At 43.2% G+C, this 139,809-nt stretch overlaps 4 protein-coding genes across 4 annotated transcripts; all 4 read left to right on the forward strand.

Annotated features, from left to right (window-relative positions):
• The first annotated feature begins 3,377 nt into the window (after positions 1-3,377).
• Positions 3,378-4,307, forward strand: LOC117368612 (olfactory receptor 6N2-like). Its single transcript, XM_033962341.1, has one exon. It carries the CDS (start codon positions 3,378-3,380, stop codon positions 4,305-4,307), a length of 930 nt encoding a protein of 309 aa, XP_033818232.1.
• A 16,311-nt stretch (positions 4,308-20,618) lies between these two features.
• LOC117368614 (olfactory receptor 6N2-like) lies at positions 20,619-21,548 on the forward strand. The gene has a single exon (XM_033962342.1). The coding sequence runs from the start codon at positions 20,619-20,621 to the stop codon at positions 21,546-21,548; it is 930 nt and encodes a 309-aa protein (XP_033818233.1).
• Positions 21,549-37,215: 15,667 nt separating this feature from the next.
• On the forward strand, positions 37,216-94,867 carry LOC117368615 (vomeronasal type-2 receptor 26-like). Its single transcript, XM_033962343.1, has 6 exons — positions 37,216-37,263; positions 63,026-63,132; positions 68,245-68,533; positions 81,426-81,653; positions 87,040-87,166; positions 93,972-94,867. The coding sequence occupies exons 1-6, from the start codon at positions 37,216-37,218 to the stop codon at positions 94,865-94,867; spliced, it is 1,695 nt and encodes a 564-aa protein (XP_033818234.1).
• Positions 94,868-98,768: 3,901 nt separating this feature from the next.
• Positions 98,769-134,818, forward strand: LOC117368616 (vomeronasal type-2 receptor 26-like). The gene is made up of 6 exons (XM_033962344.1): positions 98,769-98,983; positions 106,406-106,694; positions 117,594-118,415; positions 119,579-119,806; positions 131,269-131,395; positions 133,923-134,818. The coding sequence occupies exons 1-6, from the start codon at positions 98,769-98,771 to the stop codon at positions 134,816-134,818; spliced, it is 2,577 nt and encodes an 858-aa protein (XP_033818235.1).
• Positions 134,819-139,809: the final 4,991 nt, after the last annotated feature.

Genomic DNA, 139,809 nt, shown 5'->3' on the forward strand with positions numbered 1-139,809 from the left:
AATATTCAACCAGTGGTAGTTACCTAGATAGATAATTGGGCAGAGTTATGACTGTTATTGATGAAGTCCTACTTGCTTGTTAGTTATCCGGACAATAAACTATGCGATCAAATTTGTCCAGGGTTGAGGGAACTTCACTGTTACCCAAAGAAGAGAGAATTCCATTTAAATTTTGACTTTGAAGTTTAAAACTATGAATGGTTTGGATCAAGGAGATTGAGTGCATTGTGTACTGGACTAGCATAAAACCGATTTCTTTTTAGATCTGTAATTCATCAATTTGCTAGGTCTGAAACATGAGTCAATGGCACTTAATAACAACATAAGAGAATATGAACCAGGGAAATGTCTGCGTTCAACAGTAAAGGGTTTGTTGGAGAGGGTAGGAGGTATGAGTTGGTTTTATGCGATAAGTTATCGTGGAAAGTAGAAGAGCTTAGGCTTTTGAAAAAAATTGTATGGCTCGATATTCTTTTGTTCGTAAAACATTCAGCCTCCACAGCCAGACAAATAGGGACCTTATTCCTAGTTGGTCAAACTGGTGAGCAAAGGAGATAGGTCACATAACTGAAATTCCCAGCCCACAAATTTATTTGTAAGATCATTGAAAAATTCAGTGCGAGGCTGTCTCTGAAGTCTGTAGTCTCTCCGACTATCTAGAACAGGCACCACATAGGCATTCTGTTATAGTTACCCCCTGGGTAGGGAAAGCATGTGGAGAATATCTCCTGGAATTATGTCCTTTCCATGTATAGTATGTGTATTCGAATGACTTTTTTTGTGTCTTTGTTTACAGCTTTTGATATGTGTGTGTCTGTATTTTGTTTGTATCTGTGCATGTGTTTTCTTTCTGTCTGTCTGTTACTGGGAAAGTAGACAAGAAGGAAGAAGCAACTGCTTTGCTTCAATCTATCACAGTTTCTATGCTGCTGAAGCAGTGGCATAATAAGGGTGAGCGATGCTTGGGGAGGTGGCACCCCTCCCCCGCACTCTTCCTCTCCCCCCTTGCCGTGTGTGTGTCCCCTTCCCTTTCCCTGTACCTTTTTAACTTCTCCAATTTGAGCAGCATGCCTATGTCAGTGTCGGCTCGCCCTTTGATGTCCTTCGTAGGCGTGGGTCCTGGAAGTGACATCAGAGAGAGCACTGATGCCGATGTGGGCAGCAACCTCGCGCCAGGGAAGTAAAAAAGGTACAGGGAAAGCAAGGGACATATGCATAGCAAGAAGAGGAGCGGGAGAAAAGAAGAGGAGGGGTGCCATGCTCTTAGCAAGATGGAACCCGAGGCGGACCGCTCCCTCACCCCCTCCTTACTATGCCACTGTGCTGAAGCTGGAAGCACTTCTCCCATAGTTGGGCTTTACGTTTCTGAAACCACTGTACTCTATGCTGTAGGAATCCCCCCACTACACTGCTGTCAGTGCGGGGTGCTATTTCAAGTTTGTGCTTTCAGTTGCTAGAGACAGGCAGCTTCCCTGGAGTCCTGCAGAGATTGCCTGTACTTCACTAATGAAAATTGCACAGAGTGGCTAAGAGCTGATATTCAGCAGCTCTTAACTGGACAATGTGGTACTTGCCAGGGTTAGAAGTTAAGTGGTCACTGGTAATGTTCTGTACCAGTACTCATACAGCTAACCAAGCACGTAGGATGTACAAAAAGCATCCTAACTTTGCCCGATATTCAGTGCTGGTGCCCGGATAGGGCCTGGTACTAAATATATAGGTCTAATTTAGCCAGCAATGATGACTGATTATTGACTATAAGTTTTTTGGCTGAAAATTCATCTTAATTTATGAGCTTACAAATTATGGGGTTGATATTTGAATGACAGACTCTGAGGCAAATATTCAGCAGATAACTTCCAGGCCACCGATAGTCCAACTATTTGGCACCAGTAGCCGATGGAGGCCAAAGCTTAAAAAAATGATGAGGGTCATGGGCTACATATTGACCAGTGTGCTTATAAATTTAGTCCTGCCTTTCATTTGCCAAGACCTATGAGCCTAATCTATGGCTCCCATGATGAAAACCAGTGCTATGTTCCTAAGGTTTTTCCCCACCCTAAACACACCCCTGTTCACATCCATTTGTCAAGCTCCTAAATTTAGGAGTTTAGTGAAATTTCGATGATTAAATTTAGGCCCTCAGCGCTAGTAGATTTTCAAAGAGGTCAATTTAGGAACTTAACTCTCTTTAGACACATGTATGAGACAGTATCCCCAGGATTCTAGAAATGGATCCCAAAATCTCTGCTAAGTGCTCCAAGTTGGGATCCATTTCTAGAATGGCATATGGTACCAGGATCCATGTCTAACTTTAGGCATGATAATTTATTGGCTGCCTTTTCAAGAAGATTCACCCAAACTGGTTTATAAGCCATTGAATAGTAATCAAGCACTCTTGGGTAGGGTTACCAGATCAGACCCCCTTAGATCCACCCATCCCTATGCCTAAGTTAAGACACTGTTTATAGAATTTCCCCCCAAATGACTTGCCCAGAGAATTACAAGGAGCAGGCTGGGATTGAACTCACAACTTCAGGGTACTGCGGCAGCAGTTCTAACCACTAGGCCACTCTTCTCTCCACATTTACATTTACTGAAAGCCGGTGTAAATCCTTACAGTGGATCCCCTTAATACCATAATACCGCATGCATCTCTAGAGAACGTTCCTGACCCACCCATGCCCCTTCCATGACCACACCCCCTTTCAGTTGCACACTAAAGGATTTACGAGCGCATCTTCGTAGAATGGTGCTTGGGAAGATGTCCACGTAAGTCCAAATTTTTGACAATTAACACTGATAACTGGTTGTTAAAGGCCAATTATAATGCTAATTATTTCATTAGCCAATGAAATTACCCAAGAAATCGGGCACACACTCAAATTTTTGCATTCAATTAAGGCCACCATATATGGAATCCTGACCTATATGAGAATCATAATAAATTAATAATAAGATTATAAGCAAAAATCCTTTGCATATCGGGCCAAGAGTCGTTTATGCCGATTCTTGAGTAACTGACTGTAGAACTGAACTAAATGCAGAGAATCAAAACCAGCGCCCTCTAGAGATTTTACAGCTCAATTACAGCACCTGCAGATGTGCAAAGTTTAAAGATATAGCCTCATACTTGATACAACCATCCTTAATGCTACTGTAAACTTGCAAAAGTCACAATTAATGTACAATTCAGCTGCTTGTATGTTGTTGCATGCAGCCTACAAAGATTGTAATAGGCTGGCTCTTAAAAAGGTTTTTCCAATACAATTCAACAGCATCCAGCACTAGCTCCCGTGTTGATGTAGGCTGAGTCAAAACTTAAATGTTGTATCAGCCAATTGCTAACTGTTCACCTTTGTCGTTCCAGCAGTAATATGGAAGCCAGCAACCAGAGTACGGTGACAGAATTCATTATTGCAGGATTTCCGGGCATTGAAGGCATCCGGCCCCTGCTTTTTGTGCTTCTACTCATCACGTACCTCCTCATCATTACCGGGAACGTGCTTATCTTTTTGGCTATCTGGCTCCATCAGCGTCTCCACGCCCCTATGTACTTTTTCATCAGCATCCTATCCTGTCTGGAACTCTGTTATACAGCGGTCACCATCCCCAAAATGCTTTCCAATTTACTGGATGCGATGAAAAGTATTTCTTTCAGGAACTGCATCTTGCAAACTTATTGTTTTCATGCCATGGGGATTACCGAAGTCTTCCTGCTTTCATCAATGGCTTACGACCGTTACTTGGCCATCTGCACTCCCTTGTATTATCCAAATGTCATGACATTAAAAGTTGGCGCATTGCTGGTTGCGGGCTCTTGGCTTTGTGGATTTCTCTACCCTTTGCCCGAAATCATTCTGATTTCTCGTTTGCCTTTCTGTGGCTCCAACGTCATTCAACATATTTTCTGTGACTTGCCGCCCCTGCTGAGCTTAGCATGTGGCAATACCTCCTTGAGCATTCTTGTTGATTTTACATTGAACATCTGCGTGCTGTCAGTACCCCTTCTCCTCATCCTTGTCTCGTACATCAAGATCATCCGGGCTGTGTTGAGGATCCAGTCTTCAGAAGGACGGAAAAAGGCCTTCTCCACCTGTGCCACTCACCTCATCGTAGTAGCGATGTTCATTGGCACGCCAGGCTTCATGTACATCCGGCTGACCAAAACATATTCTTTGACCTATGACAGGTTGCTCTCAGTGGTCTATGCAGTTATAACACCCTTGCTAAACCCAATAATATACAGTCTGAGAAACAAGGAGATAAGAGATGCCATGTGGAAAATGGTGACAGGAAGACATTAGCTCTTCTGACAGGGTATGGCCTGTAAACATTGCATCCAGTGGCATAGCAAGGGTGAGAGGTGCTCGGGGCAGTGGCGCCCCTCTTCACCCCCACCCCCATCCGCTCCTTCCCCATCCCCTCCTGTTGTGAACATGTGCACGTTCCCTTCCCCATTTGGGACATGCCAGGCTGTGATTATCAACTAGGCCCAGTTATTATATTTCTAAATCACATATCTACTCATCATTTAATCAGCGTAGGATGTTAGCTAAGGACCATCCTGTTTTTTGTTAACTGTAGAATTACAAACGATCCGGCAACAGCCTTACATAAGAACATAAGAAGTTGCCTCCGCTGAGTCAGACCAGAGGTCCATCCTGCCCAGCGGTCTGCTCTCGCGGCGGACCATCAGGCCTAATTGCCTGAACAGTGTCCCTGACTAATTTTGTAACTGCCTCTAATCCTATCCCTATTACCTACCTCTACTCCTATCTGTACCCCTCAATCCCTTTGTCCTCCAGGTACCTGTCCAGACCCTCTTTGAAGCCCTGTAGCGTGCTCCTGCTTATCACATGCTCCGGTAGCGCGTTCCATGTATCCACCACCCTCTGAGTGAAAAAGAACTTCTTGGCGTTTGTTCTAAACCTTTCCCCTTTCAATTTCTCTGAGTGCCCCCTTGTACTTGTGGTTCCCCATAATTTGAAAAATCTGTCCCTGTCTACTCTTTCTATGCCCTTCATGATCTTGAAGGTTTCTATCATGTCTCCTCTAAGTCTCCGCTTTTCCAGGGAGAAAAGCCCCAGCTTCTCAGTCTGTCAGTATATGAGAGGTCTTCCATACCCTTTATTAGCTTAGTTGCTCTTTTCTGGACTGTCTCAAGTACCGCCATGTCCTTCTTGAGGTACGGCGACCAGTACTGGACACAGTACTCAAGAAGGACATGGCGGTACTTGAGAGAGTCCAGAAAAGAGCAACTAAGCTAATAAAGGGTATAAATTCATTAACTCTGATGACAGTTTTGTGGCACAATTATTCTCCCCTGAAAGCGTTTTTCTCTTCAGATTTCAATACATGCTTGTTTGACCTTTTCTTCTTTTTAATTTATCTCTACATTAAATTTTTTTTTTTTACTCTCCCCTAGGCTTCTTCCCTACAGACTTTGATTTCTATGGTCAGTTTTAATCTTTCTTTGATTCTTTTCTGTTTCTCTTCTATCTCACTCATTCTGTTTGGTCATTCTCTCCAAATGTTCTACTTTCTTTTAATGTTTTCCCCCAATGCAGTGGTTCTCAACCTTCCTAATGCCGCGACCCTTTAATAGAGCTCCTCATGTTGTGGTGATCCCCAACCATAAAATTATTTTCATTGCTACTTCATAACTGTAGTTTTGCTGCTGTTATGAATCGTAATGTTATGCAGGATGTATTTTCATTGTTAGAAATTGAACATAATTAAAGCATAGTGATTAATCACAAAAACAATATGTAATTATATATTGTGAAATATTTATTTCTAATTACAAATAAATGTATGTGGGCATATCTGCATGTGGGCGGACCCGCCTGGAGACGGAGAGAGGAGCGGTGTCTCGGTTCCTATGACCAGTGTACTTCAACCTTTAGACACCTATGGACCAATGGAAATAAAATAATTATTTTGTGGACCGGCCCTGGTTTGCAGGCTGGCAGTTGAAGAACACTGGGCTAAGTCATGCCCATCTCCACCCAATCTCCGCCCCAGACCCCACACCATAATAGTACTAATTGTAACACCATTTTTCATATATACACACAATATAATTGTATTAGCAAAACATAATGGTTAACCACAAAATTAAAATACACAAAGCACACTGTATGCTTTTTAACATTCATTCCTACCAGAAAACAGATAACCCCATGCAAATGCAAGACCAAAAACTAAAAGTACTAATATTTACAAACAAACCCTATGATGCAAGACTCTGCAAGCAATACAACCCCAGAGGAAAAGAAACACATGCATTTCTTTCTGAACAGACATATTAATTACTATATATTTTTAAAAAAGCATCATTTCCCCTACCGTTGTTGTCTCTCTCCCTCCATGTGCCTTGCCTTCTGGCCTGCCCCCCGATGTTATCTTTGGTCCGGTCTACTGTGCGATCATGCAGCGTCTTCGGGCAAGCTCCCTGAGTGCTGCATTGCACAAAGCTGTGGGCAGCTGATGTTGTGACATCAGAGAGAAGGCTTCCAGTTCAGGTGCAGGCCGTGCGTAGGAGCCTTTTCCCACGGCTTTGTGAAATGCAGCACTCAGAGAGCCAGCCCGAAGACGCCGCGTTGATCGCACCGTGGACCAGCGGCTGAAGAATGCTGTCTTGGGCCCGATGGACGTGCTGGTCCTGCGGACCTGCAGAAAATTTCTGCAGGTTGGCACCGGTCCATGGACCGGCAGTTGAAGAACAGTGCCTAAGACCATCAGAAATATGTGTTTTCCGATGGTCTTAGGCGACCACTGTGAAAGGATCGTTCGACCCTCAAAGGGGTTGCGACCCACAGGTTGAGAACCGCTGCCCTAATTTAACTTTTATATTTTCTATGCTTTATCTTATTTAGAATTTAGGAGACACTTGAAAACTTATTTGTTTTCTAGGTTCTTGGGCTACTAATTTTCACCTTCATTCCCTAATTGTTGTATTTTTAGTCTTTTGTAAACCACATAGAACTGTGTCAGAGGAGAAGCTTCCACTCAGCTTGCACAAATTATACTAATGCGCCATGAAGGTAAGGGGGAGGGAGGGAGATAGATGCAGCCGGTAGGTAGGAAGGAGGGAGGGGGCCATGTGCTATCAATGACCACGCATGTTTCCTCCCTTAACTGCGGAGACAAGGCCCTTCACCGCTCCACGGGGCAGTGGATGGCCTTGTCCCTGTACCCACAGTGAGCACTATTTTCCCCCTCACCATTTCGGCGGGTTCCCCGCGGGTAACAGCCACCGTGTCATTCTCTACTCTGGACAACATCTGCACCTATACTTTGGAATGCATTACCTACTCATCTTCATTTCTAAGAAGCATGCAGGCTAAAGGCAATTAACAGGCTGCTATAGTAACAGCAAACAGCTGGTGTTCTCACACGGAGTTCTATGAAAAGTGAGTCAGAGTAACCAACAGGCTGAGATTCCTGCCCAGCATTTGGCTCAATTTAATCTCTGTTTTATACAGTGAAGGATATTGTCCCTTTGCTTAAAGTACAGAGAAAAATGTAGAAAACTTTACAGTCCAAAATTATCCTCTATGGTAGCCTACACAGTCTGCTTACCAGAGGAAAAAACAAAACATCATTCCTAGCATTCTGTTCATCCTTTTCGCTGCCGCTGTGTATTGCATAGATGGCTTCATTGACTTGTCGACCAGTACTCCCAAGTCTCTTTCCTGCGGGGTCTCTCAAAGTACTGCACCGGACATCCTTTATTCATCTATAAGATTTTTGTTACCGACATGCATCACCTTACACTTATCCACATTAAAACTCATTTGCCATGTCGCGGCCCATTTCTCGATCATGTTTATGTCACATTGCAGATCTTCGCAATCCTTCTGCGTCCTCACTAATCTGAATAACTTTGTATCATCTGCAAATTTAATCACCTCGCTTGTCGTACCAATTTTCAGGTCATTTATAAATATGTTGAAGAGCACGGGTCCAAGCACCGAACCCTGTGGCACACCACTCGTGACTCTTTTCCAGTCCAAGTATTGTCCATTTACCCCCACTCTCTGTTTCCTATCTGCCAACCAGGTTTTAATCCACATGAGTATTACACCCTTGATTCCATGGCTCGCAATTTTTCGAAGTAGTTGTTCATGCCTTCTGAAAATCCAGATATACAATGTCGACCAGGCCACCCTTGTCTATCTGCCTGTTTACTCCCTCGAAGAAGTGCAGCAAGTTCATCAAGCAAGATCTTCCTTTGCTGAAGCCGTGCTGGCTGGTCCTCATCAGACTGTGTCCGTCTAGTTGAGAGGAGCAGCTAGGTGAAGGGGAAGGAGAAGGAGGAAGGGAGCTCAAGAAACTAAAGGGAAGGAGGCAGAGAAGAACGGAAAGCTTTGGGCAGCCGTGAGAGTAAGCTCTGCCCACCCCCACCGCATCGGCGAAGGCAGCACCAAACTCCCCATTAAAAGGGGAGAAGCCAATGGCGCTTAGCCGTTTGGCGCACAACGAAGGCGAGCGATAAAGGTGCTCGCCCTAGCGAGCTCGCCTTTGCAAAGAAGCCTTAAGAAGGAGCCAGGAAACTTAGTCGTCCAGCAGAGCGACTTAGAACAAAAGCTACAAGTCCATACCACACACCTAGAGGGGAAACAAGCACTCACAGGTACTAACACAGCAGCACCAGCAGACTCACAACAAACAGGAAGACAGTGAACAGGAAGTCGGAAAACATCCAGTTGACAGAGATAGAAGGTTCCCAACATATCACTCAGACAACTCAGAAGGGAAGCAAGAAATGGAAGCCTCAGGAAGTCAGAAGATGTGCTTTCCAGTCTTCTGTACCAGCTGCAATATGTATGACTACCTCCCTTCGGGGATTCGGGCATACATTTGCAGTCAGTGCATGGAGCTGGATAGCTTGAAATGGCAAGTCCAGCTACTAGAGGAGATAGTGATGGAACTAAAAGATCTCCTCACCTTTGAAGATAGAATCCACGAACAGGAGAATTTTCTAGTGGAGTTCAGTGCAAACGAAGAGGTCAAGGAGCTAGAAAGATTCATCGAGGAAGCTCACCAACAACATGTGGAGATCCCAGGGCTGGAGAACTCTACCCGAGCAACCCAGGTAGATAGCCTGGACGAGAGGAGAGAAGACACCCCTACAAATTCAGAAGAGACTGACACTGAGATAGGGAATGACCGCACACCAGGAGAAAGGGAGAGACTGCATGAGGATGTCCCTCCACACAAAGAGCCGAAAACAACATCAAGCATATCGCAGGAGGAAGATGATTGGCCCTACACCATGGACGTGGATTTATGACCCCTAAGGAACCCCTGAATAAAGAAGATGGGGATCATCGTGAGAGACTCCATTATACATCATGTAGACAGCCACACCGCAGGAGAGAGAGAGGATAGAATCGTCACCTGCCTGCCTGGAGCAAGAGTGAAGGGTGTGACCAACAGGATCTCCAGGATCATAGACAGCGCAGGGGGAGAGGACACTGCTGTGCTTATCCACGTGGGAATGAATGATGTGTGCGGACGGAAGTATGACAGGGAAGAGATGAAGAGCCAGCTCCGCTCACTCGGAAGAAAACTGAAGATCAGGGAGGTGAAGGTGGCTTTCTCCGAGATCCTCCCAGTACCAAGAGCGGATGGAAAGAGACAAGGGGAATTGCAAGCAATTAACGCCTGGATGAGATGATGGTGTGAAGAGGAAGGCTTTGACTTCGTGCGCAACTGGACGGCGTTCTGCGGAAAAAGCAAGTACTACAGAAAGGACGGACTACACCTCAACAAGGAAGGCGCAAGAGTATTGGCAGGCAACATGAAGAGGGCCATCAAGAAGCTTTAAACTAAAAGACAGGGGAAAGCCAACAGTCGACCACCAGTCGATGGCCCAGGCGACAGGATGCCCTGAAGAAGGAACTACAGACAACTACCCAGACACAGGAGGGGACGACCACAAAGCAAATAAGGGAGACAACGCAGGAACAGAAAAGGATACCGTGAAAGAAACAGTAGAGACTGCTAAGCTTAGAAAACCCAAAAAGGTAACACAAAGGGAACTCAAATGTATGTATACGAATGCCAGAAGTCTGAAAAACAAAATGGGATAATTAGAGACAATAGCAAGAAACGATGAACTGGAAATCATTGGCATAACAGAAACATGGTGGAATGATGAAAATGAATGGGACACAGTACTACAGGGATACAAACTATACAGAAGAGATAGAGTAGGGCAGAAAGGTGAAGGTATTGCCCTATATGTTCAGGAAGGAGTAGAATCTGTTAGAGAGGCTATGACGGAAAGGAAAGAGAAGCTGGAGTCCCTCTGGATGAAGATTCCTAGACACAATGGTGCAGACACAAAAATTGGCCTTTACTATCGACCCCAGGACAGATGGAGGAGACAGACTCAGAAATGATAGAGGAAATTAAACAAGAATGTAAGACAGGTAATGTATTAATCATGGGAGACTTCAATTTCCCGGGGTTAGACTAGAACCTGGGAACCTCGAACTGCAGCAAGGAGGCCAAGTTCCTGGAAGCGCTAGGGGACTGCTTCTTGGAACAAATGGTGGGCGAGCCAATGAGAGGAAACGCCACCTTGGACTTGGTCCTAAATGGCATTACGGGACCGACAAAAGAAGTAGAAGTTATGGTCCCGTTGGGGACGAGCGATCACAACATGATCAACTTCAAACTTGACATCGGGACAGGGAAACGTACCAAAACCTTAACCATAACCATAAACTTTAAAAAGGGAAGATACGATAGCATGGTGAAACAATGGCTCAAGAAAAAGATGGACAAAGTTAAAACGGTAGATTAGGCATGGTCCCTACTGAAAAATACTATCACGGAAGCACATTCCGCGGATTTCCAAAGAAAGGAAAACTAAAGGCAAAGGAGAACCGGCATAGCTTACTAGTGAGATGAAGGAAGCCATAAAAGAAAAGAAGGACTCTTTTAAAAAATGGAAACGCACGAAAACAACCGAAGCTTGGAACAAACACAAGGATGATCAGAACAAATGTCACAAGGCGGTGAGAGATGCCAAAAAGGACTATGAGGAGAAAATAGCGCAAGAGGTCAAAAATTTCAAGCCCTTCTTTAGATACGTAAAAGGGAAAAAACCCGCAAAGGAGGCGGTGGGACCGCTAGACGACCAGGGAAGAAAAGGGTACATCAAGGAAGACAAACAAATTGCAGACAGACTAAATTCCTTCTTTGCGTCTGTCTTTACGAAGGAGGACACCGTAACAATACCAGAAACAGTGAAAATGTTCAAAGGAGTAATAGAGGACAGCCTCACCACAGTCGAAGTAGACTTGGACCAGATATACTACCAGATTGACAAACTTAAAAGCAACAAATCCCCTGGACCGGATGGAATTCACCCGAGAGTCTTAAAAGAACTGAAGGTTGAAATTGGAGAACTATTGCAAAAACTTTCCAACCTGAAAATTAGAACTGGACATATACCGGACGACTGGAAGATAGCGAACGTCACGCCGATTTTCAAAAAAGGATCAAGAGGAGAACCGGGCAATTACAGACCTGTGAGTCTTATGTCTGTCCCTGGAAAGATGTTTGAAGCACTGATTAAAGATAGCATAATCCAGCACTTGGATACATTACACACGACCTGATGAAAGCCAATCAACATGGCTTCAGGAAAAGGAAATCATGTTTGACGAATTTACTTCAATTTTTTGAGACAGTGAATAAACAAATTGATAGTGGAGAACCGGTGGATATAATATACCTGGACTTCCAGAAAGCATTCGACAAGGTTCCACATGAAAGACTTCTCAGGAAACTACAAAGCCATGGATTAGAGGGAGATATACTGAGATGGATAGGCAAATGGCTGGAGAACAGAAAGCAGAGAGTGGGCATAAATGGGAAGTTCTCAGACTGGGAGAAAGTGACTAGTGGTGTACCCCAGGGCTCGGTACTTGGGCCCATCTTATTTAATATTTTCATCAATGACCTAGAAGAAGGAACTTCCAGTGAGATCATCAAGTTTGCAGATGACACAAAGCTATGCCGGGCAATCAGATTGCAGAAGGATAGCGAGGAACTCCAGAGTGACTTGTGTCAGTTAGAGAAATGGGCGGAGAAATGGCAGATGACGTTTAATGTGGAAAAGTGCAAAGTAATGCATTTAGGCAGACAGAATAAGGAACACGAGTATAGAATGTCAGGGGTAACTCTGGGTAAGAGCGAACAAGAAAAGGACCTGGGTGTACTGATAGATAGGACCCTGAAACCGTCGGCACAATGCGCGACAGCGGCAAAGAAAGCAAACAGAATGTTAGGCATGATAAAGAAAGGAATCACGAGTAGATCGGAGAAAGTTATAATGACGTTTTATAGGGCAATAGTCAGATCACACTTGGAATACTGTGTCCAACGTTGGTCTCCCAACCTAAAGGATATAAAACTGCTGGAGAGGGTGCAGAGATGAGCAACGAAGCTAATAAAAGATATGAAGAACTTGGAATACAAGGAACGACTTAAGAGACTGGGATTGTTCTCCCTTGAGAAAAGGAGACTGCGAGAGGATATGATTGAGACTTTCAAAATACTGAAAGGAATCGACAAAATAGAGCAGGAAAAAAAATTATTTACAATGCCCAATGTGACACGGACAAGAGGACATGGACTGAAGCTAAGGGGGGACAAGTCCAGGACAAATATCAGGAAGTTCTGCTTCACACAACGAGTGGTGGACACCTGGAATGCTCTCCCAGAGGAGGTTATTGCGGAATCCACAGTCCTAGGATTTAAAAGCAAGTGGTAATGCGCCCATTATATTCTATGGACGCATTTAGCCCAATGGCGATTGGTTGGAAGCTTTTCAAAACTCGAAGTGCTGGGTTTTGAAAAGCCGTCCAGGGAAATCCGGACTTCTGGTAACCCTAATAATGCCACTTTCTTTCACACCTCACAAGACTCTCCCCATCTCATATCTGCAGATGTACTTCTAATAAGTGGGTAAGCTCTTGATGGCAAGTAGGTTTCTCTTGGGGGCAATTTCTCCAAGTTGGGTTAGATTTGCGTGTACCAAATAGCAAAGAGAGAAAAAGTCTTGCCTCAGTGTGGCAGAACAAACAAAAGCAGGCACAAGAGATGTCCTTAAAACCAGACATCATTTTGTTAAAGAATACACCGATACCGTTTGGTTTTAAGGACATCTCTCTTGCCTTTTTTTTTTTGTGAGTTTTGTGCATACCATGACTGGAAAGAACCTCACTCCTAAGCCAGGGTATGTGCAGTATGATCTCAGCCTCTCAAATTTACTCTCCTATGATTTCTGCCAGTGGGATTCTGCATTCCCATAATGATTGCATTGTTTTGCCACACTCATTTTTGTGTAAGTCTTACTTCTCCTTTGCCTCTTCCAGTCTTGTAATAATTTCTCTATATTAAGTGATGTTTACTCAATCCAGGGAATACAAAAGTTAGAGTTATTGAGCCAGACTTTCCAGTTGAGTTTGAATCCCTCTGTGTGTTTCTTGAGGGATTAAAATTTCTCATTGGAGGCAGCCAAAAACTGATATAATTCTCTGACAAATCAATAGCATCCAGACTCGGAGTACAAGGTTCTTGCGACTCACTAATAGATATAAACCAGGACTTAATCACTTCAAAATTTAGAGTAAGTGCAAAGATTTTCTGTTCTAGGGTGTGAGGATGTGTTACATTACCTTATGAGCCAGCCAGTGTAGTTCCAAAATATATTCATTCAGCCACCATCGTATTGCTGAAGTCAAAGTCATCATACTGGTTCTTCCAAGGTTAGAAAGTTAGATTCTATGTCTCACATCTGTCTAAAGTTGTTGGATTACTTTGAGTTAAATCTATGTGTGTTCTTTTCATTTATATATCAGGTGTGATAGGTTCTAAGTCATGCTTTTTTATTTTTTTAGCAGTTTATATCTCTCGTCTTAGCATGAAGATTAAATCATGACATAAGAGTTGCCCTACTGGGTCACATCAAAGGTTCTTGAAACCCAATATCCTGTTTCCAACAGTAGTCAAGTCAGTCACAAGTACTTGGCAAAATCCCAAAGTACAGACATACTTCATGCTTGTGATCTCAGGGATAAGTAGTGGCTTCCTGAGTCTATCTTACTAAAGGTTCATGGACCTTTCCTCCAAGAACTTGTCCAAAGCTTTTTTTTTTTTTTTTTTCAAACTCAGCTACACTGTTTTGCCACATTCTTTGGCAATGAATCGCAGAGCTGTCTTGTGGGTTGAGTGAAAAAATATTTCCTCCAATTTGTTTTAAAATGTGTTACTAAATTTGTGGCGTACCCCTTTGTCACTGTAGTTATCGAAAGAGTAAACAACCGATCTGCAAGTTTTAGTGAACTATCAAAACTTGTTAAATGGTAGTTTGGGTGAACTAAAAAACAGCAAGGACCACAAAATTAAATAATATCCCCTGATATTCAGACCATGGGAGATCGCCGACGATCTCTCGTGGTCCACGGCCAACCCAGGAATTCAGGGCCGGTGTCCAGCGACCGGTATTGAATTTCTGGTCTATCTTTGGCCAGCTGAAACATAGCCAGCTAGGCCAATATTCGGTGGCTAGCTGGCTAAGTCTCAACGGCCAAAGATAGACTACCATTGTAGGCAGATCTATCTGGCTGGCCAGCAACTTAGCCAACGATCTTTGGCTTATCAAGCAGGTAAAGTTCAACTATGGCTCGAAGATCTGATTCAACAATCTGCATCTTATTGCACTTATAGAAAATCGGTTAAGACCTATTTGTTCAAAAAATTTGTCCTTTATTGATGACTATGTTATAATTCCATACTGTACTTTTTCATCATTGAAATATTGTATTGCCTTTCGGATTGTTTTGTATTATCACTGGAATGTCCAGTCCTTCTTACTCTGTGAACCGCCTAGAATATTTTGGGTGTTGGCCGTATAGAAAAATAAAGTTATTATTATCATTATTGGCTGTGACCAGCTATGTCACGTGACATTGCCAGTCACCGGCCAATCTTCTAAGCTGGATATTCAGTGGCTATGTGCTATTTAGTTGACCGGGAGCCATTCCCAGTCAGCTAGTGTTAAAAATCGGTCTCTAAATATTTATTTGCTCAAAACTTCGAGGAGACATCAATGGGTGACTGCAAAATGTTGATAAGCGTCAACTAAGCACTTTACTTATGTTGATGTTTGTTGATTTTTGGGTCCTAGATTTTGGGGGGGAGTTTTTGGAGTTTTAGTGAACCAGCAAAATGAGTTTTGAATTCATTGGGAGAAGTGATTAATGGAAAACAGTATTGCAAATTAGAAGTGCTTAGAATATATTGTTCACATGTATAGGATGAAACTTATCACACTATTGCATCAGAAATCCAATACTACTACCACCAATACTGAGATGCTGTTCACACTAGAATGCATTATATTTTTTTACTTTTTGAAAGATTTTTTACTTTTAAAGTACAAGATTAGATGACTATTTTATGAGTAATTGGGAATTTTTTTGACCAATGATTGAGCAAAGAGGGTCAGGTTGGATGTACCATTAAAAGTAGTGGCTCATTGACCCCGCTGAGATCTTTATCTCCCAATTAAAAATTCAACAGAAAGTTAAAAATCTTTAAAAATCTTTAAAAAACACTACAATATATTACTTTCTAGTGTGAACTCCATTTCACTATTGGTGGTAGTAGTATGGAATATATTCTTGACATGATTAGAAAAGAAGGATTACTCTGATGGAGGATGCACAGCTCTTCAAAGCTAGTCACAAGGTTATTGAGAAAGTGCATTACCAAGATATTACAGTATAATCTCATTATAACGGACTCGCTTATAACGAAATATCATCTATAGCGGACGAGGTCCGCTGGTCCCGGCCATGTGACTTTATGAACATGCAGAAAATCGCCGCATATAGCGAACTCGCATATAACAGACTTTCGCATATAATGGACAAACAATTTGGTCCCCAGAGCCGCTTTTAGCTGTAGTTTTGTTCAACTATAATGGACATGCAGGCTCCGTCTACAAGGCGCATGGCATGCCGGTGATACAGAAATGCAAGTGGTTGAGAGCCACGGACTGATTTCAGCCTGGATTTTCAATACTGGGCCATGTCTGGGCTCTGGCACTTAATAATCAGCTTACTGTTGTCATCCTGAAGTTAACTGGGGGCACTGACCGATTTTCAGACTGGTGCCTCGTTAGCTTGGTGGCTAGTCTTTTTGCCGTCCTAACTTCTCAGTAGTTAATAGACTGAATATTACCACTAACCAGATAATTGCTGCCTCCACCAAAGCTCTGCCTTGGCACCAACGTGGCACTATCTGTGACAGTTAGAGCCGATAGCCAGCAGCATTGCCTGGTTAAATGCCATTGGGTATCAATAACCAGACTGTTTGATGTGATTTAAGTGAGGTGGAAAGTTTAAGGTGGGCTTTCAAAATAAGAACTATTCATTGGGAAAATTAGAGACATGATGGCAGATAAAGGCTAAGTTGCCCATCCAGTCTTCTCCTCTCCATATAGGCTAAGGCTCTTTACACCTTTTTAGTTAGATTGTGAGCCTTCGGGATAGTAAGGGAATATCTAAGTACCTATTTTTCTTATAATTTTAATGTACCCTATTGTCTATTTTTTCTGTAAACCGCTTAGAATCCTAACGGAGTTTAGTGGTATATAAGAAATAAATTACATTACATTACATTGCATTACCTGCATTGTGAGGTCATAGAACTTTATGGTTATAGAAACATGATGGCAGATAAAGGTCAAATGGCCAATCCTGTCTGCCCTTCTGCAGTAACCATTATCTCTTCCTCTCCCTGAGAGATCCCACATGCCTGTCCCATGATTTCTTGAATTCAGACATAGTCTCTGTCTCCACCACCTCTTCCGGGAGACTATTGTACCCATCTAACGCCCTTTCTGTAAAAAAGCATTTCCTTAATATTACTCCGTAGCCTATCACCTCTTAACTTCATCCTATGCTCTCTCATTCCAGAGTTTCCTTTCAAATGAAAAGACTCGACTCACGTGCATTTACTCCACATAGGTATTTAAATGTCTTTATCATATCTCCCTTCTCCCGCCTTTCCTCCAAAGTATACAGATTGAGATCTTTAAGTCTGTCTCCAAACACCTTACTGAATGATGAAGACCAATGACCATTTTAGTAGCCTTCCTCTGGACTGACTCCATCTTGTTTATATCTTTTTGGTCTCCAGAATTGTATACAATATTCTAAATGAGGTCCCACCAGAGTCTTATACAGGGGCATCAATATCTCCTTTTTCCTACTGGCCATACCTCTCCCTTCACACCCTACAGTAGCATCCTTCTAACTTTCAACATGTTTGGTCGCCTTAAGCTCATCACATTCTATCACACCCAAGTCCTGCTCCTTTTTCTTGCACAAAAGTTCTTCAACCCCTAAACGGTACCCAAAAGCATAACCATGCATTTCGTAGCATTAAATCTTAGAGAGAGCAAAATTTTCAAAAATGCTTTTTCCTATCCCCATTTAACCACGGAAAACGTTTTGAAAAGGACCCAACTTGATTCTTTACAATATACCAAAAGGCAGAATTAACAATGAACAAGTGTGTCTACGAATGAGATTTGCCACCTGGTTCCATTTTCTCAGAACAGGCTGACCCGGCTCCAGGTTTTAACCCAGTGCATGCCTGGGCTTATAATTCCAGTTTTCCTAGGATAAGCTCTGGAGTTGGTGTAAGTGTTCATATTTACATATTTATATCCGGCTTTCTAGTGGAGGAATGGAGGTCCTTTATAGAACAGGCACCACATAGGCACTCTGTTATAGAGTTACCCCCTGGGTAGGGAAAGCATATGGAGAATATCTCCTGGAATTATGTCCTTTCCATGTACAGTATGTGTATTTGAATGGCTTTTTTGTGTTTTTGTTTACAGCTTTTGATATGTGTGTGACTGTGTTTTGCTTGTATGTATAGGTCTGTGTTTTCTTCATATATGTGTATGTGTGTGTTTGTGTCTGTATTTTATTTGTATCTGTGCGTGTGTTTTCTTTCGTTCTGTTTGTTACTGGGAAAGTAGACAAGAAGGAAGAAGCAGTTTTAAAATAATAAATAAATGACTCTTTATTGTTCAATGTGCTGCCCATACCACTATTTTTTTTATCATGAAATTTTTTATTAAATTTTTTTTTTTTTTTAATTCTTTATTCATTTTCAGACTTACAATAAGTGTGACAATATGTCCAAACAAATTAACAATAAATATATCACTTAATAATCATCAGTGGTACAAATAATATGCTCTTATCACCCACCCTTCCCACCCTTTCCTATCATATAATCAAATATCTTGTACAATATGTAATAATAAAATTACCCCCTCCCTCCCTCACCATTTAACTTGTAAATTTAAGGGAAACAATGTCATCTAATCAGTACAATACTTTGTAAATGGCTCTCACACATCTTGAAATTTCCTGAAACATCCCCTCAGTATTGCAATAAATCTCTCCATTTTATAAACATGACATAAGGAATTCCACCAGAAATTAAAATTTAATCTACTCGTTTTTCCAATTATACGTAATTTGTTGAATGGCAACACCAGCCATTATGAGTAATAATTTGTTATTATTTGTAGAAATCTGAGCTTTTGCTCTCATTGCCATACCAAACAGCACAGTATCATATGATAATGCCACTGGGTTGTCCAATAAACAATTAATTTGGTCCCAAATTGATTTCCAAAAGGTCATAATAAATGGACAATAGAATAATAAATGATCTAAAGTCCCTGCTTTGAGATGACAGTGCCAACATTTATTAGACTTAGATCTATCCAATTTTTGTAACCGAACAGGGGCCCATAATGCTCTATGTAACAGAAAAAACCAAGTTTGTCTCATAGATGCCGACACTGTACATCTCAACCTCCAAGACCAAATTTGTGGCCATTGAGATGCAGTAATTTGATGCTTAATCTCAATGCTCCAAATGTCTCTCAGACCAGTGTTTGGTTTCTTTTTAATAAATCCAGTCTGCAATTTATACCACTGAGTGGCCTGGTGACCCAAGAAGTCCACCTGAAAGCATAAGAACTCCATACTATATTGATTATTAAGGTTTTTCCAGTCAGGGAACCCCGCCTGAATGGCATGCTTCAGTTGCAACCATCTAAAACTTTCTGATTTATTAAGGCCATATTTATGTTGCAACTGTGAAAATTCAAGCATTTTACCATTAGAGATAACATCTTCTAATAAACGTATTCCTGCTATCATCCAATGCTTCCAGGCGAGCCTTTCTCCGCCAATTTGAATCTTGGAGTTCAGCCATATAGATTGATTTGTAGATTTATGAATTGGAATAGTTGTTAAATTACTTACATAACACAATGTTTTCCATGTATTAGCTAATATTCTGCTATCTTTACTATAACTAGGCATTTTGATATTGAGCACATGGCAAAGGCGTAATGGAGACATGAGTTGCCATTCTAACCACAGCCAATCTGGGAGTTTTTCAATGAGCTCTGGGACGACCCAATACATACCCTGGCGCAAAATATAGGCTTGATGATACCTATAAAAATTAGGAAAATTTACCCCTCCCTCTGAAATAGGCCTTTGTAACGATACCAAAGCCACTCTAGGAGTTTTACCCAGCCAAATAAATTTTATAAGAATACTATTTAATTTTTTATAAAAGGACCCTTGAAAATAAACCGGCAACATACCCATCTGATAACAAACCACAGGCAAAATCATCATCTTTATAGTTTGTACTCTCCCCCATCACGAAAGATGTAAAGGATTCTAACCACTAGGCCACTCTCCCCTCCACATTTATATTCACTGAAAGCTGGTGTAAATCCTTACAGTCGATCCCATGAATTCCATAACACCGCATGCATCTCTAGAGAACGTTCCTGACCCGCCCATGCCCCTTCCATGGCCACACCCCCTTTCAGTTGCACGCTAAAGGATTTACAAGCGCATCTGCGTAGAATGGTGCTTGGGAAGATGCACAAGAAATTCCAAATTTTGCCAATTAACACCAATTATAATGCTAATTGGTTCATTAGCCAATGAAATTGCACATGAAATCGGGCACACACTCAAATTTTTGCATACAATTAAGACCACCATATATGGAATCCTGACCTATAAGAGAATAATAGTAAATTAATAATAAGATTATAAGCAAAAATCCTTTGAATATCGGGCCAAGAGTCGTTTATGCCGATTCTTGTGTAACTGGCTGTAGAACTGAACTAAATGCAGAGAATCAAAACCAGCGCCCTCTAGAGATTTTACAGCTCAATTACAGCACCTGCAGATGTGCAAAGTTTAAAGATATAGCCTCATACTTGATACAACCATCCTTAATGCTACTGTAAACTTGCAAAAGTCACAATTAATGTACAATTCAGCTGTTTGTATGTTGTTGCATGCAGCCTACAAAGATTGCATTAGGCTGGCTCTTAAAAAGGTTTTTCCGATACAATCCAACTGCATCCAGTACTAGCTCCCGTGTTGATGTAGGCTGAGTCAAAACTTTAATGTTGTATCAGCTAATTACTAACTGTTCACCTTTGTCGTTCCAGCAGTAATATGGAAGCCAGCAACCAGAGTACGGTGACGGAATTCATTATTGCAGGATTTCCGGGCATTGAAGGCATCCGGCCCCTGCTTTTTGTGCTTCTACTCATCACGTACCTCCTCATCATTACCGGGAACGTGCTTATCTTCTTGGCTATTCGGCTCCATCAGCATCTCCACGCCCCTATGTACTTTTTCATCAGCATCCTATCCTGTCTGGAACTCTGTTATACAGCGGTCACCATCCCCAAAATGCTTTCCAATTTACTTGATGTGAGGAAAAGTATTTCTTTCAGGAATTGCATCTTGCAAACTTATTGTTTTCATGCCATGGGGATCACCGAAGTCTTCCTGCTTTCATCAATGGCTTACGACCGCTACTTGGCCATCTGCACTCCCTTGTATTATCCAACTGCCATGACGTTAAAAGTTGGCGCATTGCTGGTTGCGGGCTCTTGGCTTTGTGGATTTCTCTACCCTTTGCCCGAAATCATTCTGATTTCTCGTTTGCCTTTCTGTGGCTCCAACGTCATTCAACATATTTTCTGTGACTTGCCGCCCCTGCTGAGCTTAGCATGTGGCAATACCTCCTTGAGCATTCTTGTTGATTTTACGTTGAACATCTGCGTGCTGTCAGTACCCCTTCTCCTCATCCTTGTCTCGTACATCAAGATCATCCGGGCTGTGTTGAGGATCCAGTCTTCAGAAGGACGGAAAAAGGCCTTCTCCACCTGTGCCACTCACCTCATCGTAGTAGCGATGATCATCGGCACGCCAGGCTTCATGTACATCCGGCTGACCAAAACATATTCTTTGACCTATGACAGGTTGCTGTCAGTGATCTATGCTGTTATAACACCCTTGCTAAACCCAATAATATACAGTCTGAGAAACAAGGAGATAAGAGATGCCATGTGGAAAATAGTGACAGGAAGACATTAGTTCTTCTGATAGGGTGTGGCCTGTAAACGTTGCATCCAGTGGCATAGCAAGAGTGAGAGGTGTCCGGGGCAGTGGTGCCCATCTCCACCCTCTTATCTGCCCCCACCCCCACCCGCTCCTTCCCCTTCCCCTCCTGATGTGCACATGTGCCCGCTCCCTTCCCCATACCCCTTGAACAATTGAGGCATGAGCATCAATCCTAACCTGCTGCTTGCACCAGCGTCGGCTCTTCCTCTAAGACTCCGGTTGGCCCAGGCGCCTAAGGCCCTTGCTATGGTAGGGGCCTTAGGCACTTTGGCTAATCAGTGTCTTAGGCCCTTCCCCGGTGCATCCCAAAATGCACCAGGAAGGGGAAGGCCCACCATTCTGAAGAGGCGCATTAAGTTTGCTAAGCTGAAAAAGGTCTGGGTGGGTCCGGGTGGGCTTTGGGTTCATGGGGGTGTTGGGGTGAGGGTGTTGGGGGTTATGTGTTAGAGGTATGCCAACAGTAGGGAGTGCACATCCCTACTGCTGGGGATATTTGGGGGGGGGGGGATGCCGGAAAGAGGGATTGGGCATCCCTCCTAACAGGGATTGTTTAGGTGGTGGTGACAGGAGGGATTGGGCATCCCTTCTCCCAGGGATTGTTTAGGTGGTGGTGACAGGAGGGATTGGGCATCCCTCTTGCTGGGGATGTTCGTGGGGTGGGGTTTCCCTGCCAGAGCCACTTAGCTGATCACAGCAGGGGGATTCCCTTGCTGCAATCATTTCTGTGGCAACGCGATTCTCTAACTCGTGCCTGTGGCTTGGGTGCTAGTTATAGAATCAGGCAGGTTAGGCAGGGTTAGGCGTCTGTCCGTTAGGGCAGACTTATTCTGTATAGGACGCTGGTGTGCGATTCTCAGCCTCTGCTGTTGTCCTATACAGAATCAGCACTTAGACGTTTACTATGAAATTTTCCTTTATTCTCTTTTCCATCTGTAAAATGTTGTTCACATAGAAGATATTTTCAGGCTGCGACATGGGATAAGAGACAGCCCTACCTACTGGAACAATAGACTAACTCAATCCACCTCAACCTGACACAGAAGAACCCACACAATATTCACACACCCACCAACCAAAAATGTCAAACGAAGAAAAATGTATGACAACCTACTGGCCACCAGAGCAGCGAAACTGGACCCACAACTCACCAATCTGTTGACTTCGACCACAGACTACAAAACCTTCAAAAAAGAAACAAAAACCCTACTCTTCAAAAAAACACATAAAAACAATATAACGTAACCAAACATGCTCTGAACTCCTCCTGCAATACCAACTACTCATTAGCAAACCAGAAAATATTCAAACTATTCCCTAAGTACTTCTTAATATCTTTGCAATATGTCCTTCTTAATATCTTAACAATTCTTATGTAATCCGCCTTGAACCGCAAGGTAAAGGCGGAATAGAAATCACTAATGTAAGGTAATAAGAAATTTACCCCTCTTTTACAAAGCTGCATTAGGCTTTTTTAGCGCCAGACCCAGAGGTCATCTATGAGCATTGGAACTTTTACCTCCATGGCTGGAGGTAAAAAAGCCTAACATGGCTTTGTAAGAGGAGGGGGGGAGGGGAAGGGGGTTAGTATTTTGAGAATCAACTATTTCGTACCAACATGTTTGGAAATTGCTTAAGACTTTTCTGTTTAAAAAATTTATGCCAGCTGAAGTTTCTATGTCACTGTGTTTGTACAGGTTCTTTTTTTTATTGTTAACCATACCGAACTGCAAGATTTTGGGGTACATAAATAAACTTTTATGTTATGTTATGTTTTCAAGCACACGAAAGCGGTGATGATTGGCAAGCAACAAGAAGCAGACCAACAAAACGTGGAAATGAACAATTTGTGAAAACAAGCTCCTGCCGTGGCTACAGGTGTAAAGCTATTGGGCCAGATATATCAATTAAGAACATACAAACTAATAATAAACTATATCTAACTTACCCTCACTTTTACAAAATCATAGTGCAGTTTTTAGTGCAGTCTGCAGCAGTAACAGCTACGACGCTCATAGAATTCGTATGAGTTTTGGGGCTGCTACTGCCACGGCTGGCACTAAAAACCGCATTACGGTTTTGTAAAAGGAGGAGTTAATTACAATATCTTCTATGCAAAAAAATTATATCACAAATCTGCACCTCCAGCAGTGGCATAGTAAGGGGTGGGGCAGGGGTTGCGGACTGCCCCAAGCGCCGTCACGATGAGGGCGCTGGCAACTCTCTGCCCTGCCCTGCCACACCATGCTCACGACATCCCTCCCTCTATAGATCTTCGCCAGCACAAGCAACTTCTGCCTGTTGCTCGCGCTGGCCTGGTTTCCCTCTGAATCACTTCCAGGTCCAGGAAGTGACATCAGAGTGAAACCCATCACTGGCGTGAGCGGCTTGCTGGAGAAACCACTTGCACTGGTGAAGATTTACAGAGGTACGTGGGGGGAAGGGAGAGTTCAAGTGGGAAGTGGGAAGGGGCGGTGGGGGGAGAGGAGGGTATGGGAGGGGCGCCACTGCCCCAGGTGCCTCCTATCCTCACTATGCCACAGATCTCCAGTTTAAATCGCTAACCAACATGCCATTGAAACTTAATTGTAACAGAGAACAGCAGGAGGAAAAAGCCTCAGGGGGGAGATTTTTGGGGCAGGAGCATAGCCCTCTCACAGCAGCTCAACCCCACAATGCCCCTGCCCCTTCCACTCTGCCAGGTGTATGTAGCCTCCCCTGGGCCTACTGAGATACCTGATGGTCCAATGGGGGTCTTTGTGGCAGGGGCGTGGCTTTCTCACTCCTGCCTCCTCATAGCTGCCTTCTAAAATGGCTGCTGTGACCTTTCTCGGCTTCTTGTGGCACTTCCTGTAGTACTGCAAGCTGTCTCAAGAGGTCATGGAAGCCATTTTAGAAGGTAGCTGTGAGAAGGCAGGAGCATGAGGGCTGTGCTCCTGCCACAAAGACCTCCATTGGACCACCAGGTATTTTGGTAGATCTGGGTTGACTATCTCTACATGGAAGAAGAGCTGCAGCCACAAGGGAGAAGAACCACATGTGGCTCTCGAGCCGCAGGTTGCCGACCTCAGCCCTAGATATTAGGGCTGCCTATTCTTTGAATGTGTGACTGTTGAGTAATCCTATCTGCACCTGCATGGAAATAGGCATGTCAACAGAAATTTAGAGAGGGTGTGCTGACTTGCTGGCTCCAGGAGATGGCTGGAGACCCAGCTTATATGTTCCAACAGTCTCTAGAAGCCAGATAAATGAGAAGCAAGTTTCAGTGCTTGGATTTCTGCAGGGGGAGGGCTATTTGAAAGTAACCCTACCTCCAGAGGAGATTTAAGGGCTGGGAGAAGGTGCCAAATTTGTCTGTTGGTGATCCCAACCATCTAATCAAATCCATCCAACAAAGAGGATTTTACACCTGAGCTTACAAATTTGGACTGGACAGTTGAAGCCTAAGGGGAAAACTGTTAGAGCTAGGATTTGTTCATGCAATGTTTTGTTCACTATTAAACTAAAGCCAGTACTGGGCAATCCAACATGGTCTGTGTCCCATATATGGTGATTTGGTTTAGGATGAGCTAGTAAGGGCTTTGCTAGATGCTCCAGTGACAGGATGGTTAGGATAGGCTAGAGTGGGCTTCAATGGCAACTCCAGTAGTGGGAACCTAAATACTGCAGAGGTAGACTTGGTCAATTGCCCAGAAATTATTAAAGAAAAGACAGTTTAACTATGAATGTATAATGAGTGTGACTATTGAATAGTAAAGTTGAGTTTGACTTTAAGACTTTGGTGTGGTCTACCTTATTGGACGTGAGAGTGAAGTGACTGGTGCTTGCCTGCTATGGGACTCCAGCTAGTAAGCTGTGTCCCGGCTATGGTCCTAAACAAATATTTTTATGTGTCCCATTTGCCAGCATCCAGAAAGGATTCAATCAACTGCCTAGACCCCGTGGTTACATGGATTAAGACATCCAGGTTTTACTTCCACCATATAGCTCCAGAAAAAGGAGGATGGATGAAACTTCCATATGGTAACTCTAGAAATTCATTACCAGCGCCTAAGTTGGTCAGTAGACGTGATTCTCTAAGTGGTGACTGAACGTGATTAACACATGGCAGAAGCCATTTTTCTAGGCACTTGCTGTTCTGTTTCAGGCACCACTTATAGAATCAGCCATTTAATTGGCTTTAAATTAAAATTGGCTTAATTGGTTTAAATGAAAATGAATTGCTTTCTAGGTGCCTAGCTAGTTTAAATGCTCTTACCACAACCTCTGGCAATGCGTTCCAGAGCTTAACTGTTCTCTGAGTGAAAAAATATTTCCTCCTATTGGTTTTAAATGTATTTCCCTGTAACTTCATCGAGTGTCCCCTAGTCTTTGTAAATCTTGATGCAGTAAAAAATTGATCTACTTGTACCCTCTTTACACCACTCAGGATTTTGTAGACTTCGATCATATCTCCTCTCAGATGTCTCAGGAGTTCCTTTCCCTTTATCATCTTGGTGGCTCTTCTCTGAACCTTTTCCAGTGCCGCTATATCTTTCTTGAGATAACGAGACCAGAACTGAATGCAATACTCAATGTGAGGTCACACCATGCAGTGATACAGAGGCATTATAACATTCTTAGTTTTGTTTACCATCCCTATTTAAATAATTCCTAGCATCTTGTTTGGGTTTTTGGCTGCCACCGCACATTGGGTGGAAGGTTTCAGTGTATTGTCTACAATGACATCCAGATTCTTTTTTTGGGTGCTGACCCCCAAGGTAGACCCTTGAAGCGCAGAGTGGTGGTCATCGGGGATTCGCTGCTGAGGGGCACCGAGGGTCAAACTTGTAGATCAGACCTGCAATCAAGAGAGGTCTGCTGTTTGCCAGGGTACAGGATCCGGGATGTAATCGCTTGCCTGGACAGACTCATCAAGCCCCGTGACCACTTCCCCATGATTCTCATCCATGTCAGAACCAACGACACCGCCAGGAGCACCCCGGAGAGCATACCTGCAGACTTCAGAGCCCTGGGTGAGAAGCTGAGGAGGATGGATGCGCAGGTGGTCTTCTCCTTGATCCTCCCAGTAAGGGGCAAGGGCAGTGCCAGGGAGGATTGCATCCAGAGGGCAAACGACTTGCTGCAGGGATGGTGCAAGGAGATGAACTTTGGGTTCTTGCACCATGGAGAAGCATTGCAAGGATTACAGGGAGCAGACGGGTTACACCTGACCAGAAGAGGGAAGAACATCCTTGAACACCGTCTAGCCCGCCTACTACACAGGGCTTTAAACTAGGTAAGTTGGGGGAGGGTATGGGCACAAACAACCTACTTGGCGAGCTAAGCTGCCAATACTTTTTTGAGACTAAGGTAAGTAAACACCGATCTGGGTCAGGGGAGAGTATACACACTTTCGAGTCTGGGGTTGGCTCACATTATAATTCTGGGTCACATTGTAATTCTGGGTCTAAGGGGAGTACACATTGTAATTCTGGATCTAGGAGGAGTACACATTGTAATTCTAGGCCCAGCGAGAGAACACACATTGCAAATTGTACTAAAGGAGTTCAAGTAGCCCAAGCGGGAATACCCCCACGGGGTACACAAATTTCCGAGTCTGGGATAGAAATACACTGTAGTTCTGGGTCTGGGGAGTCCGGGATAGGTGCATGTTGTAACTCTGGGTCTAGGGAAAGTACAAAACATGCGAATAATGCTAAAGGTATCCAAGTAGCTCAAGCGTGAACATCCTCACTGAGACGTAACAAACATACAACATGGAGGGCTATGTATGTAAACGCCCACAGTCTGGGAAACAAGATCCTGGAATTAGAAACAGAAATGAGGAATGCCGACCTGGATATGGTGGCGATATCTGAGACCTGGCTCACGGACTCCCACGGGTGGGACACGGTCATATCGGGTTACAACTTGCTTCGCCGGGACAGGGAGGGCAAAATGGGAGGAGGTGTAGCATTATATACTAAAGATGACATTAAGGTCACCAGAATCACAGATGTCCACTACACTGGGGAATCCCTTTGGGTAAATTTGGCCAGAGGGAAGGACAAACGCCTGTATCTTGGCGTAATATACAGACCCCCAAGACAACAGGATGACCTGGATATGGAATTAATCAGAGATATAGAGAATATCACCTTGCGTGGGGACATAGTATTGTTAGGTGACTTCAACATGCCTGATGTGGATTGGGACACGCTTTCCTCTGCTTCCGGCAGCAGCAGGAGGCTATTAAACTCTATGAAGGGAGCAAGACTCAGGCAACTGGTGTTGGAACCAACAAGGGATCAGGCAATACTGGTCCTGATACTTACCAATGGAGAAAGTGTCACAGAAGTCTCGGTGGGCGACACATTGGCCTCCAGTGACCACAACATGGTATGGTTCAATCTCAGGAAAGGTTTCACTAAATCTACCACACTGACCAAGGTCCTCAAATTCAAAGACACAAACTTCAAAGAAATGGGAGACTTCGTTCACCAGGCACTATAAAGCCAAGCAGAAACCAATAATGTGGAAGAAATGTGGTCGACTTTGAAAGCCACCATACAAGAAGCAACAAACCGCTATGTTAAATCAGTAAGTAAACGGCGAAGGAACAATAAGCCACAGTGGTTCTCTGCGGAGATTTCGGACCTCATCAAGGAGAAGAAAAAAGCATTCATCTCTTACAAACAATCAGGGAAACAAGACTCTAGGGAAGTCTATCTGGCCAAGTCAAAAGCCGTCAAAACAGCAGTTAGGGAGGCCAAATTCCGCATGGAGGAGTCTCTAGTGAAGAACATCCAGAAAGGAGATAAATCCTTCTTCAGGTATATCAGTGACAGAAATAAGAACTCAGGCAGGATAGTACGTCTTAAGAAACCAGACGGAGACTATGTAGAAGCGGACTCGGAAAAAGCCCAACTGTTAAATGAATACTTCTGCTCAGTCTTCACCCGCGAGGCGCCAGGACTCAGCCCTCAGCTATAGACAAGGGTTGATGCAGATGACCCATTTAGTAATTTTGAGTTTACACCCAGCGGTGTCTACTGCGAGCTGTCAAAGCTTAAGGTTAACAAGGCAATGGGGCCTGACAACCTACACCCCAGGGTGCTCAGGGAGTTGTGTGATGTCTTGGCGGAACCGCTATCCGCACTCTTCAATCTCTCCCTTAGTACGGGTAACGTCATGTTGGACTGGAAGACGGCTAACGTCATTCCACTCCACAATAAAGGCTCCAAGATGGAGACAGCAAACTACAAACTAATGGAAATTCTAATCAAACGCCAATTGGATACGAACCTGAATGAGAAGAATCTACGGGATCCCCGTCAACATGGATTTACTAAGGGGAGATCCTGCCAATCCAACCTGATCAGCTTCTTTAACTGGGTGACGAGGAAGCTGGATGTTGGGGAGTCCCTGGACATCGTATACCTGGACTTCAGTAAAGCATTCGATAGCGTACCACACCGCAGGTTGCTGAGCAAGATGAGTTCTATAGGATTGGGCGACACATTGACGAAATGGGTTGGGAACTGGCTTGGAGGTAGGCTTCAGAGGGTAGTGGTGAATGGCACCACCTCTGAAATGACGGAGGTAATCAGTGGAGTGCTGCAGGGCTCAGTCCTGGGCCCGATCCTATTCAACATCTTTATAAGAGACTTGGCAGAAGGGCTGCGAGGCAAAATAACATTATTCGCCGATGACGTCAAAATAAGCAATGTAGTGGGCAAAAGCACAACAGACATAAATTCAATGTCCGACAACATGATTCATGACCTACTCCTACTGGAGCGCTGGTCTAGGTCCTGGCAACTCAGCTTCAATGCCAAAAAATGCAAAGTCATGCACCTGGGCAGCCAAAATCCATGCAAGACTTACACCCTTAATGGTGAGATCCTAACAAGAACTGAAGCAGAACGAGACTTAGGGGTGATCGTCAGTGAGAACATGAAGACTGCCAATCAAGTGGAGCAAGCTTCATCCAAGGCAAGGCAAATCATAGGTTGCATACGCAGGAGTTTCGTCAGCCGTAAGCCTGAAGTCATTATGCCATTGTATAGATCCATGGTAAGACCACACCTGGAGTACTGTGTGCAATTCTGGAGGCCGCATTACCGTAAGGATGTGCTGAGACTGGAGTCGGTCTAGAGAATGGCCACCCGGATGGTCTCGGGACTCAAGGATCTCCCGTATGAGGAACGGCTGGATAAGTTGCAGCTGTACTCACTCGAGGAACGCAGAGAGAGGGGTGACATGATCGAGACATTCAAGTATCTCACGGGCCGCATCGAGGTGGAAGAAGATATCTTCTTTTTCAAGGGTCCCGCGGCAACAAGGGGGCATCCGTGGAAAATCAGGGGCGGGAAACTGCATGGGGACACCAGGAAATTCTTTTTCACTGAAAGGGTGGTTGATCGCTGGAATAGTCTTCCACTTCAGGTTATTGAGGCCAGCAGCGTGCCTGATTTTAAGGCCAAATGGGATAGACACGTGGGATAGACCAAATGGGATAGACACATTGATCAAATCAACAGACTTTAAAGTATTCCGAAAAGAAATCAAAACTCATCTCTTCAAAAAACACTTCCCATCATCATAACCTCACAATAGCACTAGAAAATATTCTCATGACCACCACCACCACCACCATAGCAATACTTCAGAATCCTGGCTGTATTATTTCTATTCATCACAACAACCTATCACTATCTACTATTTGCTTTCAATTTCTCCTGGAAATGTCCAGACTAACAATTGTAACTTGACACATTCTTGATTCTATGTACTGCAACGCTACTGGAAATGTCCAGTCTTCTAATTTGTAATCCGCTAAGAACCGCAAGGCACAAGCGGAATAGAAATCACTAATGTAATGTAATGTAATCTATTCACAGAGAAAGGTAGGGGAGGGTCATTAGGGTGGGCAGACTAGATGGGCCATGGCCCTTATCTGCCGTCTATTTCTATGTTTCTATGTATTACACAGTCTGAACAACTAGAAACATAGAAACATAGAAATCGACGGCAGAAAAGGGCCGCGGCCCATCAAGTCTGCCCATACCATTGACCCTAGGTCATAACAATTTATGCAATCTTTTATCCCCCCCCCCACCACCACCATTTTACAAAACCGTAGCGTGGTTTTTAGCACTGGCCACAGTGGTAATAGCTCAGATGCTCATAGGAATTCTATGAGAATCAGAGCTGTTACCACCGCGGCTGGCGCTAAAAACAGCGCTACGGTTTTGTGAAGGTTTTGTCATATTTACACTTTGGCCCTCTACATGGAAAAGGTTGGAGACCCCTGATCGTTTTGCAAGTAATGATATTTTAATGGTGTATAGTTTTTGCAAATTGCCTCGATCTAGAGATAGTGAGGGATAAAAGAATTTTCAAATAAATAAATATATACTAGTATTTTATATCCCACGTGTTTATCTGCCATCTAAGTGTAGCTGACTCCTTCATAGAGCTGCCCTGAACACACACAATAAGCAGTGGCAAAATTTCACGTACTTTCTAGATAGAGTGTCTTCTTCTGCCACGTCATTTTGTACAATCACAATTCTATTTTTAGGAAGATCTGCTTTCATTGTAAGAGTACACAGGCACACTTTTGAAAATTACCCTTCCTATCTATGGAATCTATAAGCGTCATTGAATCTTCAGCGTCCGCATATCAATGATAGAGCTCTTGCTTTTTGCTTGCCTAAGGGATGTTCCTTCCAGTTCTAATAAATATGTGTGCTTCTCATTCATCCTATGGGACATGCCAGGCTGTGATTATCAACTAGGCCCCGTTATTATATTCCTAAATCACATATCTACTCATCATTTAATCAGCGTAGGATGTTACCTGAGGACCATCCTGTTTTTTTGTTAACTGTAGAATTACAAACGATCATTAACTCTGATGACAGTTTTGTGGCACAGTTATTCTCCCTTGAAAGCATTTTTCTCTTCAGATTTCAAAACATGCTTGTTTGACCTTTTCTTCTTTTTAATTTATCTCTACATTAAAATTTTTTTTTTACTGTCCCCTAGGCTTCTTTCCTCCAGACTTTGATCTCTATGGTCAGTTTTAATTTTTCTTCGAATCTTTTCTGTTTCTCTTCTATCTCACTCATTCTATTTGGTCATTCTCTCCAAATGTTCTACTTTCTTTTAATGTTTTCCCCCTAATGTAACTTTTATATTTTCTATGATTCATCTTATTTAGAATTTAGGAGACACTTGAAAACTTATTTGTTTTCTAGGTTCTTGGGCTACTTATTTTCACCTTCATTCCCTAATTGTTGTATTTTTAGTCTTTTGTAAACTGCATAGAACTGCAAGGTTATGTTTATCAAACAGGTTATGTGAAGCAGAGTGAGGAAATGAGTCTTTCTGAGTATTTGACTCTGCTTCTCCTCACTCTTCCCCTGGAGAAAGCCTGATCCCCAGGCTGCAAGTTGGAACTCTAAGTGAGCCCCCTAAGATCCTCTGGACTAAAGAATGACACGGGGAAAAAATTTGTCCCCGTCATCGCCCCGTCTCCGCGACCACCATCCCTGTCACTACCCTATCCCCGTGACTACTGTCCCACCCCTTTCCCACAACCACTGTCTCCGCCTCGTCCCCGCGACCTGCAGCATCCATTCAAGCCTCAGTACTGCAATATTTAGCTTATTCCTTCCTTTTAAATCAAAGTTCTGGCTGCTGAACTAGAGAAAGATGTTCAGCTAGCGGCTTTGTTTATAAATTTTTATCAATACAACTACGGTAATATACTACTTTATCCTAAAGCAAAAAAATAAAATAAAATAAATAGAATTTTTTTTTCTACCTTTGTTGTCTGGTTTTGATTTGTCTGCTTTCTTCATCTTCTCATTCAATTTCTTCCATCCACTGTCTGCCTTCCCTCTGCATCTTCCATTTGCTCTGTTACTGTGCCTCTCCCTCCACCCCTCCCCCCCAATTGGTCTTGCACCCATTTTCTGCCCTCCGTTCCCCCAATAGTCTGGCATATCTGTCTTCTTCCCTTCCAGCATCTTCTCCCCACTCTTTGTTCCTCATTTCCCTTCAGTGACTTCTCCCCATTCTCTCTTCCCCATTTCCCTCTAGCATCTTCCCCCACTCTTCCACATTTCCCTTCGGCGTCTGTTCCTCCCCACCCATTTCAGCGTCTTTTCCATTTCTTTCCACCACCACCCTTCCCTCTCTCCACCCCCCTTCAGCATCTGTTCCTTTCCATTGCCATTCAGCATCCTCCCTCCCCCTTACTTTTGTAGCACATTAGTGTAATTTGTGCAAGCCGCCGGAGCCTTCCTGAAGTCGCGTGCATCTACGGGCGGAATCTTCTCCTCTGAAGCAACCGGAAGTTGCGTCAGAGGAGAAGCTTCTGTCCACAGACGCACGCAACCGTCTCTTGCATGTACAATGTACAGCGCTGCGTGCGCCTGGTAGCAAAGAAATAATAAATTGTTGTTCTCTCCCATCACTGGAGGTCATACCGGGTGCCTTCCTTCGCTTCCCCAGGCTCCATCCTCCCTCACTATACCACTGGAAAAACAAGTGAGAAAGCCCCGAAAAAGTGCCATGTAACATTTGACGCCACCGTGCTTTAAAATCCCACATTAAAGCATATTAACTACAAATTAAGAACATAAGAAAATAAGAGATGCCATTGCTGGGTCAGACCAGTGGTCCATCATGCCCAGCAGTCCGCTCACGCGGCGGCCCTTTTGGTCAAAAACCAGCGCTCTAATTTTGACTAGCCCTACCAGTGTACGTCCTTGTTCAGTAGGAACTTGTCTAACTTTGTCTTGAATCCCTGGAGGGTGTTTTCCCCTATGACAGCCTCCGGAAGAGCGTTCCAGTTCTCTACCACTCTCTGAGTGAAGAAGAACTTCCTTACGTACTCTCCGATCTTTAGCTCAAGGATTATTGGCAATTCCTTCTTTAAAAATTGTAGGTACTAGACGTCACGACATGTTTTCAATAGTGGCCCCCCAAACTTGGAATTCCTTACCACAATACATAAGAGATGAAAAAGAACTCAGTCATTTTAAAAATAAACTAAAAACCTTTCTTTTTAAGGATGCCTTTAGCCTCTAAGATAAACATAATTTAGGCAGTGTTGTTAAGTCATCCCTCCTTATGTTTTCTCCCTGAATGTTCTCTCCTCTTTTTTCTAAAACATTAATGATGTAACTTTTCCCTTTATCCCTTCGTATTTCTGTTACATTTGTTTATGAGTCTGTTTTTTACCCTTTTTTTTTAACTTAATATTATTTGTATGTTTTTTAATATGTTTATATAATTCGTTGTAATTCGCTTAGTAAATCATGAATAAGCGATTCATCAAATCAATAAATAAACTTGAAACTTGAAACTTACGTTCGTACGGAATCTATCCCCTTTCAATTTTAGAGAGTGCCCTCTCGTTCTCCCTACCTTGGAGAGGGTGAACAACCTGTCCTTATCTACTAAGTCTATTCCCTTCAGTATCTTGAATGTTTCGATCATGTCCCCTCTCAATCTCCTCTGTTCGAGGGAGAAGAGGCCCATTTTCTCTAATCTGTATCTCCTCCAACCCCTTAACCATCTTAGTCGCTCTTCTCTGGACCCTTTCGAGTAGTAAATTATAGAATACTTTAGTAAGAGGGCCCCTTGGAGTTACTTGCAGATTTTCAAATACAAAGAACTCTAACGGGGTATTAGAGATCTGTAACTATTTGAATCAACAAAGGAAAAGCCCCTATCAACATACATTTTAATAGAAGGACCTCTTTGAATGAATTAAATAATCCTTTTGCTTCCATTCCTCGATATCAGTAATATCAAACAGACCATTAAGAACTTCAATAAACCTCTGCCACTTAATGAAGGCTGCTGGATGCGCTCAAGTGTGTGTGTGTGTGTGTATATCTGTCTATCTGGGGGGGGGGGGGGGGTGTCATTTATGAAGCTAATAACAGTATCCTGTTCTATCCAAGCAAAGATAATAGGTTAAAATTCCTCCTTACAGTCCACCTGGGAATGGAGAAGTGCTCTGGGGGCTCTATTCCCTCAGAGAATGATAATCCAATTTAAGTCCTTGTTTAATGAAAGAGGTTTTAAATGGTTCTCGTTGAACTGTCGAGGTGTGTATCAGTCATGATGAGATAACAAGGTCCAGCTACAATCCTGCATCATGATTAAGAAGGGGATCACGAGTAGATCGGAGGATGTCATAATGCCACTTTATAGAGCAATGGTTAGACCGCATTTAGAATACTGTGTCCAACACTGGTCTCCTTACCTCAAGAAGGACATAACTTTGATGGAGAGGGTGCAGAGGTGAGCCACGAAACTGGTCAAAGGAATGGAAACTTTGAGCTACAAAGAACGCCTCAGGAAACTGGGACTGTTTACACTCGAGAAGAGAAGACCGAGAGGGGATTTGATAGAGACTTTTAAGATATTAAAAGGATTTGATAAAATAGACCGGGAAGCAGCATTACCGACATTTTCAGATGTGACACGGACAAGAGGTCATAGCCTGAAACTGAGCGGCAGCAGGTTCAGGACAAATGTCAGAAAGTTTTATTTCACACAGCGAGTTGTGGGCGCTTGGAATTCTCTGCCGGTGGATGCTGTGGCGGAGACTACGGTTCTGGGTTTCAAGCGCAAGTTGGATGCACACCTTCTTGCAAATCATATTGAGGGATACGGCAATTTCGGGTCTCCATAAAGGAGTACCTAAATGGGCCGCCGCGTGTGCGGATCACCGGAATGGATGGACCTCGGTCTGATCTGGTGAAGGCATTTCTTATGTTTCTTATCATATGTCTGGAGCAAAACGTATCACTGCTAGCAGAAGCTTTGTAAGTTTTGTGCGGTGAGTAGGTGGGTGGAGGGATGGGGATTTATGTTTTTGAACAGAAATTTATTCTCTCATTGTTTTCTTATCTCTCTTTCCTTTACTGCAGAAGAAATAATTTGATCACAGTCTGCAATTTTGACATAAGAACATAAGGATTACCATAATGGGACAGACTGAAGGTCCATCAAGCCCAGCATCCTGTTTCCAACAGTGGCCAATTCAGGTCACAAGTACCTGGCACAAACCCAAAGAGCTGAGATTGTGATGTCATAATGCATCATTCCACCAATGCCTAAGAGTCAACCTCATCAGTGATGTCACAATGGCTCGATTGTCCTAGGCTTGGCTCACATGAGAACATAAGAATTGAAGATCCATCAAGCCCAGTATCCTGTTCCCAACAGTGACCAACCCAGGTCTTGGGAAGGGGCTTGGCAGGGGGGCAGGGCTAGAGATCAGGAGAGGAGCGCCATTGCCTCGAGCACTGCTCACCCTTAATACGCCACTGTCTCCAACATCCCTACTTGTCCTGTTTGTCTAGATTATAAGCTCTACTGAGCAGGGACTTTCTCTTCAACTGCTAACTCCAGACTCCGTCCCTTCTGCCTTGCTGCGCCGTATGCTTGGAAGAAGCAGCCTGAATCCTTATGGCGGGCTCCGTCTCTGAAGTGTTCAAGGCCCAGTTAAAAGTTGAGAGTGCTTTCAACTCCTAACTCCTTTCACCTTGGGTTCTGCATCCCCAACCCTATATGTCATGTCTGTCTGTCCAGGTTAGATTGTAAGCTCTTCCGAGCAGGGATTGCCTATAAATGTCATGGTGTACAGCGCTGTGTACGCCTTTCAGCCCTATGTAAGTGATAAGCAGTAGTAGTAACTCAGCCCACCGGTGTGAGCAGTTTACAAACTACATACTAGAAGGATACTAGGACGCATAGGGAGAGATATGGCCAGTAGAAAAAAGGAGGTATTTAGACTATTGTGTACCATTCTGGAGGCCGCACCTTCAAAAAGATATAAAAAGGATGGAGTCGGTTCAGAGGAAGGCTACTAAAATGGTGTGTGGTCTTTGTGATAAGGCGTATGGGGACAGACAATCTGTATACTTTGGAGGAAAGACGGGAGAGTGGAGATATGATAGAAATGTTTAAATACCTACCTAATATAAATGGGTTCATAGTCAGTGGCGCGCAAGACGCCAGCGCCGACAATTCGGCGCAAGACAGAAGCGCGTGGGGGAAAAAGTAATTTTTTAAGAGCTCCCCCCCACCTTATTGGTTAGTGTTCGCGCTGCTGTTTGGAAGGGGGTTCGGGGGGTTGGAAACCTCCATTATAGAGAAAATGGAACTTTTTCTGATTTTTTTCGGGAAAAGTTCTGTTTTCTCTATAATGTGGGAGGTTTCACCCCCCACCCCACCCGCAACGGCAGCGCGGACACTAACCAATAAAGTGGGAGGGGGGGGGTTACCACCCCAAACCCCCAGTTGGAGCTCTTTTTTTTTAGCTCAAAATATTTTTATTGATTTCATAGGTATAAAATAAACAACAATAGGCTTCCGAGAAAGCCCAACAAGAAAAAGAAGTGACAGCTCCTTTCAAGTACATCACCACAATAAGATAATATATCGGTAACAAACATATAAGCATCAAATAATACAATACAGTCTTCTAGCCACAATAAATAGCAAGACAGAGAAGTTGATAGGGCAATGGATGTGCATAGGAAACCATAATTTAAGCAAATATAGAAAACATATAGCTACAAAAGCTATGTAAAACCAATTATCATAAATGTTGAAGGGGTCACTAATGAGTCCTGAGAATGCAGTAGATAGTAAACACCAATTAGAAATGCAAGTGAGTAAATCAATTAGATGAATGATATTATGCTGGTAAAGGTCTTCAAAAATTATTTTTTTTCCCGCGCGCTTCTGTCTTGCGCTGAATTGTCGGCGCGCTGGCATCTGGTGCGCGATTATCCCGTCACCATATAAATGTACATGAGTCGAGTCTCTTTCATTTGAAAGGAAACTCTGCAATGAGAGGGCCTAGGATGAAGTTAAGAGGTGATAGGTTCCGGAGTAATCTGAGGAAATGTATATTTCCAGAAAGAGTGGTAGATGCGTAGAGCAGTCTTCTGGAAGAGGTGGTGGAGACAGAGAGTGTGTCTGATTTCAAGAAAGCCTGGGATCAATTGTAAAATCTCAAGTAAATTATCTATGTTACAGTATTAATACATTACATTACATTACATTACAGATTTCTATTCCGCTTGTGCCTTGCGGTTCTAAGCGGATTACAAATTAAGAGACTGTATAATTTCTGGAATAATACAGTATATAGAATCAGGAAAGTATCAAGTTACAATTGATTAGTCTGGACGTTTCCAGGAAGCATTTAGAGCATATAGTAGATAAATAGTAGGTTGTTGAAGTGAGTTGTACAATGTTTAGGTATAGTTATGGTGGTGGTGTTCGTGTGTGTATTTTCTGGTGCTATGTAGAGGTTAAGATGAAGGAAAGTATTTTTTGAAGAGATGAGTTTTGATTTCTTTTCGGAATTCCTTTATGTCTATTGAATTGATCAGTAGATTGGAGATGGTTGTGTCAATTTTTGCTGCCTGTGTAGCTAAAAGGCTGTCATATATTTTCTTGCGTCTTATACCTTTGAGAGGAGGGTAAGCGAATAGTTTTTGAGTTCTCCTTATTCTGTGTGAGAGATTACGGTGTAGACTTTTGTTTAGGTAGTTGGGTGCTGTTCCATGTGTTACTTTGTATAGTAGACAGTAGAATTTGAACTGGGATCTTGCTTTTATTGGTAGCCAGTGTGATTCAAGGTAAGCGTTGGTGATGTAAGTTATAAAATGAATAAAGAATTACAAAAAAGAAAAAATCATGGGGTAGGTACGTGGGATCTCTCGGAGAGAGAAAGAGATAATGGTTACCTTGGATGGGCAGGCGGCTAGGTGGGCTGTTTGGCCTTTATCTGCCATCATGTTTCTATGTTTGAATATAACCTCTATTTTGTTGGGCACCTGTACAATCAATGCACATCGATACAGATCTCTAATGAATCCAGAGGTCAAATATAGGCAGGGAGTGTATAGTGTTAAAGCACTACAGAATACGAAGTAGATGGAGAGGCACCGCGGTATCTGACGCAAGTTTTAAGGAAATATCTACCATCTCAATCTCAGTCAGCAATGAGATTATCGCTTGAACATGTACATAAGATACACTATGAGAAAAACACACGGATGGCAGCAATTTCAGTAGCTGGTCCACAGTTATGGAATGCTCTGAATGGTAAGGAGAATGCTCCAAGGTAGGGAGAACGAGATGGCACTCTCTAAAGCCGAAAGGGGATAGATTTCGTACAAACGTAAGGAAATTCTTCTTCACCCAGAGAGTGGTAGAAAACTGGAACGCTCTTCCAGAGGCTGTTATAGGGGAAAACACCCTCCAGGGATTCAAGACAAGGTTGGATAAGTTCCTACTGGAACAGAACATAAAAAGGTACTGAAGAGAGAACGAGAGGGCACTCTCTAAAGTTAAAAGGGGATAGATTCTGTACAAACGTAAGGAAGTTCTTCTTCACCCAGAGAGTGGTAGAAAACTGGAACGCTCTTCCGGAGGCTGTTATAGGGGAAAACACCCTCCAGGGATTCAAGACAAGGTTGGATAAGTTCCTACTGGAACAGAACATAAAAAGGTACTGAAGAGAGAACGAGAGGGCACTCTCTAAAGTTAAAAGGGGATAGATTCTGTACAAACGTAAGGAAGTTCTTCTTCACCCAGAGAGTGGTAGAAAACTGGAACGCTCTTCCGGAGGCTGTTATAGGGGAAAATACCCTCCAGGGATTCAAGACAAGGTTGGATAAGTTCCTACTGGAACAGAACATAAAAAGGTACTGAAGAGAGAACGAGAGGGCACTCTCTAAAGTTAAAAGGGGATAGATTCTGTACAAACGTAAGGAAGTTTTTCTTCACCCAGAGAGTGGTAGAAAACTGGAACGCTCTTCCGGAGGCTGTTATAGGGGAAAACACCCTCCAGGGATTCAAGACAAGGTTGGATAAGTTCCTACTGGAACAGAACATAAAAAGGTACTGAAGAGAGAACGAGAGGGCACTCTCTAAAGTTAAAAGGGGATAGATTCTGTACAAACGTAAGGAAGTTCTTCTTCACCCAGAGAGTGGTAGAAAACTGGAACGCTCTTCCGGAGGCTGTTATAGGGGAAAACACCTTCCAGGGATTCAAGACAAGGTTGGATAAGTTCCTACTGGAACAGAACATAAAAAGGTACTGAAGAGAGAACGAGAGGGCATCTCTAAAGTTAAAAGGGGATAGATTCTGTACAAACGTAAGGAAGTTCTTCTTCACCCAGAGAGTGGTAGAAAACTGGAACGTTCTTCCGGAGGCTGTTACAGGGGAAAACACCCTCCAGGGATTCAAGACAAGGTTGGATAAGTTCCTACTGGAACAGAACATAAAAAGGTACTGAAGAGAGAACGAGAGGGCACTCTCTAAAGCCGAAAGGGGATAGATTTCGTACAAACGTAAGGAAATTCTTCTTCACCCAGAGAGTGGTAGAAAACTGGAATGCTCTTCTGGAGGCTGTTATAGGGGAAAACACCCTCCAGGGATTCAAGACAAGGTTGGATAAGTTCCTACTGGAACAGAACATAAAAAGGTACTGAAGAGAGAACGAGAGGGCACTCTCTAAAGTTAAAAGGGGATAGATTCTGTACAAACGTAAGGAAGTTTTTCTTCACCCAGAGAGTGGTAGAAAACTGGAACGCTCTTCCGGAGGCTGTTATAGGGGAAAACACCCTCCAGGGATTCAAGACAAGGTTGGATAAGTTCCTACTGGAACAGAACATAAAAAGGTACTGAAGAGAGAACGAGAGGGCACTCTCTAAAGTTAAAAGAGGATAGATTCTGTACAAACGTAAGGAAGTTCTTCTTCACCCAAAGAGTGGTAGAAAACTGGAACGCTCTTCCGGAGGCTGTTATAGGGGAAAACACCCTCCAGGGATTCAAGACAAGGTTGGATAAGTTCCTACTGGAACAGAACATAAAAAGGTACTGAAGAGAGAACGAGAGGGCACTCTCTAAAGTTAAAAGGGGATAGATTCTGTACAAACGTAAGGAAGTTCTTCTTCACCCAGAGAGTGGTAGAAAACTGGAACGCTCTTCCGGAGGCTGTTATAGGGGAAAACACCCTCTAGGGATTCAAGACAAGGTTGGATAAGTTCCTACTGGAACAGAACATAAAAAGGTACTGAAGAGAGAACGAGAGGGCACTCTCTAAAGTTAAAAGGGGATAGATTCTGTACAAACGTAAGGAAGTTCTTCTTCACCCAAAGAGTGGTAGAAAACTGGAACGCTCTTCCGGAGGCTGTTATAGGGGAAAACACCCTCTAGGGATTCAAGACAAGGTTGGATAAGTTCCTACTGGAACAGAACATAAAAAGGTACTGAAGAGAGAACGAGAGGGCACTCTCTAAAGTTAAAAGGGGATAGATTCTGTACAAACGTAAGGAAGTTTTTCTTCACCCAGAGAGTGGTAGAAAACTGGAACGCTCTTCCGGAGGCTGTTATAGGGGAAAACACCCTCCAGGGATTCAAGACAAGGTTGGATAAGTTCCTACTGGAACAGAACATAAAAAGGTACTGAAGAGAGAACGAGAGGGCACTCTCTAAAGTTAAAAGAGGATAGATTCTGTACAAACGTAAGGAAGTTCTTCTTCACCCAAAGAGTGGTAGAAAACTGGAACGCTCTTCCGGAGGCTGTTATAGGGGAAAACACCCTCTAGGGATTCAAGACAAGGTTGGATAAGTTCCTACTGGAACAGAACATAAAAAGGTACTGAAGAGAGAACGAGAGGGCACTCTCTAAAGTTAAAAGGGGATAGATTCTGTACAAACGTAAGGAAGTTCTTCTTCACCCAGAGAGTGGTAGAAAACTGGAACGCTCTTCCGGAGGCTGTTATAGGGGAAAACACCCTCTAGGGATTCAAGACAAGGTTGGATAAGTTCCTACTGGAACAGAACATAAAAAGGTACTGAAGAGAGAACGAGAGGGCACTCTCTAAAGTTAAAAGGGGATAGATTCTGTACAAACGTAAGGAAGTTCTTCTTCACCCAGAGAGTGGTAGAAAACTGGAACGCTCTTCCGGAGGCTGTTATAGGGGAAAACACCCTCCAGGGATTCAAGACAAGGTTGGATAAGTTCCTACTGGAACAGAACATAAAAAGGTACTGAAGAGAGAACGAGAGGGCACTCTCTAAAGTTAAAAGGGGATAGATTCTGTACAAACGTAAGGAAGTTCTTCTTCACCCAGAGAGTGGTAGAAAACTGGAACGCTCTTCCGGAGGCTGTTATAGGGGAAAACACCCTCCAGGGATTCAAGACAAGGTTGGATAAGTTCCTACTGGAACAGAACATAAAAAGGTACTGAAGAGAGAACGAGAGGGCACTCTCTAAAGTTAAAAGGGGATAGATTCTGTACAAACGTAAGGAAGTTCTTCTTCACCCAGAGAGTGGTAGAAAACTGGAACGCTCTTCCGGAGGCTGTTATAGGGGAAAACACCCTCCAGGGATTCAAGACAAGGTTGGATAAGTTCCTACTGGAACAGAACATAAAAAGGTACTGAAGAGAGAACGAGAGGGCACTCTCTAAAGTTAAAAGGGGATAGATTCTGTACAAACGTAAGGAAGTTCTTCTTCACCCAGAGAGTGGTAGAAAACTGGAACGCTCTTCCGGAGGCTGTTATAGGGGAAAACACCCTCCAGGGATTCAAGACAAGGTTGGATAAGTTCCTACTGGAACAGAACATAAAAAGGTACTGAAGAGAGAACGAGAGGGCACTCTCTAAAGTTAAAAGGGGATAGATTCTGTACAAACGTAAGGAAGTTCTTCTTCACCCAGAGAGTGGTAGAAAACTGGAACGCTCTTCCGGAGGCTGTTATAGGGGAAAACACCCTCCAGGGATTCAAGACAAGGTTGGATAAGTTCTTACTGGAACAGAACATAAAAAGGTACTGAAGAGAGAACGAGAGGGCACTCTCTAAAGTTAAAAGGGGATAGATTCTGTACAAACGTAAGGAAGTTCTTCTTCACCCAGAGAGTGGTAGAAAACTGGAACGCTCTTCCGGAGGCTGTTATAGGGGAAAACACCCTCCAGGGATTCAAGACAAGGTTGGATAAGTTCCTACTGGAACAGAACATAAAAAGGTACTGAAGAGAGAACGAGAGGGCACTCTCTAAAGTTAAAAGGGGATAGATTCTGTACAAACGTAAGGAAGTTCTTCTTCACCCAGAGAGTGGTAGAAAACTGGAACGCTCTTCCGGAGGCTGTTATAGGGGAAAACACCCTCTAGGGATTCAAGACAAGGTTGGATAAGTTCCTACTGGAACAGAACATAAAAAGGTACTGAAGAGAGAACGAGAGGGCACTCTCTAAAGTTAAAAGGGGATAGATTCTGTACAAACGTAAGGAAGTTCTTCTTCACCCAGAGAGTGGTAGAAAACTGGAACGCTCTTCCGGAGGCTGTTATAGGGGAAAACACCCTCTAGGGATTCAAGACAAGGTTGGATAAGTTCCTACTGGAACAGAACATAAAAAGGTACTGAAGAGAGAACGAGAGGGCACTCTCTAAAGTTAAAAGGGGATAGATTCTGTACAAACGTAAGGAAGTTTTTCTTCACCCAGAGAGTGGTAGAAAACTGGAACGCTCTTCCGGAGGCTGTTATAGGGGAAAACACCCTCCAGGGATTCAAGACAAGGTTGGATAAGTTCCTACTGGAACAGAACATAAAAAGGTACTGAAGAGAGAACGAGAGGGCACTCTCTAAAGTTAAAAGAGGATAGATTCTGTACAAACGTAAGGAAGTTCTTCTTCACCCAAAGAGTGGTAGAAAACTGGAACGCTCTTCCGGAGGCTGTTATAGGGGAAAACACCCTCTAGGGATTCAAGACAAGGTTGGATAAGTTCCTACTGGAACAGAACATAAAAAGGTACTGAAGAGAGAACGAGAGGGCACTCTCTAAAGTTAAAAGGGGATAGATTCTGTACAAACGTAAGGAAGTTCTTCTTCACCCAGAGAGTGGTAGAAAACTGGAACGCTCTTCCGGAGGCTGTTATAGGGGAAAACACCCTCTAGGGATTCAAGACAAGGTTGGATAAGTTCCTACTGGAACAGAACATAAAAAGGTACTGAAGAGAGAACGAGAGGGCACTCTCTAAAGTTAAAAGGGGATAGATTCTGTACAAACGTAAGGAAGTTCTTCTTCACCCAGAGAGTGGTAGAAAACTGGAACGCTCTTCCGGAGGCTGTTATAGGGGAAAACACCCTCCAGGGATTCAAGACAAGGTTGGATAAGTTCCTACTGGAACAGAACATAAAAAGGTACTGAAGAGAGAACGAGAGGGCACTCTCTAAAGTTAAAAGGGGATAGATTCTGTACAAACGTAAGGAAGTTCTTCTTCACCCAGAGAGTGGTAGAAAACTGGAACGCTCTTCCGGAGGCTGTTATAGGGGAAAACACCCTCCAGGGATTCAAGACAAGGTTGGATAAGTTCCTACTGGAACAGAACATAAAAAGGTACTGAAGAGAGAACGAGAGGGCACTCTCTAAAGTTAAAAGGGGATAGATTCTGTACAAACGTAAGGAAGTTCTTCTTCACCCAGAGAGTGGTAGAAAACTGGAACGCTCTTCCGGAGGCTGTTATAGGGGAAAACACCCTCCAGGGATTCAAGACAAGGTTGGATAAGTTCCTACTGGAACAGAACATAAAAAGGTACTGAAGAGAGAACGAGAGGGCACTCTCTAAAGTTAAAAGGGGATAGATTCTGTACAAACGTAAGGAAGTTCTTCTTCACCCAGAGAGTGGTAGAAAACTGGAACGCTCTTCCGGAGGCTGTTATAGGGGAAAACACCCTCCAGGGATTCAAGACAAGGTTGGATAAGTTCCTACTGGAACAGAACATAAAAAGGTACTGAAGAGAGAACGAGAGGGCACTCTCTAAAGTTAAAAGGGGATAGATTCTGTACAAACGTAAGGAAGTTCTTCTTCACCCAGAGAGTGGTAGAAAACTGGAACGCTCTTCCGGAGGCTGTTATAGGGGAAAACACCCTCCAGGGATTCAAGACAAGGTTGGATAAGTTCTTACTGGAACAGAACATAAAAAGGTACTGAAGAGAGAACGAGAGGGCACTCTCTAAAGTTAAAAGGGGATAGATTCTGTACAAACGTAATGAAGTTCTTCTTCACCCAGAGAGTGGTAGAAAACTGGAACGCTCTTCCGGAGGCTGTTATAGGGGAAAACACCCTCCAGGGATTCAAGACAAGGTTGGATAAGTTCCTACTGGAACAGAACATAAAAAGGTACTGAAGAGAGAACGAGAGGGCACTCTCTAAAGTTAAAAGGGGATAGATTCTGTACAAACGTAAGGAAGTTCTTCTTCACCCAGAGAGTGGTAGAAAACTGGAACGCTCTTCCGGAGGCTGTTATAGGGGAAAACACCCTCTAGGGATTCAAGACAAGGTTGGATAAGTTCCTACTGGAACAGAACATAAAAGGTACTGAAGAGAGAACGAGAGGGCACTCTCTAAAGTTAAAAGGGGATAGATTCTGTACAAACGTAAGGAAGTTCTTCTTCACCCAGAGAGTGGTAGAAAACTGGAACGCTCTTCCGGAGGCTGTTATAGGGGAAAACACCCTCTAGGGATTCAAGACAAGGTTGGATAAGTTCCTACTGGAACAGAACATAAAAAGGTACTGAATAGAGAACGAGAGGGCACTCTCTAAAGTTAAAAGGGGATAGATTCTGTACAAACGTAAGGAAGTTCTTCTTCACCCAGAGAGTGGTAGAAAACTGGAACGCTCTTCCGGAGGCTGTTATAGGGGAAAACACCCTCTAGGGATTCAAGACAAGGTTGGATAAGTTCCTACTGGAACAGAACATAAAAAGGTACTGAAGAGAGAACGAGAGGGCACTCTCTAAAGTTAAAAGGGGATAGATTCTGTACAAACGTAAGGAAGTTCTTCTTCACCCAGAGAGTGGTAGAAAACTGGAACGCTCTTCCGGAGGCTGTTATAGGGGAAAACACCCTCCAGGGATTCAAGACAAGGTTGGATAAGTTCCTACTGGAACAGAACATAAAAAGGTACTGAAGAGAGAACGAGAGGGCACTCTCTAAAGTTAAAAGGGGATAGATTCTGTACAAACGTAAGGAAGTTCTTCTTCACCCAGAGAGTGGTAGAAAACTGGAACGCTCTTCCGGAGGCTGTTATAGGGGAAAACACCCTCCAGGGATTCAAGACAAGGTTGGATAAGTTCCTACTGGAACAGAACATAAAAAGGTACTGAAGAGAGAACGAGAGGGCACTCTCTAAAGTTAAAAGGGGATAGATTCTGTACAAACGTAAGGAAGTTCTTCTTCACCCAGAGAGTGGTAGAAAACTGGAACGCTCTTCCGGAGGCTGTTATAGGGGAAAACACCCTCTAGGGATTCAAGACAAGGTTGGATAAGTTCCTACTGGAACAGAACATAAAAAGGTACTGAAGAGAGAACGAGAGGGCACTCTCTAAAGTTAAAAGGGGATAGATTCTGTACAAACGTAAGGAAGTTCTTCTTCACCCAGAGAGTGGTAGAAAACTGGAACGCTCTTCCGGAGGCTGTTATAGGGGAAAACACCCTCTAGGGATTCAAGACAAGGTTGGATAAGTTCCTACTGGAACAGAACATAAAAAGGTACTGAATAGAGAACGAGAGGGCACTCTCTAAAGTTAAAAGGGGATAGATTCTGTACAAACGTAAGGAAGTTCTTCTTCACCCAGAGAGTGGTAGAAAACTGGAACGCTCTTCCGGAGGCTGTTATAGGGGAAAACACCCTCTAGGGATTCAAGACAAGGTTGGATAAGTTCCTACTGGAACAGAACATAAAAAGGTACTGAAGAGAGAACGAGAGGGCACTCTCTAAAGTTAAAAGGGGATAGATTCTGTACAAACGTAAGGAAGTTCTTCTTCACCCAGAGAGTGGTAGAAAACTGGAACGCTCTTCCGGAGGCTGTTATAGGGGAAAACACCCTCCAGGGATTCAAGACAAGGTTGGATAAGTTCCTACTGGAACAGAACATAAAAAGGTACTGAAGAGAGAACGAGAGGGCACTCTCTAAAGTTAAAAGGGGATAGATTCTGTACAAACGTAAGGAAGTTCTTCTTCACCCAGAGAGTGGTAGAAAACTGGAACGCTCTTCCGGAGGCTGTTATAGGGGAAAACACCCTCCAGGGATTCAAGACAAGGTTGGATAAGTTCCTACTGGAACAGAACATAAAAAGGTACTGAAGAGAGAACGAGAGGGCACTCTCTAAAGTTAAAAGGGGATAGATTCTGTACAAACGTAAGGAAGTTCTTCTTCACCCAGAGAGTGGTAGAAAACTGGAACGCTCTTCCGGAGGCTGTTATAGGGGAAAACACCCTCTAGGGATTCAAGACAAGGTTGGATAAGTTCCTACTGGAACAGAACATAAAAAGGTACTGAAGAGAGAACGAGAGGGCACTCTCTAAAGTTAAAAGGGGATAGATTCTGTACAAACGTAAGGAAGTTCTTCTTCACCCAGAGAGTGGTAGAAAACTGGAACGCTCTTCCGGAGGCTGTTATAGGGGAAAACACCCTCTAGGGATTCAAGACAAGGTTGGATAAGTTCCTACTGGAACAGAACATAAAAAGGTACTGAAGAGAGAACGAGAGGGCACTCTCTAAAGTTAAAAGGGGATAGATTCTGTACAAACGTAAGGAAGTTCTTCTTCACCCAGAGAGTGGTAGAAAACTGGAACGCTCTTTCCGGAGGCTGTTATAGGGGAAAACACCCTCCAGGGATTCAAGACAAGGTTGGATAAGTTCCTACTGGAACAGAACATAAAAAGGTACTGAAGAGAGAACGAGAGGGCACTCTCTAAAGTTAAAAGGGGATAGATTCTGTACAAACGTAAGGAAGTTCTTCTTCACCCAGAGAGTGGTAGAAAACTGGAACGCTCTTCCGGAGGCTGTTATAGGGGAAAACACCCTCCAGGGATTCAAGACAAGGTTGGATAAGTTCCTACTGGAACAGAACATAAAAAGGTACTGAAGAGAGAACGAGAGGGCACTCTCTAAAGTTAAAAGGGGATAGATTCTGTACAAACGTAAGGAAGTTCTTCTTCACCCAGAGAGTGGTAGAAAACTGGAACGCTCTTCCGGAGGCTGTTATAAGGGAAAACACCCTCCAGGGATTCAAGGCAAGTTCCTACTGAGCAAGGACGTACGCTGGTAGGGCTAGTCTCAATTAGGGCACTGGTCTTTGACCAAAAGGGCCGCCGCATGAGCGGACCGCTGGGCACGATGGACCACTGGTCTGACCCAGCAGTGGCAATTCTTATGTTCTTATGTAAATATGGTCATGTCACACCCCTTCTGATCCAAGCTCCCAAGAATTGCTGGCCAGCTGAAATTCAACAGACTATTGGTCCCTCACACCACCCATCGTAGTTTACACTCCTCAAATCAAAACTTACTGTTTATCCCATCGCTAAGGGCTCTTTTTACTAAGGTGCGCTAGCGTTTTAGGCGCACGCAGAAAATTACCCCGCGCGGTGCGCTTCTAGAATAACGCCAGCTCAATGCTGGCGTTAAGGTCTAGCGCGCGCTATTCCACCCGTTAAGGCCCTAACGCACCTTAGTAAAAGGAGCCCCAAGATACATTAATACCATGCGTACTAGTATTTTTTTCCTGTTACAGCCCCTACAATCTGGAATTCGTCACTGAATAAACGCCAAAAAGTCCAGCAGGACAGAGAACCCGCGGGTATAAAACAGTACAAAAGGAAGTGGGAACGGACAATGGACACTCCACTGAAGATCACTGATGTAAAACCAACTTGTTTATTTCGTAAAAGGACACAAGCAGAAGCTGTGGACCCGACGCCGCTCTGTGTTTTGGCGTCTGAATCACATACGAGAAAGTACACCCCTCGATAAATTTAAAAGCAGTTTAAAGGCCTTTCTTTTTAAAGATGCGTACGGTGTATGATAGTCCTTTTAAGGACGGTAATGGAAGCATGTTCCCTTTACATTAGCCTTGTATCTAATATAATAAAATGCTAGGCCGCGCATGCGCACTCTAAAGTCGTGTTCCCTGATCCGTCGCGGACATGAGAGTGCGCGTGCGCGCTTAGTACGTCACCACAGCCTCCCTGCTCTCAACCTCGCGCCGCTGCAGTAACGGCCCCACACTCGCGACTCGTTCAGGAGCCGCCAAAGAAGAGCGGCGGCCTTCCTTTCCTGCCTCTCCCACGGTGCGGCTCAGCGCTCGCGCAACCCCGGCTTCCCCACCATCCCGCGAGCCCCGGCCTTGGCACTGAGTGTTCATGCGCGCTAAGGCAAAGGCGGTGCGGAGCGGAGCCATGAAACGATAGCCACCATCGGGGGATCATAACCAGTGGCATAGTAAGGGGGCGGACCGCCCCGGGAACCATGTTAGGAAGGGTCCGCTGCTCCAGTGCAAAAATCAAAACTTTTTTTTACTGCCACATCGTGGCCCTGCCCCGCCCCAGGAGAGGGACCTGTGTCGCTCGCTACGGCATAGGCGAAACCGCCGAGGCTGAGCATTTTTAGTGGACTGGATGGGGGGAGGGAGGGGAGAGAGTGCGCAGCGGCTTTAAACTTTAAAATAAACTTTGGCCGGTAGTGCTGTTTTTCCGTGATTGAGGTCTTCTCGAGTTGTCCCAGAGCCTGGCCCGCACCAAGACGCGCTCCTACGGCACTATGGCTAACAGGCGAAAAGAAAACAAAAGAAAATAAAGAAAACATTGGCCCCCGCCAAAGTAGCGGAAGGTAGAGGAGGGGCATGAGGAGCTGGAGAGATGTATGTAAGTGTGTGTGTGCGTGTGTATAGCCGAGGAGGAAGTGCAGCAGGAGCAAGGAGGTGGGGAGAGTGGATTTCCCCTATTTGGATGTCAGGCATCAAGAGGATTGGAGGGAGAGAGAGAAAGGGGGCTGCTTTATGAAGAGGGATGTGCTAAAAAAAAAAAAAGGCCAAGGAAAGAAAGAAATACGGACACACACATCTATTCTAGCACCCTTTAATGTAACGGGCTTAAATACTAGTTTTCAGATAAATTGCTTGTTTCCCCTTCCATCTGTTTTACCCTCTCCCTATTCTTTCCTATCAAAATATTGTAGTTCTGCCCAGTTACCCCTCGTATCAGCAAGCCATCGTTTGTCAGTGCGTCTGATTGTTGTTGTTTTGAAATCTGTTTTTAATGTATTTTTTTTATAGTTTCTTTTCATACTACGTAACACCGCCTTGCTTTTTGATAAGGCGGTATATCGAATTTTTAATAAGCCTGAAACTGAAACCCGATGCCAAAATTTGAAGTCTTGTATTCCCTTAGATTGGTGGACCTTTCTTTTTCTAGACTTGCAAGACTGATTACCTGTAAAAAGGTTGTAAGTCTGATGTTTTATCAACTGGAAATATGTATGTGAATATTGTAATCTGCTTAGGTAATAAGCGGAGTAGAAATTTTTTAAAAATTAAATAAATAAATAAACAAACGAACAGGATGGAGTCGGTCCAGAGGAAGGCTACTAAAATGGTAGGTGGTCTTCGTCATAAGGTATATGGGGACAGATCTCAATATGCATACTTAGGAGGAAAGACGGGAGAGGAGAGATATGATAGAGACGTTTAAATACCTATGTGGCGTACATGCGCATGAGTTGAGTCTCTTTCAACTGAAAGGAAACTCTGGAGTGAGGGGGCATTGGATGAATGAAAAAGGGGATAGACTCAGAAGTAACCTCAGGAAATACTTTTTCAAGGGAAGAGTGGTTACTCCTCGGAACAGCCTCCAGGTGGAGACAAAGAGTACATCTGAATTCAACAAAGCTTTGGACAAGTACATTGGATCTCTAATTGAGAGGAGGAGATCAGTGGCGTAGGGTTCATAGATGAAAGCGCGCAGGACAATCGCGCGAGGACAAAGCCGCTAAGACAAATGCGCGCAGGACATCAGCACGCCGGATTAAAAGTTAACTTTAAAGCGCTCCAAGGGTGTGTTTGTGGGGGAACCCCCCAATTTTACTTAGAAGTGTTGGCGCTGCCGTTGGGGGGGGCTTTGGGGGAACCCCCTCATTAGAGAGGAAAGTGTAATTTTTCCTAGTGTTTTAGTGAAAAATTACAATTTCCTCTGTGAGTCGGGGGTTCCCCCCATGGCAGCGGCAACACTTCTAAGTAAAGTGGGGGGTTCGCCTCACCCCATTATTGGAGTGCTTTAAAGTGACCTTTTAATCCGGTGCGCTGACGTCCTGTGTGCATTTGTCTTAGCGTCTTTGTCCGTGCGTGACTGTCTGGCACGCTTTAGTCCCATCACTGTGGCATAGTAGTGGTCTTCCTAAGGGCACGGCACCTCTCCTCCTCTCTGCCCCCCGCTCCTCTCCTTGCCTCGCACATGCGCCCCCTTGCCTTCCCCGTACCTCTTTTTACTTCCCCAGTGCGAAGTTGCTGCCCGCGTCGGCATCGGCGCTTTCTCTGATGTCACTTCCAGGACCCGCGCTTAGGAAGTGACGTTATAGGGCGAGCTGACACCGAAGTGGGCATGCTAGTCATGCCGTAGAAGCGAAAAAGGTATGGGGAAAGGGAAGGGTGAGCAAGGTGGTGGTGGGGGAGCGGGGGAGGGGGCTACCACACCGGGATCCGTTCGCCCTTACTATGCCACTGGAGTAGATAGAATCAAACTAATTGCACCTTATTAATAGTGTCTGGAGTAGATAGGCCATATGGTCTTTATCTGCCTTCATTTTTCTGTTTCTTTTAAATTATTTTCTCTTTTTGTTGCAGGCTGATAAAAGAGAACATTTATTTTCCTCAGTGTAGCCAGTAATAACCTGATTACAAGGCTTTATTTCAAAAAGCATTTACACTGTCTCTTCTTCCTGGAATAAAAAAAAGTTTTTAATTAGAGCTTCAAAACTCAGCTACTAATTAAGTGCCAAGTGGCAAAGGCCTGATTACTCAAAATCATCTTAATAAAATCCCGGCAGACCATCTGGTGAGTTGGAAGGAAGCCAAGATGTAAGAAACTTATTCTTATTAAAAAAATAAGTTATAACACTGTCTGGGGCTCAGGTTTAATTAATCCCCCAGGATAAAGCACGGCAGCTCCTTAATCACCTCTGATTCTTAGTTGTAGCTAAAGTTATTACACCCTTCAGCTGCTTCTGTCTATATTTTGAAGCTTTAGCTTAGTTGTATTTTGACGTGGTTCCCGGAAATATTCCATGCTCTAGCTTTCAAGGGTCAATTTCTCAGTTTATGGGTAACCGACTTCCATGAACCAAATCAATTAGCAAGGAGACATTTTGATCCTTCCTGGAGGTTTTTGGGGTTTTTTTTTTTTAAAAACTTTACCTTCCCAGAGCATTATGAAATTTGTAGGCCCCAAACCTTCTTTCTGAAATCAACATTCCAAGTCCCATAATGCAACAGGAGGTGCGGATGCATGAAACCCTTGAATGGCCTAAGGATTCTGCTTGGCAACTTGATGCATATTGAGTAGGGTTACTAGATGTCCGGATTTCCCTGGAGATGTCCTCCTTTTGAGGGCATGTCCGGGGGTCTGGACATCTTTTTAAAACCCAGCACTTTGTCTGGGTTTTGAAAAGCTTCCCGACATAATCTCAAGTGCGGACGCAACGCTGTGACATGATGCGCACCCGTGCGTCACATCATGTCCGTGCATGCGCAGATGCTGTCTGGGGGTGGGGATGGGGGTGGGATAGGCTGGGAAAGAGGCAGAAATGGGCGGTCCTGGGGGGGCAGGACCATGGGCTGGATTTTCCTGAAGGAAAATTTGGTAACCCTATAACGGCAGTATTTATAACATTCATTTACCCCATTGCCAGTACTTCATGCACACTTGACTCTATGTTGACATGAAGTCAACTGGGCAACTTGTAGTACAAAGCCACCAGCATGCATACAACCATAAATACATATAAGCCCGGATTCTCAAAACCATGCTGTAAGTTAGGCGGTGGTAGGTGTCCTACTGCCACCTAACTTAATTTAATTACTTGGTAATAAATGACACGGTAATTGACCATATCATTTAAAATAGGATTGCTAGATTTTCCAATCGGAAAATCTGGACCCCTAGACCCGCCCCCCAGGCCTGCCCAGTTCTACTCATCCCCACCCTGTAACGCTCTAATTCTACCCCTAGTCCCACCCTACCTCTACTCCCTGCTGTCTGCTCTTATCAAGCAGGGAGGAACTTCGCACATGCGCGGAAGCCACGCGATGACATCACTAGATAGACGAGAAAAAAAAAAGAAACACCTCCAAAACCGGTGCCGTTGTCCCATCCATGGAGGGGCGTAATGACACCTAATGCCACAAGTCAGAAGTGGCGTTAAGTGTTGTTATGCGCCTCCTTGGATGCGATTCTCGTCAATGGTAGGCACCGGGAATGTAGGCCTTTAAAACCCTGGCAGACATTTTCAGTGCCTAATTTTGACAAAAGCTGCGATTCAATGGTGCCGTTGTATGACTGATGGTACTGTTTACAGAACGTGGCCCATAGTACCCCCAGATTCAACATAGGCCAAATTTTGGCGTGGATTTGAGATCCACGTGCAGACAAATTAATTATTTATTTTTAGTATTTATAGCCTAAGTGGTTTACATTCAGGTTCTCAAGTATTTTTCCCTCTCTGTCCCGCTGGGTTCACAATCTATCTAATGAACCTGGGGCAATGGGGGGATTAAGTGACTTGCAGCATGGGTCTGAGTCTGAACCCACACCTCAGGGTGCTGAGGCTGTAGCTTTAACCATTGCACCACACTAGAAATCAAAATGTAGTGAAAATGAGCCATGTATAGGACAATCATGCCATTGTGACATCACTGATGATGTTGGCTCTCGGGCATTGGTGGAATGAAGCATTATGATGTCACAATAGCAGGTCTGGTTATCAGGGAGTGAAATGTTTCACACTATTTATTCAATTTGTCTATACTATTCTCCCAGGGGAGCTCAGAAGTTTATATGAATTTATTCATATGCTCAAGTATTTTTCCCGATGTTCACTTACAAAATGGGGGGGATCAGTGCTAGGGGTGAGCGACCTTGAAAGAGACCTGGGAGTGATGGTAGACACAACATTGAAGGCGTTGGCGCAGTGTGCAACAGCCTCAAGGAAAGCAAACAAAATGTTGGGTATCATTAAGAAGGGTATCACGACCAGAAAGAAGAAAGTCATCCTGCCACTGTATCATGCTATGGTGCGCCCGCACTTGGAGTACTGTGTTCAATTCTGGTCGCCGTACCTCAAGAAGGACATGGAGGTACTTGAGAGAGTTCAAAGAAGAGCAACTAAGCTAATAAAGGGTATGGAGGACCTCTCATATACTGACAGACTGAAAAGGCTAGGGCTTTTCTCCCTGGAAAAGCGGAGACTTAGAGGAGACATGATAGAAACCTTCAAGATCATGAAGGGCATAGAAAAAATAGACAGGGACAGATTTTTCAAATTAAGGGGATCAACAAGTACAAGGGGGCACTCAGAGAAATTGAAAGAAGAGAAGTTTAGAACAAACGCTAGGAAGTTCTTTTTCACACAGAGGGTGGTGGATACATGGAACGCGCTACCGGAGGATGTGATAAACAGGAGCACGCTACAGGGGTTCAAAGAAGCTTTGGATAGGTACTTGGAAGACAAAGGGATTGAGGGGTACAGATAAGAGTAGAGGTAGATTATAGGGATGGGATTAGAGGTAAGTTATAAAATTAATCAGGGATCACTGTTCAGGCACTAGGCCTGATGGGCCGCCGCGGGAGCGGACCGCTGAGCAAAATGGACCTCTGGTCTGACTCAGCGGGGACAACTTCTTATGTTCTTATGTCCTGGTGGGCTCATGATATAGCTAATGTACCTGGGGCAATAGGGGGGATTAAGTGACTTGTCCAGGGTCATATGGAGCAGTGTGGGATTTGAATCCACAACCTCAGTGTGCTGAGGCCATAGCTCTAACCACTGGGCCACATACTCCCTTATAACAACAATTATAGAGATAAATTAGCACTAATTTGGAATTATGCATGGCTCTACCAGGAACTGTTCTATAACGCTGTGCACCTGAAGTGTCTTGTACACAAAGCAAAAGGGTGTGTGGCTATGGGAGGGACATGGGTGGAGTAGCGGAAATTCCCAAATTTTAGTGCATTGTTATAGAATACCAGGGTTACACACCAGAATTTACCAGGTTTCTGCAAGCATACATAAGTAACATAACATAACATAAAAATCAACTTCTAGACTGCATAACCTTGAAGATCTATGTGGTTTATCAAAGATTACATCAACTTACAACCGAGCAATCATCACGGAATTTAATTACCCCCAAATCTAGAGAATAAGTAAGTTTCAAACGCCTTCTAAATTCCAGGTACGAGAAAGACATGAGAGATAATTGTTTGAATTCTTTGTCCCAACTGGCAGCCTGATACAAAAGCATGCATTCATGAAATCTTTTGAACTTGTAGCCCTTCACTGATGGATAAACAAACAACCAAAAAAAAGCATGAGCTTTGCGTAAACGTTTTTGAGTAGCAAACGGAAATGAATTAATCAGATAAGGTGGAGCTTGACCCGATAAGACTTTATAATAGACGCAACCCAACTTAAAAAATAATGAGTGCTTCAACTGGCAACCAATGCAATTCACGATAGAAGGGAGTTAAATGGTCATACTTCTTCAAACCAAAGATTAGTCTGACCACAGTATTCTGTATGACTCGCAGCCTAGAGATAGTCTTTTTTTCTTGTACCGGCCAAGTAAACAATGTTACAGTAGTCTAAATGTCCTAACACCAGCGATTGAACTAGTAATTTTGAATGCTGTTATGTCAAAGTAAGCTCTAATAGAACGAAATTCCAAAGGTTGGGTGCTAGAATTTAAGCAACTATGTATTCTATAACGAGCTCTCGGCCCAGAATGCCCTTTCTAGAACAGCATTTAGGGCCTGATCCTAGAAATGGCTCCTTAAGTTAAGTGGCGGTAGGCGCCGTGCCTAACTTGTTTTAATGGTCACGGTAACTGAGCGCGCAGTTAAAAACCGATTAAAAACTCATTCAAAAAGTAGGCGCCGGTAAATGTCTATGAGGGTAGGTGTCATAATCACGTCTAAGGAGGCACATAATGGTGCCTAAAGTCAAAGTAAGCGTGGTTAGGGGCGGAGATGACCTTAGGCGCCATCCGATGTGATTCTCATAAGAACCTAGACATCTGCAATGTATGCCAGTAAAACCCAGAAGTGACGTCAGAGAGAGCCAACACCGACGCAGGGAGGGGGAGGGGGGGCAGAGAGGAGGATGGGTGCCGATGCTCCCACCAAGATTTATTCATTTATTTATTTATTCATTCAATTTTTTAGCCCATCCTCCCAAAGGAGCCCAGAACGGGTTACAAAGTACATCCATAATAATACAGACAGAGATGACATAATTTACATAAATTACAGTATAGACATGATAATAAAATATATGCATTAAGTAGCATCTGGTGAGATTAGATGGCGTAGGTGCGTTGACTGAGTGGCATTTCTGGGTGAATGACTTTAAGGCGCTGGGTTTGTAAAGAGGAAGGTTTTCACGGCCTTCTTGAAGCTCCAAAGTCCATCTAGTGATCGAACAGATGGAGGGATGGTGTGCCATAGCCTGGATATGAAATGTGAGTAGGAGCTTTTGTGGGCTGTTTCATTTTTGAGGGAGCGGCCGGGAGGAATGGTCAGTCGTTTATCTCCTTGGGACCTCAGTGGTCGCTTTGGGAAGTAGATTTGTAGTTTAGTTTTCATGTAGTATGGAATCATTTCATGGAAGGTTTTGAAAGCGAGGACCAGGTCCTTGAAGGCATAGCGTTTTTGAATGGACAGCCAGTGCATGGAAGCTAATGCAGGGGTAACATGGTCGCGGATGCCTAGGTTTTTCAGAAGGTGGATTGCAGAATTTTGCACCCTTTGGAGGCGGGAGAGAGTTTTGGTAGGCAGGCCCACTAGTAGAGTGTTACAATAGTCTACGCGGGATAGTACAAAAGCGTAGAGCAGTTGGGCAAATTCAGGTTCTGAGAAGTATGCACATATGGTTTTTAGCTGGCGGAGGTAGTAGAAGGAGGACGATACTATTTTTGGTACATGATCTGTCATTGATAAGTTAGAGTCAAGAGTTACTCCTAGGCTGCAGACTTTGTCTTTGGGTGTGAGGGTGTTTATGCCCCAGGAAAAGGACGGACAGGGGTATACACATAGATCTTTGTGGATCCAGAGAAGTTCTGTCTTGGATTCATTTAACTGTAACTTGTTCCTGGTCATCCTGGTCGTTATTTCAGTTAAACAAGAATGTAGGTTATAGATTTGTGCGTCTCGGTGACGGCCTAGGGGAAGATAGAGTTGTAGGTCATCAGCGAAAGAGTGGATTCTGATTCACTGTTTTCCTGCTATGGCGCCACCTTACTATGCCACAGAGCATAGCTGCCTTTATGCATCCACAAAATGGTCTCCAAAAACGAGGCCCAAGATTTACACCTGCTCTTAAGTTCGTAGAAATATGGGCCTGTACTAGGGTCACCGGATGTTTGTCAGTAAAATAAAAGGGGATGTGGTCCCACCCAGTTCTTCCTCACTCCGCTCCCAGCACCCTTCCGATCCACCCCCCAGCCCCGCTCCCACACGAACTTCATCTCTTCTCAGAACTCGGAGGCCGTATCTGGAGGGCCTCCGAGCATGCGCAAAGGTGATACGATGATGTCATGTCCCATCCACGCATGCTCGAAGGTCCTCCAGAGGCGGCTCTGAGCACGGAGCCTTCCAGAACCCGGATAAACTGCCGGGTTTTGGAAATTTCCCCAGGCACCTAGATAGTCCTCTATGAAGATGAACTGTCCGGGTTTTCCCGGACGTCTGGTAGCCCTAGCATGCATTCTACCAAGGGAATTCTATATATTGTGCCAGACATTAGGCCATACTTTGATGTGGAATAGCGTTGTAACGAATGCAAGGTACACAAAAAGGGCAGGAACAGCAGATTTGCATGAAAACACACGCACCGATTTACAGAATAATGAGTGTTTCTGCACAGATTTGCAAAGGGGTGTGTGGCCTTGGGAGAAATATGGGCAGGTCAGGGTTGTTCCCTTAAAATGATGCTAGGGTCCACCTTGGGGGTTAGCGCCCAAGAAAGGGATCTGGGTGTCATCATAGACAATATGATGAAACCTTCCGCCCAATGTGTGCGGTGGCGGTGGCAGCCAAAAAAGCAAACAAGATGCTAGGAATTATTAAAAAAGGGATGGTTAACAAGACTTAGAATGTTATAATGCCCCTGTATCGCTCCATGGTGCGACCTCACTTGGAGTATTGCATTCAATTCTGGTCTCCTTATCTCAAGAAAGATATAGTGGCGCTAGAAAAAGTTCAAAGAAGAGCAACCAAGATGATAAAGGGAACTCCTCTCATATGAAGAAAGACTAAAATGGTTAGGGCAGTGGTGTCCATTGTCGGTCCTCGAGGGCCGCAGTCCAGTCGGATTTTCAGGATTTCCCCAATGAATATTGTAGCCCACTGTAGCCCAGGACAGGGCTCAATAGCACTCCCAGTGGTTACCACAAAATAGCACACTGACGTGTGACCCAAAATGGAGTCACCCTGCAGGACTGGACTTTAAACAGGAACAAAAATCAAAGCACCACAATCAAAGTTCATGAAAAAATGATTCAACTTTACTCATTCCTTTCTTGAAAGTAAGTAGTTCATCATTATAACTTGTACACTTGTCGGAATTCTCCCACAGCAGCAAGAAACCAAAATATCAAAAGAAACAAGTGAAAACAGCACAAAATAAAGTTCTGGGCTTGTTCCCAGCCTTAACTCAATCCTCGCTGCAGGTGAGGATTTAGCTCTCCCTAGAGCTAATACTGCCTGTGCCCAAGCAGGCAGTTTCAAAGAAAACACAAACACAGTTCAAGGCATTTGTTCAATAGCTCTAGTGTCCAAAGTTCCATTAAAGCCTCTGGCCAGTTCAGCTCACTGCCAGGATAGGAGAGAGTCAGGTTTTGCAAAAGAAAGGCCTCAATACAGGCTTTCAAAATTCCCGCCCAGGATGATAGCAAAACCTCTCCCAACTGTGTACCCTAAGTACTTAACTTCTTTCTGCCCTAGAAAACATTTCTTTGGATTTATAGTAAATCCTGCCTTTCTGAGTGAATTGAGTACTGCAGAAACATGCTCTAGGTGTTGAGCCCATGAGGAAGAATAGATGACTATATCGTCCAGGTAGGCTTCTATTCTTCCTCATGGGCTCAACACCTAAAGCATGTTTCTGCAGTACTCAATTCACTCAGAAAGGCAGGAATGTTGCTACTATTTAGGGTTCTGGAATCTTGCTATTAAAATTTGCAGATGACACCAAGCTATTTAATGGGGCTAGGACTAAAGAGGACTGCGAATATTTACAAAGGGACCTGAACAAAGTAGGGGAGTAGGCGAAGAGATGGCAGATGAAGTTCAACGTAGAGAAATGTAAAGTCTTACATGTAGGAAACAGAAATCCGAGGTACAGCTACACGATTGGAGGGCTGTTATTGAGAGAGAGTTCCCAAGAAAGGGACTTGGGGGAAATAGTGGACATGACAATGAAGCCGTTGGCACAATGCGCAGCGGCTGCTAAGAAAGCAAATAGAATGCTAGGAATAATCAAGAAAGGTATTACAAGCAGAACGAAAGAAGTTATCCTGCCGTTGTATCGGGCGATGGTGCGCCCGCATCTGGAATACTGCGTCCAATATTGGTCGCCGTACCTAAAGAAGGATATGGCGATACTCGGGAGGGTTCAGAAGAGAGCGACACATTTGATAAAAGGTATAGAAAACCTTTCATACGCTGAAAGATTAAAGAGACTGGGGCTTTTTTCGCTGGAGAAGCGGAGACTTAGAGGGGATATAACAGAGACTTACAAGATCACAAAGGGCATTGAGAAAGTGGAGAGGGACAGATTCTTCAAACTTTTGACAACTACAAGAACGAGAGAGCATTTGGAAAAATTAAAAGGGGACAGATTCAGAACCAATGCTAGGAAGTTCTTCTTCACCCAACGGGTGGTGGACACCTGGAATGCGCTTCCAGAGGGAGTGATAGGACAGGGTACGGTATTGGAGTTCAAGAAGGGATTGGACAATTTTCTGAAGGAAAAGGGGATAGAAGGGTATAGATAGAGGGCTATTGTACAGGTCCAGGAACTGATGGGCCGCCGCGTGAGAGGACTGCTGGGCATGATGGACCTCAGGTCTGATCCAGCAGAGGCACGGCTTATGCTTATGTTCTTATGACTGAATATATTATTCTATATTCAGCGGCTTCAACCCTGTCCTGCAGGTGATTGCATATCTGGCAGACTGTGATTAAAAAACATATGGGATTTTTGTTTACTTTATTTTTTGTTGATTATAAACTATATAATTCCTCTGACTGGTTTGATTACACTCCTCACCAAGCCCTCCTTTCAAATTAACATTTATCTTGCATTTAATGAATGCAAAGCTTCTGTAAAGTCATATTTATAAAAATACATTATATTTAATATTAACTGCATGGAGCAGGGCACTATCCCTTGGGTTTGACCCTTTCAGGAGTAGAGTCCTATAAAGATCACAGGGTGTCCACATAGCTGCTGGATAATCGCTCAGATAAGAGTCCACATCATTATCAGCAGAAGACTTTTGTGGTCATCTGTAATGTGATTTGTGTTCATCAAAGGGTCTTCTTGTGTCCAGACTTGGTGAGCATGTTGCATAGAAGAATGTGAGTCTTTCAAACCCATTATACAAAGATTCAAAAGGGTGGAGGTCAATAAAGACCTTGACAGTAACCAAGGTCATAGAGCAGCTGTTTCTCACCTTGAAAGATGAGATTTCACCCTCTGCTGATTCTATTAATACTTTACGTTGATATCTGGAAGACAATCAAGTGCCGATGTTTACCACAATCTATAGATGTCATAAAAAGTGGCTCCTACTCTAGCCATGGGGACATTATAATTGGGGGATTCATTCAAGAGTTTGCTGCTCAGTTAACTAAATCCCTTAAAAATGTCATCAAAATGAAATTATATGAGTAAGTATCACTGTGGCTTTCCTCTTATATGAGACACACAAGTTTCATTGTGACTGATGTAGCTTGAACCTGTATGAGGAATCTTTTGATGTTCGTACTTTCTTGGGAGGTTGCATTTTCCTGGAATTACATTTCAGGGTTGACTATCCCCACTCAAAGTCTGTGAATATGTATTCCCTTTGTTTGATACCTAAACAGATGAGAAACTGTAGCAGATGAATTATTACCAGCCTCTATATGTTGCTAATGTTTTATCATATTCGGAATTTTTATTTGTAGCTAGGTATTTTTGAAGTTTAGCCATTTTTAAACAAATGAACGTGCCTTGATTGTCCTTCCCCCAGATGTCCTCAAACCAGTTAAAAAGTACTTCTAGTGATAAGGTATCCCCTGGGGTTTGCTTTGACCTGGCAAGAAAAGCAGAGGCTTATGACATTTTCACAAGAATGCAGGGTATTTTCCCATCTCAAACACTCATCCAAATAGGCAGGTGCAATTACAGTACTCCCCGATATTTGCAGGGGTTCTGTTCCAGAAACCCCCGTAAATGTTGAAAAACCACGAATACGGTTTTTAGCAGGGGAGACAGGAGAGGGCAGTCTGAGAGGCAGGAGAGGGCAGCCGGAGCACCGGCGAGTAAAGGAAATCACTCACTGTATGCTCCTTCCTGTACTAAAGTTGGACCTCACCAATCAGAAGCTGCATTACAAATGCATAATTACATCTTAAAAAGCCTTAATTAAATAGATCTTCACAGTACCATTCATCCTAAAACCAGCACAATGACAGTGGATTGGAGAAGTGAGGAGGTGGGTTTAGGATGGAAGATGAGCAGCTGTTTTAGCCATATCCAGTTTTAGATGGCGGTGAGACATCCAAGAGACAATGTCGGACAGGCAGGCTGAGACTAGGGTCTGGGTTTCAGTAGAGATATCTGGTACTGAGAGGTAGATCTGGAAGCCATGGAAAGAAATCAGCACTCCAAGTGAGAAAGTGTAGATTGAGAAAAGGTGTGGTCCTAGGACAGAGCCTTGAGGTACACCAATCGATAGTGGGAAGGCTGTTGAGGAGGAACCACCGTCGAATACACTGAAGGTGCGATTGGAGAGATAGGAAGAAAACCAGGAGAGCGTAACCCTGGAATCCCAGCGAGGACAGCATATCAACAGTGGTGATCAACAGTATCAAAGGTAGCAGACAGATCAAGAAGGATGAGGATAGAGTAGAGGCCTTTGGATTTGGCCAGGAAAAGATAATTGGAAACTCTAGTAAGGGCAGTTTCTGTGGAATGCCTCGGCGAAAGCCTGACTAAAGTGGATCTAGAAGATCTTGGGATGAGAGGAAGTCCAGGCAACTGCAGTGGACAGCACGCTCAAGTATCTTGGATAAGAAGGGGAAGATGGAGATGGGGCGATAGTTGGAGGGGCACATGGGGTCCATTGAGGTATTTTTTTTTAAATTTAGAAATGTCAATTATACATACCAAGTATAGATATACAAGAAAAGAATAACATTGGTGAAATATTTTTCAAGAAATATTACAAACAGAAAGAAACTAATTCTAAAGTCCACTTCAAGGAGAGATTTACGAGGATAAACTAAAAGTTAATAATTCCTGATTGGAAATCCAGTTAGCATCCTAAGTATAAAACATTGAGAACCATTTTCTGTTTTAATTCCCCTTTTTTCATATTCCTATAGAATTTCTCCAAATGGGAATGATCAAAAAATATGAATTCTTTATCCTGATAATGTAAAATACACCTAGGAAAAACACAAGAAAAAAGTTGCTCCAATAGCCAAAACACTGGATTTCAGGGCCAAGAACTGTTTCCTATGTGCCTGGGTGGCTCTCGTTACATTTGGGAAAATATGAATCGGCTACCTGCAAAAAAATACTTGTTTATATTTAAACCAGTGAGGGTTTTTTGAGGAGGGGTGTGACAACGACATGTTTGAAGGCATCACGGACTGTTGCAGTGGAGAGCAATAAGTTGAGGATGTGACAGGAGGGATGACAGTGGGTGAGAAGGTTGTATAGATGAGTGGGAATTGGATCGAAGGAGCAGGTAGTGGGTTTTGACAATGAGAGACAATGTGTGGTTTCCACCTCGGTGATTTCAGAGAAGGAGGAGAGGCTGGAAGGTGTGTGTGTGTGGGGGGGGGTAGTAGAAGGGACAGGTAGAGGGAGGGGAGGGAGAAGTAGCCTGGTTGAGCGTTCAAGATGAATCTTCTGGATCTTATATAGAAGAAATCTGCCATAGTTTGGGGAGAAATTGAAGGGGGGGGGATAGGAGGTGAGGGTGCTTTGAGTAGGAAATTTAGTGTGGTAAAGAGACGGCGAGGGTTGGAGCTAAGAGAGATGATTAAGTGAGTATAGTATTCTTGTATTATGCCAGTATGAATTTGAAGTGTATAAAGTCAGCGTGTGCACGGGATTTAAGCCAGAGACATTCAGTGGAATGGACACAGGAGCACAGATAATGGATGCAGGGAGTCAGCCAGGGTTGGTGTTTGGCACAACTAACAGAGCATGAAATTGAAGGAGCATGGGTATCTAGAGCAGAGGAGAGAATGGTATTGTAGGAGAGGATGGCTTTGTTCACAGTCTTGTGTGATATAGTAGTTGAGGAGAGGGATGAGACAGCAGTGGAGAGGGTTCTAAGATCAATAGCTTGAAAGTTCCTGAACGCACTGGTGTGAACATTAGCAGATGATGGTCAGAGAGGGGAAGAGTGGTATTGCATAGTAATATAGTAACAAAGTAAATGATGGCAGATAAAGACCTGAACGATTCATCCAGTCTGCCCATAAGCCATACCCATTAAAAAAAATATGACTAGATTAACTTGTCTCCTCTTTGATATTTCTGGGCCATAGACTGTAAAATCTGATATTGTTCTAGGTTCCAAATGCTGAAGCTGCTATCCAAGCCCACTCCAGTCCATCCTACCATCCCGTCGACCGCAGGACATCCACCGCAAAGTCTGGCCAGCAACATCCTCATGTTCAGTATCAGTGGAGTTCACGTTGATGCCAACCCCAACCCACCCTACACCAAATCACCATATATGGGACTCAGACTGTGCAGGTCTGTCCAATACCGGCCTTAGTCCTTTAATTTACACCCTTCATTTTCTAATTAGAGATCCTCTATGTTTATCCCACACTTTCTTGAATTCCATCACCACCACTTCCCTCGGAAGGGTATTCCAGCCATCTACTACCCTCTCCGTGAAGAAGAATTTTCTAACATTGCTCCTGAGTCTTCCTCCCTGCAATCTCAAATTAAGCCCTATAGTTTTACCATTTTTTCTTCTCTGGAAAAGACTTGGTTCAAGTATTTAAACGTCTCTATCATATCTCCCCTGTTCCTCCTCTCCTCCAGAGTATACATATTTAGGTCTTCCAGTCTCTTCTCATACTTTTTTTTTGCTTAAACCTCTTACCTGGACCGCTTCAAGTCTTTTTATATCCTTCACTAGATACGGTCTCCAAAACTGAACTGGAGTGGAGGGCAAGCAGTTGAGGGTGAGAGAAGGATACTGCTTTATCCACATCCTTTTTGGAGACCCCCTTCCATACACATATACACTGCCAGATTTATCTGAACCTCAGGTATGAACCAGCTGTGGGGCTGATGCCTTAAGCATGAATTATTTTACAGGAAGGATTTCATGCTGTGGAAGTGAAGAACTTTAGTACCACTGGCTATTCATAGACTGGTCCCAATTTGCAGCTTCAATATACACACTCCAGTCTTATTATCTGAGGTAGAATTGATATATGTACAGAAATTCACAATGATGTTGAAAAGTATTCTTGAAACATGTGCGTGTTGGTAGAGGCGCTCTCAAAAATCAACTATATATTAAGCTAAGTATTTATAAAATTTATAAAATATGAAAAAAAAGTTGTTAAATATATATAAAAAAAAGTATAAAATATTCATCCCATGACGAATAGGTTATTGTGATTTGTTTCACATAAACTAAATGGGTTTTCTAGCCCTCTGAGGATCAGATAAAAAGATAAAAACGTGATAAGAAGACTGGAGTGTGTATATGGAAGGTGGAAGTGAAGAAGACATTTCCAGTGCTAACTTGCTTCTTCATTTCATCCACATTAAACTTTGCATAAGCTCTGCCCCCTTTGCATCTGTTCAAAATGTGAGAAAAAGTGTTTTATTACATTAAGGACAGTTCTATAACTGAGAACCAGTCAGAGTTCAATTGCCACACACACTGAAGGTCCATCAAGTCCATGTACACCACCTCTTCCTTCTCTTCTTCGAGACCTGACACTACCAGACTACATACTCAAACTATCTTTCCCCTCCTTAAAAGGTATGCAGGTAAATTAGGGATATTTCTTTTCTTCAAATTCACTGAGCTTTGGAATAACCTCCCTGCCCCGCTGCGGAACCTAAGCTCATTCCAATTATTCCAAAAGCATCTGAAAACCTGGCTTTACTCCAAAACATGAAGCTATCTATTTAAAATGTAAAGCTATCTATCTTCTTCATAACCTATAATTTTTTATTATGTCATTCCCTCATTTATTGAATTACCTGTAAACCGTGCCGAGCTCTATCTTTATGGAGATGATGCGGTATACAAACTTAAGGTTTAGTTTAGTTTTTCTTCCCCTCTATCCATTTGCATCAGCTCTTTTCTCTCTTCCCTCTTCTTCCACTTCCCTCCATCCATGTGCACCATCTCATTTCTCTTTCCCATTGCCTTACCCTCCCCTCCATCCATCCACTTGCACCATCTCCTTCCCCTCCCCTTCATCTATGTGCCCCCGTTCCTCTCCTCTCTGCCTGCTCCCATTCAACATCTCTTCCTTCTACCTTCCTCTCTCCCCACCATCCCCGGTTCCTCTTCACTCAGTTCAGAAGCCCACAGCCTCCTATGCACGGTTCTTGTACTGCAATCTTCATAAGAGGAAACAGTAAGTTTCTTCAGCAGCTAAACAGTACAGAGGAGAATCACTGCTGGACCAGCACCAAACAAGAGGGCCCCATGGGCTGCCATTGACTTGCGGGCCTTGCAATGAAGAACAGTGACATAAACTATAGAAGTCCTCCAGGAACTGTCCTTAGTTTCCAGCTATTGAAGTTTCCATCGAAGCTCACTCCAGCCTATCCAAACCATCTTGTCATTTATGAAATACAGACCATAAAAGTCTGCCTAGCACTATTCTCACTTTCCAATTACTGGAGTTTCGTCAAAGCCTTCTTCAGCCCATCTTAAACTGAATTGCCATATACGGGGACACAGGCTGTGAAAGTCTGCCCTGTACCAGCCTTAGTTCTTCACAGTCAGAGACACAACCTAAAGCATCACTTGACACATCAAACACCCATGCAACCATTTAAGTTTTGTTGTTATACCATTAATATTTCTACTCTATTACATCACTAGTTATTAGGAAGAGTGTTGGATCTGGTCTCATAATTTCCTGCACGTTCCAGAAAGTAGGAATGTCCCCCGAGACTTTAGGGTAGGGCTGTATTACACTTGCAGGTATATGGATACAGTACCCACTCACATCTATGTCATCTTTGAAACAAGTGAATGATTTTGGCAGATTTTAGGTGCTTTTAGGCTAGTTCTGAAAGGCTATTTTATATACCGCATTTTTCGCTCTATAAGACGCACCTGACCATAAGATGCACCCACCTGTAGAGGAGGAAAAACCAAGAAAAAATAATTCTGAACCAAATGGTGTGTCCTGACCCTGTCCTCCCTCTGGTGGTCTAGTGGTAGGCTGAGACAGGGTACAGGGCATGTCTAGTGGTGGGCATGTCTAATGGTAGGCACGTCTAGTGGTCGGCAGGCATGAGAGCAGGGCAGGGTCCTCCGGTACCTTTTTAAAAATCTGTCGGTCCAGTGCTGAAAGCTCCTGCCCCCTCCCTCGCTGGATAATAATAATAATAATAATAATAACTTTATTTTTCTATACCGCCAGAGTCAGGCGACTTCTAGGCGGTTTACATTGTAAGAAGGCTGGACATTCAGCGAATAACAAAAGGTCTTAATACAATAAAATAAGTCTACTTACAATACCGAACAATGAGTCTCAATACAATACAATACAATACATTACTATGAGTCTAAATACAATACAATACAGTAAGTCTAAGTACAATACCATACAATGAGTCTAAATATTAAACAATAATCTAAAAGGGAAACTTACGTATTAATTGGAGTTCTATGGATAGTGAGTACCTGAATGCTTTGGTACTAACATATTAAGTGGAGTTCTATGGGTAGGGAATACCTGAATACATGAAAGGAGCTTCTTGAGAGAGAGAAAAGGCGTTTACAGCGGGGAAGTCCTAGTGGGGGAGGGGACAGTTTTAGTCAATGAATTTGGCAAAGAGGGCGGTTTTGATCGCTTTTCGGAATGCACTGTATGTCAGATTGGGTTTGTTTATGTAGTTTTTCAGCCAAACTTGCTGTCTGTTCGCTTGGAACTTAAAGGTTCTGTCCAGGTATGATTTGTATCTGCAGCCTGTAATCTTTGGGTATGCAAAGATGTTTTTGTTTCTGGTTGTACGGGTGGGGTTGTATAGGATGAAGTGAGATTGTAGGTAGGAGGGAGCTAGTCCCCAGGCTTGCCTGAAACAGGTGCAAGCAAATTTGAATAATATTCGAGCTTCTATTGGTAGCCAATGTAGCTTTTTATAGTAGGGGCTGATGTGGTCACTTTTTCTTAGTCTGAAAATTAGGCGAACGGCGGTGTTTTGAATTAGTCTCAGTTTTTTTATTGTTTTTTGTGGGATACCCAGGTAGATGATGTTGCAGTAGTCCAGGATGGATAGGATCAGTGCCTGTACCAGCAACCTGAATGATGTTGGATCAAAGTATTTTTTATGGTCCTTAGTTTCCATAGCGTGAAAAAACATTTTTTCACTAGTGAGTTAGTGATACCGAGTATTTTTATGTTTTTGGATATTGGGTATTCGTAATTGTTTATTTTTATCGATGTTCTCGTAATTTTGTCATTAGGACTAGCCAGAAAGACTTTTGTTTTCTCTGCGTTTAGTTTCAGTTTGAAATTGGTGGTCCATTTATCGATTTTGGTCATTATGTTTGAGAGGTTGTCTATAATTTCTTTTGTGATGTCGTTTAAGGGGATTAGAATGGATATGTCGTCTGCGTAAATGTAATGTATTAAGTTTAGTTTTTGTCAGAGGTGGCCTAAGGAGGCGATATAGATATTGAAAAGGGTGGGCGATAGTGGGGAACCTTGAGGCACGCCATCTGTTGCGGCAGACTCAGAGCAGTGCAGAAGGCAGGCATGAGCTTTGTGTGGTCCTGCCTGGTCCCACGCCGCTCCCTGAATGGCTGCCATCAGTTATCGCGAGTGGCATGTGACTAGGCAGGAACACGAAAAGCTTTTAAAAAAGGTACAGGTGGGGTATAATTGTTCCATAAGACGCACCTACATTTCCACCCACTTTTTTGGAGGGAAAAAGTGCGTCTTATGGAGCAAGAATTACAGTAGTTATATCTCCATCTATGTTACATTTGTAAAATAGGTACATTTTTGGAAATGTTTCTAGGTGCCCTGTTATAATAAAATTATCCTCTTCATGTTATTACAGATATTTCCCAGAAAATACGTATAATGTATTGGCCTTCATGTTTGCGGTGGAGGAAATTAACAACAGCTCAGAGCTCTTATCCAACATCACACTGGGGCTCCACCTTGCAGAGCATTTTAGGTTTATAAACAATATAATACCTGCAGCCCTAAATATTTTGATAGGTCAGTTCTCAATCATAAATTTCAACTGCAATTTATCTCACCCAGTCGCTGCCATCATTGAAAACTTTCCAGCTGAGGAATCATATCGATTCTATGACCTCTTCCAGATATACCATTACCCACAGGTGAGAGAGATTCTTAATCTTACTTTGGGGCTAATTTTCAAAAGATGAAAGCATTCAAAAAGTGACACAAAGCGGCAGATGGACTTTTTCTCACCAAACCCTTCCAATTCACCATTTGTGAAACTTATTTTCTAGATGGATTTCTTTGCTGTTCGTCTGCAATGCATTTAAATCTTGAGAGGGTATATTTAAAGCATGATCTAGGCAGGACTAGGGTGAACTTATAATTTAGATGTTTTTCTGCCATAATTGAATATTTTAGAAAACATCCAGGGCACAATCTAGATGTCTGGGTGTTTTGCCTAGCTGCCGACTTAAAGTCTTCGAAAGAAGGGATTATGGGCTCCTTTTACTAAGCTGCACTAGCGGTTTTAGCGCACGTGCTAGACGCTAACGCCACCGTTGAGCTGGCGTTAGTTTTTGGTGCGTAGCGCGGGGTTTGCGTGCGCTAATCTGCCACACACGCTAAAAACGCTAGCGCACCATAGTAAAAGGAACCCTATATGTACAGGGAGCGATAAAGCATGCCAAGTGTTCGGGACAATAAAGTAAAATGCGTTATGTCTGGTAGACTCAAGTTGAGCCTGTTGGGACCTGGCAAAACAAGACGATGATCGTTCAAGGAACACAAGACACGAGCAGGACAAGAAGGGATGGTAGCAATTGCAAGATAGGGATGTCCAAACAGAAGGCCCTCACCACCAAAAAAACAACAAAGTTCATCCAACACCACCTAAAAAACAGAAACACAATTGGATCGAACCACCCTAACACCTTCTCCACCAAACTCCACTCAATTGTCCTGCATCTACCTGAACATACGCTCTATAACAGGGATCTCAAAGTCTCTCCTTGAGGGCCGCAATCCAGTCGGGTTTTCAGGATTTCTCCAATGAATATGCATTGAAAGCAGTGCATACACATAGATCTCATGCATATTCATTGGGGAAATCCTGAAAACCTGACTGGATTGCGGCCCTCAAGGAGGGACTTTGAGACCCCCTGCTCTATAAAGAACAAAGTCAGGTACCTGGAGGACAAAGGGATTGAGGGGTACAGATAGAAGTAGAGGTAGGTATTAGGGATAGGATTAGAGGCAGTTACAAAATTAGTCGGGGACACTGTTCAGGCAATTAGTCCTGATGGGCCGCCGCAAGAGCGGACCACTGGGCAGGATGGACCTCTGGTCTGCCCCAGCGGAGGCAACTTCTTATGTTCTTATGTACATGACTGGCTAGACAAATCTCAACCTGACTCTGTATTCCTCATGGATACATGGCTCAATTTTGATGCAGACCCAGCAATTAAAAACCTATGCCCCCTAGCTACAAACTAACCACGCTATCATCACAAAAAGTGAAGAAATTAGAATCTCGCTGCTCCCCAGTGCTAGACTGCTAATTTGCTAATGAAGTAACCCATCCCTCAAAGACACTCTAAAATGCATTCTCTTCTATATTTTCACCCAACAAGTGGTCTTGGGTAAAAGATGACCTATTCAACATGATCTTCAGGAACTTGTTGGGAGACATAACAATTCACTGATATACCACAACTGCCTCTCAGCTCAGTGTGGTTACCAAAATAATAAAATTCTGAACATTCACAGTGAATTACAATGTGATTCTTTTTTTTTTAATTATCAAATTAAAGCTTTTAACAATTTTCTAAAAGTTTGATAGGATTTGGGAACTTGATTACAAGTTGCTAAAACTTTTATCCCACATGCCATTCTGGTAAGATAAGCTTCTTTGAAAAAATCATGTATAGAGGCAGCTGTTTACGGAGGGAAATGCATAAAAAGTCTAAAATCACAAGAAAAATGCTTTCTGTTGACAAAGTTAAAATGATCAATAAGGTAATAGGAACAAGACCAAACAATGTCTTATACTTATAGCAAATGCAGTTGAATTTAAATAGTATTCTTGCCTTGTCTGGCAACCAATGTAATTTCTGGTAATATATTGTTACATGATCAAATTTTTTCAAATTAAATATTAACTGGATGGCTGTATTCTGAATAATTTGCATCCTTTTAATATGCTTTTAAATGAGACTAGGTAGATAATATTGCAATAATCCAGAGAGCTTAATACCAATGACACTGGACAACAAAGCTTTTGCTTCTTCAACACTGCTTGCCCTGGATTGGTATAATGGAATATTGTTACTCCTTGGGCTTTGGCCAGGTACTAGGGACCTGGATTGGCCACCAAGAGAATGGGCTACTGGGTTTGATGAACCATTGGTCTGACCTAGCAAGGCTATTCTTATTTATTTATTTATTCAAAAATTTATATACTGCCCCTCTACAAGGAGAAATACAGCTGTCCAGCAGGAGACCGCGCTGGACCACCACCACGTAATAAAGGTACCGGGGGCAGGGGAGGAGGTATATTTGGTCCACAAGATGCACCCCCTTTTTGGGGGTGGAAAAAGTACGTCTTATTGACCGAAAAATATGGTATGTATCATGTACCCTTTTAACAAAACAGTACATTTTTACAATTTATTGTTATACTTACAGGCTAATGCAATTAATTCTTAGTCTAATTCTTAATATAGGCCTATTGCTCATGTTATACCTTGCTGGATATAGTGTAGGCATGTCCAGGCATACATTCATGGCAGATTTCATAACATCCATGGAAATGATGCAGTCTGGGCATGCTTGTACATGTGCATGATGGATGCTGCCTGAAAAGGCTATATAAAAACAGTTTGCATAGAGGGATAATCTTTATTATGTGTCTGTCAGTTCATGTGTATTCTGATGCTACGAGGCATAGTATAGTCTAAGTGAGTAACTTAATTAGTAAGCTGGTTCATTATTAATTGCTATAGGATGATTCGTGACAGCAGAAATGTCTCACCAATGTCACAACAGGGGGATGAGAGAGGGAGAAATGTTGAATGTGGCAGTAGAGATGGTGGGAGAGATGCCTGGATTTCTCAAGATAGATGGACAGTGAGAGAGAGAGAGAGGGAGACATGTTGCCAATAGAAGTGGTGGAGAGAGGAAGAAAAATTGGACTCATGGAGGGACAGAGAGAGATTGATGTTGGTTGGGGAAGGGAATGGGGTCTGAAGGAGAGGAAGCATACAGAAGGCAGAAAGAAAGAAATATTGGATGCACAATCAGAAGGAAATGCAACCAGAGACTCATGAAATCACCAGTCAACAAAGGTAGGAAAAATGATTTTATTTTCAATTTAATGATTGAAATGTGTCAGTTTTGAGAATTTATATCTGCTGTCTATATTTTGCACTATATTTGTCTATTTTTCTATAGTTGTTACTGAGATGACATTGCATATTTTAAAGTCATCTGCATTGACCTCTTTGAAAAAAAAACCCTAATATAAATGATAATTAACATTTTCTCTACGTACATTGTGATTTGTGGGTTTTTAATTTTGTGGTTACCATTATCTACTATAATAAAACCCTAAGTGCGCATGCGCACTCCTACTTGCATTTTCCGTTTTCCGTGATCAGTAGGTCCCCGGCAGGTAGGAGTGCGCATGCGCGCTTAGGGTTCTGTTTTCCTGTAAGGCAGTTCATTGTTGTCGTCATCAGCCCCTCCCTGGCACACCCAAACCCCCGTTGAACCTCCCATCCGACCCTCCCTTCCCACAGTCTGCCCTGCTCCCTTAGTCCCTTGCCGTCCCCCCCTTCCATTCCTGCGGTCCCGACAAACCTCCCGGCTCCAGCAGCGTCCGCAGCACTCTAAACACGCTGCTTTGCGGCCTTCTTCTGCCCTGATATGCTCTGCCGCATCTCTGATGATTTCATCAGGGACGTGCAAGGGTAAATCAGGGCAGTAGAAGGCCGCGAAGCAGCGTGTTTAGAGTGCTGTGGATGCTGCTGGAGCTGGGAGGTTTGTTGGGACCGTGGGAAAGGAAGGGGGGGGGGCGCAAGGGACTAAGGAAGCCAGCCAGCCTGCGGGAAAGGAAAGGGGGGTAGGGGAAAACACTGCTGCTTCTGCACAGGGACATGGAGGGGAAGAGAAATACCGCCGCTGCTGCACAGAGAAGGGCAGGGGGAGGGAAATACTGCTGCTGTTGCTGCACAGGGAAGTGGTGTGGGAGGAGGGAAATGGACTGGGAGGGAATGCTGCTGCAATTGCTGCTGCACAGAGAAGTGGGGTGGGGGGAGGGAAATGCTGCTGCACAGGGAAATAGAGCGGGAGGGAATGCTGCTGCAGTTGCTGCACAGGGAAGTGGAGGGAGGGAAAAGCTGCTGCTGCACAGAGAAGTGGGGTGGGGGAATGCTGCTGCACAGGGAAATGGAGGGGAAGGGAATGCTGCTGTGGCTTCTACACAGGGAAGTGGAGGGAAGAAATACTATTGCATAGAGGGCAGGGAGAGAGACAGATATAAAGAAAAACAGACAGTGGGAGGGAGGAGACAGAAAGTAAAAAAGAAAGACACAGGAGCAGGGAGAGAGACAGACAGAAAGAAAGACAGCGGGAGGGAGGGAGACAGAAAGAAGGAAAGACAGATATATATTCTAGCACCCGTTAATGTAACGACCTTAAAGACTAGTGTATTAATAAGATTATATTGTATGTATATGAAAAATGGATGGGAAGAAATTGCGTTACAATTAGTAATATTATTAGTGGTTGGGGTCGGGGGAGGAGCTTGGGTGGGGGTATTCGGTTGGTATTTGTTAGGCTTAGGGGGTACTTGGCTTGAAGAAGTTGAGAAACAATGTTTTAGAGTGTTTGTAACTTATTTTTTAAGGAGGAAGATGGAAGACCAGCGAAGATAATGTTGCAATAATCCAGTCTAGAACTGAATAATGAAAGTATCAGGGTATGCACTATGTTTTGATCAAAAAGGTATCCTACAGTGTACAGCTGACTAAATATAAAGAGGCTTGATTTACATAAATCAGTAATTTGAGATAGAAATGTTAACTATGAGGCCAGAAGGACAGCTAAATCCTGAGAACTGTAGCATGGGTAAGAGTGAATTGATTTATTACCCTTTCAAAAAGTACATAAACCAGGGGACACTCAATGAAATTACATGGAAATACTTTTAAAACAAGTAAGAGGAAATATTTTTTTACTCAAAGAATAGTTAAACACTGGAACTCACTGCCAGAGGATGTTGTTACAGTGGTTAGTGGTTAGTGTAAGCAAGGTTTAAGTTTTTATCTAATTGTTGTAAACTGAGTCGAGCTTCCTTAGGTTGATGATCCATTATATCAAGTTATGCTTTAGTTTAGTTTAGTAAGGTTCCTGGAGGAAAAGCCCATAGTTTGCTATTGAGACAGACATGGTGGAAGCCATTGCTTGCTCTGGGATCGCTAGCTTGGAATCTTGCTACTATTTGCGTTTCTGTCAGGTGCTTGTGACCTGGATTAGCCACTTTTGGAAACAGGAAATTGGGCTAGATGGACCATTGTTCTGACCCAGTAAGATTATTCTTATGTTGTTATATAAGTTTCTGAGCTACAGATGCTGGAAGTGCTTGTCCCATAGAAATGCATTGAGCCATTTTTGGGAGGGGCCTATTTTTTCCAGAAATTCTTGGTTGGATCTGGTTCATTATATATCTCAAAACAAATTTTCACCATTTATTCTCTCATATCAAATCTCAGCCTATACCATTTGAATAATTATAAGTTTTGTTAGGTTAGAATGAATAAAACAAATATGTGAAATGATTCCCTTCCCCCTCTCCCCCCAAAAAACCACCTGAAAATCAAGAATATTTTTGTACTGTTGGGTATTTTATCAAACCATTTACACATAAAAGACTAAGGGCCTGTTTTACAAAGTTGCGCTAGCGGTTGCTGTGCGGCAACAGCCCCGAAGCCCTTTAAATCTCTATGGGCTTTGGGGCCGTTACCGCGCTGCAGTCGTTAGCGCAGCTTTGTAAAACAGACCCTAAATTAACCCCAACTGGGTACATCTTCTTATAAAATTACTCTTTTGGAGGGTAATTCTGTAAAAGAGAGCTTAATGGGAGCTTAGTCTGGAAAGTAGCTGTCCCTTTCCTTTACAGGCTACTAGCATAAGTGGATAGGTTCATGTCATCTGAGGCAGCAGCCCTAGGTGGTGCTATTGAGAGAGCGGAATCTTGCTGCCAGCCAGCTTACCTGCTGGTTTGCTCTTTCTGCTGATCCCCTTCCTGGAATCTAATGTTTTCACCCTTCTCCCTCCATTTTTCCCATTCCCCCCCCCCCCCCCACATCTACCTTCAATTTATTGTAAAAGTTGCCAGGCAGCGATAGCGATTCACAGATCTTTCCTGTTGCCATCCCGGCGTCTTCTCTCCACTGCGTCTTGCTCCAGCAGAAACAGGAAGTTGTCAGAGATGGCGGGCCACAGTGGAGAGAAGGCACCAGGATCGGCAGCTGGGGTGTTCTGCGAATTGCTACCGCCGCATGGAAACTTATTACAAATTGAAGGTAAACGTAGGGGGGAATGGAATGTGAAAAATACCGATTGGGAGTGAGAAGGGTGAAAGCAGAAAGCCTAATAGTTGGGGCAGCCCTTGTCCTACCCCCATTTTGGATGCTCGGGGGAGGGGGTACCAGCTCATCCCTCACCTCAGGCAGCAGATTGCCTTGAGCTGCTCCTGTAGGTAGGGCTTGGACCCAAGTACTTTAGCCAGTCATAGAACTGGTGATAATGCTCATGCTGACACTCTGGAGATATACACTCAATTTTATTCATTATTTTTTCCCAATAGATCAGCTACACCTCACAGAGTGTTTATATGAGTGATACCAAGAGGTTTCCTTATTTCTACCGGACTGTCCCCAATGAGTTGCATATCTGTGCTGGGATAGGCAAGCTACTGAAGCATTTCGGCTGGAACTGGGTCGGTATCATTTCAATTGATGATGACCAGAGTATGAGGGCATTTCAGATCCTGAGAGAAGGGATTGAGCGGAGCGGTGGCTGCATTGCATTCCATGAAACCATCCCTTACCACAATTTCATCCCAGAAAACCAAAGTAACAAAATCCTGGCCCTAATTGAAAAATCATCTGCTGTGAACATTCTGTACTTTAAAGAAAACATTGCATCTAGAATACATGATATATTCATATATTATTCTCTGATCATACCTGGCAAGGTTTTCATTACCATAAATAAGCTAGAGATAAATAGAGAACTTTTATTTGATGTTAAATTGAAGAACAACTCCTTGATCTTCACAACACATAGGAGGGATATGCCAAACTTTTTTAAATTTATCCGTGAGATGGAACCTATCTGGTTTACAAATAAGTATTTTGCTTTAAACTGGTGGGCGAGCCTATGTGATGGCCAATGCCCAAAGAGTATCAAAAGACAATGCAACTCTACAAAGGTTTTTAACCCTAAGGAAAAAGAAGATTTCGGTTATCACTGTCACACCACCCACTTTGGGAGCAGCTATAGTGTGTACAATGCAGTGTATGCCGTGGCACACGCACTGCATGACATGACCATGTCTGGCTCAGGAAATGTCACCACATGGAGTAAAGAAAAAAGGGACATTTTGGATTATTCACCATGGAAGGTAACTTTGGTATTTGTTAGAGGAATTCTTTATTCAAAAGAAAAAGAGTGATATTCTTTGGCACAGTGTGAATGGGAAGCTTTCACAGAAGGAGGATAGGGGTGTTAGAACATAAGAATAACCATACTGTGTTAGACCAATGGTCCATCAAACCCAGTAGCCTATCCTCACAGTGACCAATCCAGGTCACTAGTACCTGGCCAAAACCCAAGGAGTAGCAATATTCTATGCTACCGATCCAGGGCAAGCAGTGGCTTCCCCCATGTCCCTCTCAATAACAGACTATGGGCTTTACCTACAGGAACTTATCCAAACCTTTCTTAAAACCAGCTACACTGTCCGCTCTTACCACATCCTCTGGCAACACGTTCCAGAGCTTAACTATTCCCTGAGTGAACCCTCCTATTGGTTTTAAAAGTATTTCCCTGAGAGAAGTGACGTCATCAATGAAGACGGTAGCCTAATGTGCAGGCTCCGTCTTCAGCCACTTTAAGATTTAAATTGACACATGCTACCAGCTTCTTGGATGTTTCCCTTTTGGGGAAAATGAAAGAAGAAACTTTCCACAGAAATCGTGTCAATCAGATAGGAGAGTTATCAGCAGCTGAGTGAAGGATTTAATGCACTGTCATTGGCGGTCAGCTGTGCGGCGGTTTTTGCCGTTGCTGATAGTGGCCGTCGGCTGTGTGAAGACATGGAAAGTTTAAATCCTGAGCATTCAAATTCAATGCCCTTTGATCGGCAACTTTCTTCTCACATCGTGTCAGTAAGTTGGATTTGCGATGGTGGTGGCAGTCAGCTGTACGGCAGTTTTATCCGTTAAGCCTATCTAAGGAGGTCATCAGCTGTGAGAAAGTGTGGGCGCTGACTGCCAGGCAAAATCCAAAGACTTCTGTGGCGCTGATGCGCTCCAGATCAGCTGTCAGCGGTGTGGAGAAGAGGAAATTTGAGAAGCGGTTTGTGCGATACGATCTGGGGCAGTTGTCTAGGCTGATTGCTCTGTGGAGGTTTTCATTAGCAGCTGTACATCTGTTTTGGCATCTAGAAGCAGGATCTTTACTGAGGATAAAGTGTTTTTCTTCAGGACTCCAGCTGTATAACGTCTCTTATGTCTTCCTTATTTTTGCAAAGCAAAAACTAAAAGATCAAGGACTGAGCTGTCACCTAGAGGCTTTTGATTATATGTTTAAGCTGAATCAAGCTGAATCATTGAAACCATCTTGTATGTGATCTGGACTGATCCCTTTTGAGATTTTCAATCCCTTTTGAGATTTTCAATTTCAACTGACACTAAATTAAATTGGACCATGGTGTACCAGAGATCACTGCAATAAGATATCTGAGTACTACATCTATGGTTCTTATGTGTACTACATCTGAATGTAGCATCTGAGCAAAATCGTCTGAGTTGGGGTTTTTAAGTACTTTTGTGAAATTCTTTCATTTATTTTGCTCTTCCCTCCTGAGTTTATCTGACATTGGAAAAGAATGTCTTTGCAGAGAAAACTGGACAGTTATTGGTTTGTTGGAAAGAAGCTGGGAGCTTCAAAAATGATGGAAGTTGGTCCGCAGGAAGCTAATTTAGTGGAATTGGGAGCTGTAAAAGGGGATGAAATGGAATTTCACGATAGCTCATAGGAGGCGCCGGATTCTTTGAGAGATTTGCTTTTGGATATTCGTAAAGAGATGCAATCATTGCGTCTTGATGTGACTAAAGCTGTAATGGATTTAAAGCATGAAATGGGGGAGTTGGTGAAGTGACAAGATTTGGTGGAAACACATGTTAATACCATGACTGAAGATATTATTGCGGTACAACAGGAGTGGCAAAAGTACACTTGGAGGAGTCGGCAATGTTAGATAAGTTGGAAGATCTAGAAAACAGATCCCGGAGGTGTAATCTAAGGATCAGGGGGGTTCCAGAAGAACATGCTTATTTGGATGCTCGCCGAACTGCTTTGGCCATTTGTACAGATATTCTTACTACTGCTAAGGCAGGTGAGTGTCAGGTACCAGAGATTGAAATTGAATGAGTGCATAGGACACTGAGTCGTCCTAAATCCAAATTGCATCGAGACATTATTTTGTGTCTGGGAAGCTTTCAAATGAAGGAGGAAATCTTTCATGCAGCACAAAAACTAAAGGATTACAAATGGAATAATTTACAACTGGATATTTATCAGGACATAGCTGCTGTTACCATGCGAAAAAGGAATGATATGCAAGAGGTGACCACCTATCTTCGCAGAGAGGGTTTTAAATATATGAGGATTTTTCCATTTGCTTTGGCTCTGACAGTGGGGAGTGCGACTAGTCGGGTTCGAACAGTAGTGGAGGCTTGGTTGAAGTTACAAAAATTAGGAGCTCCTAATCTCCCGGAGAGAGAATATGCTGGTGACCAAGGAAAAGATATAATTGGTCCTTAGGATGTTGTCGACAAACCAGAGGAGCCACAGCAAAAAATGCAGGAAGTCGACCAGTGTGAGAAGAATTGTTGTCATTCCTGGACATTTTTATTGGTTCGGGCGTGATGGGTTGGAGGATGATTGGAGGAAAGTGAAGTTAAATTGTGGTGGGAGGATTGAGTGCTGTTTGAGTGTAGAAAGTGTGTTGAATGGATTGCTAGGGTTACTGATGGTGATGATATATTAGAGATTGGAAAGTTAAATAGTGGTGGGACTTGGATGATTGTGTGCTGTTTAAGTGTTGTATGTGTGTTGAAAGGAATGATAGGGATACTGAAGGTGGGGATTTATTAGGTGTTTATCTGGAAGTTGGGGAAGTATATTGGGGTGGTTGGGGTGGTAAAGTTACTTCTTTCATAGAGATCTTGAGATCTATATGGTAGGTCTTGAGATACAATTTTGGGTAGGGTTTAGGCGGGTGGGAAATTTGAGCCTTTACTAGTGCTTCTATATCTTTCTTGAGGTAAGAAGACCAGAATTGAACACAATACTCCAGGTGAGGTTGCACCATGGAGCAATACAGAGGCATTATAACATTCTTAGTCTTGTTAACCATCCTTTTTTTAATAATTCCTAGCATCTTGTTTGCTTTTTTGGTTGCCACCACACATTGGGTGGAAGGTTTCAGTGTATTGGCTACAATGACATCCAGATTTTCATGGGCGCTAACCTGCAAGGCAGACCCTAGCCTCTGGTAACTGTGTTATGGGTTATTCTTCCCAATGTGCATCACTTTGCATTTGTCAACATTAAATTTCATCTGCAATTTGGATGCCCAGTCCTACAATTTCCTAAGGTCTTCCCGCAGGTTTTCATAGTCCGTATGCGTTTTAACAACTTTGAACAGTTTAGTGTCATCTGAAAATTTAATCACCTTGTTCGTAGTTCCAATTTCTAGATCATTTATAAATAAGTTAAATAGCACTGAACCCGGCACACCACTATTTACCTTCCTCCATTGAGAAAAATGGCCATTCAACCCTACCCTCTGTTTTCTGTCCAATAACCAGTTCTTAATCCACAATTGAACATTGCCTCCTATCTCATGACTCTTTAATTTTCTCAGGAGCCTCTCATGAGGAACTATGTCAAAAGCCTTCTAGAAATCTAGATACACTACCGGCTCACCTTTATCCACATGTTTATTCACACCTTCAAAGAAGTCAAGCAAATTGGTGAGGCAAGACCTCCTTTGGCTGAACCCATGCCTATTCTGTCTCATTAAATCATGTTTGTGTACATAGTCTACAACTTTATTTTTTATAATTGTTTCCACTATTTTGCCCAGCACCGAGGTCATGCTTACTGGTCTGTAATTTCCTGAAACTCCCCTGGAACCTTGGCGTAACATTGACTACCCTCCAATCTTCAGGTAACACAGACAATTTTAATAACTAACAGCAGATCAGCAATTTCATGTTTGAGTTCTTTCAGTGCCCTGGATGTATACCATCTGGTCCAGGTGATTTATCACTCTTTAACTTGTCAATTTGGCTTAGTATGTCTTCCAGGCTCACCAAAATTTCTATCAATTCCTCCACCTCATCACCCTTGAAAACCATTTCCGGTTCAGGTAGATTTCTTACATCTTCTTCTGTAAAGACCGAAGCAAAGAATTCATTCAGTCTCTGCGCTATGGCTATAACCTCCCTGAGCGCACCGTTTAGTCCTTGATCATCCATCCAAAAGTCCCACGGATTCCCTCATATACCTAAAAAAATTGTTACTATGAGTTTTTCCCTCTTTGGCAAGTTGTTCTTCATATTCTTTCTTTATCAATGCTTTCTATTTAACTTGCCAGTGCTTCTGTCTCTTCTTATTTTCTTTATTGGGATCCTTTTTCCATTCTTTAAAGGATGTTTTCTTGGCTGTAAGAGGCACCAACACCTCCATTTTTCTGTTGGTTATACTTTTCTCTATGCAGCCTAGCACCCTTCTAGCTATAACCACTGCGTTGTCACACTGTTTTGTTGCCCTGAGATCCTCAGACACTATCATCCCAAGGTCCCTCATTCGGTCTGTACATATCAGCTTGTCACCTCCTAGAACATATGGCTCTCTTGGATTTGTACTCCACAATGGATAACTCTGCACTTGCATTAAACTCTAAGTGCAAAACATTAGACCATTCTAAATTTGCAAATTGCTTTTCATGATGTCCACTCCTTCCAGGGTGTCCATGCTGATTCAGATCTTGGTATCATTTCCAAAAAGCAAACATTTACCTTCTAAATCCTTCAGCAATGTGGATCAGAAATATACAAAATATACATATTGAATAAAATCAGCCACCCCAGTGATCAATGAAGCGCTCCATTACTCACATTTCTTTCCTCCAAGTAAATCCAATTAACCACCACCTTCTGAGGTCTTTCAGTCAACCAGTTTCTAACTCATTTCACCACTTGGGTCCTAACTTCAGCCTGTTGAATTTATTGAAGGATCTCCTATTAGGCTAAACAGAAGGCTAAAAAAAGGCAGGTTCATGCATTTGGACTACAAAAACACAAAGCAGTGGTACAGTATAGATGGTGAAGTTTTTCATGAAAGAGGAACGGGACTTGAAGTGGTCGCATGCGATGATCTTAAAGTAGCCAAATGGGTAAGTAATAAACCAGCATCTAGCACATGCCTTTTATCCAGTTCTTTGGTCACCCTGTCAAAGAAATCAATCAGATTTGTTTGACAGGATTTTTCTTTGGTAAAGCCATGTTGCCCTGGATCCAGCAACCCTTTGGATTCTAGAAAGCTAACCATCTTTCCCTTCCTATAGATGGGATGGAAAAGGCCTTGTTGGACCTACAGAAATGGTTTTGAAATCTGTTTTCCCTATAATTATAAAGAAAAGAAATTGTTTTCTAACCTGGCACTAATGAAACTTTACACCTCACTCTTTAGCTCCATCGTTATCTGAGGAACCTCCACTTTAAGAACGGACTGGGGGAAGAGATGTATATGGATGAGAATGGAGATCTTGCCATTGGATATGATATTATGAACTTGCTCCATATGCCTGATAAGACATGGAAATATGAAATTGTTGGAAATTATAACCCTTACGCACCCCCAGGGCAGGATTTCACCATTGATGAGAAGGCGATTGTGTGGGAGAGTTCATTCATCCAGGTCAGATTTAAGTGATATCGGGGCATGATGAGAGAAGTTGAACCACACAGGTATCATGAATCTCATTATATAATGGTCAAAAGAATGGTTACCAGTCTTTTGCTGCTACTGATTCAGCTCCATCAACAACATGTTCTATGTATAGTGTTTATGCTTTGTACTGTATATTCTGGCCAGAACTTAGCAGATTAGAACTGAAATGTTCAAGTTTACTGGCTATTCTGCCATAGTGTAAATATGCCCCAGAAACTCCTGTCTGCACCCATGTTGGCTCTCCCTATGGCTCACTTCCTGGATGCAGGAGCTAGAAATGACATCAAAGGGAGAGCTGATGCTGACATGAGCAGCTTTTGAATTGACATGTGGTTTAATACCTGGAAAGCATTTTAATTTTTTTGGGAGAGTTCATTGTAATATGTTCCTATTACAGACCAATTGTTGAGAGGTAATGAAACATATTGGCGACACTAAACAGCCTCCAGAACTGGCATTTAGCTGCACACATATTTATGTTTTGTCTTCTTTATCATGGAGAGAGAGAGAGGAAAGAAGAGAGAGAAGAAGAGAGAGAGAGAGAGAGAGAGAAGAGAGAGAAGAAGAGAGAAGAAGAAGAAGAGAGAGAAGAAGAAGAAGAGAGAGAAAGAGAGAGAGAAGAAGAGAGAGAGAGAGAGAGAAGAAGAAGAGAGAGAGAGAGAGAAGAAGAAGAGAGAGAGAGAGAAGAAGAAGAAGAAAGAGAGAGAGAGAGAGAGAGAGAGAGGGAGAGAGATATGCTACCGCAAGAGTCTGAGGTTGTAAGATCAAATCCCAGTACCGCTCCTTGGGCAAGTGCTTATAAAAAGGATATCTGTGAACTACTGTATACATGTGACAACAAGAAGGTGTTTTTAACATTATTGTTTGCAGCTGGATAGCTACACTGATACCTTTAACATAAACTTACAGCACGAGGGAAGGAAGCATGCCTGTTGTATCTCTGGGTGAGTCTCTCCCAGACCCTTCTGTACTGTAAGTACGTTCTTCTCTGGCCTGAGAGGACAAAATAGTGGTGCTCCTTGGGGAGGAAGAGCCTGGCCAGCAGCCTGGAGTCTTCCTCAGTAAAAGGTTTTCAGGTTTTCAGGTTTTTATTCATATTTGATGGATCGCTTATTCGATTTACTAAGCGACTAACAATTTCATAACAGCGGGTTACAGTGAATAAATAACAAACACAAGTCTAGGGACAAAACAATTTTCAGACGTACATGGAACGTGAGGATAAAGGGGTAAAGTTATATGTTTATGGCTTATGGAGAGAGAGAAAATAGGGATGAAACAATAGGTCAGGGTAAGAAATTCGAGCCCTAATATTTGTATCTAAAAGGGGGTTAAAAGTTAAATATTAAAAATTAAATGTTAAATGCGTCTTTAAAACTGAGCTGCCTCCTGCATGCCATTTTAATGTGTACAACAGAACAGCATAAAATCGCTATTCTAATGATGTCATGACGTTAAACCATGATGACATCATAAACGTTGTGGCACCTAAACAGCGATTCTCCAAAGCTCGCACAAAAACCCCCACCTGATTCTATAACGGACGCCTAACAATATAGACGCACTTAGATTCGCTGAGCGTCGCTGAGCTTGATTCTCTATTGTGCATCTATGCCTAAAAGAATCTGGCCGTCTAAACCAGTGGTTCCCAACCCTGTCCTGGAGGACCACCAGGCCAATTGGGTTTTCAGGCTAGCCCTAATGAATATGCATGAAGCAAATTTGCATGCCTATCACTTCCATCATATGCAAATCTCTCTCATGCATATTCATTAGGGCTAGCCTGAAAACCCGATTGGCCTGGTGTTCCTCCAGGACAGGGTTGGGAATCACTGCCTTAGCCAATAGGAAGAGGAAATGCAAATATTAAGAGCCTTAGCCAATAGGGAGAGGAGGAGATAGTAGATGCTGCGGATGGGCCATTTGGCCTTTATCTGCCATCATGTTTCTATAACCATAAAGCTCTATGACATCACAATGCAAGTGTTAAAAGCCTTAGCCAATCGGAAGAGGAAATGCAAATGTTAAGAGCCTTAGCCAATAGGGAGAGGAGGAGATAGTAGATGCTGCGGATGGGCCATTTGGCCTTTATCTGCCATCATGTTTCTATAACCATAAAGCTCTATGACATCACAATGCAAGTGTTAAGAGCCTTAGCCCAGTGGTTCCCAACCCTGTCCTGGAGGACCACCAGGCCAATTGGGTTTTCAGGCTAGCCCTAATGAATATGCATGAAGCAAATTTGCATGCCTATCACTTCCATCATATGCAAATCTCTCTCATGCATATTCATTAGGGCTAGCCTGAAAACCCGATTGGCCTGGTGTTCCTCCAGGACAGGGTTGGGAATCACTGCCTTAGCCAATAGGAAGAGGAAATGCAAATGTTAAGAGCCTTAGCCAATAGGGAGAGGAGGAGATAGTAGATGCTGCGGATGGGCCATTTGGCCTTTATCTGCCATCATGTTTCTATAACCATAAAGCTCTATGACATCACAATGCAAGTGTTAAGAGCCTTAGCCAATAGGAAGAGGAAATGCAAATGTTAAGAGCCTTAGCCAATAGGGAGAGGAGGAGATAGTAGATGCTGCGGATGGGCCATTTGGCCTTTATCTGCCATCATGTTTCTATAACCATAAAGCTCTATGACATCACAATGCAAGTGTTAAGAGCCTTAGCCCAGTGGTTCCCAACCCTGTCCTGGAGGAACACCAGGCCAATCGGGTTTTCAGGCTAGCCCTAATGAATATGCATGAAGCAAATTTGCATGCCTATCACTTCCATCATATGCAAATCTCTCTCATGCATATTCATTAGGGCTAGCCTGAAAACCCGATTGGCCTGGTGTTCCTCCAGGACAGGGTTGGGAACCACTGGTCTAAATGATGCGCCATTTATAGAATTTGCCCCTTTGAGTCTATTGTCAATAAATTTTGCCAAACACCTTCTTTTATTCATGAAAACACTAGGGAAATTTTACAAGACTATTTCTAAGCATGAAAAATGTTGTTCCACGTCATCAAGCCATTTCAGACGTTATCACCAAATATCAGTTTCAGGTATTCAAAGGTGAAAATGAGGGCGCTGCGGGCGTTGATTACCGTAACTCTGCAGAAGGTATCCAGAATGACCCATATAACACCGGTTCTAAAACAGCTACAGGGCACTTGAAAATTTTGTCAATAACACCGCACAACAAATTTTAACCTTTTTTCCGGGGCAAGAAAAAAAAATGAGGGTTACGTTATGGAATTGGGCCTTCTGTGTATGAAAATAGCCTCAGTTTTCTCCCATCACGTATAGTTTTTGAGCCAGTCGCAAATATTGATAGCATGAGCAGTCATAATGTAACGCATTGCACCAATTTAAGAGCTCCTATAAATATTATTTTCTAGAATCGTTTTGCTGTCGAAGGACGTTTATAAATGAGATTAGGAGCATCTCGAATTAATGTCCAACAATAGTCAGCCGGCATTGATGAATTCCATCTGCCCTGATATTGTTTCTCCATTGTAGCAACGTCCCGGTGAAACCTTTCCCTGGGCTCATCACTAACACTACCAAGATTATTGGGGAAAAAAATCTAATTTGAGGCAAACTGTTTAAAAAATTTCAGAGATTGTTATAACATTTACTCCAAGCATTAAAAAATATAGCGAAAATGTTAATTTTTTGCATTATAATGCTCTTTTGCCAAAAATCAGGGGGTCATCCTGAAAAATTAAGGTCAGTTTTGAATTCAGCGACCCCAAATCACTATAGAACACCCACTACAATTCATGCCCCAAAACACCTGTTGCACAGTGGGTTCTCCTATGTCTGGTTGAGGTGGATTGAACTAGTCGATTGTTCCAATAGGCTGGGCTGTCTCCGTTTATTGCTTTAAATAGTAGGCAGGAAAATTTGAAGTGTATTCTCGCTTGTATTGGGAGCCAATGTGAGTTGTGGTATGCCTCTGTATGCATCCAATGCATCTCCTACTATTCTGCAGGTTTTTTTAAAAAATCTATCAGCCCAGATGGAGTTTGAGATTGGAAAAACAGTATGAAATTATGTTTTGGTGGTAGGATGAACAATTTCTCATTCCAGGATTGGCGAGGCTATGTTGTCGGGGGTGCAAAGCTTTGGAATGCTTTGCCAGGAGTTCTGCGATTCTGCGCTGTTAGAATGGGTTTTAAGAAAACATTGAAAATGCAATTGTTCGTAAACGCCTTCTTATGTTGAGACTTTATGCAATACTAGTCTTTAAGCCCGTTACATTAACGGGTGCTAGAACATATGTGTGTGTGTCTGTCTTTATTTCTTTCTCTCTCTCTCCTTAGCCGCTTTCTTTCTTTCTGCCTTTCTTTTTCCTTGGCTGTCCATCACCACCCCTTGCCTGCTCCCCTTGTCCATTTTCCCTTCCTTTTACCTCCCCTGTGTCCACCACCACCCCTTCACTGCTCTCCTTATGCAGCAGCAGCCTTTCTCCCTTTGTTTTACCTCCCCCCTGTCCAGCAGCACCTCTTTCCTTCTCCCCCTGTCCAACATTAGTCCTCTGTTCCTTTTTCTTCACCCCCCCTGTCCATCAGCATCTCTTTCCTTCTCCCCCTGTCCAGCAGTAGGCATCCCTTCCTTTTTTATCCCCCCTCCTCCTTCTTATCCCTATGATACTCTTACCTTGCTCTGCCCCTGATCAGAGGTTCTCGACAGCCGCCCAGTTGCACCCGTTGGAAAAGTTCCCACTGCCGCATCCCGCACCCCTCCTGACGCGGCTCCTGCTGTCCTTTCTGTCTGTCTCTGTCCCTGGCCCCCTTTGTCTGTCTGTCTTTCTGTGTATCTCCCTACCCCTGTGTCTTTCTTCTTTTCTTTCTGTCTCCCTTCCTCCCTCTGTCTGTCTGTCCAAAGCAGCATTCCATCCCCCTCCATTTCCCTTCCCCCACACCAGTTCCCTGTGCACCTGCCCCTGTGTCTTTCTTATTTTCTTTGTGTTTCCCTTCCTCTCTCTGTCTGTCTGTCCAAAGCAGCATTCCCTCCCCCTCCATTTCCCTCCCCCCCACCAGTTCCCTGTGCAGCAGCATTAGCGTTCTCTACCCCCCCCCCCCCCTTTTCCCTTCCCGCGGTCCGGATTACAAAGTACCTGCTGATATTTTATTAGATTGATGATTTGAATCTTATAGCAAAGTTATTTTGTAACCATTTAATTTGTATGTATTGTCCATTATTTATGACTGTGTTTATGTACACCGTAGAGCTAATATACAGTATATACATTTTAAAATCAAGAAAATAGTAATCAGAAAAGGAGCATTGCATTTTTGAAACAACCATCCAGTGTCAAATGAAGTTACCTGACTTGTTTTCTTAATCCTCAGACACCACCACAATTCAGATGCAGCCCGAGATGCCATCCTGGTTACAGGAAATTACCCAGGGAAGGAAAGCCCGTCTGCTGCTATGACTGTATTCCGTGCGCAGAGGGAGAAGTCTCCAACGCAACTGGTGGGCGATATCATGAAACACATGGGGTGAACATAGATATGGACTATTCATTATTGCCAAAAAGGAAATTCAATGCAGTAATAATCAGTCCCACATATATACCAGGACCCTTAATGCTCCTTCTTCAATTCTCCTCCTCTCCCCTAATGAACTACCCCCTCCCCCGTCTCCCTCCTCTCCCCCCTACTTTCTCTTTGCTGTTCGCAACTCTATGATCAACTTGGTATGTAACCACTTGTAACTCTGTCTAACTAATGTGAACCGCCCAGAATTCTTCTGGGTATGGCGGTATACAAAAATAAAGTTATTATTATTATTATTATTATATAGTACTCCCCCGATATTTGCGGGGGTTCCGGTCCAGGATTTCAGTTCCAGGATTTCCGTTGCCACTCGATTTCAGTATTCAGCCCCTAGGGTGCTCTAGCATTCCATCTAAAGATGAATCGCTGTTCTTTATATAATAAGACCTGTGTTATATCACCCCCCCCCCCCCCCCCCCCCATTGTTAAATGGCATATCTTGGGTCAGTTAACTTATGGCATTTTGCAGACCAGTGGTTTTAAGTTTCAAATTTAAAAAGTACAATTTATATAAAAAATAAAGAAAAAGGGGGTATGATGTACACGGTTAAAATATTTACAAGTCAAGCCTACACATGAAACAAGAGGGAAAAGGGAGGGGTTACATTGCCTAAAATAAAAAAGAATAGAGGGGGGAGGATAAAACATAAGGGTGCTGAGTTAAAATAAGATTGAGCTCAGGATCTAAACTTCATATGCATCTTTAAAAAGAAAGGTTTTTTTAAAAAAAATTCTTTATTCATTTTCAAATTTACAATAAGTGTAACAATATATCCAAACAAATTAACAATAAATATAACGCTTAATAATCATCAATGGCACAAATGATATGCTCTTATCTCCCACCCTTCCCACCCTTTCTTATCATATAATCAATACCTTATACAATATGTAACAATAAATTTACCCTCCCCTCCCCCCCTCAAAATCAAACTTGTAAATTTAAGGGAAAAAGAAAAAAAAATAAAATAAAATGTCATCTAATCGGTACAATGCTTTGTAAACGGCTCCCACACATCCCGAAATTTCCTGAAAAAACCGCGCTGTATTGCAAGAAATCTTTCCATTTTATAAACCTGACATAAGGAATTCCACCAGAAATTATAATTTAATCTACTCCAATTTTTCCAATTATACGTAATTTGTTGAATGGCCGCCCCAGTCATTATAAGTAATAATTTGTTATTATTTGTAGAAATCTGACTTTTTGTGGTAAGAAAGGTTTTGAGGTTGGATTTGAAGTTATGAGGGTTAGTTAGAAACATAGAACATAGAAACATAGAAAGATGACGGCAGAAAAGGGCCAAGGCCCATCAAGTCTGCCCACTATAGACCCTCCCCTTGAGATTAGCTAGTGTTTTGCCCTGACCCTCTTAGGGATCCCACATGGGCATCCCATTTATTCTTAAAATCTGGCACGCTGCTGGCCTCGATCACCTGCACTGGAAGCCCGTTCCACCGATCAATCACTCGCTCCGTGAAGAAATACTTCCTGGTGTCGCCGTGAAATTTTCCGCCCCTGAGTTTGAGCGGGTGCCCTCTCGTGGTTGAGGGGCCTCTAAGAAGGAAGATGTCATCTTCCACTTCTATACGTCCGGTGACGTATTTAAACGTCTCAATCATGTCTCCCCTCTCCCTGCGCTCCTCTAGAGTGTAGAGCTGCAAATTGTCTAGTCTTGCTTCGTACGGGAGACCTTTAAGCCCTGAGACCATTCTGGTGGCCATTCTTTGGACCGACTCGACCCTCTGCACGTCTTTGCGGTAGTGTGGCTTCCAGAATTGCACGCAGTATTCCAGATGAGGTCTCACCATGGCCCTGTACAATGGCATAATGACAGCAGGCTTTCTGCTGACAAAACTTCTACGGATGCAACCCAGCATCTGCCTTGCCTTTGAGGAAGCCTTCTCCACCTGATTGGCAGATTTCATGTCTGCACTAATGATTACTCCCAAATCTCGTTCCGCTGAAGTCCTGGTCAAGGTCTCCCCGTTCAAGGTATAAGTTCTGCACGGGTTTCTGTTACCTAGGTGCATGACCTTACATTTTCCAGCATTGAAGCCCAGCTGCCAGGTTATGGCTGATTAATGGGGCATCAATACGTCCATTCCTTATACAACATAGGTGTTCTGCAACTCTCACTTTAATACTCCGCTTAGTCTGACCAATGCACTTCTCCCTCCGTATTCGCATTGGATGCGGGCAGCCAATAGGCGCGAATATGGAAAAACCGCGAATAACTTTTTTATATGTTATTCGAGGTTTGGGGAAAGCGCCATCGTTTTTACTATAGAAACCGCGAATAACTTTTCAACTGTTATTCGTGGTTTTGAAATAAACTGCCACTATTACTACTATTGAAATTCTCGGCGATTTCAGGGCAGGCAAGCAAGCAGCGATATCAGGGCAGCCAACCAGCAATTTCATGCATGCTGGGAAGAAGCCTTTCTCTCTAGGGATGCTGGGAAGCAGCGTTTTTCTCAGTGTACTTGGAAAAACATGGAAACATGGAAGCTGCAAATTTGTAGGAGAAAGCATGGAGCGGCGATTTTCAGAGTTACAGTAATGGTAAGTGATAAACTTTTTTATCGGTACTGTACAGTAGAGAATGACACGGTGAAAAAATTGGTCCCCGTCACCGCCCCGTCCCCGTCTCACCATCCCCGTCACCGCCCCGTCCCCGTCTCACCATCCTCTTCACCGCCCCGTCACCGCCACTGCCATCCCATTCACCGCCCCGTCACCGTCACTGCTGCATACATAAAAGCCTCAAACGGGTACGATTTTATATACTTTTCTAATATCTCCCCTATGTATCTGCCATTGCCCCCCCCTGTGTCCATATTCCATCCACATGGCATGTCCCCTTTTTGTCTCTGTCCCTATGCCCCAATGCACATAATTTCCCCTCTTTCTGTTACCTTCCTGTGTCCAGATTTCCCCTATCTTCCTCTTCCATACCAGTGTGTCTCTTCTTTTCAACCCCATCTAGCTTTTTTCCCTCTTTCTTCCCCCCCCCCCTGCTTCTAGCATCTGGATCACCTGCCTGTCCTTCCCTTTCTTTCCTGCTGTGGGTTTTTCTTTCCGTTTTCATCACCTTGGCCCAGAATCCTTTTCCCTTTCACTCCCTCCTTACAGTCTGAGCCGGGAACACTAGCGATCGCACGGTCCTCGCAGCCCCCACCCGCCTGCCCAATCGATCGTAGTGATTAGCCAGCTCTCTCCCTTCTCCTCACCTTAATTTGCAGGCTTTCTTTTTCAGCGACCTGCACGCTTTCCCAAAGAGCCGCACACGCGCGGCTGCTCAGTGTTCAATCTTCTGCTCTGCTGCAACTTCCTGTTTCCGGTTGCGTCAGAGCAGAAGATCGAAACTGAGCAGCAGCGGGTGCGCGGCTCTCTGATAGCGTGCGGGTCGCTGAAAAAGAAAATCTACAAACTAAGGTGAGGAGAAGGGAGAGAGCTGGCTAAGCACTAGAATCGATTGGGCAGGCGGGTGTGAGCTGCGGGGACCGTGCGATCCTTCATGCCTCACTGCGGGGACAAGACCCATTCACCGCCCCGCAGGCGGTGAATGGCCTTGTCCCCGTCGCCGCAGCGACTGCTAGTTTTCTTCCCCGTTTTCGGCGGTGACCCGCGGCTAAAATGCGGTGGCCGCGGGTAAACCGCCACCGTGTCATTCTCTACTGTACAGTAAAAGGAAAAAACTTTAGTGATGACTTTTTGGGGGGCGCGGAGTCAGCAGCCAAAAAATCGCGAATTAGCGAAACTGCAGATACGAAAACCGTGAATAAGGAGGGAGAAGTGTATAATATAACCTACAAGGGCATATTATACAATAGATGACCCTAGCCGTATTACAATTAGATTGTGATTGCAAATAATAAGTATCTATGTGAATGTGGAATCTGTATTTTATCTGTTTCCAAGGCATATGGACAGTAAAATGCAATGACCACACCCTGAATGACCTTTTACCTCATTACTATTGACCACTACATTCTGTCTTGGTGTCAACATCTCATCCAGGTTTCTTCCCCGAGTATATGCGAATTTGAGATACTCTACTAAATTTTTGTGAACTTGAACAATAGGCCAATCCTTACAAATCGTATTTCTATACAGTTATATACAGTTATTTTATTTGATATACTGCCATTTTTAACAAAAAAAAGTCAAATCAAAGCGGTGTACAATAAACAGTGGGCCATAGGTAAAATAAAAACATAACAAGGGGAATGTACACAGACAAATTAACCAAACTAAACACAAGAGGATGAAAAGGGCAGGAAAAGTTTATAATATTCTTTCGTATGACAAAATTAAACAGTTGTTCCAATAATGCCTGTTTCTTGCTAGGCAAATTCATAATAGAAAAATACCTGAATTGCTGATCTTAGGGGATATTTGTATATAGTGAGATGACATCAGTTGTCACTAATAGACAATTCTCATCCATTTGTATTGCAATCCTGTCCAACATCTCCAAAAACATGAGATGAATCTCTTACAAAGGACTTGACTTGAATTACCTGGGGTTTAAGATATTGATCCATGTATCAAGATAGGAGCTCTAAAACTGAACCCCTTCCTGATAGTATGGGGCGGCCAGGTGGCCTATCAACTGATTTATGTATTTCTGGAATAAAATACATGCATTTACTCAAAACTTCATATATGTCATGCTGTAAGGTTCTTCTGGATCAAATTCCAATCTACAATAGTAGGTTACATTAGACAATTGAGATAATGGCCCCCTTTATCTAGCAGTTTTTAGTGCTGGGAGCCATGCTGCTTCCGACGCTCATAGAGTCCTTATGAGCGTCGAGAGCTGCGTGCAGCATTCAGCGTGCCTCCCGGCGCTAAAAAAACGCTAGCGTGGTTTAGTAAAAGGGGGGTCAATACTTCTTGCCGATAATCTGAATAATCCATCATCACAATGCCACCTCCCTTAGCTCTCTCTATTATAATAATCTTATCCTCCATAAGATTATCTAGCAGGGATCTTTGATGAGCTGACAAGTTAGCATGGGTTTTGCTCGTTTTTCCCTCGATCGTCTGCAAATCCAAGAGTACAGCCCTCTGAAAGGCCATAACTGAGCGATCAGGCGCACCCGGAGGGATCCATGTTGATCTACTCGCTGATTTAAAAAAACAAATCTTGACCTTCTTGATCTTTTGGTCACATCATGAAAATGTTTTTTGATTATTAATCATTATGGTCTTTTTTTTTCTGTGAAATTAAGCAGCAAATCTAATCCGAGGAAGAGTGATTGATTATTTCACAGGCTGTTGGCATTTTTTTTCTTTTCCAAAATGAGAAAAAGAAAAATCAATTAATATTCCTCATTTCTAGTCAACTGGCCCACTCACTATGATGATGGCTCAAGAACTGCCTTCTATGTCTTTACATTTTAAATATCATTAGGTAACCTTCAGCCTAGGACAAGGACAGAGATATGGTGATATCAAGGAAATTAAACATAGTGGGCCCCACCATTGTCAAAATGTTATAAAAATAAATCTGATCGTTTATCATGAATAATCTCCCAAACTACTGTATGTCAAAATATCCCTAATCCCCATCCAATACTTTAAAATGTTATTGAATGGATCTTAATTGATAGCAGCGTCCTCACCCAACTTCCTCTTTCTCCATCCTCCCCATTGACTTGTCACCCCTTTAACCAATGACCAGTGGTCATGTGATCAGTTTGAACATCTTTTGTCACATATTCATTATTGAAACAAATCTAGCCTGAAACGTCCAAATAGTTTATGTTTACTGAAAGCTTCTATACCGCTACTAATGACTTGGGAGTCAATTCAGAGTGGTTTACATGAGCTTCTGTAAAGAGTTAGTGCCCTGGGTGCTTTGTACAATGTTTCATTATTACAAAATAAATCATCCAAAACATAAGCCCACCCTAGTCCCACCTCCAGTATACCTCCTTGAGATTTAGATGCACTGCAGACGAACAGCATAGACAACCATCTATAATAAAATGTATTTCATTAAATTTGATATACCACTTTCCTAGAATAACCCCCAAAGGATCCTGCCTTTTTGCCAGCCCAGATTCAAAATGGTGATTCTGACCATAGCTGTATTTTTGCAGTAATACTTCTACAGGTCAAATTGTCAAAAAAGGTGTATTACCTTTGGATGGCAAGCTGAGACCTAGTGGTAATACTGCGAGACTACAGCTGTGGATCACAGACACCATTTTGAATCCTGGCCTGCAGAGTTTGATGATCATTGCTGCCTTACCACTGACCCATCAGAGACACTCTAATAAGTGCTAGGGGACCAGGATGAATGAGAAAATGGTCTAAGATCTCATCAGGGGCTGTATGGGGGGGGTGGTGTCTGGAATCTCATCAGGAAATGAGAGAAGATTTGGGAACCTCATCAGTGGAATGGATGGGGGTAGGAATCAGAAGGGGGAAAAATAATTATACTTTTATACAGTGGGTTGTGGTAAGTATTATGTGAGTCTACATAATGTTTGTTCTTAAATACAGCCACTTTATTTGCAGCCATAAGAGTTTGAGTACCTTAAAATTCCATGTGGAAACTCTCCACCCATTCTGGTAACATGAAAATTAGAGTGTTCCATCTTGGCTGAGTGGAGCCAGTTATAGGGCTTTTACTATTTCTGTGCTCTTTTAGTAAACAGATCCCATGGCATTTGTGAGATAAACAGACAATAATCTTCCTTCTTAGATATGGACACCTGTACAATATGCCCAGAGGATCAATGGCCCAATCAGAAGAGAGATGCCTGTATCCCAAAAGCGATAATCTTTCTATCTTATGAAGAGCCTCTAGGGATAGCTTTGACTTCAATCAGCCTTTTCTTCTTTCTGGTCACTGCTGTCATCCTGGGAATCTTTATTTATTACCGAGATACTCCTATAGTAAGAGCCAACAACCAAGACCTCAGTTACATTTTCCTCATCTCCCTCATACTCTGCTTCCTCTGCTCATTGGTATTCATTGGGCATCCTGAGGACGTTACCTGCATTCTCAGACAGACTACCTTTGGGATTTCTTTCTCCGTCACTCTGTCCTCCATACTAGCAAAAACGATCACTGTGGTCATGGCCTTTCATGCCACCAAGCCTGGAAGCAAGCTCCGGAAATGGATGGGTTCCAGGGTCTCTAACTCTATCGTCCTTTCCTGTTCCCTTATTCAAATAGTTCTGTGTTTTGCCTGGTTGTTCACTGCTCCCCCATTTGCATATCTTAATATGAGATCAGAAATTGGAACAATACTCATTGAATGTAATGAAGGGTCAATAATTGTATTTTACTGTGTTCTGGGTTATCTGGGATTTCTGGCTGGTGTCAGCTTCATCATAGCTTTTCTAGCAAGAAATCTACCTGACAGTTTCAACGAGGCCAAGTACATCACCTTCAGCATGCTGGTCTTCTGTAGCGTCTGGATCTCCTTCATTCCAACATACTTGAGCACCAAGGGCAAGTACATGGTGGCAGTGGAGATATTTGCTATTCTGGCCTCCAGCGCTGGACTGTTGGGTTGTATCTTTTTCCCTAAATGCTACATTATTCTGCTGAGGCCTGAGAGGAACAGCAAGAAGTACCTAACAAAAACATAATGGCTTAAAGGCCTAGAAATGATAGCAGTAACATTTTCTTTTAAATGGAGAACAATAAAACCTATAATAAAGAAAATAATTGGAGTACCTTGTACTGTTATATTTGATTTCATAAGAAATAGAAATATGTTTGAACATGTATACTGTATATGCAAAAATTCACATGATTAAAAGATTACATTTCATGAAACAAACGAAGGGTTGGTGTATAAGAACAATTTGGCATTTTTTTTCTATCTAACAGACCTAGGAAGTTTTGAAACATAAACAGAGAAAATGATGGCCAATAAAGACCATTTTGCCTATCCAGTCTGCCCAAGTTGATGAAATTAAGGGTTAAGTGCCTCCACGCTGACTGTCCTAAATGACAGTGTTAATTAAGCTAATTGTAGGACAGACCTCACCCAGTTCTAGCCTCGCACATATAGGACAATAATCTATAAATGGCATTGTAAGTTAGACAGTGGTAGGTGCCCTTCCGCTGCCTAACTTAATTGTTTTAATGGACTTTAATCAGCGTAGGCACTGGTAATGCATCTACAGCAGGATCTAAGTGGGTGTGGTTAAGGGGCGGAGTAGGACTTCAGTGCCATTAGGCACGATTCACTAAAGAACTTAGGTGCTTGCAATGTAGGCCAGTAAAATACTGACTTATATTGCAGGCATCTAAGTTTTTTCTTAGGTGTTGATAGCCATGATTCTGTTAATGGTGCCTAAATGTGATTGACATGTGGCCAGCGTACATTATTGTAGAGGCCACCGATATAGGCGCAGTTTAAAAAATCGGGCACATTGGGGCTGATTCGGTCTCAGCGGATGTCTAACAAGTGGTTGAGAATTGTACACTGGCATCCTATACGGAATCACATCTGCCCTAACAGACAGACACCTAACCCCTCAATTCTCTAACCGGTACCTATGTCACTGTCGCCGTATAAAGAATTGAGCCTACCTGATGGAGTGATCCCTTGCCATCAGCTGATCATGGCAAGGGATTCCCTGATCAGTTGAGCCGGCAAGCCTCCCCTAAGCTGCAGATTTGGGGAATCCTGCCAACTCAGCTGATCAGGTGAAAATACCCCTGCCATGATCAGCCAATCAGAATCTTAGGCCATGCTCATTCCATCCCAGGATGCACTGGGAAGAATGCCTTAAGCCATAATCGTCCCAGGTGTCTAAGGCTCTCCTGTTGGAGGAGCCTAGGCATCTCAGCCAACCAGGGCCTTAGGCCCCTCCCTGGTGCATCCCAGAATACACTGGGAAGGGGAAGACCCACCATTTTGAAGATGGACCTGCCGGCCAGATAAAAGAAGCATCCCACTTGCCAGCCTTTCTTTGTCAAAGGCTGTGGGGGGTGTTGAGGTGGTCTTATGGTTGCAGAGTGGGGATCTGGAGTTTTGGGGGTTATCTGGGGTTCTAGAGGTTATGGATGGTGTTGGGGGGGTTTAAGTTCAGAGGTGTCACTGTTTGAGGCAGTATCAGGGGTTCTGGATGGGTGGCGGCAGGAGGGAGTGGGTATCCCTGCTGCCAAGCTACTTTCTGGGTGGGTTTCAGGGATTGGGGTGGGGGGGGTGGACATCTCTCCTACTGAGCTACTTTCCGGGTGGGTGTTGGGGGCTCAGGAGAGTGGCAGCAGGAGGGAATGGGCATCCATTCTGCCAGGCTACTTTCCAGGCGGTGGCAAGGGTTTGGGGAGTGGCATCCATCGGGGAGTGGGTATCACTCCTGCCAATTTTAGGGGTGGGTGCTGGGGGGGGGGTCTCCTGTCACAACTGCTCGGCTGATCGTGCCAGGGGTATTTTCCCCCGATCAGCTGAGCCAGCAGGACTCCCTGAAGCTTCGGCTTTGGGGAGTCTTGCCATCTTAGCTGATCGGGGATTCCATTGCCGTGATCAGCTCAGCCCAGCTGGCTATGTCTACTTTTAGGTTTAGAGAAGTAGGCCAGAGTTTTGCTGGCCTACATTTCAGGCATCTGTTGCGGCCCTAGAGAGATGCCTGGAGCTGCTTAAGCTCATCCAAGTCCACTTCTGGGTGAAGCCATGCCTAGGCACCTCTCTGCACCCTTGACAAATTCCTACAATGTAGGCAACCTGCCTTGAGTTTAAAAAAAAAAAAACAACAACCATGCATCCCGATTAGCTGCCAGATGGTGGTAGGATGTCTATTGTTATCGTCAATCGGGATGCCCGTATATAGAATCAGTCCCTTAGTGTGTAGTTTTTTTTTAAAATTAGTGTGCTGTCAATCATCTCAAAAAGGGGTATAGTAAGGGGAGGGGCATTCCTAAAATTTTGGCATAGAGCTAAAGAATAAAGGCCACCGATCGGATCCGATTCGTGAGCGATCCGATCTGTGGCCGGGGGGCTGATTCACAAAGCACCCTCATGCAAATTAGGGCGATTGGAATCACACCCCTAACCGACCACACGGATCGTTCTCCAGCGATCCCGATGCATGCACAGACCATCTCCTTTGCCTGTAGATGGTCTGCGCATTCTTTTGGGTGTTTAACCTTGTGATACTTGGAGCGTCTCTTCTCCACTTCTGAAAGGGGGGAGCCCAGCCAAGACTTGTAGGGAACGGGGAGGATCAAACAAAGGCCTCTGCCTCGTCTCCATCCTCCCTCTTTTGCCAGCTTCAGCACAAGCACTCAGCTTGAAAGTGCCAAAGATACAGGTACTTCCCTGAACAAAAGAGAACCCGCTTGCGAGCTGGAAAGGCGAGGCTCGTTCAGTTTTTCCAGATGCAAAATTGCAGATAAGGAAAACTTTGCGAGCCTGTGGTTTTAACCCACTTAAAACCCGCTGGTTAAAACCACAGGCTCACATTGCGGGGAAGAGCAGCAGAGTTGGGGTGGCGAGTTGGGACAGAGGGAGAGAGATGTCATCACTTCTGTGTGTCTTAGCCAGTTCTAGGGAATGTGGATGATTTACAGACATTATTCTGTAAACAGTGGTCTCTGCTCTGTCCTGCAAGGGATTTGTATCTGGCAGATTCTGATTAAAAGGCATATGTTTCTTTTTTTTTTACTTTATTTTCTACTGATTATAAACATACCCCCTGTTTTACAAAGGTGCGTATGCCATTTTAGCGTTCTTCACGCTAACGTGTCCATAGACTAACATGCACGTGTTAGCCTTTACATAGAAACATATAGAAACATAGAAGATGACGGCAGAAAAGAGCTACAGCCCATCAAGTCTGCCCACTCTGCTTACCCACCCCCTATCTATGCCCTAATGACCCAATTTCCTTATCTTGACCCTCGTAAGGATCCCACATGGATATCCCATTTATTCTTAAAGTCTGGCACGCTTTAGTGTGTGGTTAGCATGCGCTAAAACGCTTAGCGTGCCTTTGTAGAAGGACCCCTAAATCCAGAATTCTTCTGACTGGTATGATTATACTCCTCACTAAGCACTCCTGTCAAATTAACATTTGTCTTGCATTTAATGAAGGCAAAGCTTCTGCAAAGCCAAATTTATAAAAACAACTTATTTTTTTTATGTCATAAAGTTCATTACTGGAACTTATATTTAATATTAATTGCACAGAGCAGGGACGATATCCCCTGAGCCTGAACCTTTCAGGAGTAGAGTCCTATAAAGATCTCTGGGCGTCCACTAGCAGCTGGATACTCGCTCAGATGAGTCCACATCAGTATCGGCAGAAGACTTCTATGGTCATCTTTAATGAGATTTGTGTCCATCGAAGGGTCTTCGTGTGTCCAGTCTGAAATTGCTTGGTGAGCATGTTATATAGAAGAATGTAAATTTTTTTTATGCTTAAACAAAGATTCAAAAGGGTGGAGGTCACAAAGAGTTTGACAGTACCCACGAGTGACCCAATAAACTAACTAAGGTCAGAGAGCAGGAGAAGCAGCTCTTTCTCGCCTTGAAAGATGGGAGTTCAACCTCTTCTGATTCTATTCACACTTTACGCTGATATCTGGAAGATCATCGAGTGCCAATGTTCACCACTACGTAAGAATAACTTAATGAAAACTGGCTACTATTATAGCCAGGGAGACATTATAATTGGGGGATTCATTCATCAGTTCACTGTTGAAGTATCTAATCTCCCTAGCTCCACAGTCAAAACAGTTATATTAAGAGAGTAAGTATCATTGTGGCTTTCCTCCTGTCTAAGACACACTTATGAATTTCATTGTGACCAAAGTAGCTTGAACCTGTATGAGGGATATTTTGTGTTCGTACTTTCTTGAGAGGTTATATTTTCCTTTCTCTATTCTATGAGATATTACAGAGATTGAAATTATATTTCAGCGTTGAATGTCCCCATTCAAAGTCAGTGAATATTTTTACCCAGTTTCATACTTAAACAGATGAGAAACTATGGCAGATAAATTCTTACCAGCCATAGAATAAGCTTCTAATTGCTAATGTTTTATCATATTTGGCAATTTTTATTTGTAGATTCATATTTTTGAAGTTGAGCAATGTTTAAACAAATGAACATGCCTTGATTGTCCTCTCCCAAATTGTCCTCCGCCCAGTTAAAAAGTGCTGCTAGCGATCAGGGATCCCCCAGGGGTAAGTTTTGACCTGGCAAGAAAAGCAGAGACGGTTTATGACATTTTCACAAGAATGCAGGGTTTTCCCCCCTTCTCAACCGCCCATCCAAAAGGGAAGGTGCAGATATATTTAACGCACATACTTTGGAGTCAGTGCAAAGCAAAGCCCACTTAGGAGATGTCCTTGATGAGGAGGGGGCAGCAAGGGATTCAGGAGGGTTTCTTTTACTATAGAAACATGTTTATTTATGAGGAAATATGTGTGATCACTGTAAGAGGACAGTGATATTGACACCACAGGAGTACCGTTACTACTACTATTGATCATACACAGCACTGTACGTTTTGACATTTAATAGATGGTCCCTGCTCAGAAGAGTATAATATAACTTGGAAAGACAGACATGACATATAGGGTTGGGGATACAGAGGAGTTAGGGGTTGAAAGCACTCTCGAAGAGGTGGGCTTTAAACTTGGACTTGAACACTGCCAATGACAGAGCCCGCCGTAGGGATTCGGTCAGTTTGTTCCAGGCATACAGCACAAGATAGAAGGGACGGAGTCTGGAGTCGACAGAGGAGGAGAAGGGCATTGATAGGAGGGACATATCAGTTCAGCAGAGCTTGCGGAAGTGGGGGGGGGGGACATAGGGGAAGATAAATGAAGAGAGATAGTGAGGAGCATCTGAGTGAGTGCATTTGTAGGTCAGTAAAAGGAGTTTGAATTGTATTCGGAAAAGGACGGGAAGCCAATGAAGTGACTTTAGGAGAGGGGTAACGTAACCAGACAGGAGAACTCACAAACCATTAATGCATCCCCCAATCAGAGGCGTCAAATGAAAAAAACTGTATGATGGCCTTCTAGCTACACAAGCAGCAAAATTAGACTACCAACTCTCCAGTTTACTGATGACGACTCCAGACTACAAATCGTTCAGAAAAGAAATAAAAACCATCCTATTCAAGAAATTCTTGAAGACAAACTAACACCGCAAGACTCATCCCAATTCTCTGAAGCAACTCGCTCTACTCTTCAATTCCTCTGGAAATGGCCAGATAACTTCTTTTGTAATCTGCCTTGAACCACAAGGTATTGGCAGAATAGAAATCTCTAATGTAATGTAATATGAGTTGTGCAGATTGAAGGGGAAAAAGATGGCAGAGCAGAAGACCTGAGAGTAGCGAGTTGCAGTAGTCTAAGCGTGAGGTGATGAGGGCGTGGATAAGTGTTTTGGTAGTGTGCTTAGAGAGGAAGGGTCAGATTTTGGTAATATTATAGAGGAAGAAGTGGCAGGATTTAGTGATATGTTGTATCTGGGCAGAGAAGGACTGAGAGGAGTCAAAGATGACCCCGAGATTGCGAGCAGACTAAACAGGAAGGGTGAGAGTGTTATCCAAAGAGACAGAGAACGAGGAAAGCGGAGAGGTGGGCTTAGGTGGGAAGATGAACAGCTGTTTTAACCATATTCAATTTTAGATGGCGGTGAGACATCCAGATGCCAAAGTTGGACAGGCAGGCTGAGACTCATGTCTGGGTTTCAGTAGAGATATCTGGTACGGAGAGGTAGATTTGGACATCATCAGCTTAGAGGTGATACTGGAAGTCATAGGAGGAGATCATCACTCCAAGTGAGCAGGTGTAAATTGACAAAAGGAGTAGACCCATGACTGTGGAGGAGGAACCACCATTGCATACATCAGGAAGCCGGACTAAAGAGCTTTTTTTTTAGTGTTTTCTTATGCTTAAGTACAGTGCCTGAGTCCTCTGACCGGCACTTCCAGAGATTGAAAAGTGGCTTCCTGATGTAGCCATTGCGAAAAACAGATTGTGTTGAAGCCGAGGAACACATCTTCAGATAAGTGGTTTTCTATTTGCCATCTGTAGAGCCATATTGTTATTATCCAGTGGAAGCAAGTCAGCTCCATTGAAATGTGATTAAAATCTAAGCATTGTGTCAGCGACGTTGTATCGCTGTTGTGGCACCCTGCTGAAGAACTTATGAGCACATTAAAATATTTAATAATGTGTGTTTGAAATAGCTTATATGCTTGTTTGTTGTTTTGTTCTACATTCATCTTTGGCATTAACTTTTAACATTCAACTTTATTCCATTTTTCTGCTTCCTCCTCAAATCTATCTACTTTTCCATGTCTTTCCTTCCCATCTATCCATGTGTATCATCTTCTCCCTCTTTCTTCCCCCTTTTCCTATCAAAAAACAGCATTTCTTCCATTTTTTTATCTTCCCCACTCCTCCTATCCCTAAGCACTATCACCACCCTTGCTCTCTCCTTCTCCTTCCCTACCCCTCCATCCCTGTGTATCATCTCCGCCTTCTCTTTCCCTCTCCTGTGGTCTGACATCTGTCTTCCCTCTTTCCTCCTCCTATGGTCTGCAGTCTTTCTCCTCTTCTTCTCACAGACTGGCATCTCTCTCCCCTCCTATCTTTTCCTTCTTCCCCTTTTGTGGTCTGGCATCTTTCTGTCTTTCCCTTTCCCTGCCTTAGAGGAATCCCTCCCTTCTACTTCCTTTCCCTGGTTTGCCATCTCTCTCTTCTTATACCCCACTTTCCCCATCCAGTGGTCTGACATCTGTCTCCTTCTCCCATGGTCTGGTATCTCTATCTGCCTTTTCCCTTTATTCCCCTGCAGGTCTAGGGCATCTTTCCTTCCCATTCCTATAGTCCAGCATCTTTCTTACCCCCCTTTCCCCCGGCCGGGATCCAGTTCTTGCTTATTTGGCACTTCTGTAAACTCTTCGTGCTGTCGGCAGTGAGTGAACTCAACATGTTGCTTTCATCAACCCAGATGCTTTTCCTTTGCAGAGAGAAAGCTTCTGGGTCAACGAAGGCACCATGTTTAGTTCACTCACGCTGCCGACATGAGTTACAGAAGCGCAGGCTGACCAAGCCCAGGATCCTACAAGGGGAGGGAGGGAGGACTCCAGATAGATGTGTGGTGGGGTGGGAGAGGGAGGAGGACTCCAGATAGGAGCCCTGTGGGAGGGAGGAGAAGGACTCTGGATAGGTGCACAAGTGTAGGGTTACTAGAACATAAAAACATAAGAATTGCCACTTCTGGGTCAGACCAGTGATCCATCATGCGCAGAAGTCCGCTCCTGCGGCAGCTTCTAGGTCAAAGGCTAGTGCCCTAACTGAGTCCAGCTCTACCTGTGTACGTTCGGGTTCAGCAAGAACTTGTCTAATTTTGTCTTGAATCCCTGGAGGGTGTTTTCCCCTATAACGGCCTCCAGAAGAGCGTTCCAGTTTTCCACCACTCTCTGGGTGAAGAAGAACTTCCTTACATTTGTACGGAATCTATTCCCTTTTAACTCTCGTTCTCTCTACCTTGGAGAGGGTGAACAACTTGTCTTTATCTACTAAGTCTATTCCCTTCATTATCTTGAATGTTTCGATCATGTCCCCTCTCAGTCTCCTCTTTTCAAGTGAGAAGAGGCCCAGTTTCTCTAATCTCTCACTGTACGGCAACTCCTCCAGCCCCTTAACCATTTTAATCGCTCTTCTCTGGACCCTTTCGAGTAGTATGTGTCCTTCTTTATTTACGGCGACCGGTGCTGGACGCAGTATTCCATGTGAGGGCATATCATTGCCCGGTACAGCGGCATGATAACCTTCTCCGATCTGTTCGTGATCCCCTTCTTAATCATTTCTAGCATCCTATTCACCCTTTTTGCCGCTGCCATGCATTGCGCGGATGGCTTCATTCACCTGTTGACCAGCACTCTCTTTCCTGGGTGGGTCTCTCCAAGTAACACCCCTTTCCTGGGTGGGTCTCTCCAAGTAACACCCCGAACATCCTGCATTCGTGTATAAGATTTTTGTTACCGACATGCATCACCTTACACTTATCCACGTTGAACCTCATTTGCCATGTCACGGCCCATTTCTCAAGTGTGTTTATGTCATGTTGCAGATCTTCGCAATCCTCCTGCGTCTTCACTACTCTGAATAACTTAGTATCATCTGCAGTTTCCCCGGATAGAAGTTGTAAATTTTAAAAGCCAACGGAAGTGCCGACAGAGTCCTCAAAAAGAGGATGTCTGTGGAAATTCAAACATCTGGTAACCCTAAACCAAACCATCTTGTCATTTGTGTAATACAGACTGTGAAAGTCTGCCCTAAACTGTCTTCACGTTCCAATTACTGGAGTTTCTGTCAAAGCCTTCTTCAGCCCATCTTAAACTGAATTGCCATATACAGGGACACAGACCGTGAAAGTCTGCCCAATACCAGCCTTAGTTCTTCACAGTCAGAGTCACCATCTAAGCACCACTCAATACATCAAACACACATGCAACCATTTAAGTTTTGGTTTATACCAGTGGTCGACAAACCGCAGCTTGAGAGCCACATGCGCCACATGAGGTGGTCCAGAGGAGGGCGATGAAAATGATAGGAGACTTGCGCCAGAAGACGTATGAGGAGAGACTGGAAGCCCTGAATATGTATACCCTAGAGGAAAGGAGAGACAGGGGAGATATGATTCAGACGTTCAAATACTTGAAGGGTATTAACGTAGAACAAAATCTTTTCCAGAGAAAGGAAAATGGTAAAACCAGAGGACATAATTTGAGGTTGAGGGGTGGTAGATTCAGGGGCAATGTTAGGAAATACTACTTTACGGAGAGGGTAGTGGATGCCTGGAATGCGCTCCCGAGAGAGGTGTTGGAGAGTAAAACTGTGACTGAGTTCAAAGAAGCGTGGGATGAACACAGAGGATTTAGAATCAGAAAATAATATTAAATATTGAACTAAGGCCAGTACTGGGCAGACTTGCACGGTCTGTGTCTGTATATGGCCGTTTGGTGAAGGATGGGCTGGGGAGGGCTTCAATGGCTGGGAGGGTGTAGATGGGCTGGAGTAAGTCTTAACAGAGATTTCGGCAGTTGGAACCCAAGCACAGTACAGGGTAAAGCTTTGGATTCTTGCCCAGAAATAGCTAAGAAAAAAATTAATTAAAAAAATTTAAATTGAATCAGGTTGGGCAGACTGGATGGATCATTCGGGTCTTTATCTGCCGTCATCTACTATGTTACTATGTTACTATGTTACTTGAGTGCGGCTCGCGGCTCGTCTAGAGCAGGGGTGCCCAACCTGTTTCCCTTCCACGTAAAGAGGATGCTGAAGCGCTGGGCCGACCAACTTTCGCCACCCGACGTCAATCGCTGCCTGGCTGGCCTGGAACTTCCTCTCCGACTTTAGAATTGGCATCGGGTGGCGAAAGTTGGTCAGCCCAGAGCTTCAGTGTCCTCTTTATGGGGAAGGGAAGCAGGGAGAGCTCAGAACTTGGTGGTGGCCTGTTTCCCAATGGCAGCGGTGGCAGCCTATTCCCCGGCGGCGGTGGTGGCCTGTTCCCCAATGATGGTGGCTTGGGGAGGGAAGGGAGAAAGAAAAAAAGGGGGACAGGGAGATAGAAAGAAAGAAAGAAGGGAGACAGAAAGGGGGCATGCAAGAAGAGAGAAAGACAGACATACAGAAAGAAAAGGGACATGGTCCTGGAGAGAGAAAGAAAGAAGGGAGCAGGGTGAAAGAAAGAAAAAGTTGAGGGAGGGAATGAGGTCTGGAGGAGAGGAAGCATAGAAGAGGCAGAAAGAAGGGAAAAAATTTTGGATGCACAGTCAGAAGAATAAAGTGCAACCAGAGACTGATTTAAATTACCAGACAACAAAGGTAGGAAAAATGATTTTATTTTTAATTTAGTGATCAAAATGTGTCCGTTTTGAGAATTTATATCTGCTGTCTATATTTTGCACTATGGCCCCCTTTTACTAAACTGCAATAACAGTTTTTAGCGCTGGGAACCTATGAGCATCGAGAGCAGCGCAGGGCATTCAGCGCAGCTCCCTGCGCTAAAAAAAAATGCTATTGCGGTTTAGTAAAAAAGGAGGGGGTATATTTTTCTATTTCTGTATAGTTGTTACTGAGGTGACATTGCATAAAGTCATCTGCCTTGACCTCTTTGAAAACCCACAAAATATAAATGATAATTAATATTTTCTCTGCGAACAGTGTGCTTTGTGTTTTTTTAAAATTTTATTGTTGGTAGATCATTTTGACTTGGCCACGAAGGTAAGGGGGAGGGAGGGAGGGTAGTTGCTGAAAGACATCTAGGAACCCTTGCAAGCTTGCCTGTGCAGGGAATTATTTTTGTAAAATCATGTTTTGTTATGTGACTGGCATTATTTAGACTTTAATTTCTATGAATGAATAGAATGAAAATGATATAAAATTGCTTGCTTGTTTTTATGTGCGTGCGCTGAAGGGAAGTGGAGAGAAAGTGGACTGGGGATGCTGAAGGGAAATGGGGAAGAGAGAGTGGGGAGAAGACGCGGATTTATAAATTGACAATTGTACAGAATATTGTTTCTTTTTTAAACTTTAATATAATAAGTTCAGTATAAAACTATTTAAGGCTTGTGTGGATGGGATCAGATGGTTTTTGGGGATGGGGACCAAGCTCACGGGGACGGGGCGGGGACGGAGACAATTTATTTCCCTGTGTCATTCTCTAGGCTCTGCTATGAATCGATCTCAACTACGTGCAGGCGAGTGGGGTGTCAATCGGGTTGACGTAGCCGTCGTAGCGCAAGTGGGCGCGGGGTATGGCTCGCAAATCATTGTACTGCTGATCTTTGGCTCTTTTGACTAATGAGTTTGCCTACCACTGGTTTATACCATTCATTTTTCTACTGTATTACATCAATAGTTACCAGGAAGAGTGTTTGATGTGGTCTCATAATTCCCTGCACTTTCCAGAAAATAGGAATGTCCCCTGTGACTTTTGGCTGGGGCTGGGGTACACATTCACAGGTGAATAATTTTGGCAGATTTTAGGTGCTGTTAGGCTTTGTTCAGAAAGGCTATTTTATATAGCTATATGAGCATCTATGTCACATTTATAAAACAAATACAAAATAGGTACATGCTTTGCAAACATTTCTAGGTGCCCTGTTGTAAAAAAATTCTCCTCTTCATGTTATTACAGGATTCTTTCAGAAAATACCTTTAACTTACTGGCCTTTGTGTTTGCGGTGAAGGAAATTAACAACAGCTCAGTGCTCTTACCCAACATCACACTGGCACTCTTCCTTAAAAACCATTTTAGGTTTACAAACAATATCATTTCTGCAGCCTTAGATATTTTGTTAGGTAATATCGTGGTCATGAATTTCAAGTGCGATTCACCTCCCCCAGTGGCTGCCCTCATTGAAAACCTTCCAGATGAGGAATCATATCAATTCTACAATTTGTTCCAGTTGTACCACTACCCACAGGTCAGAGAGATTCTTATTTATTTTTATAACTGTGTATTACATACCAAAAAAAATCATCAAACAGCACTTATATGCGCACGCGTAAATCATGAACCAACCCTCCCTTTCATCCCATCCTCCCTCCCTCCCTCCCGTCCTGGATGTGTATGAAGAGTAGTAGAAATAATTTCAATCTGGTAGATATCTGAACATACGATATAGCCTAAGCTTTAAAGGTGTTTGAAAAATGAACCTAATGGACCCCAAATCTCTTTGAACTTCCGAGATTCACCTGATTGTTCTGCTAACATTCTTTCAAACCGATAATACATACTTAGGGCTCCTTTTACTAAGGTGTGCTAGTGTTTTTAGGGCATGCTACATTGCCGCATGTGCTAACCCCTATTATGCGCCAAAAACTAACACCAGCTCAATGGTGGCATTAGCGTCTAGCATGCATTAAAACCGCTAGCGCAGCTTAGTAAAAAGAGCCCTAAGTGTTTCCCACCAAAATGTAAAATTTAAATAGTCCCAATTTTTCCAGTTTCTTGTAATCTGTTGTAAAGCAACTCCAGACATTATAAGAAGGAATTTATCCTTATGATCATCATGTGGAGTTTTAGGCATAAGTGAAGTACCGAATAGAATCGTTCCATAATATAATGGCATAGAAATCCCTAGAATAAAATTTATTTTACTCCATATAGATCTCCAAAAAGCAAGTATCAGAGGACAGTGAAACAGAAGATGATCTAATGTTCCCGCTTGAAGTTGACAATGCCAGCATTTATTGGAGAGTGTATTATCCAGTTTTTGTTGTCTCACCGGGGTCCAGAATATTCTGTATAGCAAAAAGTATAAAGTTTGTTTCATAGCAGCTGTGGCCGTACATCATACTTTACGATTCCATAGTCGGAGACCACTGGGTTGCAGAAATGCTTTGTTGTATTTCCAGACTCCAAATATCACATAGACTTGTTTTGGGATTTTTAGGTAGATATTCATATATTAATCTGTATCATTTAGAAGCCCGATGACTTTGAAAGTCCACTTGAAAACACAAGAAGGGAAAACTTTGTTGGTTTGTTAGAGTGCGCCATTCAGGAATTCATTTTTGGATAGCTTGCTTTAATTGCAACCATTTGCAACCTTGAACCTCTGATAAGTCTAGCGTTCAAATTCCAGCCTGTAACCAGTGTTTCCATAAAATTTTTGATTTTCCCACCATAATTTTAGAATTCATCCCTAATTTTAGAATAATTTTAGAATTCAACCTCTGTATTCTGCTCACTTGTATTCGATGACTTTACATTGTGCCTATTTTCGCTGACTGTCCAGCTCTTCTTTATTGTAAACTGCCTCGAAATATTACGGCTTTGGCGGTATATAAGAATAAAATTATTTTTCTTATTCTTATTATAAGGACTGAAATTTTGTTTTCTTAGTGGGGATTGGTAATAAGAGATCCAAGAATCTCAAAGTGTTACTTTTATAGATTCTTGGAAGTCCAATGCTCATTAAATGTTTAAGATGAAGTGGAGCCGTGAGATGACTTTCAAGAATAAGCCAATCTGGCAAATTTTCCATGAGTTCAGGGAGGATCCAATACATACCCTGATGCAAGATGTAAGATGGTACCTATAAAAATTTGGAAAATTTATTCCTTCTATAGATTGAGATTTTTGTAAAGATGATAAGGCTATTCTGGGAGTCTTACCGAGCCATAGGAATCCCGAAAGAATTCTATTTAATTTTTTGTAGAAAGATATCTCAAAATAAATTGGAATCATACTCATCTGGTAACAAATTGCGATCATCATATCAATGGTTTGAACTCTCCCCCATCAAAAAAGATGAAATGGGTTTCATCGCTCACACATTTCCTTGACCTGTATTAATAAGGATCTTTCATTTACCAATATAGGCTCTTCCAGGTTCCTTAGATTATTATTCCATCTTCCTTCCAGAGGAATGGGAATGGATCAAGTAATCCCTTTACACAATGAACATTCAATGAAAGAACCTCAGATTTGCTCCAGTTAATCTTATACCCAGAAAATTTTCCAAAGTTTTCAATCAATTGGAGCTAAGGTGGAATAGTTAGTTCAGGATTTGTTAAATGTAATATGATGTCATCTGCATATGCTGAAACCTTATACATTCGGCCTGCATATGGAATTCCCTGTATCTCCTGTGCTTGAACTACTAATAATAAAGGTTCTAGAATAATATCAAAAAGCAGCGAGACAAGGGGCATCCTTGCCGAACTCCCCTCTCTAAAGTAAACCGCTCCGTGAGTGCATTATTAATATAAAGTCTATCAGATGGGAAACTATAAAGAGTTTGGATCATTTGAATACATCCAGGCCCTATCCCGAACCAATCCATAGCTTGTTACATGAAAGACTGTTCTACTCGTTCAAAGGCCTTCTCTACATCTAATGATACACAGAACGCCAGAACCTTTAAAGATTTTGGCAAATGAAGCATATGAAGTGCCAATCTAGTGTTGTTAGAGGAATGTCTTTGAGCAACGAAACCCGTTTGATGCATACCAATAATATGAGGGAGAGCTTTTGCTAACCTCAGAGCCAAAAGCTTAGCTAATATTTTCCCATCTACATTAATTAAGGAGATCGGCCTTTATTTGATTTTGAAAGAACAATTGTGAGAGCCTCTGCCATGGTACCAGATATCTGTCCTTTTGTCATTTGAGCTTGAAACATCTGAAAAAGATGAGGTAGTAATATAGTTTGAAAAGTTTTCTAAAAAACTCCACAGATCCTACTCTAAGAGACTTCAATGCTGCTTGAAGTTCTGAGAAAGAAATAGGTGCATCAAGAGATTCTTTAATGTGGTGCGGAAGTTTGGGCCCAAGAATGGATTCTAAAAATCTCCCTGTTCTATCTGTATCTTTTGAGCCTAGATCAGAGGAATACAATCTTCCAGGATCCTCAGCTACCAGGAGTTCCAGGCAAATACAGACTATAATTAAGGAAGAAACTAAGGATTTTAACACTGATGTTGTTACCCATCTGAGAACAAATGACTTGGCCAACAACTCCACACTTGCAGCACAGAAAGCTTTTCGGGAGCTTGGTGAGGGCGTGAAACCTTTTGTAAAGACTTTAGCTTTTTCTGAAATACTGCCTGCATATGGAAAGGGAGAGCAAAGAGTGAAAAACACAGAGGACTTTAATAGATGGCTCAGAGCCTGGTGTCATCAAGAAGGCTTCAGGTACATAGGAGGATGGGAAAATACATGGAAGGACAAGAAGCTATATTGCATTGATGGGCTACATATTACTACAGCAGGAAAAAGAAACCTTGCAGAGAAATTTAGACAATATTTTTCTAGGCATTTAAACTAGAAGGTGGGGGTGGTGTATGTACAAAGGACAATTATAGAGACCACCCCGGCAAAAGAAAAGATGTGATAGTAGTAAAGACTGCAACATAAACAATATCAGCAACTCATTTCTTAGTATTGCAATGGAAAGTGAAACGAAACAAAAATCCATATGAAAAAGGAGATTATCGCTGAAAAATTGCTGGAAAGCGATGTCCACAAATGCTCGCAGTCTAAGCAACAAAGTTCATGATCTGCAAGCCCTGATGTTAGAGGCAGATCTAGATATTGTCGCTATCACAGAGACATGGTTCAGTGAATCACATGGATGGGATGCAAATATACCGGGATATAATCTTTTTAGGAAGGACAGAGATGGTCAAAAAGGTGGAGGAGTAGCTCTCTATATAAAGATCAATATCCAAGTGACTGAAATGCAAGGGACCTGGGGAGAGGAAGAAGCAATATGGATCGCTCTGAAAAGAGAAGATGGAACTTCTATCTACATGGGTGTAGTCTACAGACCTCTGACTCAATCGCAGCAAATTGATAAGGATCTGATTGTGGATATCCAAAAGTTTGGAAGGAAAGAGGAGGTTCTGCTGTTGGGAAATTTCAACCTGCCGGATGCGGACTGGAATGTTCCGTCTGCAGAATCGGAAAGAAATAGGAAGATTGTGGATGACGTTCAAGAGGCTCTGCTCAGACAAATGGTGACAGAACCCACAAGGGAAAAAGCGATATTGGATCTGGTCCTCACAAATGGAGAGAGTATCTCTAATGTTCGAGTGGGTGCTCACCTGGGAAGTAGCAATCATCAAACAGTTTGGTTTGATATAACGGCTAAAATGGAGAGCGGCCGCACGATACTTAAAGTCCTAGATTTCAAATGTACGGACTTTAATGCAATGGAAGAGTACCTGAAGAAAGAGCTGTTAGGATGGGAGTACATAAGAGAAGTGGAAAGACAGTGATCTAAGCTGAAAGGAGCGATAAAAATGGCTACGGACCTTTATGTGAAGAAAATCAATAAAAACAAGAGAAAAAGGGAGCCGATATGGTTCTCCAACCTAGTGGCTGAGAAAATAAAGGCGAAAGAGTTGGCGTTCGTGAAATATAAAAAAAACCCAAGAAGAGGAGAGCAGAAAGGACTACAGGGTGAAACTGAAAGAAGCCAAGAGAGAGATACGTCTGGCGAAAGCACAGGCAGAAGAACAAATGGCTAAAAATGTAAAAAAGGGAGACAAAATTTTTTTCAGATATATTAGTGAAAGGAGGAAGATAAAAAATGGAATTGCTAGGCTAAAAGATGCTGGGAACCAATATGTGGAGAGTGATGAGGAGAAAGCAAATGTGCTAAACAAATACTTCTGTTCTGTGTTCATAGAAGAAAATCCTGGAGAAGGACCGAGATTGTCTGGCAAAGTTACACGAGAAAATGGAGTAGATTCTGCGCTGTTCATGGAGGAGGGTGTTTATGAGCAACTTGAAAAACTGAAGGTGGACAAAGCGATGGGACCAGACGGGATCCATCCCAGGATACTAAGGGAGCTCAGAGAGGTTCTGGCGAGTCCTATTAAAGACTTGTTCAACAAATCTCTGGAGATGGGAGTGATTCCTGGGGATTGGAGGAGAGCGGATGTGGTCCCTATTCATAAAAGTGATCACAGGGATGAAGCAGGAAACTACAGGCCGGTGAGCCTCACTTCAGTTGTTGGAAAAATAATGGAAGTGTTGCTGAAAGAAAGGATAGTGTACTTCCTTGAATCTAATGGGTTACAGGATCCGAGGCAACATGGCTTTACAAAAGGTAAATCTTGCAAAACGAACCTGATTGAATTTTTTGATTGGGTGACCAGAGAGCTGGATCGAGGACATATGCTAGATGTAATTTACTTGGATTTCAGCAAAGCCTTTGATACAGTTCCTCATAGGAGGCTGTTGAACAAACTTGAAGGGCTGAAGTTAGGACCCAAAGTGGTGAACTGGGTCAGAAACTGGCTGTCGAACAGACGCCAGAGGGTGGTGGTTAATGAAAGTCGCTCGAATGAAAGGAAAGGTGAGTAGTGGAGTCCCTCAGGGATCAGTGCTGGGGCCAATCCTGTTCAATATGTTTGTGAGTGACATTGCTGAAGGGTTAGAAGGAAAAGTGTGCCTTTTTTTCAGATGATACCAAGATTTGTAACAGAGTAGACACCGAAGAGGGAGTGTAAAATATGAAAAAGGATCTACAAAAGTTAGAGGAATGGTCTAATGCCTGGCAACTAAAATTCAATGCAAAGAAATGCAGAGTAATGCATTTTGGGATTAATAATAGGAAGGAACCGTATATGCTGGGAGGAGAGAAGCTGATATGCACGGACGGGGAGAGGGACCTTGAGGTTATAGTGTCCGAAGATCTAAAGGCGAAAAAACAGTGTGACAAGGCAGTGGCTGCTGCCAGAAGGATGCTGGGCTGTATAAAGAGAGGCGAAGTCAGTAGAAGGAAGAAGGTGTTGACGCCCCTGTACAGGTCATTAGTGAGGCCCCACTTGGAGTATTGTGTTCAGTTTTGGAGACCGTATCTGGCGAAAGACGTAAAAAGACTTGAGGCGGTCCAGAGGAGGGCGACGAAAATGATAGGAGGCTTGCGCCAGAAGACGTATGAGGAGAGACTGGAAGCCCTGAATATGTATACCCTAGAGGAAAGGAGAGACAGGGGGGATATGATTCAGACGTTCAAATACTTGAAGGGTATTAACGTAGAACAAAATCTTTTTCAGAGAAAGGAAAATGATAAAACCAGAGGACATAATTTGAGGTTGAGGAGTGGTAGATTCAGGGGCAATGTTAGGAAATTCTACTTTACGGAGAGGGTAGTGGATGCCTGGAATGCGCTCCCGAGAGAGGTGGTGGAGAGTAAAACTGTGACTGAGTTCAAAGAAGCGTGGGATGAACACAAAGGATCTAGAATCAGAAAATAAGATTAAATATTGAACTAAGGCCAGTACTGGGCAGACTTGCAGGTCTGCGTCTGTGTATGGCCGTTTGGTGGAGGATGGGCAGGGGAGGGCTTCAATGGCTGGGAGGGTGTAGATGGGCTGGAGTACGTTTTAATGGAGATTTCAGCAGTTGGAACCCAAGCACAGTACCGGGTAAAGCTTTGGATTCTTGCCCAGAAATAGCTAAGAAGAAAAAATTAAAAATTTAAATTGAATCAGGTTTGGTAGACTGGATGGACCATTCGGGTCTTTATCTGCCGTCATCTACTATGTTACTATGTTAAAATTCATTCCCAAATAATGGAACAGATAATTAGTTAGCTATTTAAAACATTTAAATTCCGCATATTGTAAAATCTACATGAGTTATTATCTCTATAACTTATCACATTAGAATTTTTTCCATATTCTTTTAAGACCAAACAGTATTACAGCTCTGTAAGAGTTTAAAATGTCTATAACTTTTGGGAGAGGGAGAATCTTGAATTCTGTAGGCTTTCTCTTCCCCTTTCCTTGATTTCTTTTCCATGCTCGCCAGCATATCTTTGGATTTTCAGCCATTTTTATTATGCAAGTGTCCGGAGAATTATGGGGTCCCTACACAGCTGACAGCATCAGTCTTCCTTTACTATCTGGAATTGTTGGCACAGTAGAATTCCAAAATTTCAGATCAGTTTTCCCAGCCAGAGGCTGTGCACACTGACTTCGCTAGGTGCAAAAGGTAGTTTCATAATGCCCTTTTTATATTAATAACAGTATCTCCTGACACAGTAGTTGAAAAGTAAAGAAGGAATGAACTTCAGTTATCAACAGCCTACAGCAGTTTTCCAATATTCTATATCATCAACTGGCATTGGAAAGAGGGAGGGTATAACATGCCCCTTTGCCTGCATCTACTCCTCCCCCCTCCTCCCTCCTGCCTGCCCGCCGCATTTAACTTCTTAGCAAAGTGCTGCGCGGCCCGGCGTCTTCTCTCCAATGCGGCCAGCCCTAGCAGAAACAGGAAGTTGTCAGAGAGGGCTGGCCTTAGTGGAGAGAAGACGCCGGGACCAGAGGTAGCACCCTCCCAGCCTCGCAAGAAGTGGGGGGTTCCCCCCTACTGGATCACCCACAGAACAGGCAATTTTTGGGGAGGCCATGGCCCCTGTGGCACCCCCTATGTAAATACATACATCCATTTTTACATATATAGATGAGCCTCATTACAAAAATGTGATGTGCTAGTGAAAAACCAAACACAGATTTGAAATCAGCATGAAAAATACTACAAAACCTACCCAACATTAACTCTGATGTGTTGACCTGTGTAATAATACGTTTTGTTCAATTATGGGGTGGGAGGGAGGGTATTTTTATTGTTACATGTTGTATAAGTATTGATTATATGATAGATAAGGGTGGGGATGGGGGGAGATAAGAGAATATTATATGTATCATTGTTGATTATTAAGTGATATATTTATGGTTATTTGTATGGATATGTTATCACACTTATTATAAGTTTAAAAATGAATAAAGATTAAAAAAAAAATAAGAATGAATAAAACAAATATGTGAAATGATTCCCTCCCCCCCAAAAAAAAAACCACACCTGAAAATCAAGAAAAATACTTAAATAAAATTTTAAATGTTCTTGCAAAATATGCACCAAGAGTTCAAGGAGTGTATAGATTTCAAGGTGTATATTTTTGTACTGTTCTGTATTTTATCAAACAATTGGTAAGAGGGCTGGAACACTGCTCATACGCCGAGAGGCTGGATAGGCTGGGGCTCTTCTCTCTGGAGAAAAGGAGGCTCAGGGGAGATATGATAGAGACTTTCAAGATCATGAGGGGCATAGAGAAGGTGGATAGGGACAGATTCTTTAGACTGAAGGGGACAGCAAATACGAGGGGACATTCTGAGAAACTGAAGGGAGATAGGTTCAAAACAAATGCAAGGAAGTTTTTTTTTCACCCAAAGGGTCGTGGACACTTGGAATGCGCTACCGGAGGAAGTGATCAGGCAGAATACGGTACAAGGATTCAAACAGGGATTGGATGGATTCCTGAGGGATAAAGGGATCGTGGGATACTGAGGGAGGAGCTGGGAGGTAACACAAGTATAGGAAGTAAATAAGGTAATGTGTATAAACTAACCTGGTCGTGCATGTGCAAGACCGGAGGGCTAGGACTTCGATAGGAAGGCAGGACTTAAATGGGAAACCAAGGTGGCAAGGGAGCCCCTTCTGATGATTCAGACAGGTCTTGACCTGTTTTGGGCCGCCGCGGGAGCGGACTGCTGGGCGGGATGGACCTGTGGTCTGACCCGGCGGAGGCACTGCTTATGTTCTTATGTTCTTATTTACACATAGAAGACTAAATTAGCAGAAAGTGGGTACATCTTCTTATAAAATTACTCTTTTGGAGGGTAATTCTGTAAAAGGGAGCTTAATGGGAGCTTATTCTGGAAAGTAGCTGTCCCCTTTCCTTTACAGGCTACTAGCATAAGTGAATAGGTTCATGTTATCTGAGGCGGAGGCCCTAGGTGGCACTGTTGAGAGAGCGGCATCTTGCTGCCAGCCAACTTACCTGCTGGTTGGCTCTTTCTGCTGTTCCCCTTCCTAACATCTAATGCTTTCACCCTTCTCCCCCCTTTTTTCCCAATCCCCCCCCCTCCACATCTAGCTTCAATTTGTTGTAAAAGTTGCCAGGCAGTGGAAGCAATTAACAGATCTTTCCTATTGCCATCCCAGCATCTTCTCTCCACTGCGGCTCACCCCAGTAGAAACAGGAAGTTGTCAGAGAGGGCGAGCCACAGTGAAGAGAAGATGTAGGGTAGTTCTGTGAATCGTTACCACTGCCTGACAACTTTTTACATCAAATTGAAGGTAGATGGGTCGGGGGGGGGGGGGGGTTGGAATTGGTTGGTATAAATTCCAATGGAGGGGGAGAAGGTATAAAGCAGAAAACCTAATATTAGGGGCAGTCCTTGTCACACCCCTATTTTGGATACTCAGCAGTGGTGATGGGGCACCAGCTCATCCCTTGCCTCAGGCAGCAGATTGCTTTGAGCTGCTCCTGTGCCCCTCCCCACCCTTTTCCTCACCCCCATTCCTGCACGCATGCTCCCTTCCCTTTCCCCATATCTTTTTAACTTCTCCGGTGTGCCCACGTCATTGTCTGCTCACCCTTTGATGTCACTTCCTAGGTGCAGGTCCCGGAAGTCTAGCTAGTCAGAGAGAGTGCCGAACAACAAAGAAAAATGGGGAGACCCAATGATCCACAGTGTAAACAATCCACTGATGAAAACAAAAACAAAAACTGTGGATACAGATGTTCTGGAGATAATTTATTAAACACTGACATATAAAACCATGAAAATTCAATTAAAAAAGTACAATGATAAAAAATACTGTGATAAAAATCCAACAGGATCCTACATGGTTCGTGTATTGGCGAACACGCCTTCCTCAGGGGTCCAATGGTTTGCAAACTCACATATAAAGAATTGGACTGAAAACAGTCTATTGTCTTTATACCTGTGAGCTAAGCATTTTTTTTTTTTTGCTACTTCAGCTTGTCTGCCGTGTTCTTTGCTCACAGGTTTAAAGACAATAGACTACTTTCAGTCCAATTCTTTATATGTGAGGTTGCAAACCATTGGACCCCTGAGGAAGGCGTGTTCTCCGAAACACGGACCGTGTAGGGTCCGGTTGGATTTTTATCACAGTATTTTTTATCATTGTACTTTTTAAATTGAATTTTCATGGTTTTATATGTCAGTGTTTAATAAATTATCTTCAGAACATCTGTAGCCACTGTTTTTTGTTATTGTTTTCATCGGTGGATTGTTTTCACTGTGGATCATCGGGTCTCCCCATTTTTCTTTGTTGTGCAGACTAGATGAGCCATTTGGCCTTTATCTGCCATCATGTTTCTATAACCATAAAGCCCTATGACCTCACAATGCAGGTGTAAAGAGCCTTAGCCTATAGGAAGAGGAGATGCAAATGTTAAGAGCCTTAGCCAATAAGGAGAGAGATAATGGTTACTGCAGATGGGCATTTTTTTGCTACTTCAGCTTGTCCGTGGTGTTCTTTGCTCACATGTTTAAAGACAATAGACTGTTTCCAGTCCAATTCTTTATATGTGAGGTTGCAAACCATTGGACCCCTGAGGAAGGCGTATTCGCCGAAACACGGACCGTGAAGGGTCCGGTTGGATTTTTATCACAGTATTTTTTATCATTGTACTTTTTAAATTGAATTTTCAGGGTTTTATATGTCAGTGTTTAATAAATTATCTCCAGAACATCTGTAGCCACGGTTTTTGTTTTTGTTTTCATCGAGAGAGAGTGCCGATATAGGCAGCAACCTCGCGCATGGGAAGTAAAAAAGGTATGGTGGAAGGCAAGGGGTGTGCATGCATGGCAAGGAGAGGAGTGCGGGTGCCGTGCCTTTAGGAAGACCGTGCCTAGGGTGGACGCCCCCCCCCCCCCCAACATCCTTACGAAGCCACTGTTTAGAGCCAAGTACTTCAGCCAGTCATATGCTCAGGCTGACATTCGGAAGATATACACTCAATTTTATTCATTATTTTTTCACAACAGATCAGCTACACCTCACAGAACCTTTATATGAGTGACACCAAGAGGTTTCCTTATTTCTACCGGACTGTCCCCAATGAGTTGCACCTCTGTGCCGGGATAGGCAAGCTCCTGAAGCATTTTGGCTGGAACTGGGTCAGTATCATTTCAGCCGATGATGACCACAGTGTGAGAGCTGTTCAGACCCTGAGAGAAGGGATTGAGCGGAGCGGTGGCTGCATTGAATTCCATAAAACCTTCCCTCACCACAGTACCTTTCCAAATAACCTAGTAATCAAAATCAATGCACTAATTGAAACATCCTCTGCTGTGAACATTCTGTTCTTTAAAGAAAACTCTGCGTTTAGAAAACATGATACATTCAGATTTTATTCTCTGTTCAAACCTGGCAAGGTTTTTATTACCATAGGTAAGACAGAGATAAATAGAGAACCTTCAGTTCGCATTTTTTTAAAGAATAACTCCTTGATCTTCACAACACATAGGAGTGATATGCCAAACTTTTTAAAATTTATCCGTGAGATGAAGCCTGTCTGGCTTAAAAATGTTGACTACGACGGTTCGAATTGGTGGGCAGCCCTGTGTGACAGACAATGCCCAAAGAATATCAGAAGACAATGCAGCTCTACAAAGTTTATCACCCTTGAAGAAAAACTTCAGTTCAGCTATCACTGTCACAGCACACAGTTTGGAAACAGCTATAGTGTGTACAACGCGGTGTATGCCGTGGCACACGCACTGCATGACATGATCATGTCTGGCTCAGGAAATGACACCAAATGGACTAGAAAAAACTGGGAAGTTTTGGATTATTTGCCATGGAAGGTAACTAGTATTTGTTAGAAAAATTCTTTCTTTGGCACGAGTGTTGTAGAGACTGTATGACCACACAGATGCTCAGTCCCCACTGTCAGAGCAGGGCTAGTGCATGGTCTTCTGAACACCACCCCTCCTACAACAATCCTGTAAAATTCCACACTTGCACATCATACTTTTAAATATTACTGTGAGGGAGTGAGGAGCAATACCTGACTGGTACTGCAATTATACCACTGGGCAGCAGAGGGCACGAGCTCAAGAGTAAGCCAATTTAGAGGAGGTAGGGAAATCTTGCTGAGTCATGGGGCAAGGAAGAGTTCATATACCATAGTGTGAAGTCAGGGATGTCCCAGAGCAAGAGACTTCCTTGAGAGAGGCCATGAGGCAAGAGTTCTCCAGAGGGAGAAACCTTCCCTAGCTTTGAGCTGAGGAGAAGCCCAGGGAAGGGTGGAAAATTATCAAGGTGAGATGGTTGTTGTCTACTTGGCTAAGGTAAGTTGAATAAACTGTTGCAACCGGTGTTTGGAGCTGGAAATCATTAGCCCTAATGAGTATATTGGGCTCTGTAACCCACATGATATTTAAAGACTTATAAAATAGAACTACACCGGTAACTTGAAATAAGAGACTATTTTGCCTTCCCTGAGCTTGTGAAGTAGCAGGATCAGGGTTGTGAATCAATAGAGTTGTTGTTGTACCTTTAAAGTATGTCTGACTGGATGTGCACAGGTTTAACCCTCAAAGTCCACTCAGGCTCTTAAAATTACATTTTGGATTGTGTGTACGTGTGTGTCAGCTCTTCCTGCAGATAAGAGAATATGCTATTTCATATACTTGCCCTCAAGGTCAGCCCAACCATTAGGCAAGATTAAGCAGACACATCCACAAATGTAACTTGAATTAACACCATACACCAGTGGTTCTCAACCCAGTCCTTGGAACACACCCAGCCGGTCAAGTTTTCAGGATACCACAATGAATATGCATACAACAAATTATTGGGAAAATCAGTTCAAATCAGCTCTATATATATTACTATATCTTACTCATTAAAGCTTTATAGAAAATATTTTCATTTATTTAACAAATCTTTATACATAATCATTACATCAAGAAAATAATTTGTTTTCTAACCTGGCACTAATGAAAATTTACATCTCACTCATTAGCTCCATCGTTATCTGAGAAACCTCCACTTTAAGAACGGACTGGGAGAAGAGATGTATATGGATGAAAATGGAGACCTTGCCATTGAATATGATATTTTGAACTTGATCTTTTTCCCTGACGGGACATGGAAATATGAAATTGTTGGACATTATAACCCTTATGCTCCCCCAGGGCAGGATTTCACTATTGATGAGAAGGCGATCGTGTGGGAGAGTTCATTCAATCAGGTCAGATTTAAGAGATATTAGGGTATGATGAGAGGCACTGATCCATGTAGGTATCATGAATCTTGTTATAAAATGGTCAAAATAATGGTTGCCACTCATTGGCTGCTACTGATTCAGCTCCATCAGCAACATGTTCTCAGGTAAAGTGTGTATGCTTTATATATTTTGGCTAAAACCTTAGCAGGGTAGAACTGAAAGTCCAAGTTTACTAGTTATTCTGTCATAGTGTAAACATGCCCCAGAAACTCCTGCTATAAAAGCATAACTAGACAGTGACAATTAGCTATTGCATGAGGAAATATTTTAAGTCAGTTTGATCAAACTATGGTCAGGTAGCTTAATCCTTTATAACTGACTCTATTCTACAAATAGCTTTGTATATGTATATCACATTGTGGTAGTATGAATAAAGGTTGAACCTAGTCCTTCACAGGTACACTCACACACACACACACACACACACACACACAATGAAACAGGAGATGAATACTTCCCAAAAACTCTGAGTGCAGAACAAACACCGAAGGGAAACTCTGGTGCTCAATATCTTCTATTGATATGTCGTGACTCGAAACGATCGTGATTTGGCCCAAAAGGGCCTGCCTCAGGAGTCAATTGGTAAAGTGTTGTGATATCCAATACCTTCCTAAAAATGTCACAAATTTCTCATAAAACATGGCAAATACCTCTGCAAGTCAGCGTGGCGATTCGCATAGGAAAGGCTTAGCTACTTATCCCAGAACACAATCTTCTCCAATGGAGTGAAAATTGAAAGACCATGATATGAATAAAAGATATTGAGCACCACAGTCTTCCTTCACTGTTTGTTATTCACCTTCACGGATACATCCAGAGCAAGACTCTTTATTAACACAAAATATTCAGTTGCAATCTTTATACAGACCTGTTTCAATATGCCCCAAGTCAAAAGTGTGTCTGGCCTAACTGCAGCATCACATAAATCTTGGCCTGGCTCCAACCAGCCCTCAAGAAATAGGATTGCTATAGGATTCAAAGTATAAGCTTGGCCTACCTTAGCCAGGTTTCTGATAGTATGAAAATCAACTGTTGAGGTTACATTGTGAGATATTTCTCTTTCCCAGGCCTCCCTGGCATGACTGTGCTCAAGAGTTTTAAGTAATTGTCTGGCCCATGACCTTCTTGCTGTACCCATCCTGAGCCATTCCCTCTCTGTTCTATAGTTCAGGACCTGATAGCTCTTTGAGGTTGTTAAGTGGAAGTAGTTAGTAGAACTGGCAACTTCCTATATACTCTGTCACATATCCTCCCCCTCTGCGTAGCCATGTCCTCTCAAGCACCTGCATTAATGGGTCTATCTAGTCCAGTGCTCTGCATGAAATTGGAACAGCTGTAGACTCAGGAACCATCCAACTGTTAGATTCCTTATGGCAGGTCAGCCACTTGAGGGCTCATGGTCTGTTACCAGGGTAAAAGGGACCCAATGAAATAGTATGGGACCATTAACAGTGCCCATATACAGCATAGTTCTTATGAGGAAACAACTTCTGACTAATGAAAGCCACGGGGTATTCTTCTCCCTCTACTAATTATAAAACAAACAAATGATATAAATTAAAGAACTAAAGCCGATATTGGACAAACTTGTATGGTTTATGTCCCATATGTGGTAGATCCATGTAGGATGAGCTGGGGAGGGCATCAATGGAACTCCACTAATTTGGAACACACTGAGGCTCACACTGGATGCATCAGTTTGCACCATAAATGGTCGATTGAAGTCAGGGCTAATCAAGACTGATTCAGAGCAAGGGGCACCTATTAAGCCTCAGAAGCTAGCATCTAATGCAGAAGACCAACAAACCTTATCCAGGGCCTTATTTTGTAAAAGGTGATTCAACAGCTCTGCCTTCTCACCAAAATTATTTCTCTATTGGGTAACTAAACTGTTCTAATTTTCACCTATTGTGCTCCTTCTTTTCTTTTGTCTTTCTTTTTAAAAATTTGTTTGTACCTTCTCTTAATTACCTTCAATGTAAACCACTTAAACCTACTACTTGGATGTGCTATATCTCAAAAATGAACTTGAAAACCTGGAATGAACTTTTGATAATAGCTGACTAGCGCCAGAAATGCAGGGCTCGCTTCTTGGATTGAGGGATGGGCACTTGGGTAATTGCCTCCACTTTTCAAATCTAGGGCCTTATTTCTCCATTTCTAATGGACTACTCCAAGCTTAGGCTTCCTATCACTTTTTTGTTTGGGGGTGGTCCAAATTTTCCAACCTAAACCCTGCCCAAACTCCACCCAGACCCGCCCAAGCTCTACACCAAACCCCACCTACATATTAATAATACTAATTATAATGCCATTTCATCCATTCATTCTTCATATATATATAATATAATTTTATAAAAAATACATATTGGTAACCACAAAATTAAACTACACAAAGCACACTCTATGCAGAGAAAATTCTGTAGGATTTTGTAGATTTCAATCATATCTCCCCTCAGCCGTCCCCTTTTCCATGCTGAGCAGCCCTAACCTCTTTAATCTTAACTTATATGAGAGGAGTTCCATACATTATATATATATTTTTTTTTAACTTTAAATTTTATTGAGTTTTAGTGAAATACAAAAAGGAAAAAGGTATACAAGGATCATAAGAACAATCAAGGACGATCATATAACGGCAATATCAAAGAAATCAGGGATTAATGATAATAGATAATATAATACAGTACAATGGTCAAGCATGTCCAATTATGTTACACAAAAAGGGAAGGTAAAAGTGGTAGGAAGAGAATACAAGGGGGGTGAGGGGAAAAAAAGTAAAGAGGGAGAGAAAAGAGTAATAAGGGAGGGGAGGAGAGGCTAAATGAAGGAAAAAAAGGGAAGGAAAGGGTAGAAAAGAAGAAAGAAATCCCTCAGAGGTCAAGGAAAGAAAGGAGAAGAAGGAGAGAAAGAGAAGAAGAGAAAGCTAGAAGAGAGACTCAAAGAAGGTTAAGATAGTCTGTAAAGGCAGACCATTTTAGACGAACCTTGGAAGACATGGGTGTATAAGTGGAAATCAACATTTCACGTTTATGTTGAAGAAGCACTGACTGAAACCAAAAATGGATTGAAATAGATTCAAATGACTTCCAATTAGAGAGTATAAGTCTTGATGCTATAATAATAAGTGTATCAAATAAAGTGTGTTGAGTTTGAGGTAAGTTAAGCCTAGGAGCCTCGGATTTTAGTAAAATAATTGAAGGAGAAAAAGCAGCTTGGATGTTAAAAATCCAACTGAGATGAGACCATATGTCCAACCAGAAGGATTGAAGTAGAGGACATTCATACAACATATGAAGCAATGTGCCAGGGAGAGATTTACAATTTCAACATCTATTTGATGGAAGGAGACCGGCAATATGTAGCTTTTGGGGCGTCCAATTCATTCTATGATGTAAGAAAAACATTGATTGGGTTGAGTTTGCAGAGGAAACTGTTCTGATGACTGTAGACCAAAGAGTCGTCCATTGCCTGTCTGATATTGGGTGTCCTACATCAAGTTCCCAGCTTTTACGTAGTGAGATGTCAGTTTTCGTATAAGGGATGACAAGTAATTTATACATTCGAGATGCAACATGACCTGTTGTATAAACAGGGAACAGTGTGAGAGCAAAGAAGGGGTTCTGATTGTAAAAGAGCAACTGATTGTAAAATTTTTGATTTAGTGATTACACTAGTTAGTTGTAACCACTGATAAAAAGCCGAAGCCGGTAGAGCAAATTTGCTACTTAGTTCTGCAAATGTTAGCAATTGTAAGGCTGGCTTACAAATGTCTTTGAGGGACCATATCCCCAATTTAGCCTAAGAAGACCAAAAAATTGGTGCTTTGTCAATTAAGAAATGCGGATAGAACCATAGTGAAGTTAAAGAAGAGATACAAATAGAAATTTCAAGTAGTTTATCTAGTTCAAGTAGACAAGAAACAGATTGGGAGATAATATGGTTGTTCTCGTGGAGTTTGGGTGGGATGTCATCAGTGCAATTAGCGACGGAGAGAAAATACAGAGGGAGTGTTCCAACTGTAGCCAGAGAGGACAATAGTCAGAGGACAATGAAAACCATTGGCTAGATTGTTGTAGAATAAAAGCCTTGTGGTATGTCAGAAAATCAGGTAGTAATACTCATCCCCTATATCAATTTGGTTGGGACAGCACAGTCTGGTGGCAGGCAGAAGGAAGCACAGCAGTGCTGAAGAGGATCCTTAAAATGAGAGCTGTCTTGTGGTGGCGGCAGCAGCAGCAGCAGCAGTGAGGTTGTTTGCTCTGAATGATTACATGAACAGGTTATGCACCCCTTCAGCTCTTTCTTCCATCTCTGGAGGAGGCCAAGGGAAAAAAAAAACCAAACTACCAAACACAAAAGTATAGTTTAAACATTCAAGGCCTTGGGAGTTCTTGGTGTCCTACTAAACTGGTCATTTTATTGGGGTTATGACATCATCAAATAATTAATTATTAAACATACATAGTTGGTACATCTTCCAATTAAATTGCAATTGCTTCATTAAGATCCAATGATAAGAGGGAACGCTTTGGAATAGGCTTGGATGGGTTGGGGGTAGGAGGAATTTAGTACGGGTCATTGAGATGTTGGTTTTCCTTTTTTCATATTGGATTGGCTGTTGCAGTGTATCACTGTGTCTTCTGATTTGGGGGGATTCAGCTCTCAACTCTGTGGGCTATGGTCCATTCTCTGGATGTTGTTTTAGTTTATTGTTTCACCCTCTAGAGGATGCTCCTTGCTCTGGATGGGGGGTGGAGGGTTATGCTGTTTATTCTTGACTACTGTTCCAGTTCTGTATAAGACTTGATCCTGTTTGGGGCCATGCCCTGTGTATATGTTTGTATTATATTTGAAAATCATAAAAAATTGTTATACGGTGCTCCTTCCCCGCTCATTCGCGGTCCCGGTCATTTGCGGTATTTTCTGACCGCGAATGACCGGGCAGGGGAGGCAGGAGAGGGCAGCTGGAGAGGCAGGAAAGGGCAGCAAGAGCGCCAGCGAATGAAGGAAATCACTCCCTGTATGCTCCAACTGCCTCTTCCTGTACTAAAGTCAGGCCTTACCAATTAGGAACTGCGTGTCAAGCCAGCTCTTGATTGGTGATGCCTGACTTTAGTATAGGAAGAGGCAGTTGGAACATTTCCTTCACTCGCTGGCGTTCCGGCTGCCCTTTCCTGCCTCTCCAGCTGCCCTCTCCTAAAAACCGTATTCGTGGATTTTTTAAATTCGTGGGTGTTCCTAGAACAGAACCGCTGTGAATTTCAGGGGAGTACTGTACACTAAAGATCCAATGAGAAACTGCATACTCCAGCAATATTCTATTAGTTAATTTTCCCGTTATCACATGCTATTGGTTTCACCCCTGTTAGCAATAGAGGGGGTAACAACAAGCTCATTTAGGGCATGCTGACTTTGCTAGGACTCATCTATTTCCCAATCTTGCTGGAATCTGACAGGAAATAGCAGCTGTACCATACATCTATTTTAAAATTTTAACATTTGCTAACCAAACTATCCTACTGATCATCTTGCTCCTAACCAACTGGAAGGCTGCAGCAAACAACAGCTCCCCAATACCAATTATTTCAACTACAAATAGAATTCACCACCCAACCAGGAAAACCATTACAGACAGAAACATAAACTCCCAGACCTGCATACACCACATCATCACACCAACATGGAGGAGAAGACCAACAAACCCTCCCAGGACTAAACCATACCCCCAACCAAGAACACTTGTCTACCCAAAAGCAACATATAGTGTGCAACCAGAATACACCACACTAACATGTGCCTACTTAAACATCAGAGCTCTAGGCCGAAAGACAGAACACATAAAAGACTGGATAAAAACAAAAAATCTAGACTGCCTCTTCCTCACTGAAACCTGGCTAACCTCAGACTCGGACCCCAGGATAACGGAAGTTTGCCCGAAGGGATACAAAATAACAATGGTCTGCATGGAAAAAAAGAGGAGGAGATCTAGTCATCTTAGTCAGAAACTCCCTAAACTTAAACATACTAGACAAAACGTCCACCTTATACATGGATCTACTAGCCTGCCAACTTTCATGAACCACACTAAAAGGATCCATAACCTGCATGCTCTGCTTTATAACACCAGGGAATTGGAACACAGCAAGACCAAAATTCGAAGATTTTATATACCGAAATTCACTAACGGCAACTTACAACCTAATCCTAGGAGATCTAAACTTCCATCTCGAAGACCATACCTCTAAGCAAGTAGAAAACCTACTATCTTACCTTGAAGCCTTAACCTACAAGATCATAGACCCACAAACCACACACAAGAAAGGTCACCAACTAGACATTGCAGCCTTCATGACCCAACAACCCATTCTACCAGAGATTGAAACTTCAAATGGAAAATGGTCCAGATCCATCTGTTCAGACCATTACCTTAAACATCAACTAGGCCAAAGGCAAAACCAAACCAAAATCCCAAAGCTTAACCTACAAATATCGACCCCTCCAAATTCTGGAATAAAACAGATGCTACAATCCAAGAATGTGACCCCAAAGACTTCATCTCACAATGGTGCAATATAAGTACAACTACTCTAGATGAGCTAGCTCTAATACAAACAAAAAACAGAATCAGCAGATGATCAGACAAATGGTTCGACAACGAACTACTCCTACTCAAAAAACAATGCAGACTACTAGAAAGAAAATGGAGAAAAAGTATCCAAGAACACACAAGAGCAACATGGAAAAAACTAAACCAACAATACAAACTAAAACTACATGGCGATACTTGAGAGGGTCCAGAGGAGAGAAACAAGGATGATAAAGGAAATGGAGAACCTTTCATATGCCGAAAGGTTAGACAAACTGGAGCTCTTTACCCTGGAAAAGCGGAGACTGAGAGGAGACATGATAGAGACTTATAAAATCATGAAAGGCATAGAGAAGGTAGAAGGGGCAGATTCTTAGACTAGCGGGGACAACAAAAACAAGAGGTCATTCAGAAAAACTGAGAGGGGACAGATTCAAAACGAATGCAAGAAAGTTCTTCTTCACTCAGAGGGTGGTAGACATCTGGAACGCGCTTCCAAGTGAGGTGATAGGACAGAGTACAATACTGGGGTTCCAAAAGGGACTGGATGACTTCCTGGAAGCAAAGGGGATTGCAGGGTACAGATAGAGGGTTACTGTTCAGGACATTAAGAGAAAAGAGTATGAGAGTTTTAGGTTATGAGCACTATCAGGTCATGGACCTGAGGGGCCGCTGCGTGAGCGGACTGTCGGGCACGATGGACCTCTGGTCTGACCCGACAGGGGCAATACTTATGTTCTTATGTACAAGAAAAAAGAAAGACATACTAAACAAACCAAATAGGCATGGAAGCCCAAGACACAAAAAAACTATTCCAATTACTAAAAGAATTCACAGACACCAACCCTACCTAGCCCAAAACGACAACCCTCCACCTTTAGCCACCCTTTTAGCTGAATACTTTAAAAACAAAATTACAACTGTTAGGATAAACCGCAGGAACCCCAAACTTACCTAGAAGAGATCACAATGCCCCCCACAGAAAAAAATCAGCTATAGCAGATAGAACTTGGTCCCACTTCTCCACAATACAATGGTCTAACCTTAACAAACTCTATAAAAAATACAGCCACGCACCTTGCGACCTCAACCAATGCCCTCCATACCTATTAAGAACCTCCATCCTAAAATTCTGCACTCTCCTCATGCAATGGATACAAACCATGCTCACAGATTGCCTTTTCCCACAAGACCTCTCTGAAATCATCGTCACCCCGATCTTAAAAGATCCAAAAGGAGCAACAGATCAACCATACAACTACAGACTTTCACACCCGCACTCTTGAGCTGCGCTGCGAGACCCGGGATCGTGACAAAGTTCTCTGGCCTGGCGTGTCCATTACCACCAAGGGACCCTTCAGGACTTTATCTGGCTTCTTATCAGCCTAATAAGGGCATGCAAGGGAAGAGTCCAAGTCAGAATGCCTTATAACAAAGTTTCAAAACAAATAATCATTCACTTTTGGCAAACACAAGCTTCTCACTCAAAAGGCAAAACCCTCTAATCCAGTGTCCAGGTTTTGAGTAAGTACAGCCTTAACATTCAGTCCCCTGCCTCTGGATTTTCTCAATATTCTGCTACAAAGTCCTCTTCACCAGAGCAGGTAGTTTAAGCACATCCTTTCTGGAACATTTACTAAGCTGCTTGTGCTTCAGCAGCTGTGCCAGTTCATGGGCATGTAAAGCCCAGGGAAGGAAAACAAACTTCAAGCAACAAAAAAACAGGCAAACATTTCACCTGGTTTATCTCCAGCTCAACATTTCCCCAAACACACTGTTGTTTTGTAAAGAGGCATAACCCTCACATGCACAGGTTTTATAAGGCACCCTTAGCACAACCAAGTCGGTAGAGAAGTTATCTTTTGGATAGCCTTGGCTCTGAGAATGTGCAGGGCTCTCAGCACATCTCCCTGTTGAGACGTTACTGTGATTAATTATGCACAGCTGTGGGGGAGGAACGTGCCTGGCTCAGCCTAGCAGCTAGCAGGAAAATGCTTCCAAACATTTGTTAGCCTCAAAATAAAGCTGTCAGGCTCAAACTTAAAGTTCACTATAAACGGAGAGATATATAAATCTCCTTCAAAACAAAACTCTGGCTTCTCTGGAGGCTCAGAGATTGTGGGCAAAGGCACTACACATATCTCTCATTGCATTTCAATGTCCATGGGAAAAACCGCTGTTCCTACCAGACTCTCTTGTATATCCATGGCTTCCCCTGGGGGTTCCTTCCCAACTATCAGAGGCAGAAGCAAGCCTCTACATCCACCATCTGCCAGTCTGTACCTCCATACTCCACCGGGTGAAGAGAGAATAGCTGGCTCTCTCCAGGTTTACTCTCTCCTGTTTGCCTCCACTCTGCTTGCCCCCCTAGTGTTCTGCACTGCCTCGTTTTAAGCTGTGGAAAGACACTCCCCCTCAGACTAGGTGGGGGAAGGGCCTCCCACATACAGGCTTGTTCCATCTGGCTAAGTGCAGGTTCCTTTCCAGCCTTGACTCTTGTATGTATAAGCTGCTGGAAAGGTAGTAATCTCCTAGCAGGCTTAGGGACCGGTTTAGCCTGTGCGCAGATTTCCTGCTTCAACTTTTCCTTCCCTGCCTCTTCTGACTCCTCTTCAATGCCTGAACAGTAGTCAGCTAACTCTGTAGTATGTGATTCTACTTGGTCAGCTCTCTTGCATAGGGGTATAGTGTATTTCCTCCTTATCCCTGTGGCAAAACCCGGACCGGACTTGGGTTTGTCATAAACAAAATCCAAAATGGACTTGGGTTTGTCACAAGACCCATAGCCTCAATTCCACTATATGTCAAGCTAATGGAAGGCCTTGCAACTAAACTCCTCACCAGCTACCTAGAAAACCACAATTTGCTCCACCCTACACAGTCTGGATTCAGAACCAACTTCTGCACTGAGATACTACTAGGTTCCCTTCTGGACACATCTAGACAACACCTCAGCACAGGCAAAAAAATGCTGACTATTCAACTAGATCTCACCGCAGCATTTGACCTGGTAGACCACGACATCCTGCTACAAATACTAGATACAATAGGAATCATAGGCAAAGTACACACATGGTTTCAAGGATTCATATAATCCAGGACCTACAGAGTAAAGACAAACAAAAAAAATCAGAAACCATGGTCCAACCCCTGTGGCGTACCCCATGGATCACCATTATCCCCAACACTCTTCAATCTCTACATTGCATTCCTTGGCACCTGCCTAGACAAAATAGGCTTAACCTCCTATAGCTATGCAGACGACATCACCATTCTCCTTCCTTTTGATCAGCCAGCACCCACCATGACAGACACACTAAACAGAACTCTAGAAACAGTGGCAACATAGATGAAAGACCACAAACTACAACTGAACCCAGACAAAACAAAATTCATACTTCTCGAAAAAAATAAAACCCCAACCATAACAAACTTAGTAATAAACTGAATCACATACCCAATTCAACCCACTCTAAAACTTCTGGGAATGACGATAGACAGATGCTGCACTATGCAACCACAAATCAACAAAACAATACAGAAATCATTTGCGGTCATGAGAAACCTAAGGCAAGTTCAAAAATTCTTCGACAGAAAACAATTCCAGCTCATGGTCCAGTTCCTAATCCTAGGTCTCCTTGACTACTGCAACATCCTTTATCTCCCCTGCCCTGCAACAATGATAAAACATCTACAAACAGTACAAAACACAGCCCTGAGACTAATCTGTTCACTAAGAAAACACGACCACATCACCGAGGCATACCTCGACTCACACTGGCTCCCAATTCAAGCAAGAATACTATTTAAATTCTACTGTATATTATTTAAATCCATAAATGGTGACAGCCCAGCCTACTTGAACAACCGCCTAATCCAAACTACCACAATCAGACACAGGAGAACCAGACACCATTCACATAGCCTCCAATCAGAGACATCAAACGGAAAAAACTATATGATGGCATTCTAGCCACACAGGCAGCAAAGCTAGACCACTAACTCTCCAATCTACTAATCGTGACCCCAGACTACAAAACTTTCAGAAAAGAAATAAAATTCCTGCTATTCAAGAAATCCATGAAGACTAACTAACACCTATGAAACATTTCAATCCTTTGAAGCAATTCACTCTACTCTGTTACACCTCTGGACATGTCCAGAAATCCTCTTCTGTAATCTGCTTTGAACCGCAAGGTAATGAATGGCAGAATAAAAATCAGTAATGTAATGTAATGTAATATTATAGTTACTGTAACTCTGAAGCTTTTTTATCCTTCAGCTTCATCTTTATATATTTATATAAGATCTATATATATCTTAGTTCCTTTCAGGTTTCTCAAGCAAGGGGTGTCTCATACATATTGGGTTATGGCCCCCCTTATATCCTGTTTAATAAAATTATCACCATCAAGGTACTTACATGTGATGAGCAGTAGAGAATGACACAAGGACAAAGTATGTCCCTGCCCATGCGCTCTGTCCCTGTGAGCTCAGCCTCTGTTCCCACCCATCCCCGTAACCTCTGTCCCCCTTCTGACCCATTCAGTACAATGTAAGAAGCCTCAACATTTTGAATACTGCGCCCTTTGGATATATTTTCAATAATTTTTGCCAAGCATCTTCTTTTATTCATGAAAACACTAGGGCAATTTTACAAGACAATTTCTAAGCATGGAAAATGCTGTTCCACATAGTCAAGCCATTTAAAAAAATTATCTTCAAATATCCGTTTCAGGTATTCAAAGAAAATGGTCATCAGGAAAGGAGCATTGCATTTTAGAAACAACCCCAAAGTGTCATATGAAGTTACAAAACTTGTTTTCTTAATCCTCAGACACCACCACAGCCCAGATGCAGCCCAAGATGCCATCCTGGTTACAGGATATTACACAGGGAAGGAGAGCTCGTTTGCTGCTATGACTGTATTCCGTGTGCAGAGGGAGAAGTCTCCAACCAAACTGGTGTGCGATATCATGAAACACATGGGATGAACATAGATATGGGTTACTCATTAAGGTCTTTATTCTGTGAAATTATACAGGGAATCCAATCCCTAGGAAGAGCGATTGATTATTCCACATTCCTCATTTCCAGTCAACTGGCTCACCCACTTCCCTCTATATCTTTACATTGTAAATATTATTAGGTAACCTTCAGTCTAGGCAGGGCAGGATTAATTCTTCGAGGGTCCCTAGGCACACAAGTACACTGGGCCCCTGCCCCGCCCAGCCCATGTCCCCTAAAGCAAAAAAATAAATAAATAGAAATTTTTTTTCTACTTTTGTCTTCTCTGGTTTCTGCTCTTTTCATCTTCTTGTCACTCTCTTCCTTTCATCTTCTGTGCCACTTCCATAAACTGTATGCCTCCCCCTTCCATCTTTCCCTTCACTCCCATTGGTCTGGCATCCATCTTCTTCCATTCCCTCCTCCAATGGTCTGGCATCTCTCTCCTCTTCTTCCCTTCCCTCTCCCACACCCATACACCCATGGTCTGGCATTTCACTCTCTCTTTCCCTTCCCCCTACTTCCATCAGCATCTGCCCCCTTTCTTTCCCGCCAACCCAATTCCATCCAGTATCATTCCCCCTTTCCCTGCACACCAATTCCATCAGCATCTTCCCCCTTTCTTTCCCTCTAACCTAAATCAATTCAGTATCCTTTCCCCTTATGTTTTCCCCTTTCCCTGCATACCAATTCCATCAGCATCTGCCCCCTTTCTCTCCCTCCACCGCCCTTTTCACACAGCCCCCATGGAAATGCCCCCACCAGCAACGGCAACGGGCCCCCCCAGCATCAACAGACAGCAACGTTGCCTTCTGCCGGCATCAACGGCAACGCGGCCAGCTTAGCTCCATGAAGATCCCGCGATGATTGCATCTGCTGGAAGAAGTAAGTAATGTAGGAGGGGGATGGACTGGCAGACGCAGTCATTGCGAGACCTTCTTGGAGCTGCGTTGGCCGCGTTGCCTTTGATGCTGATGGAAGGCTGCGTTGCTATCTGTTGATGCCGGGGGGAGAGGGGTGTTGTCATTGTTGTTGGGTGGGGTCCATTGCCGTGGAGGGGGAGCCCATTGCCGTCTGAAAAAAAAATTGGCATATTGGTAAGTCATCCTTTAGCGGGTCCCCTGACTGTTTCGGGCTCTAGGCACGTGCCTACTGGGCCTATTCATTAATCCTGCCCTGAGAGAAGGGAAGAGGACTCCAAATATGTGTGCAGGGGGGTGAGAGGTCGAGGAGGACTCCAGATAGGCATGCGAGTATAGGGTCACTAGATGTTCGTTTTCCCTAGACAAAAGTTCTAAAATTTAAAAGCCACTCAGACACCTGAACGAGTCCTCAAAAAGAGGACATGTCTAGGGAAATCCAGCCATCTGGTAACCCTACCCAAACCTATCAAAGCCCAGAGCAAAATAATTACCCATAGATATGTGGTCTACTCTTCTCCTCTCAGAAAGAGAATGTCCTCTTCCCTCTTTCTATCCTCTCAGAAAGCCTGAAATGTCCAAATAGTTTATGTTTGTGTTTACTGAAAGCTTCTATACCACTACTAATGACTTGGGAGTCAATTCAGAGTGGTTTACATGAGCTTCTTAATGGTGCTACAATACATGAGCTTCTGTAATAGAGTTACAATATAGTTAGTGCCCTGGGTGTTTTCTACAATGTTTCATTATTGCAAAAGAAATCATCCAAAACATAAGCCCACCCTAGTCACACCTCCAACATGCCGCCTTGAGCTTTAGATACACTGCAGATGAGCAGCTTAGAAAACCCTCTACAAAATGTGTTTTGAAAATAACGATTTGTACGGTGCAGCAAGAAAAACATCTATCTTTATTGTTTATTGAAAAACTTGATATACCGCTTTCCCAGAGGTCAAGGCATCCATTCCTTTATCAAATATGATGCAAATTCACTTGCATATATTCAATGATATTTCTTAGAAGTCATATCAACTTATAAAGAAAACAGTGCTCAGAGACACGGAGGTGAAAACAAGGGTGGATTCCAAAACTATCACCTCACCACCCAATTATCGCATATTCAAGATATTTAGTTGATATTGAAAAGTCTTTGTGCTGCTGTCTGCTGACAGGTTTTTACTCTCTCATACTATCGTTACTCAGAAGTTGTTCAAAAAATATATTCAAAAGGCAAACTTATCTTTAATGCCAAGTTCTGACGTGGCCCGTTTCGATCCTGCATCAGGGAACCAAAAAATCGTTACTTCAAGGGTGGAAATGTCTCAAAAATTTAGATTCATTTCAATTCATTTATGGCTGTAATTGGCAAAATTAACTTTGGTGAAGAGAAAAATTTTTACGGTTACAGCCTTAAATGAATTGAAATGAATCTAAATTTTTGAGACATTTCCACCCTTGAAGTAACACTTTGAATTCAGGGCTATTTATGCTATTTCAATTCACTTTAGCAAACAGATTCCATGATATTTTTGAAATGATCAAACAATAATCTTCTCTTTCTTAGATATGGATACCTGTACAACATGCCCAGAGGATCAATGGCCCAATCAGAAAAGAAATGCCTGTATCCCAAAAGTGAGAACATTCCTGTCTTATGAAGAGCCTCTAGGGATAGCTTTGACGTCAATCATCCTTTTCTTCTTTCTGGTCACTGCTGTCATCCTGGTAATCTTTATTTATTACCGAGATACTCCTATAGTGAGAGCCAACAATCGAGACCTCAGTTACATTTTCCTCATCTCCCTCATGCTCTGCTTCTTCTGCTCATTAGCATTCATTGGGCATCCTGAGGACGTTACCTGCATTCTCAGACAGACCACATTTGGGATTACTTTCTCCATCACTCTGTCCTCCATACTAGCAAAAACCATCACTGTGGTCATGGCCTTTCATGCCACCAAGCCTGGAAGCAAGCTCCGGAAATGGATGGGTTCCAGGGTCTCTAACTCTATCGTCCTTTCTTGCTCCCTTATTCAAACAGTTCTGTGTCTTGCCTGGTTGTTCATTGCTCCACCATTTGTATATCTTAATATGAGATCAGAAATTGGGATAATACTAATTGAATGCAATGAAGGGTCAGTAGCTGCATTTTACTGTGTTCTGGGTTACCTGGGATTTCTGGCTGGTGTCAGCTTCATCATAGCTTTCCTAGCAAGAAATTTACCCGACAGTTTCAGTGAGGCCAAGTACATCACCTTCAGCATGCTGGTCTTCTGTAGCGTCTGGATCTCCTTCATCCCAACATACCTGAGCACCAAGGGCAAGTACATGGTGGCAGTGGAGATATTTGCTATTCTGGCCTCCAGCGCTGGATTGTTGGGTTGTATCTTTTTCCCTAAATGCTACATCATTCTGCTGAGGCCTGAGAGGAACAGCAAGAAGTACCTAACAAAAACATAATGGCTTAAAGGCCGAGAAATGATAGTAGTAACATTTTCTTTTAAATGGAGAACAATAAAACCAATAATAAAGAAAAGAATTGGAGCATCTTGTACTGTTATATTTGATTTCATAAGAAATAGAAATATGTTTGAACATGTAGATATGCAAAAATTCACATGATTAAAAGATTACATCTCATGACACAAAATAAGGGTTGGAATATAAGAACAATATGACATTTTTCTGTCTAACAGACTATTAATTTTGAAACATAAACAGAGAAAATGATGGCTGATAAAGACCATCTTGCCTATCTAGTCTGCCCAAGTTGATGAAATTAAGGGTTAAGTGCCTCCACGCTGACTGTCCTAAGTGACAACACACGTTAATTAAGCTAACTGTAGGGCACAGACCACACCCATTCTCCTCCCAGAACTCAGCCAGTTCCAACCTCGCTAATATAGGGCAATAATTTATAAATCGTAAGTTTGACGGTGGTAGGTGCCCTTCCGCTGCCTAACTTAATTGTTTTAATTGACTTTAATCAGCATAGGCACCGGTAATGTGACTACAACAGGATGCCTAATGGCACCTTACATCTAAGTGGGTGTGGTTAGGGGGGCAGAGTAGGACTTCAGTGCCATTGGGTGCGATTCACTAAAGAACATAAGACACCTACAATGTAGGCCAGTAAAATGCTGGCCAATTTTGAGGCATCAAAGTTTTTTCATAGGTGTCGATAGCCATGATTCTGTTAATGGTGCCTAAATGTGATCGACATGTGGCCAGCGTACATTTTTGTAGAGACTACTAATTTAGGTGCTATTTACCAAATCGGGCATATTGGGGCTGATTCTGTAGAGGACGCCGGTCTCAGCGGATGTCTAAGAAGTGGCTGAGAATCGCACACTGGCATCCTCTACAGAATCACATCTACCCTAATGGAAAGACACCTAACCCCTCAATTCTCTAACCAGCACCCATGTCACCGGCGCCGTTTACAGAATCACGCATGCCTGATGGAGTGATCCCTTGCTATCAGCTGATCATGGCAAGGGTTTTCCTAATCAGTTGAACCGGCAAGCCTCCCCGAAGCCGCATATTTGGGGAATACTGCCAACTCAGCTGATCGGGTGAAAATACCCCTGCCATGATCAGCCAATCAGAATCTTAGGTCATGCCCATTCCATTCCAGGATGCACAGGGAAGGATGCCTTGGACCCTAATTGTCTAAAGCTCTCCTATTGGAGGAGCCTAGTTATCCAGCCAACCAGGGCCTTAGGCCCCTCCCTGGTGCATCTCAGAATACACCGGGAAGGGGAAGACCCACCATTTTGAAGAGGCGGGTCTGCTAGCCAGATGAAACAAGCATTCCTCTGGCCATCCTTTCTTTGTCAAAGGTGCAAGGCTGTTGGGGGTGTTGGGGTGGTCTTATGGGTGCAGAGTGGGGGTCTGGAAGTTTTGGGGGTATCTGGGGTTCTAGAGGTTATGGATAGTGTTTGGGGGGATTTGAGATTCAGAAGTGATGTCGTTTGAGGCAGTATCAGGGGTTCTGGGTGCGTGGCGGCTGGAGGGAGTGGGTATCCCTCCTGCCGAGCTACTTTCAGGGTGGGTTTCAGGGATTTGGGGGTAGTGGCAAGAGGGAGTGGGCATCTCTCCTACTAAGCTACTTTCCGGGTGGGTATCGGGGGTTCAGGGGGCAGGCAGCAGAAGGAGTGGGTATCCCTCCTGCCAATTTTAGGGGTGGGTGCTGGGGGGTCTCCTGTCACAACTGCTTAGCTGATCGTGGCAGCAGTATTTTCCCCTGATTAGCTGAGCCGGCAGGACTCCTTGAAGCTGCAGCTTTGGGGAGTCTTGCCATCTTAGCTGATCGGTGATTCCAATGCCGTGATCAGCTCAGCCGGCTGTGTCTACTTTAAGGTTTAGAGAAGTAGGCCAGAGTTTTGCTGGCCTACATTTCAGGCATCTGTTGCGGCCCTAGGGAGATACCTGGGGCTGCTTAAGCTCACCCAAGGCCACTTCTGGGTGAAACCATGCCTACGCCCAGCCTCTTGGTGGATAATGCAATGATAAGTAATCAAGGGTGTGTGGCAGTGACTTTTTTGCATTCTTTCCTTCATTAGTCCAACCAAGCCTTTCTTTTCTCCGCACATTGAAGGTGCGCCATCGGTAGTTAGCCCCACCAACTTTTCCCAGGGTAATTTAAAATTATTTATAGATTTCTCCACAGCCTCAAATATATCTCTACCAGTCGTCGTCCCATGCATGGCAGCTACATCCAAAAGTTCCTCAGTGACAGAGAGGTCGGTCTTCGTAACACATATAAAGATGGACAACTGCGCTGTATCAGTGTTGTCTGTGCTTTCATCGATAGCAAGTGAAAAAGCGAGATAACTGCATGCCTGTTCGGCCAGCTGTGATGATAGATTTCCTGAGAGTTCTTGAACTCTGTCTGCAATGGTGTTTCTTGACAAACTGACAGTTTGAAAACTCTGTATCTGGTCTGGGCATACTTTCTCACACACTTTTAGCATGCATTGCTTCAAAAAGGCACCCTCTGAAGTACGGGCAATTTCTTCAGCCACTATAAAGCTTGCTTTCACTGCAGCATCATTTTTCGCTGTAGCCTTTGTAAACATTTGCTGCTGTGATTGTAGTTTGCCTTTTAGTTCTTTAACAATTTTATGCTTTTCTTCCAAAGTATATTTGCCATACTTAACATTATGTTTGGTGTCAAAATGACGACGTATATTGTACTCTTTCATCACCGACACTGTCTCATAACACAATATACACACTGGTTTGCCCTCACTAAGCACAAACATGTATTCATTTTCCCATTTGTCATTAAATTGTCTGCCTTCACCGTCAACTTTTCTTTTCCTGGACATTTTGGGATCAATATTGGCAGTAAAAGATGTAGTTTATTGGAAATCTGCGTTAGAATGAAAAAGTCAGTCAATAAATGCCTGGCTGGGTACAGATAGCAGATTCTGTTGCGATTTTTATGCCTACATTTTATGCCAGGAACAGGCAGCTTCTGCTGTCCGATTCACCCCAAGCAGGACCGTTCGCACGCACCTGCACCCCCACCCCGAAGGACCGCCGACTCCCCGACTCCCAACACGATCGGGGCAAGAGGGAGCTCAAGCTCTCTTGCCCCCCCGACTCCCCGACACGATCGGGGCAAAAAGGAGCCCAAGCCCTCTTGCCCCGCCGATTCCCCAACTCCCCGACAATATCGGGCCAGGAGGGAGCCCAAGTCCTCCTGGCCCTGGCGACCCCCCCCCCCCCCCCGCTAGTTGTTTGGACCAGGAGGGATCCCAGGCCCTCCTGCCCTCGACGCAAACCCCCCTCCCCCCATCGACCGCCCCCCCAAGAACCTCCGACCCCCCGGCCGACCCTCACGACACCCCCACCCCCCTTCCCCGTACCTTTCTGTAGTTGGCCGGACAGACCGGAGCCAAACCCGCCTGTCCAGCAGGCAGCCAACGACGGAATGAGGCCGGATTGGCCCATCCGTCTCAAAGCTCCACCTACTGGTGGGACCTAAGGCTCCCGGGTCTATTCTGATTGGCCCAGGTGCCTTAGGCCCCACCAGTAGGCGGAGCTTTGAGACGGATGGGCCAATCCGGCCTCATTCCGTCGTTGGCTGCCTGCCGGACAGGCGGGTTTGGCTCCCGTCTGTCCGGCCAACTACAGAAAGGTACGGGGAAGGGGGGTGGGGGTGTCGTGGGGGTCAGCCAGGGGGGTCACGGGTCGGCTGGGGGGGCGGTCGGAGGTTCTTGGGGGGGGCGGTCAATGGGGGGAGATAGATAGCAAGTACGGCCGGCGAGATCACAAGCCTCCTATGTCACCGCGCGTCATTGTGATGGAACGCAGCGGCGTGCAGTGATGACAGCGCGGTGCGGGCCACATTGCAAGGCCTGGCGGGCCGGATTTGGCCCGCGGGCCTTGTGTTTGACACATGTGGTTTAGAGGGTGAAGAACTTATGTGCATGACGGAAGAGCGAGATATGACGGAAGAGTGATGATATTAAGGTGGCCAAACAGGTTGAAAAGGTGATGGCGAAAGCTAGAAGGATGCTAGGTTGCATAGGAAGAGGTATGGGCAGTAGGAAAAAGGAGGTATCGATGCCTCTGTATAAGACTCTGGTGAGATCTCAATCAGAATATTGTGTACAATTCTGGAGCCACACCTTCAAAAAGATATAAAAAGGATGGAGTCGGTCCAGAGGAAGGCTACTAAAATGATGTGTGGTCTTCGTGATAAGGCATTTGGGGACAGACTTCAAGATCTCAATCTGCATACTTCTGGAGGAAAGGCGGGAGAGGGGAGATATGATAGAGATGTTTAAATACCTACGTAATATAAATGTGCATGAATCGAGTCTCTTTCATTTGAGAGGAAGCTCTGGAATGAGAGGGCATAGGATGAAGTTAAGAGGTGATAGGCTCCGGAGTAATCTGAGGAAATATTTTTTTACAGAAAGGGTGGTAGATGCATGAAACAGTCTCCCCAAGAGGTGGTGGAAACAGAGAGAGACTGTGTTTGAATTCAAGAGGGCCTGGGACAGAGAAAGTGATAATGGTTACTGCGGATGGACCTAGACTAGATGGGCCATTTATCCATTATCTGTCATCATGCTTCTATGTTTCTATGCTGTACCAACATATAGATGACACCTGCAGACATAAGGGCTATTGTGGTGGTATACAGTTGGGTATGGTAGGTTTTAGGTGAGTTTTTGAGGGTTCATCATACAATGTAAGGGGGTTATGGTGAGATGTATACCTGGACCTTTTATGTGAAGTTCATTTTGTGCCCCCTTGGGTGCTCCACTGCTCTGCTGGAATATCTGTGTGATCAGTCCACTAAGAATGTTGGCCCCTCCTATGTCCAAAGGGTTGGTCTTTTTGCATTTTTCATTTAGACATTATTTTTTCAAAAAATGTTTTCTAAAGGTTTTTCGTTTTTCCTACTATGCAATGATTAGGTGGTGGTGGGT

Source organism: Geotrypetes seraphini, chromosome 10 (genome assembly GCF_902459505.1).
Source record: "Geotrypetes seraphini chromosome 10, aGeoSer1.1, whole genome shotgun sequence".
In the NCBI taxonomy this organism is placed as follows: Eukaryota; Metazoa; Chordata; class Amphibia; order Gymnophiona; family Dermophiidae; genus Geotrypetes; species Geotrypetes seraphini.

What these genes read in the sequence shown, in the direction of transcription:
- LOC117368612 (XM_033962341.1), top strand. Translation starts at nt 3,378, where the DNA reads ATGGAAGCCAGCAACCAGAGTACGGTGACAGAATTCATTATTGCAGGA.
- LOC117368616 (XM_033962344.1), top strand. Translation starts at nt 98,769, where the DNA reads ATGGGAGTTCAACCTCTTCTGATTCTATTCACACTTTACGCTGATATC. An exon ending in AGTTGTACCACTACCCACAG is followed by an intron (nt 106,695 to 117,593) that starts GTCAGAGAGATT and finishes TTTTCACAACAG; the next exon opens with ATCAGCTACACCTCACAGAA. An exon ending in TGGATTATTTGCCATGGAAG is followed by an intron (nt 118,416 to 119,578) that starts GTAACTAGTATT and finishes CTCACTCATTAG; the next exon opens with CTCCATCGTTATCTGAGAAA.
- LOC117368615 (XM_033962343.1), top strand. Translation starts at nt 37,216, where the DNA reads ATGAGTCCTGAGAATGCAGTAGATAGTAAACACCAATTAGAAATGCAA. An exon ending in GGGAGAGTTCATTCATCCAG is followed by an intron (nt 81,654 to 87,039) that starts GTCAGATTTAAG and finishes CTTAATCCTCAG; the next exon opens with ACACCACCACAATTCAGATG. An exon ending in AGAAGTCTCCAACGCAACTG is followed by an intron (nt 87,167 to 93,971) that starts GTGGGCGATATC and finishes CTTCCTTCTTAG; the next exon opens with ATATGGACACCTGTACAATA.
- LOC117368614 (XM_033962342.1), top strand. Translation starts at nt 20,619, where the DNA reads ATGGAAGCCAGCAACCAGAGTACGGTGACGGAATTCATTATTGCAGGA.